Source organism: Antechinus flavipes, chromosome 2 (genome assembly GCF_016432865.1).
Source record: "Antechinus flavipes isolate AdamAnt ecotype Samford, QLD, Australia chromosome 2, AdamAnt_v2, whole genome shotgun sequence".
Taxonomy (NCBI): Eukaryota; Metazoa; Chordata; class Mammalia; order Dasyuromorphia; family Dasyuridae; genus Antechinus; species Antechinus flavipes.
In genome coordinates, this window is record NC_067399.1 from 631,771,484 (window position 1) to 631,897,431 (window position 125,948).

The following is a 125,948-nucleotide window of genomic DNA, read 5'->3' on the forward strand; positions in this document are numbered from 1 at the left end:
ACATGTATATCTCAAAGTACTTACATTAATAAAAGAGAGAAATAACAAATCAATGAACTGGTCATGAAGCTAAAAAGAAAAAGAAAAACAAAAACAAAAAAAAACTAGAAAGCTAAGGAATTAAAAGCCCAAATGAAATACCAATTAGACACCAAAATAGAAACACTGAAGATCAAAGGCAAGATTAATGAAAGTGATTTTTTTTTCAAAGAAACTAGTAAATAAAAGTAAGAGCTGTTTAAAGAAAAGAACAAAATATAAATCACGGACTAATTTGATGTTTAAAAAGAAAGAAGAAAACCAAATTGTTGTTCAATGATGACCAATTCTTTGTGTCCTTATTTGAGATTTTCTTGACAAAGGTACTAGAGTGATTTGCCATTTCCTTCTCCAGTTCATTAAAACTGAGGCAAACAAGATTAAATGACATCCAAAATGACACAGCTAGTAAGTTTCTGTGGTTGAATTTGAACTCAGAAAGATGAGTCTCAGCTCTGATTTCAAGCCCAGGATTCTATCCATTGTGCCACTAACTGCCAAATTACTCAAAGGTAAAGATGAATTCACATCAATGAAGAAAAAAATAAGGGCAATTATTAGGAGCTTTTTTACCTAACTATATGCCAATAAAACTGACAGTTTAAATGAAATGGATGAATATTTACAAAAATATAAATTGCCTAACTTAAAACAACAGAAAATAGAATGCTTAAATAACCCTATCTTAGAAAAAAGAAATTAAGCCATAAATTAAATCCCAAAGAAAAAAACCCTTTGCAAGCAAATTCTATAAAATATTTTTTAAAACAATTTCAATATTAAATAATAATTTGAAAAAATAGAATCCTACCAAAATCCTTCTATGACACAAATAGGATTTTGATCCCTAAACCAAGGCAAATCAAAACAGGAAAAAAAAACTTATAGCCCAATTTCCCTAATGAATATTGATACAAAATTTTCAAATTAAATACTAGCAAGGAGTTATAGCAATAGGTCATAAAAATCATACACTATCATCCAGTTAGAGTTATACTAGAAATGTAGGGCTGGTTAAATATTAGGAAAACTATAAGCATAATTTACCATATTAACAATAAAAACAACAAAAATCATACAATTACTTCAGTAGATATAGAAAAAGCTTTTGACAACCCCCATTCCTGTTAAAAACACTAAAAAGCACTGGAATAAATGGATCTTTACTTAAAATGATAAGTAGTATCTATCTAAAACCAACAGCTAACTTTATCTCTAATGGGAATAAACTAAAAGCCTTTCCAATAAGATCAGTGGTGAAGCAAAATGTCCATTATCCCCATTACTATTCAGTATTATATTAGAAATGCTAGCTATGGCAATAAGACAAGAAAAGAAATTGAAAGAATAAGCATAGGCAATAAAAGGGGAGGGGAGGGGGAGAACAGAGGGGAATTATTACTTTTTCCAGATAACACATGGTTTGTTTAGAGAATCTAGAACTCTTCATCTGATATTCTTTCTTTCTCCTTCCTGCTCCATATTCACTCACAGTTTGGGTGCCATGAACTGAATTGGTGAGAGAGAAAAGATTTGCCTTCCCCTGGTCCTTCTCTTTTACCTCAGCTCTAAGAAATTAGCTGGAAAAAAGAAGCTTTGATAAAGCCCACTGGGATTCAAATGGAGCTATTTCATTATTCTTTAAACCTAAATCATTCTGGTTCTCACTGATTGGCCAATAATAGGTCCCAACCCAAGCCTCACTGGGTCATGATTTGGGTTTTGATGGCTGAGAATGAGAGTAAATAGCAATTGTTTCTGTCCTGGACAGAAACCCTAAAGGCTTTTTCCTCCCAGGTTAATTTTTTTTTTTTTTAATAAGCAAATTAAGCCATCTTTTGACTATTTCTTACCTAACCTTAAATCACTGAATGGGTGTTGCCTCAAACAAACTAAAACTTTGGAAAGATCTTAGATTAAAAAATCCAAAGTCTCCCATTTCATCTCCCTTTTCATCTAGGGCACCTCCTGTCATATTGATCTATCAGTGACTCTGAAGGAGAGAATGAGGCTGATGACTTTGCACAAGTAAAGAATCACCGAAACATAAGTGATTGCAAGGGATAATGCTGTGTAAAAATTATCCTGGCATGGATTCTGTCAATACAAAGGTATTGTTAAATAAAATTAATTTAAAAAAAAAAAAAAAAAAAAAAAACAAGTAAAGAATCACCCTCCAAAGTCTTTGGTCCTCTTCAAGAACAAAGGAGAAATAAGAATAGCCTTTTTACCCCAGCTCCAAAAATTAGTCTAGGACAGTATTTGTTTCTCTCTTAATCCTTTGTGCTCCTCAGTCTCAGGACTTGGAAGATATCTCCATGGAACCAAGAAGTTTGAGTCATGATGACCTTGTAGTCATGCAGACAGGATGGTGCAGTAGTAAGCCCAGTATGTGTTATTCCCTGAATAAAAAAATTTATTATGGCCACCCTCTCTTCCTTGCCATTAGAAATGGGAAAAATGAGTCAGGAAAAACCTTGGAGCTCTGATCACCTTTACGTACCATTGTGTCATTAAATCCAGCTGCATTATTTCAATCCTTGCTAGGATAATTGCCCCTCCAATTGCCACCTCACTATTTCCTACCCTGAACCTTCTTATATTGATCTCTATCCTGTCAAGATTAAGTTATCATCCTTTCCTGAAATTATGGCTTGCCCATCCACTCAGTGTCCTCAACCCCCCTTTATTTGCCTTTGTTTCCCCTATAAGATTGTATACTCAGGTTATGTATTCTGTTTGCAAACCCTAGTTAGTTCAAACCCTATATAAGTTCCCTACTTCAGTTCCTCAGGCCGAAATGATTTGGACATGAGTCCCATCCAGTCGGCTAGCCTAAACTCTCCACATTAAAAGATTAAAAACCAATCTCTGTCTTGCCTCAGTTTCTCTGGGATTACACATGGAAATCTAATCCATTCATAATTAGAAAAATTCAAATTAGACAACTCTGAAGTATCATTTCATACCAATCATATTGGCTAAGATGACAAAAAAGGAAAATTATAAATGCTCAAAAAATGTGAAAAAACAGGTGCACTAATGCACTGTTGATAAAATTGTAAATTAGTCCAACCATTTCTGGAAAACAATTTGGAACTCTGCCCAAAAAACTATTAAATACCTGGTTCGACCCTTTGACTCAGTGATGCTATTACCAAGTTTACACTCCAAAGAAATCAAAGAAGAAAAGGTCCCATATGTAGAAGTTCTTTTGTGGTGGCAAAAAAATTATGAAAACTGAAAATGCTCATTAATTGACAAATGACTGAATAAGTTACAATATATGAAAGCTATAGAATACTACTGTGCTATAAGAAATAATAAAGGGGATGGTTTCAGAAAAATCTGGCAAGACTTATATGAGCTGTTGCAAAGTGAATTGAGAAGAATTAGGAGAGCAATTTATACAAAATAATAGCATTACTGAAAAGATAATCAATTTTGAAAGACTTTTAGTAGTTCTGATCAACACAATGACCAGCGATAGCTCCTAAGGATTTGTGGTAAAACATACAACTATCCACCTTCACAGAGAGAGCTGGTAGACTCAAAGAGTGCAGGTAGAAATATTTTTCTTCTTTTTTCTTTTCTTTTTATTTTTTTTGACAAGGTTAATGTAGAAATGTGCTTGACAAAACTATATAATTAATTAGTCCTTTCACAATCATATGGATTAGGGACATAATGCCCTGAGATCTGGAAAGTCCATGTAAAATGTTTTGGATGGCTCATCACACCAGAGAAGTTTAATTTTTTTTTCTTTTTCTTTTATGGGGTATTTATAGTGCTTGTTATAAAATTTAAGTTAAGTATTTGGTCATAGGCTATATGAAAGTGAATAAATGAAAAAGAACTTTTTGTGTCATTTGTGACTTTCACAAAATTTCCTTTTATTTTCTTATGCCAATCTATGATAACAGAACTGCTATGGGGAAAGTCACAATGTGGAAGGAATAACTATTTAAAATGAGTTTTGTCTTTCTTGCCTTCTCAAAGGGTGGGAGAAAAGAAGGAAGCAAGAGAATTAGGTACTGAAAGTAAAATAAAGCTGAATTTTTAAATTTCTCACAAAATATTTTAAAGATTAAGGAATCCGTGACAGTGTATAATATAGAGGTTTATTCCCCCCTTTCAAAGTATGCACAGATTTTCTTTGGCCATTTCCTTACTTCATAGTAAGGAAAAGTCTTTTTAAGGTCTTCTGTTTAAGGTCCCTTTCTCACACTTGGGCACTATGTGACCTAGAATGCATAGTATGGCCTTGTTGAACTCATTCTTTGCCCGTTCTGGATAAATGAGTTTCTAGGATAGACTGACCTTAAAGACTGATAAAAGGTAGAAATCTCCGTAGATCCAATAACAGAAGTCCACAGCCAAGCTTAATAAACTAACACAACTCTGAGAAGTAACCTACTTAGCAACCAAGATACCATAGCCCACACCCAGAACTGAACTTAGTGGGTGGGAATGCTTTGTAACGAAGCACTTGAAATCCACTCAATTTTGGTTCTTTCTGCCTTGCCCAGCTAGAAATAAGCAACTCGTGGCTTGGAAACTTTGACCTGCTCTGTTTCCCCCATGGACTGGTCACCCCTCCTTCAGCAAACTGCTTATTCCTCCATGCTGAGAATTCACTATATTAGAGCCAGGCATAGTGTGACCATCCAAACCAGCTTTAGCCTTCAAAGCTCTGAGAAATCCACTACCTTCCACTTCCTCTAACAGCAAGAGTTTATAAGCATGAGTTGCCATGCTTGGATCACAGTAAGTGTGAGCCCACTCTCCCCAGGACTGAGAAGAGAAGAAAGAATACCCATCTTGGGAGAGAGAGCTTTGTACAAGGTGCGCCTTGTTATATCTTCTAGCAAATATCTTTTTGTAAAAGCTGACTCACTTGGGACAAGTCCCTAAGACTCTCTCAGTCAGGCTTGCAAAAGGAGCATAATAATAAAACTTGCCTCCAAGGGCTTCTGAGAGATAAGGAGAGATGATCTTTGTAAAGCACTTTGCAAACCTAAACATGCTCTACAAATGCTAGCTTTTAGTCTTTCTGTCATTATTATATGAAGTGATTAGACATGAGGAAGAAAATGTCAATGAATAAATTGATATTGGGGTATCAATCATGTCTATGATGTTGAAGAGACATTGTCAGTTGAGAAGACATGGTTAATTGCTACTCTGGATGGGTATTCAAGAGGGATAGCATTAGAATATTTATCCCAATTCTTTGAGAATACCGTAAAATCTCAAAGCACTGAAAAAAGAAATCTTGTTCCAAGGATTCAATCTTCCAGTTTGGATATGAGTGGAAGAAGTGAGTTAAAGATCCTTTCTAGGATATATTTGATTATAGCATTTAAGGACCAGGCCTTAAGCTAAAACCAATCTGATTCTCATTGGTTACCCATAAGTCCCAGGACAAGTCCCATGTGGTCATTGTTCAGGTCCTGATTGATTCCAACTGAGGTAAATAGCAGCCATTTCTGCTTTGGCCAGAACAAAAGGGGAAGGTCTTCCTCTCCCATATTTATTTATTTAGGTTTTTTTTTTTTTTTTTGACTAGATGAAGGAGGAGATTCTTTGCCTCAATTGCTACCTATCCTTAATCATTGATGGATTCGACCCCAGTGAAATTGAGATCTGTTGAAGATTTCAGTTTAAAATGACCAGTCTCCCATTGCATCCAGGGCCATCTCCAATTGTCCCGATCTATCTATATCTGGCTACCCACATGGGTCTGGAGGAGAAAGTAAGGCAGGTGACCTTGCAAAGCCCTGCCTTCCCTTAAATCTAATTCACTTGCATGTCATAACTTCACCTCTCTGATACCATGATCTTTTTCAAGAACAAAGGACAACAACAATAATATATAATAACGTAATTATAGACTATGCAACGTAATCTATTATTATGTTAAAAATATGGTAAATGTAATTTATTAAATGTGATAAATATTGTTTTTATTATTGTTTATTATATAAAATATGTAATGCATGTATGACTTGCCTTCCCCCCATACTCCAATAAAATTAAATTCCTTGAGGGGAGACTTTGACTATGGGCTTTGTATTCCCATCTCCTTGCACAGTGCCTGGCACATAATAAACACTTAATAAATGCTTGTTGGCTGATTGATTGTGGCCATACACAGTCAGTTAGAAACTGAGCCAGGAGCAAAATGCTGACCCTCCATTCCTGTCTTCATGAGCCATACTCCTTAGCACAGGATCACTCTAACACTGAGGATGTCCCAGATTAAAAGCAGCCACCCTTCTTTTGGGGATTTAAAGGGAAACATCCCTTTTCCTTTTTCTCAGTCAAGCCAACGGCCAATGGAGGAGGTGGGAAGGAGGAACTGGGATGGGTGGGAGGGGCTGCCTAGTTATTAACAATAATGTTGATTCACTCACCCTCCTAATTGGGAAACCTTCTCATTAGGAAGCCCTGGGAAGCATGAGCTGGATAGACTGGGTCTGTTACCCAGACTTTGCTTTCCCACGCCCTCGGGGAAATTCAGGGAGATAGGATGAGGTGAAGAGGGAGAAAGAAGGAGAGTGAGAGGAGGTGAGGGGAGAGAGAGGAGAAAGGCGGCAGCCCTGGGACAAAAGCAGGGATTTACAGGCTGTTCTTTGAGGCTTGGAAGCAGGGTGGAAGGCAGCTTGTTGGGAGCCGGTATTCTGGCTGGACAGCCAAGTTGCTGATGCCATGGTTTTTTCCCAGGTTCAGACACAGCCTTCGTTGGGCTCTGGCTGAAGCCACTCAACCTACTGGCCCAGTGGGACTAATTATAGCATTTACAGTAAAGCATGCAAGCAAATGTATCTCCCCATCTCCATCTCACTGAGTTTACTGAAGGATAACCTACTACATTACACAGATTAATACTCCAGTGAGCAAATTAATCCTTGGAATTTCACTCACTACCTGTGGCTTATAAATTTTAATTGGCTCTAAACTGCCACATGAATTTATGTGAGTGTATAGCGATGCAGTGAAGGGGATCAGGACTGGCTCTATCAACATTCAGGGCTTTCAGGAGAAGGGAGGGAGTGGGAGAAAGCTGGGGCCAATTAGGAGCAGGCCTGTGGGATAGCAAAGGGATGGAGGAAGAAGAGCAAAACTTCTCTCTGAATTACCTCCTTCTTATCTTTTACTAGGATTAAATCAGGTAAGAGAAAAGGCAGCGTGGCTCCTGCTGACCTTTCCAGATTCATATATTCTGTGTCCTTCCTGGCTTCCTTCATGCACTCTGTGTTCTAGCCATACTAGCTAGTGTCCCTTCTCCCACCTCCAGCCTTTGCACAGACTCCCCATTCCTGGAAGTTACTCTGTCCCCGACTCCAACTCTTAAAATTCCAAGCTTTCTTCAAAGCTCTGATCACGTTGTCTTCTGTGATAAATTCTTGCTGTTCCTCAAGCTATCAGTGCTGCCCTCTTCCTCATAAAACCATATTAACAAGCTATACTTCCTACCCATGCCCAGATACTCTATCTCTGCATCCCAGCACCTAATTTGTTTCCTTCCTTCCTTCCTTTCTTCCTTCCTTCCTTCTTTCCTTCCTTTCTTCCGTCTTTCCTTCCTTCTTTCCTTTCTTCCGTCCTTTCTTCCTTCCTTCTTTCCTTCCTTTCTTCCGTCCTTCCTTCCTTCTTTCCTTTCTTCCGTCCTTCCTTCCTTCTTCCTTCTTCCGTCCTTCCTTCCTTCCTTCCTCCCTCCCTTCCTTCTTCCTTCCTTCCTTCCTTCCTTTCTTCTTTCTTTCCTTCCTTTCTTCCTTTCTTTCGTCCTTCCTTCCTTCTTCCTTCCTTCCTTCCTTCCTTCCTTCTTCCTTCTTCCTTCCTTCCTTTCTTCTTCCTCCCTTCCTTCTTTCTTCCTTCCTTCCTTCCTTCCTTCCTTTCTTCCTTCCTTCCTTCCTTTCTTCCTTCTTCCTTCCTTCCTTCCTTCCTTTCTTCCTTTCTTCCTTCCTTCCTTCCTTCCTTTCTTCCTTTCTTCCTTCCTTCTTTCTTCCTTCCTTCCTTCCTTCCTTTCTTCCTTCCTTCCTTCCTCCTTTCTTCCTTTCTTCCTTCCTTCCTCCCTCCCTTCCTTCCTTCCTCCCTTCCTTCCTTTCTTCTTTCTTTCCTTCTTCCTTCCTCCCTCCCTTCCTTCCTTCCTTCCTCCCTTCCTTTCTTCCTTCCTTCCTTCTTTCTTCTTTCCTTCCTTCCTTCTTCCTTCCTTCCTTCCTTCCTTCCTTCCTTCCTTCCTTCCTTCCTTCTTCCTTCTTTCTTCTTTCCTTCCTTCCTTCCTTCCTTCCTTCTTTCTTCTTTCCTTCCTTCCTTCCTTCCTTCCTTCCTTCCTTCCTTCTTCCTTCCTTCCTTCCTCCTCCCTTCCTTCTTTCCTTCCTTTCTTCCTTTCTTCTTTCTTTCCTTCTTTCCTTCCTTTTTTTTTTTTTTACACAGAGTAGACATAACGTATTTTTTGATAAACTGAATTCAATCAGAAGATCAGTTATCTTGAGAACTATTCCTGCCTTCCCTGGAATAAAAGCAAATCACATATAGGCAAGGGCTTAAGTTTTATGAAGCATTTTCCTCACCAAGGAGCATTTTGAATTCCATTTTATGAAAGAGAAAATTGGGGACCACTGAAACTTGCTAGTGATCTCAAAGCTGCTTCCCTGGAGCCAAGATTGGAATACCAGTCTCCTCATTCCAATCCCAGCACTCCATCTTCTACATTACACTTCCTCTCTTTCCCAGATGAATCCTACACATCTTTAAAAGCACAGCTCAAGACCAGTTTTCTCTCAGGTTTCCCTGACTACACTTCCTTACAGTGACTAACTTCCATATATTTCTTCTCCTTGTCATTCAGCATATTTTTGGTGGGATCCAAACCTATGATTTCAATGGTGTAGGGCAGAGCACTAGCACCAAACCACACTATAAATGGGAATTTTTAAAAATTTAAATAAAAATACAATAGAACATAAAGAATATTACTATGTTGGGGGGGGGGTTAAAGTAAATATTCAGGGATCTTTAAGATTTAGTGATCCCCCATTTCCATTGGAATTTGACACCACAGATGTAGGAAACTTCCATTAAGCAGAATCACTCTCCCCCTGGAAGTGTTGCATTGTAGAAACAGGGATAGTTATGGAATCAGAGGATTTATAATTAAAGCCCACTTCTGATGTTTACTGAGAAGCTATCTCAGTGGGAGTCACTTTCTTTCCTTGTAAAATGTGGAAGTTGGACCAGCTGGACTCTGAGTTCCTTATCTGATCTAGATTCAAGATGCCTGAACTATTCTGCGATTTATAATCTCAGAAAGCAAACTGGGGCACTGAAAGTCTGTATGACTTGCTCGGAGCTGCCAAGCCAAGATGCATCAAAGGCAAAGCATAAATAGGCTCTTGTTGACTCTCAAGCCAACTGGGAGAAATTCATCTCTTTAGACTGCCATCTCTCTAGATAACGACTAGAGTTTTACACATTTCATATATGCTTCAACTCCTCCTCTAGGCTGTAAACATCTTGGTTGTAGGGATCATGTCTTTCCTTGGGTTCTCCTGTGAAACACAAACAGTGCTTTGCACCTACAGTGTTCCATAAACGATGATGAATTGATTGCTACTACAGGGCTTAGCAGTTTCTGGCATGTAGTAGGTACTTTATAAATGTTTATTGAGTGAAATAGCAGCTTGTGCACTTAATTGTGCTTTGCACTTGTGGAGTAACCTCTTATTTTTGACCATCAGTAGATAAACAAGCATTTATGAAGCACCTACTATATGTATAGAGTTGGGCTAAGAGTTGAGGATACATAGTCATAAGTCTATGTCCCTGTCCTCAAAGAGCTTACCAGAAAAATAAGTATAAATGCCTATCAGAAACCAGGGATAAGATGGAAGAAAAATACAGACCTAAAAGAAACACAATTTACAAACTCCCAGGAGCTGAGAGCAGTTCTTTGAATCACTGAGAAGGAACAGAGATTTGATAAAAAGGGAAGAGTGAGGAGGATTCCAGCCTTGTTGGATGCCCGAGAACTTCCTCTCCCCCTTCCCATTTTCTAGTCCTCTTCTTGAAATCCCTGACGTTTTGTGATGGGACCCCGGGAGCAAACCTCTTCATGGGGCTATTGATATTCTTCCTCTTCAAGGCACCAAATGAAATCTCCAGTCCAAAGGAAACAGGTCTCCAGCAAGTGCTTCCTGAGGGAGGTGCCTGTTCTGTGCTGGACCTGCAAATTAATTAGTTACTATCTCCTAAGGGAGGCTGAGGGAAGAGATAAAGTGAGCTAATGCTTCTTTTGACACTGGCAGTGGGATTTGGGAGCCCCACCCAAACAAAGCTCTGCTTCTGCCTCCATCACATCCGCTGCTTAAAGAGTGAATCATGCTTGAAGGATGGCCCTCAGAGCCCATTCAAGGAGGGAATAAAGGTTTCTTTTACTCAGAAATATTAATCTAAATATTCACATGCCGTTAAAATATGTTTGAGATCTTTAGAATATGATGTTCATAAATAGATAAGGTCTAAGTGGATGATTTTTCAGCCTTGATTTTCCCTTACTGAAATATAATTAACACTTCCTGAAACCAGCTAGGCATGGAATAATTTAGTTCAATTGTAAGTATGCAAAACACTTAACAATTAGCTCCCTGAAATGAGACCAGCAGAGCCCGCCTGACTTCATTAATGCTCTAAGTGCATATGCCTTATGAAAAGAGCTTTCAGAAATATTGTATAAATCTGAACCACCTCAGAGAATGGAACTGGGAGGGAATTAACAGATTATTTTAATTCATTTGAAAGCTACATCTCACACACGGTCATTTGAAAGAAAGCGGCAATTGGTTTTAATATTTTGATAGTTGCTTCCTCGGTAGTTAAAAAAAGAAAGAAAAGAAGAAAGCAAAAGAATGAGTGTATTGTTATGGGAGCTTAAAAACTAGTATGATTTAACCTACTGTGGTGGTTTTTTGTGTGACTGTCAAATCATTGAATGTTCTGGGAACCATGGAAGGAGCACATAAGGTCACCAAGAAAAAGAGAATGATCTAGAAAACTAGGAGTGCCTTTCTCATCCTGGAATACAAGAATTAGAGAATGGAAGAGCTTAGTTTTTCACCTAGAAAAAGAAGAGATTGGATTAGGAAAATGGCAGTTCACATTTACGTGGCAGCTTTGGGATTTGCAAAGTGTTTTACTTAGATATCTCATGTGAGTTTACAATAACCCTGGGAGGTTGCAATTATTATCCCCATTTTACAGGTAAGGAAATGGAGTCACTGTGAGGTAAAGTAGTTTGTCTGGGGTCACAGAGCTGTAAGTGTCTGAGGCTTGAATCTGCTAATCTGCAACTTCTATCTCTTGAGACCTATCCCAGGTGACCCAGAATAGAGAAAATACTAGACCCCAGGTCATCTGATTCCTTCCTAGACTGGCTCTTTAATTACAACACAGCCTCTCTTCAAATTCCAACAATGGAGAATGTCCACCAAAGGCTTTCCACTGATTGGTCCCCACTTGTTATCCCTTGTCTTGGCCATGAGACCAATCTATCTTTTCTTCTAAAAACATAATTCTTTGAGAATATCCTTTACTCCCAGTGTTCTTTGGGATTCCTCATCAGAAGACTATCATTGGATAGAATATGACCTAATCTGATCCAATCAAAAAGACTTTAATTAAGTACCTATCATGTATAAGGCAATTTAGGGTACTGGATAGGATGGAGCTGTCCTCAAAGCCAGGAAGACCTAGATTTAAATCCTTATTTTTGATACATATTAGTTATGTGACCCTAGGCAAGTTATTTAACCACTAAATGCTTTAGGCAGCTTTCTAAAGCTATGAACAGTAGAAAAGGTAGCAATCTATATGGGAAGAAAGAACTAGAAATTCCCTATCTCTTTGTACCTAGCACTATGCTAGGTCCTGGAGGTACAAAGGCAACATGAAAAATCATCTCATCCTCCAAGAGTTCAACGAGAGAGGTAGGAGAATGCAAGATTATTCAAGGATATGGAAAATGCTAACAAATAGGGAGATCAGGAAACAGTGATCTGGCTTTGTTTGAAGCCATACTGATAGTTCTCCATCAACTTTCCAGTTACCTCTGTGATTGTGGAAAGGACTGGGTGGAGAGAGGGAGGAAAGAGAAAGGAAGAATATAGTCAGAATTTTATCTTTAACTTCTTCTCATTTTCCCAATCAATACAGTTTGAAGTTTTAATTATTTGTTAGTTCTCACGACAGCACCTTACTGAACTCTCATTCTTTCATAATAACCTCCTGATATAATACAAACAACTTAGGTAGTTGTGAAATTCAAGTCTATTACATTATTCTTGGTCCCACGAAGACAATGGGATAAGCATGTGGTGAGCATGAGTAGGCTGGAACATTTTATCATCCAAGAATAAAATGGAAGATGTAAGAAGTGGGGATAGTCATGGAGAGAGGAAGAGATAAAAAACAAATATTCCATGTGCTCCAATAGTATCCATCAAGAGAGCTTACTGGGGAAAAGGCTCCCTATGGAGGATTTATTGGAAGATTTAGGTAAAATTTGCACAAAATGAAAAGATGTGAATGGATTATAAGATGAACTATTGGAAGAGACTATCCACACTGATACAAAAGATCAAAGTATTCAGTCCAAGCCAGGTTTTGCAGGCAGCCAGGCCTTCAAGACCCTTCAAGACTCAAACCAACCATATTTGGGGCAAGAACTTATACAGGGACTTTGCTACATTTGGGCAAAAAACAGTGGGACCAAAGCTATGTAGAAACTGCACTAATTTTGAGCCCACTCTCCTCAAGGACCAATATGGTATAGGTCTCCCACCTTCCAAGGAATGTGTGTGTTGGAGGAGAAAAAATGACATTTGTACTGAAGCTGTTCTGACTATATCTTCCAAATAAATATTTCTTTGTAAAAGCTATTGATGCTAATTGGTTTAATGTAACCACTTATTGATGACTGACAGTTAATAATCTGGAGATCATCCCAGAATGGGGGCCACAGACAACAGCATTAGATTAGAAGCGCAATCGTTCTTCAAGGGTATACTTAGAACCCTAAGGAAGAGATATAAACATCCTTGCTCTGGGAGAATAAAGCCATAGAACTTGCATTACAAGCATGAACTACTGGCCATTTCCTGTGTGCCTCAGTGGATAGAGCATGGGTTCTGAAGTCAGGAAAGTCTGAGTTCATATCTGACCTCAGATACTTACTAGCTATATGACCCTGAGCAAGTCACATCACTTTTGAATGCCTCAGTTTCCTCAGCTGTAAAATAAGGATCATAACAGTACCTACCTCCTGGAATTACTGTGAGAGTCAAAGGAGATATATGTAAAGTGCTTGCAAACTTTGGAACAATATATAAATGCTTGCTATTATTATTACCATTACCATTAAATGAAAAAAGAACTCTGTAAACTTTCAATTAAATTTAACAAATATATCTATGTGCCAAGCTAGGAATTCCAGGAGCTAGGAATACAATGGTAAAAAGAAAACAACCACATACCAAATAAAAAAAAAATTTTAAAAAGCAATTTCAGAATTGAGAGACTACTAATGATGGGAGAAATCAGGAAAAGTCCTGCATCAAATACGATTCAATACTTCAATAAATCCATGACCTCATCAGTAAGGTTATTTCCTCCATTAGTACAGATTAACATCCACTTCTGTTTTCTTATCCTGTGTGAGTATTGTCCACATCCTTCGCAAAGGATCCATACAATATCCTGTAGGTCTCCCTTTAATAATTATAATTGATGTTGTAGAATGCTTTAAGGTTTAAAAGAATTTTTCTTACAAGAAAACTGTCAGTTAATTACTAAGTGTATTATTCACTCCATTCACAGAAGAAACTGAGGCATGAGAAGTTAAGTGTCTAGATCAGATTTTGATTCCAGTTCTCCTGACTTAAAGTCCGAATCTCTCTACTATACCACACATGGGCACTATAGTGCAGCTCATGGGCCATCCATCTGTCATCCCTCATTTTTTCTATATAACCTATCAAAGTCCTTTTCTGATCCTCTTGCTAACGTTAGTACATAAGTCATTACCGCCTTTCACCCACCATTACGCTAGGGGGCACATGCAATTTTGAGTCTTAGGAAATTAGACAATCTATATATCTATCTACTCGTGATTACCAGAATACTGTTTATTAATTATGTTGACCTGTAATTAGACTGTACAGACTTGACCCTGAAAAAGAGTTGAAAAAATGTATTTCCTCGCTTTTTTTGCAAAGGCCAGACCAAGCTCTCAGTCATTGACCAGGAATTGCCACAGACAAATTGTAACCTAGAAAAGGCCTTATTTTCAAAAGACCAAGGTCATTCACTGCATCCTGGGCCTTTGCCGGTCATTTGGACCTTTGTCTTGTCACTGGACTTCAACACCTCTGGAGGAAAGAGTGAGGTGGATGACTTTGTGCAATTCTGTCTCACTTAAATCCAATTTATACACAAGCCAAGAAATCATCTTCATGATGTCATTGATTTTCTTTGAGAACAAAGGATGAAAAATAACAAGAAAAAGGTCAGGAAATATTGTATATGTATGTATATGGACTGACAGCATGGCATAATGGACAAAGATGGCCTCCAAGCCAACAAGGCTGAAGTTCAAGAGCTTTAGCTAATCTATATTAACTGTATTAGTCACCCTGAACCAATTGCTTAAATTCTCAGGATTCTAGGTATTCTCAAAGACTATACCTTGCAGAGAAAGTGCTAACCTACATTAAGGAAAGGAGTTTCCTCTTCTCAGAATTTCATATAACAATGAAATCACAAATTTAAGCTCTATCCTTTTGGGTGGGGAATATTATGGAATCTGGTCTTGCTGAACTGCTTTTTCCCCCCTACTTTTAAAAGCTTTTGTTATACAGGATGGGGAGGTAGGTAAGGGAGAAGGGTATTTTCAGAAATGAAATAATACTAAATCAAAAGAAAAATAAAAAAAGAGCTGTAAATTTAATTTTTTTTCAGTCAAGAATCATTTGGGCCCTATTGAAAGAATGGCATGATTTCCTAACTTGAAAAACTTTACATTATTTAAATCCAGCAGGATAAACTATTAGATATGGAATCAAAAGCTCTTGGTACAGTGCCTGAAACATGGTAAGCATTTAACAAATGTTTATTGGTTGATAAATTTGAATCCTTATCTGCTTCTCATATCTATTTGACCTTGAGCAAGTTACATAATGAATCTCTCCTTGGTGAAATAAAAGGGTTGGAGTAGATGTTGTCTAAGGGCCTTCCAGTTATAACAGTCTATGACTTGATCTTGGTGCTTTCATATGGAAGGCAAGATAACATAGGAGAAAGAGCCCCAGCTTGACACTCCTAAGACTTGAATTCTAGTCCTAATTTGAGCTATATGACATTTTAATTTTAAAAATAATACCTCCCACTTCTTCGGGATTTTAAGTCTTGAAAATCACTTTCTTTATAACTCCCCTTAGAGGCAGGTAGTAAAGATATTATCATACCCTTTGACCAATGAGGACACCTGCAGCTTAGAGTGATTTGCTCATGATCACAAGTTAATGTCTAAGGAAAAATTAAGTCCAGAATTCCTGACTCCACTCTATCCACTTCCTTTTAATTTCATCTCACAAAAACTAGAAGACAGCATATGTAGCCCAATTCTGTCATTTGACAGAAGAACTGGGACTCAAGCATTTTCTAATTCTAGATAATAGTATAGGAGAAAGAATTACTCTTGGAGGCAGGAGACCAGTGCTGAAATTAAAATTCTAGCAATTATTAGGTATACGCCCAATTATTAGCTATATTAGATATATTCCCGTGATAAGCAAGTCTCTGAGACTCAGTTTCCTCATCTGTATCTAGTGAGAATAATCAAGAAAATCACTGATTTCCCATAAATCAGGATGTGATGAGATGATATTTCCTGATTAGTTCTCAGTTACTAGGGTTGTTTCAAATGGAGATGATTGACTATTGATTATGAGAGAAATGCCCTCTTTTTTCAGAAATCACTACTTCTGGTAGTATCTAGGAGTGAGGCTCGATCCCAAAGTCCATTCTCTTTGAGATCCTTCTCTGCTGGAATTATAACAGCACTTGCTCTGTCTTCCAATAAGAGTAAAAGGGAGAGGAAATTTCTTCCTTATCCCCCCAAAGCATTAGTGGCTACAAACACATAACAACAAGAACATGTTCTTTCTTGGGAAAGCCTGGATCCCCAGCTACCTTGTTCTGCCTTTTTTTTTCCCTCACTAAGTATAAGTCATGTCCCAACAATCCTGAGAAATTGTCTTATCCAATATTGGCTGCTACCTCTTGAATTTGAAAATCTCTAAGGGAGGTGTCAGATAACCAGAAGGAGGTGATTTCCACCACAGAACTGCTTCTGAAAGAAAAATATCACCTTCAAGAGTGCATCAGAAGAACAAAAGAAAATCCAAGCTATCTGACTAGTAAGCCAATATTGACCGGGGAATCTGGACCTGGTGAGCTGACACTGACCAGGGGATCTGGACTGTTGTCACTGGGAATCCAATGCCAAAGCCACTTAGTGAGGGGAACAGAATCTGGACTCCGAGTCACATGTAAAATGGGGATAAACATAATTCAACCTTCTAAGCTCACAGCTTTGTTGGGAGAAAAGAGCTTTGTAAACTTGGAAGGGTGGTAGAAATTGTAAGATATTATTTTTTGTTATCTTTATTCTATGAATGAATTCCTCCCTCTCCCTCCCAGTGAATTCAGAACCTGGCATGTAAATGCTATAAACTTTCTCACTTCCTCTTATCTAAGAGGAGATAGCCTCCCCTTGGCTCTGAAAGTGTAAAAATGTTTTGAAAAATAGACCTCAGCACAATTTACTGCAGATGCCCTTCAAGCCTCTTCCAGCGGAATCATTTATCAAATGTGCAAAAAAAGTGTCAGGGAGTGAGGGCTCCTGAGCCTGAGCCTAAATTGCATTTTATATATGAATTAATGAACAGCATGATAAATCAGGAAAAGACTGCCACTTGGCTTGGATTGCTCAGCTGGGGCAAGTCCTTTTCCTGGGCACTCCCTCAAGTGCGATGGGGAAAATTTGCAAAGCAAGAAGGGGAATATTCCAGGAGAAATCCCCCACAGCTCCAGGTATTCTTACCCAGATAGGGTGCCAAGGAAATTTCATAGCATACACAGTCTCCTACAATGTTGAGACTATCAAAATTAGTTCTAAAAGTCCTCCAGCTCTCCATCTCACTTTCTCCCCTGACAAGTGAGGACCCCCAAATCCAAAAAGCTAAACTGAACCCAAATAGAGGAAGGAGTAGAGAGAGTACTGAGAGTAAAAGGTAGGAAGTAAGATCCTAGCATTGAGCAGAGCTAATAATAATTACTAGCACTCAAATAGTATAGTTTGCAAAGTATAGTATAGTATAGTTGATCCTCACAACAACTCTGGGAAATAGGTGCCATTATTGCTCCCATTTTATAAATGAGTAACCTGAGATTGAAAACAGGGGATTTGGTCAAACTTACACAGCTAAATAAGTCTGGAGTGAGATTTAAACTCTGGTATCTCCTAACCCCACCTCTAACACTCTTACCCACTACAATATCATTGCAATCTCGCACAACGACGTTGGGAAATGATGCCTTTGGACACAAGAGGAATTTTGGGCTGAAGTATCTGCCTCTAACAAGGTCTCAGCTATGGTAACCATGAATTGTCCCCTTCCCCTATATGTAGAATAGAGTCCCTTCTCTCTTATCTCTTAGAACACCTAGTCAAAAAGGGAAAGGGTCTATTTGTACAAAAATATTTATAGCAGCTCTTTTTGAGATGGCAAAGAATTGAAAATGAAGGAATGCCCATCAATTGGAGAATGGCTGAACAAGTTATGGTATACAATGGTAATGAAATACCATGAAAATGAAATGATAGTATAAGAAATGACAACCAAAATGGTTTCAGAAAAACCTAGGAAGTTCCATATGAGCTGATGCAAAGTGAAATGAGAAGAACAAGGAGAACATTATACACAGAAACAGCAATACTATACAATGACCAACTGTAAAAGACATAAATAAAAGCAATGAGTTGATAGTTTCAAAGGTCCCTTAAGGAAAAATACTGTTGACCTCCAGAGAGAGAATTGATGAACTTTGAAGATTGACTGAAACATACTTTTTTCACTTAATTTTTCTTGTTTTTTGTGCCTTTTTTTTCTTTTTGTAACATGGCTAATACAGAAATATGCTTTGTATCATATTGCATGTATAATTGATATCGTATTATTTGTCTTCTCAATGGGTGAAGGAGGAGTAGGAGGGAGGGTGAGAACTTGGAACTCAATTTTTTTTTAAAATGAAGGTTAAAATTTTTGGTATAACTGGGAAATACTTAATCAAATATTTTTAAAATTTTTTAAATAACACCTAGGCCTTTTAAACACATTTCAAAAACCAGTTCTTATAAGAGACCTTTCCTGATCTTATAGCTGCTACTGATTACACTCCAAAATCATCATTAAGTCTTCATCGATATATATCTATATAAAACATATCAATGTAGATATACATACACACAGTATATAGAAGGTTTCCCAAGCTTTGACGTCTCAAGCTTTAAAAGTAATAATATAATTTATTAACATTACATATAATATAATAGTTATTTAACAGCTATTAAGGCTTAAGACTACATTAAGACTTTTGAGACACCCAGTATTGACATTTTGACTCCTCTGATAGAATTTAAGATCCTTAATGGAAGGAACTGTTTAATCTTTATCTTTGTATGGTTTGTACTTGATACCTAGTAGGCACTTAATAAATGCTTATTGATTTATTGCAGTGAGAGGGCCTACAACCAAAAAAGTATCCTTAAGATACTGTAAAAGCAACGACCCTTGTAAGAATACTTGTACCTGCTTTCCTATAAGAGAAAAAATGTTTAAAGAAAACCTTTAAGGTGCTTCTCAGCTCTAACATTCTATGATTCCATGACAACAGGCTAATGTGATAAATGAATCCATGTTATCATGTTAACTAGCCTATGTGCTACCATTAATACCTTTGGTTTAGGGCATTGTCTCCGGAAGAATTCTGCTCAAATATAAATGTTTTGCAAGGATGATAATATCTCAATCCAAAGTAGTGACTAACATAAGAATTTCAGGCATCAGGGCAACCTAATGAGAAAAATATCGAACCAGAAGGCTCTAGGCCTTGTCTGCTTACTTATTGAGGTGACTATCTTAACAAGGAATACAGTTAAATTGACAGGCAAGGAGAAAGAAAGAAAAAATTCCTGCTCGGTAGTTCTTTTGTCTACACTCTTCCCACCTTGTGAAATCTTTTCCCTCAAGACATTAAAATGGGATCTAGTTCAGGTACAAAGCTTCTGTCTGCCATCTGTCTGTCTGTGGCTAGTCTCAGATGGTTTCCCAATAATATTGGAGGAAAGAGAGAGGCTCTCACAGATAAGCTCTCTCCAGCCTCCCCTTCTTATTGTTTCGCTTCTCTTTTACAGCACCAATCGCTTTTCAGTTCAAATCAACATTTCTTAAGCACCTGCTAGATGAAGAGTCAATTAATGAGGAAGAAAGTAAGACTTTGTATAGCCTTCACACATTACCTCTCGCATAAAAGATGGGACTTTGAGAAAGTCCATGAAGAATTAAAGCAACAGAAGGGACCATAGAAGAGTAGAAAGGGACACTGGTTTGTAGATTCTGAGTAGATGATTCACATTCTGGCTATTCCACTTGTTTCCTAAGTGACCCCAGGTAACTTATTGCGCTTCTCTGGTCCTTAAATTGTGGACGAAGCACAAGGGAACTACATACTCTCTTTCATAACGTGGCTGGACCAAGAGGAACCGTGTGATGTAGATGATGTTTGAAAGTTCCTCCGGGAGGGGTTGTTTCACTGGTCTAAAAATTCCAGAAGCTAGCTTTCTATAAAAGAAGGGAGAATCCCTTCATCGGCACCATCCTCATGAGGAGAAAAAGATCGAACTCATGGCCCCCAAGCTGGAAACACAGGAAGGAACTCACGCCATGATTTGGAGGACTTGACAATCAATCCAATATGATTATGACCAGTTCGGATGCATGAGTCTGCGTGCATGGAATGGAATGAGTTTTCCTTCACAGTGTAGAACCATTAAGTTGGATGGCTCCATGAGTGTCAGAAAAGTAGAACTCTTTGGATTGTTAAGGATTTCCTTCTGAAGAAACTCAGGGTGACAAACTGGGGGACTTTGGGATCCTAGGGACAATGGGATTTAAAATGAAGGAAAATTTTGCATTAATTGTTTTTGACTATTATGAGTCAATTATGTATATTTTTTTGAGTTCTACATTATTTTCCATGAAAAGAATAAAATAAGGCTGTTCTTTACCTACCATATCTTTCTTATCCCAAGTGCTTATACAGAATCTCAGCACCCTTGCTCACATCTGTAGAATTATTTAATCCTATATTCAGGGTGTTTCCCAGAAAAAACTCTTGGTGGGGGCATAGCAAGCTAAAAACAAAATGATTTGAGGTGATCAAAATGCAAGCTTGAACTCTATTCACATCTGGGTTACCTGGCCACAGGTTACCCACGTATGTGGTAAGTTCATCTCTTTGTCTCTCAGAAATGGGAAGGAAGGAGAACCCAGAGAAACTAGGTTATTTTCTATCTCTTCATAATCAACTCCCAAACATGACTGCCGGAATAACTCTCCTTCTTGCATCCCCCCAATCACAGTGGTTTTAGTTTTCCTTCTCTGGGGGAAGAGAGGGCATTCACTGATGTCTCAGTAGCGAGCACTGTGCGATATTGTGATAGGGAAGCCTGCAAGCCCATGACTCTTAATTGGCTCTTAGAATCACTGTGGTGGAAGGGTCCTGTTATCTCTAACTCTCGCAGTGTGTCATGCACACACAGACACACACCAGCGGTTTGTTGTTTTGCTTTCTTTCTTTTTTTTTAAGTAAGTCTGCTATTTCTGCTGCTCTCTATTTGACCTTTCTTAAGAATTCAGTGTCGTATCTCTCAGGCAAAAATGGAACCGATCAGCAGAGCAGAGGAACCCAGATAAGCCCAACTCTGGCACTTCATCTATGAGGCAGCCTCCTCGTTTCATCTTTATAGCACCTATACAGGGATAGATGCTGGGGGCAAAGGAGCAAGAAGGAACAGTTGCAGCGTTTAAGGAGAGGAGGAGGGAAACGTTCTAGCCATTTAAATGAAGGAGGAAGACAGAAGAGATCTGCCTGGAATACGGAACATCACCTCTCAGCTTTCCCACTCCTGATAGAAGAACTAACAGGAGAGAATTATAGAATTTTGCTGCCAAAAAGAACTTGAAAAATGACCTAATTCAACCCCGTCCTCCATATAGGAATCTCCTCTATCCTGTCTTTGTGGATTTGGGGGCAGCTTGCCATCCAATGAGGTAGCCCACTCCATTTTTGAACAGCTCAGTGACTCATGCTCCCACCTTAGGTTGTCCCTGGGTAACTTCCAGTAAGTCCTGTCACTACCCTGGGATTCAGTTTCCCCCCTTGTATGACAGTTCTAGAATACTTTTGATAAAATATACTATCCATCTCCAGAGAGAAAAGTGTAGGAATCAAGCACAGATCCAATTGCATTTCTTGTGGGAGGGGGCCATGGCTAATGCAGCATTTGCTTTGCTTCAGTATGCATGTTTGCTATGGTTTTGTTTTTCTTGACTTCTCACTTAGGGAGAGGAGGGAGAGAGAGAGAGTATGGAAATAAAATAATTTTTAATGAGTTTGGACTACATAATGTTCAAAGTTTCTTCTATCTCTGGTATCTTATTATCCCGATTTTTTAAAGTGATAAATTTAGATTTTTCACTTTTTTTTCCTTCCCTTTAAAACACCATGAATTTCCAGACTGGCAATCCCTTGATTTTCACCATCATGTTGGGCTATAAAGAGTAAAAAATGATGATTCTCAGGGGAAGTATGGGGTTATAAGAGGAAAATTACCTACTCAGAAAGACACCCTATGCCCCCTACCAGGAATATCAGGAAGGGAATGAAGAATCCAGTGTTCCCTCTCCCCAGACTGTGATGGTCCGATGGGTTGACTTCCCCAAAATAGCAACCAGTCCTCAAAGACCTTCAATGTATTTCCGAATTGAATGTAAGCTTCTTGAGGACGGAATCTGGTTCGAGGATAAGATCTAGTTTTCACATATATTTTGAATTCCCAGTGCCTAGTAACAAGCAATTCTTTGCACTTAATAAACCATCAACCAGCACTTATGAAGTGCCAACAATGTTCCAGGAACTACTTGTTGTATTATATGAGATTGCCTCAAGCACAAGAAGGAAATAAGATGGAAGGTCTACAAAACTAGTCCAAAACAAAATTATGGGGAAGAATATTGTGAAGTTGGTCTTCCTTTCTCTCCTTTGACCCAAAGCTCTCTATCCTATCTCCATATCTCTTACACTAATCTGTATTACACTAATACACTAATTGATCTCTTTCCTCTATTGGTAGTTACCAAGGATTTGCATTTTAAAAGAAAGACTGTTAGAAGAAAAATTCATTTCTAATGATTTAATTTCAGACATCTTGAAAAGTGACTGAGGGAGAAATGTGGAACAAGGAGCTTCCTCCCTGTACCCCTTAAATCAGGTAGAAGATTCAGGATGGTGGGAAGGAATGAATCATGTACCCATTACACACACATTTCCTTATAAATTGATGTGGAGATACTGCCCCTTGCTTTGGTGGCCCAATACAGACAAGCATGCAAACCAATCCTGCCTGAGAAACCTTTGAGAAAATGCCAGTACTGTGCCAAGCCTAGCTTTGGGCCTGCCAATGAACCAGCTCCTTCCCTCAGTGTCAGTTAGAAAGGCCCTTAGACACCATCTAATCCAAACCATTCATGCAGAATTTTTTTAAAAGCAGAGAAGTGAAATGATTTGTCCAAAGTCACATAGCAAAGTATCAGTAGAGTCAAAATAGAAACATAGGCTTTCCTCTGCACCAATGGTGTCCAACTCAGAAAGAAAGGGACCATTCATCAGTATATAAGGATCCCTAGGGTCATGTATTCATTTGATTTTAAAACACAATGTTATCTATATTTTATTGTATTTTTATTGGTTTTGTTAAATGTTTCCCAATTAAATCTTAATCTGGTTCAGGCCACAGTGGGCAGAAGTAGGCCCATAATACACCATGCTACCATTTCTTCTATCATCCCTATGGTCAAGCCCAAGGCTCACTCGCCTTGTCCATGACCACACTAGTCTCACTTCAAAATTAAAGTGTTTATGAATGAATTGGACAAGAACATAACAACATATAGTTAAGTCTTCAATTGTTCAGTCCAAAAAATGTATGTTAGTCTCATCTTCCCCAGCTGCACTGAGAGATCCTTGATGTCAACAATGGCATCTTCTACCTTTTTCATGATCTGCAATATGTGACACAGAAAGAGGCAAAACAGAACCTAGTGGATCCTTACTGAGTCGCTTGGAGTATATAATTTTTCTTAGCGCATATTGAAGTGGACTTTAATCCTCTGAGTACATACTGGCTCACCAGAAGAGTAGGCCTGGGAACAGGGACTCTTACCAGCCTGAAGTTAAAAATCTGCCACAGGTCTCAATGCAGATCATTGAGAATGGGTTATCCTGCTGGAGAAATTCAGCTGACCCAGAGATAGCCTTGCACAAACAAAATACATCCAGAAAACAGATATATTGGACTAGAGGAGAGGTAGAGGATTTAATTACTATTTTAGAGTTGAGTGATATCATTTTGGTCTTCTTCAAGAATGGACAACAATCAACCAAAAATATGCATATGCAAGAAAATTAGATAAAGAAAAGGAAGAAGAGGAGGATGAAGAGAAGGAGAAGAAGGAAGAAAAGAAGAAGAAAAGGGGGAAAAGAAGAAAAAAAGAGGAGGAGAAGGGAGAAAGTATTAATTTGTCATTTGTAAAATAGGGAATAACTTTACTTACCTCACAGGGTTGTTGTAAGCACACAATGAGATAACATATAAAGCTCTCTAAATATTGATTATAATTTTTATTCCTATAGAAAATAAGCTATGAACTGAGCCTTGAAGGGAGTAAGAGATTCTGAGAAACTAACTAAAGGCAAGGACTTCCCAAGTAGGTGGAAGAACTGTGTCAATGCCCAGAGGCAGGAGCAAGGCTGCAGGGTTAAGAAAATCACAAGCATGTGATTTACAGGGCCATTTTTTGTCTCAGTTCTTACCCAGTCCTTAGTCATTTTGACTTACACACAACAGGGAACTACTAAAAATTCTCAAGCAAAAGAATGATGTGGGTATTTCTGTGCTTTAAAAAGTTTCTTTTTTTTTCAGTTCCAAATTCCCTCCCTCTCTTCATTTATTAAGAAGGGTAGTAATACCCATTATACAGATGAAAACATGCAAAACATATTTAGGAAGAGTATTTTGACAGCTGTATGGAAAATTAATTAGAAAAAGGACAAATCTGAAACCAGGAAAGCAATGAACAAACTATTAAAACAGTCTTGTGACAATGAAGACTTGAACTAGTGCACCCTTATAAGCAGAAAGAGAAGAGAGGTATGTAAAATATTATAGAAAAAAAGATTTGGGGGAGGGGGAAGGAGGGAAAAAGTTGGAACAAAAGGATTTGCAACTGTCAATGCTGAAAAATTATCTATGCATATATCTTGTAAACAAAAAGCTATAATTAAAAAAAAAAAAAAGAAAGAAAGAAACAACCAGAGTGATGATTTCAGAGAGGTCTCTAGAGTCTTATATGAACTGATGCTAAGTGAAATGAGCAGAACCAGGAGACCATTGTACACAGCAACAATGAGATTATATCATGATCAATTCTGATAGATATGGTCCTCTTCAATAATGAAATGATTCAGGCCAGTTCCAATGATCTTGTGATGAAGAGAACCATCTACACTCAGAAAGAGGACTGTGGGAACTGATTATAGATCACAACACAACATTTTCACTCTTTTTGTTGTTATTTGCTTGCATTTTGTTTTCTTTCTCATTTTTCCCCTTTTGATCTGATTTTTCTTGTGCAGCAAGATAATTGTATAAATATCTATACATATATTGGATTTAACATACATTTTTAACATGTTTAACACATATTAGGTTACTTGCCATATAAGGCATGGGGTGGAGGAAGGGGAAGAAAATTTGGAACACAAGGTTTTGCAGGAGTCAATGTTGAAAACTTATCTATGCATATGTTTTGAAAATAAAAAGCTTTAATTTAAAAAAAAGAAAAAAGACTTGGCAACTAATTCAATAGAGGGACAGAGGCAAGAGTAGAGAATGATTAAAGCTTTGAACTTTATTGTCTGGAACTCTGATGATACCTTAAATAGAAATAGAAAAGAAATAGGGATCAAAGCAAAAGCAATAAGATTATCCTGACTACACTGAAGATAATGAGTTGATGAGGAAGGTGACTTATTAGCACTAAGGTGTGTCAAAGAATTATAAAGCTGTACTCTAGAGGTCAATTGGTTCATTTTTTTTTTTTTTAGTTGAGAAATCTGAAGTTAGAAGTAAAGTAATTAAGCCCTGATCTTACAGACAGTGAGTAGCAAAACTGGAATTCAGAACGGGTTTTCTGACTACAAATCTGTTTCTCTATACTGCATCATGTTGCTCGCCATGGCGATAAAGGCATGAACTAGGGTCACATTAAGGAAAGAAAAGATGCAGGAGATTTTGTGAAGAAAGAATCAACAGAACTTAGTGATTAACTACTCCCTCTATCAAAGATATTAAGATTCTGAGCTTGGGTGACTGCGAGAATGATGGCACCATTGACAAAAATGAAGAAAATAGGGAGGTGAATGTGACTTGGGGCTTGGGGAATCCTATAATGAATTCAGCAGTAGTCTCAATGAAGATGTCCAGGTGGAGCTGTCCAAAAGGCAGCTGGAAATGCAAGATTATAAATTGGAGAGAGAAGATGAGAGTTGGAGATACAGCAGATCTAAATCAAGTGTATGGAGATAAGAATTAAAACTAGAGGTATAAACATAAGCTCTAAGGTCTGGAGGATGTATAATAGAGGAGACAACCACTGCTTTCAAAACATCTAGACAAGTCATCTATTTTGATCCTGCATAAAGCTGATCTTCCGAGTGGATTCCATCTACACTAGTAGAGGAGTAGAGAAATCTCTTCATTTCCCCACACTCCTTCTCAATAAGGTAGAACTTAAGTCAGTCTTAATTACCAAACAAAAAATAATCAGATGATCCTCTCACTGTATGTCTTTATTTATACTGTCATCTGCTCCAGCATTTTAATATCCAACTTTCAGTTGGAAGACAGATGCCTGGTTCTTAACACCCTGTTTTAATGGCTTAATACCCTAGGTACTGGAAGGGGGAGGGGAGCTGCAAGAAAGAAGGGGGAAGGAAGAAAGAGCCACATTGAACACAACTTTTGAGCAAATGGGCTTGAATATTCATTAAACAACATTTAATTTAAACACCAAAACTCTGAAAGCAGCAACATATGGCATGTTTTATTTTACATAAACTGAATAGGAGGTTGGGCCATTAGCTTCTCTAGACATAATGTTCATTACAAATGAAGTATGCTCTCCTTTAGGGACAGCTCACTGTCATCCCTGGTCCCTGACGCCCGGCTGGTCTGTCCCCACAGGCTGGGCCATACTTCAAACCAAAAGTACTTTGGACCACATTCTCAGAAATGTAAACTAAATTCTCATCAATCACTGAAGGACAGGGAGATGTGAATTAAGTCTTTATTAAGGGATAGACGAGGACACTGCAGCTCTTCTGTTGATGTTTGATTGAAGCAATTGGGATGGAACTCTATTTTCCCCTGAGTTTTCTCCCTTTTCACTTGGGTGCTTCATAAGCACATAGCATCTAAAGGATTTTATACTCCTCTGCTGGCTCAGTGACTGCCTTGCAAAAACCCTGCCAGGTTTAACTGGCACTCACTCAGCCGCTCAGGGCTCCCTCTGTGTGCATAGGTTTGCACATCGTTCTGTGTGTAACTGTGCACCTGCAGAAGGATATAGGTAGGAGATATAGTTCTATATATAACCATAACTAGTCAGTGGTGAACGGGAATTTGCCCCAAAGCACAGACATCAATCAATCAAAAAGCATATATTGAACACTTATTATGTGCCAGGCACTGTGCTAAATCCTGGGGGAGTGGGGAGAGGGGAACAGGGCTCATCCCCATGCTTCTGTTGAGTGATGACTTGCTACCAAAATTATGGATTTAGCCACCAAATGATGGGGTATGGAGTGACACTCCAAAGGTATATTGGGGTTACAGAGCAATGCTGCAAGTTATCTCGAAATAATTTGCAGGCTTAGATATCCAAATCAAGGGGCAAAGATGTTATTACACTGATAAGAATGAGCTAAATCCATAACAATGAATAGCAAGAATAAGAGGTTTTAGCAATTAAAAAGGGGAAAGACAAGTCCCCTAATGAAGACACCATTAAGATGTGGCAAGTGGAGGATTATGGGGATAAAAGGAGTTAGCATCCTAAGAAGTTTTAGCAATTGTTATCACTTACCAAGTGGACCACCCCAAAAAGGGATTAGCTACAACAAAGGGAAAGACACCATGAGGCAGGAGTATCCCAGGGCAGGCTAACCTTAGAAAGGAGTTAACTATAACAAGGAGAAAGAAGCCATAAGACAGGAGTACCCTGTGGGGATATACTAACCCTAGAAAGGAGTTAGCTACAATATATCATTGACTGTCAGACTAAATTCATAGAGAAGTTAGAGAAGATCTACAGTATATGGGAAATATAACCTGAGGGTTTGACTTCATAACTTGACTTTCTGATTGGATACTCTAAAGATGTAATTGTGATGATTTCTACTAGAGACTTCCACCTGAGGAGGGGCTACTGTCAAAAGTTCACTTCAACAAACGACCTATTTAAGAACAAAAGGCCCACTTGGCTTAGATGATCCTACTAGTGCTCCTCCTTTTTGTTTCTAGGAATAGCTAGACTTCCAGATTTTTTACAGTAATTCAGGCTTTCACTGCTAAAGTCATCACTTCCCTCTATGGAGACTGCTGATCCTACTCACAAAGATACAGCTCTCTCCACCTATGCCACTATATTCAGGATGTGATGATCTTTTAAACCTCACCTCCAAATTAATGGTCTCCACTTGCAGTTTTTACTAGGTCTATGTTTGAGGATGTGGGCATGGAAGTGTGTTCTTGGACCAGTGTAGCTAGAAAGAGTAATCTAATCTCATTGCCTCTACTTCCTCATCAACCATCCTCATCTCAATCCTCTGCCTTCTTGCTTCATTTCCTATCATTACTAAAAAATGCTCCCTTCAGGTCATCAATGCCTTCTTTATAGACAAATGCAATGACCCCCTTTTCTTAGTCCACAGCGTTCTTGGTCTAACTATTGTTGATTGTTGATCATGCTTTCCTCCAGGATATTCTCCTGACTGCTGGGACCCTGTCCTCTTCTGTTTCTCTTCCTACCAGAGTCTGACTACTCGTTCTGAATCATTTTCACAATTTCATCTTCCTCTTTCCCCCAAGTATATATCTCCTAAGTCTTTGTCATCCAGTCCTTTGTTTACTCTCACTACACTCTGCCTTAACAATCTTATCCTTTTCCAAGTCTTCCATTACCATCTCTATCATCTTGAAACTTCCAAATCTACAGATCAAATGCTAATCCTCCCTCTGAGCTAGAGGGTAATTTGCTCTCTGAATATTTCATAAGTATCATAAACTCAATAATCCCAAAAGTGTACTCATTATCCACCTCCCCTCATCCCAGGTAAATCTACTCTTCCTCCTGACTTCTCAATTTTTTTGTTGGGTCATCATGTTCTCAGTCACAAAAGTTCAAAATATCAGTGTGGTCTTTTACTTTTCCATCTACTTTATCCTACAAATTCAATCAGTTAACATGCCCTATCAATTCTAGCTTCCTAGTATCTCTGAACATCGTCCCTTCTTCTTCACAAATATTGCCATCATCCTGACTCAAGCTCTCATTACCTCTTGTCTTGACTATTACATCTTGCATTAACTGGGCTCTCTCTTCTCTAATCCATACTTTACACAGATGCACAAAAAAAATCTTTCTACGATAAAAGACTGGACGTATCCCTCTCCTGCTTTAAAAAAGAAAAAGAAAACCTTGAGTAGTTTTCTGTTGCCTATAGAATACAGTAATAATTCCTTAGACTAGCATTTAAGGTCCTCCACAAATTGGGTCCAATCATAATTTCCACCCTTATTTCACATTGCGTCTCATATTATAGGTTCAGCAAAACTGGACTAATTTCCAATTTCCATGCTGATCTTGGATTCTTCCATTTCTCTATTATATACTTACTAGCTCATAATCCACACCCTTTTCACCTCCATCTGTTGAAAACCTTCTCTCTTCAAAATCCAACAAAGGATTCACCTCCACTGGAAAAAAAAAATAAAGCAGCTATTATGTGAAAAATATTATGTAATACATTGGAAAAGATATAGTTTTGATAAGTGATAGTCACTGTCTACAGGAAGTTTACATTCTCCCTCTCTGGTGCAGGGATGAGATAATGCAAATAATTATTCTTAATATTGTGTAGCAAAGAATTTTTGTTTTGCTTCTAACATCTTGCTCCTAGCTATTGCCCTGTGTTACAGGTCAGCTCTACACATAGAGTTTCCCAAGATAAGTAATGGTTGCAATACAACAAGGAATGAATGGGATGCCTTTGGAGAACCGGAGGAGTGCCATGGGGACTACAGTCAAAATTCCACAGGGAAGAATTTTATGATAGAGAAAGAGTTAGAGAAGGGTAGAAGTAATCTAGGATGTAGCCAGAAGATGAATTTCTTCAAGAGGAAAACAAAAAAATGGCAAAACATTTGAAGAACCTCTCTCCACACTGGAACTGCCCTGGGAACTAGATCCACCAAATACTTCATGAAAAGTAAGCAAGAATCAAATAGCAAACAGGGTCTCTCCTATTTCCCAGCCAGTGAGTCAGATGCTTGAGGAAGCAGTCAGAGAGCAAGATTATATGCCATTGCTTGGCCATAAAGGAACAAACAAGAAGGGAAATATTCTGAGTTCTTCTAATTAGAAATTGATCCTCTAGAAGTCTTGTAAAATTATCTAATAGATTGTCTGGAGTATGATGATTCTGAAGTTTGGACTTAAACATTCCAATTGTGATCTTTTAAAAATAATTTTTACTAGTATTGTTTCTTATAACACCATAGCATTCCATATATCCCTCCCAAAGAGCCAATCCTTATGAAAGTCATATTTTTTGAAGAGAGGAATAGAAGCTCAACAGGCTGATTATTACATTGAAAAAAAAAAGTCCAAAAATGTGCAATATGTGACAACTGTGAACCTCCCACCTGTACAAAAGAATAGGTTGGGGTTCTGTCTTTTCATTTGAGCTTTATTTTATTTTTATAATTTTGTTACATTTACTTTGGATTTTTTGGGGGGAGTGTAGTTGTTCTTTCCATGTACATTGTCATAGTTATTGTGTTTATTGATTACTCTCTAATCACTTTTAATTGTTTCAGCTCATGTTTAAGCTCATTTGCAAAGTGCTTTTTATACTTTGTTCTGCAGGCCAAGATTTGTGTGATTGACTTCAGTAAGTCATGCTTAAGAGATTGAAATCCATTGAAATACAACTGAAGGGAGGAAGATATCAGATTTGTTTGTTTTTGTTTTACAAGAACTATCACCATTCCCTAGGGCTACTAGGTAGTACAAGCACAGCTAGAAAATGCAGTAGATAGAATGCTAGACCTCTTGCTAAATTCAAATCCAATCTCAGATACTTACTAGCTGTGTAATCTTGGGTAAGTCACTTAACTCTGCCTCAATTTCTTCATCTGTAAAATGATTGGAGAAGGAAATGGCCTTCTTCATTCTAATGCCTTTTCTCCTTAGATTATTTCCTATTTCACTTTTTAAAATTAATGACAATTTTAAAAAATGTTTATGTGGGCTATATCTATCAATCTTACCGAATCAGAATTTAAAACTGATAAAATTATTTAAATAGTTATTTGTTTATTGATTTTAAAATATCAGTAATAAACCCACTACTTGCTAACATGAATAACATATTTTTATGAAAAATAACTATTTTCCAAAACAACAACAAAAAAAAAGATTTAGTGTGAAGAGTGACATTGTTTTACATATTTTTGCTAATTTCTTTAATGTCTGGTTTAACAGAAGACAGCTGGATTCTTAGACTTCTGCATTCAATCTGTTGCGATGTGTTGTTTTGGTTGAAGTATTTTTTTTTTAATCCAGCCTTATGCAGATATGCAGTTAAAAAAGAGGCAATTTAATAGGCAAATAATATCTTTACATTATGAAAATAGATCACACTGAAAACTGCTAAGATTTTAAGTTCCAAAGAAAATGCTGACTTGTATCAGTAGTTTTCTCATGTGAGAATTCCCCATATCCATGAAATCACAAGTTCAGTCCCTACTCTCTAAAGCAGAGATCTCAAACCCTACCCATGACCATGTGACTTTCTAAGTCAAAATGAGAGGTCCTTATGTACATTTTAGTGGTCCTCATGTCAATTTGAACTTGAAATCATCGATCTAGAGAAGTTTATACCTAGGACCTATAACAAAAAAGGTTTGGGGACATGGTAGTATGGTAGTTTCCATTTTACAGATAAGGAACCTGGGGATGAGAAACATTAAGTAATTTTCCTAAAGTTATACAGCAGGAAAGGAAGAAAAGAATAGAAAAGCAAGAAAAGAAAAGAAAAGAAAAGAAAAGAAAAAAAAGAAAAGAAAAGAAAAGAAAAGAAAAGAAAAGAAAAGAAAAGAAAAGAAAAGAAAAGAAAAGGAAGGAAAGGAAAGGAAAAAAAGGAGAGGAGAGGAAAGGAGAAGAGAGGAGAGAAAAAGAGAGGAGAAGAGAGGAGAGGAGAGGAGAAAAGAGAAGAGGAGAGGAGAGGAGAGGAGAGGAAAGGAGAGGAGAGGAGAGGAAAAAGGAGAAAAGAGGAAAAAGGAGAAGAGAAAAGAGGGAAAAGGAAAAAGAAAGAAATCTATCTTCCTTTATCCAACTTTCACCATGTTCATGGCCCTGACTTCCTCTGTCTTCTGTATCTGAATAGTACAGCGGGACCAATTTCTACAGGAGAGAATAGAACAAAACCTGGGTGGGCTAGCCATGCTTTAATGGATTTCTCTCCTCAATGCAGAGCAGTTAAACTTGCTTCCAACTTATACAAAGGTCTTTAAATTAGCCATCTGTCTTCCTCCTGAATTTCCTCTCTGGCAAAGGTGCCGTGACCCACCATCAGCAGGGCATGCGCTTGAGATGTTTTTTTCCAACAGTGGAGATGGATTTGCACTGACCTCCTCCTCTAGCTCCTTTTTGTGACCGACAGCATGCCTTTATTGGACATCTGGATGAGGTTAGGGGTGTAAAGGATGACTGGGGAATCCAGACCTGGTTCATATAAGCAGTAAACCCACAACCTCATTAATGTCAAGCTTTCCACAACAGAGATGACACTGGAGAATTAACCTTCTGTCATTCAGGCTTCATGTAGAACATGAAGAGATTGAGTGCAACTACAGCATATAAGCATAGGTGAGACATAAAAAACTTAAGAGTCTTAGAGCTGAGTAAGCCTAGAGTCTTCATCTTCTATAAAGGTTCATGACTCCTGGTTCTGACCCACTAGTGCCAAAGCTGAGACAGTGAGGTGCAATTAAAAGTTCTAGGTTGGAAATCAGAGGATCTGAATTTAAATCCTGATATGATCTTGGGCAAGTCACTTTTCTGGGCTTCATTTCCTCATCCATCATATAAGAGGAGTGGGTTAAACGACTAAGGTATCTAGATATAAAGTGGGTAGAATCCTAGATAAATCTAGAATCAGGGAGATATGAGTTCAAATTCCGTTTCAGTTACTTATTAGCTGTATGATCCTGGACAAGTCACTTGATTTTTCTGTACCTCAGTTTGTTCATCTGTAACACATCATGTTAAACAATATGGCTTCCAAGTTCGCCTCCAGGATATAAAACTTGGATTGACAATCCTAGTTTTATTTAATTAGAGTCGTTTAATCTCAGGAAAAAACACATCAAAGACCAGCTAGGTCTTCTTGTCCTCAAGGAAGAATTTCCTCAATGACATCCCTGACAAGTGGTCATTTAGTTTTAACATCAGTTATAGGGCCCCCGACTACCTACCACCTAAAGCAATTCCATCTACTTTGGATTAGCTCTAACCATTAGAAAGTGCTTCTGTATGCCCAGTCTAGTCCATTTTTTCTACAATTTCCCATCTAGTACCAAGTAAAACAATTCTAATTCCTATTCTATGAACCCAGCCTTTCAAATCCTTGAATACAATTGTCATACCATCAAGTCTAAATAAATATCTTTCCTTTTTAAAATCTATAATACAAAAATGACTTCTTTTTTGCTTCATGGATCCTGCTTCTCCTGCCCCCAGTCACTTCCATGAAAAGCTAAACTGCAGAGAGGGAAGCTCTGTATCAGAAATCTCAGAAACTTATTTTTTCTCATTCTTAAGGATTTGATTAAATATTACAGTTTTCTCAAAAAGACTCCTACTTTTCACAGTGGGCTTTTGAGCATGTGATGGTTACACCAGATTCAAGTGGAGGGTGATGGTAATTCAAGCCCAGTGAAGCTGCATATTCCGACTTTCTTTCACAGTCTCATTAATGACTAGACCAACAGGAGGACATAGTATAAACCCTCTAAGGACCAACTTTAAAAGAAGGTTCAGGGAGAATGGGAGGGAAAATCCAAAGGGAAGTAAAATCAGTAAAAGCAAAAACTCTGACCCTGCTCATAAATGACAGAGGAAAGCTCAGGCTTTGGGGCTGGTTGGAGTTGTTAGTCTGACAGATCCTACTATGGTCAAGCTGTGTATTTTGGAAGAAATGAAAGTAAGAGAAAGAGGCTGAAAACTTTTTGTGACTAAAGCAGCAAAGCTGCAAGTAACCTGGATAGCTTTCTAATTCCCCTGAATTGAATAAATCTCTAGGGAAAGTCTTTTGCTCTGGATTGTGATGTTGCTCTGAACTTGAGCTATTAGCTAGAAAACATACCAAAGAGCCAGTGGGGATGATCCTCTGTCACAATATCAACGATAACTGCCTCCATGACACCTTCTAAGTTCTTCCCTGTTCTCTCAGATACGCTATATCAGAAATCTCAGAAACCTACTTTTTTCATTCTTAGGGATTTGATTAAATATTACCGTTTTCTCAAAAAGTCCTACTTTTCACAATGGGCTTTAGAATATGTGATGGTTACATCAGATTCAAGTGGAGGCTGATGGTAATTCAAGTCTCAGTGAAGCTGCATATTCCGACTTCCTTTCACAGTCTTATTAATGACTAGACCAACAGGACACAAAATAAACCCTCTAAGGACTAATTTTAAAAGAAGGTTCAGGGAGAATGGAAGGGGAAATCCAAAGGGAAGGAGCCAAGCATCAGGCAAATAAAAAATTAAACCTGAGTGAAAGGTGGTGAGATGAGGAAGCAGCTGGGAGTCAGCTTTAGCTTTACCACCAACCTGCTATGTTAAAAAAGGGATTTCTCTAAGAAGCAGGTCAACTATCTTTCTGTCCAGTGATTTTGGTGCAAAATGTAATTTTTAAGGGAAGGAAACAGTCCCAGCCTGCTGTCCTGGGAACTCTGCCTAGGGGCTTGATCCTCCCCATTTGTCCAGGCACATACTTTCACCTTCAGGATGGAGAAAGAAGTCCAGGGAGGTTATTCCCTCCCTCCTTCTCTAGCCACACAGAGACCATTGTGAGAATTAATGGGATAACAGATGAAGTGCCTCAGAGGAAATGGGTTACATAAATCCAAAGTGTTGTTATTAAATTCCAAATTTAGCTCTTGGGATCAGTGAGACATGACAGATCTGGGCTTATAGGACTAGTTTCTATCATCACTGCTTTTAGCAGGGACTTTCTATTAAACTGAGGTTTCATAGCAGGATTTCATAACTACCATTTCAGAATCTAAGACATAGTCCTCACTCCATGCTTACTCTGTATACGTGATGACTCTACCAGGAGGAAGAGTTCAATGGATCCAGCTTTGGTCCCTCCCCATTCTGAGCTTTCACCTTTTAAGGATCACAGAATTTGCCTCTAGAAGGCATCTTAGAACTCATCTTGTCCCATCCCCTTATTTGACAGCTATAATAAAAAGATCACTGAACTCAGTCACAAAACCTGGCTTTGAATAACACCAGTTGTTTGATTATAGACAAGTTCTAACCTTCTCTGAGCCTCCCTTTCCTCATAGTTGCAAATAATCTATTGTATGTACTTCACAAGATTGCTGTGAGATTCAGATGAGATGCTACATGAGAGAGCTTTGCAAACCTTAAATGTCACCTAAGTTGAGCTGTCCTGGAATCAGCTTCACTGGAAAGCTGATTGTTAAATTTTTAATATAAACATTTACTCTTTGGAAACCAGCAAATGCCACAGATCAGAGCTAATGTATTGTTTTGTTGACTGCCTAGATTTTCGAAAGGGATGGGAAAAGTGTTCATAATTCAGTTTTACTTTTCTTTTTCTAGAAAACTGGTTGTTAAACATTTGTCAGCATATCCTTGCATATGTGTTGGCAATGATGATGGTGATAATAATGTAAAATGCTTCATGAAAGCTCAAATAGTAAATAAAATTAGCACTCTTCTAATCCTCTAACTCTGTTTATTACATAGCCTGCTTTCTATCCACCCAAGCTGTACCTGTTGTTTCCTGGGACTTTGGGCTGAAATAAAGAAGAAAAAACCCAAGGGAGTCAAGAAAACTAAATAGATTTGATTTCTTCCTTTCAAGAATTTTCATAAACAATGAGCAGAAGCAATGCCTGATATCCCTTAGGAAAGCTACAAGTATAGTCATCCTATAACCAAAGGGTAAAAAGCAGGAGAATAAAAAGACATTAGGGTAGAACTGAGAAATATCACCATTAATGTTTCACTAGCCAAACTAGAATGGGGGTCCCTCTTTTTTATTTGTAGGCTTTTAAAAATGTCTTTTGTTTTTACATCACAGTCATTTTTGGATATCTTTTCATATACCTGAAGCAACTCTTGTATTAAAGAAATAGGAGGAAACAACTGGAAACAGATATAGTGACTCCTTCTCACAGTGTATACAACATTCTGCATCCTTCCTTCACCATCCCTATGGTAAAAGGAGAAATTATAACTCATCTCTTTTCTGGAACCAAGAATGACTAATAATTGGAAATTTGGGTTTTCTTTTCATTTATGTTAATATAACCATAATTTATACTATCCTTTCTCCCTTCTACTCTGAAACAGTCCGGACAAGTACACCCCATCTCTCTCTGAATTCCTCATTTTCATCATTTCTTGCTACACAATAATATTCTACCACATTCTTGCATCACAATTTGTTGTTATAAGAACTTAGCCCAACCTGACCAAGCAAGGGACACAAAGCCTTTTTTCCAGTGCTTTTCTACTAGATTGACTTGCAAACAATAATAAAAGGGGTGTTTTCATTCTTGAAGAAGGCCAAAATGATAACACTGTGGTAGAATCAAGTTGCAATGTGTCCAACTGTGGCTAATCAGACCAAGCTCAGAATGCTCTGCCACAGGTCAGGCACAAATAGTCCATGTGAACATTTGGGACAGCTTTTCTAACTTTGTACATCTCATGTTTTTTCTGAGTTACTTCAATTCTGCTTTGCTCATAGAGCACAGCATCTTTTTTGGTGTGGCCAGCCCAATGGAGTCACATTCTCTGCAATAGAGTTTGAATGCTTGGCAGTTTAGTTTGAGAAACAACCTGTGTCCAGTATTTTATCCTAAGACAATTCAGATAGAAGTAATTCAGTTTCCTGACATAATACTGATATTTCATAGGCATACAATAATGAGGCCAGTGCAATGGCTCTGCGGATCTTCAGTTTGGTAGTCAGTCTATTACCACTTTTCTCCCATTCTTCCCTTTGGAGCCTCCTTTGGAGTTCTGGTAATATGAGTGTCAACCTCATTATCAATGTGGACATCCCTGAAAAGTAGACTGCCAAGGTATTATCTGGTGAACAAAATGAACTTATTCACAGCATTCAAAACTTCTCCATTTGCTGTAACCAATTGTTCCATGTGTGGATGATGTGGTATTGGCTAATGGAGTACCTGTGTTTGGGGTTTTTTTGGTGTTAATTGTCAAATTAGCAGAAGCAGCAGAGAATCAATCCACACTGTTGTCTCTGAAATGAGAGTACAGATAGAGAAAGGAAGGAAGGAAGGAAGGAAGGAAGGAAGGAAGGAAGGAAGGAAGGAAGGAAGGAAGGAAGGAAGGAAGGAAGGAAGGAAGGAAGGATGGATAGACAAGCAATAGAGATAGGTAGATAGACAGGGAGAAAGGGATGGGGTAGATAGGTAGATTAAGATAGACAAATAGATAGTTGTTCAGTCATTTCTTTCATCTTTCATGCTGATTCTTCATGACCCCATTTAAGGTTTTATTGGCAAAGATATTGGAATGGCTTGCCATTTCCTTCTTCAACTCATTTGCCTCAGAAGAAACTGAGGCAGAGTCTGTGTGACTTGACCAAGGTCATCCAGCTCATAAGTGTCTGAGGCAGAATTTGAACTCAGGTCTTCCAAACTCTAAATTTTGTGTTCTATCCACTATTCTACTTAGCTGAAGGGGTGGGGGGAGAGGAGAGAAAGAGAGAGAGAGAGAGACAGAGAGAGAATGAGAGAGAGAGAGACAGAGAGAGAATGAGAGAGAGAGAGACAGAGAGAGAGAGAATGAGAGAGAGACAGAGACAGAGACAGAGAGAGAGAGAGGAGGAAGAGAAGAAGAAGGAGGAGGAGAGGAGGAGGAGGAGGAAGAAGAGGAGGAGGAGGAGGAGGGAGGGAGGGAAGAAAAGAGTAGTCTCAAAGGCCAGATGTAGTGGTAGCAGCAACTGCCTCAGTTCAGAAGACAAGGAAGGACTGAGCAGAAAGAGATGGGAGGATGAATTTTGAGAAGAGCCAAACTACTGTGAGAGGAGTTTTTCCCACCTAGGGCTTTTTCTTTAAGGATCCCAGGGAATGGGGGTCCTTAGCTGAATGATACCCTGGAAACTGAGATGGTTTCATCAAAACCTTCATGAGAAACTTAAATCTTAGCCATTTCTGATGTAAACTCTAGGCTCATTTTTCAGAACCACTTGCAGCTAATGTGAGTTGCTGGGTCAGCCCTGAAGGGAGGTGGAGGAGCATTCTCCCTGATCTGTCTTGAGAGCACAAACAAATGACAACCTAATTCAATGCAGCAAAAGCTTATTAAGTGTCAGTCACGAGCAAATCACTGGGGGAGATACAAAAATGAAAAGTGACACAGTCTCTGCCCCCAAGGAATCTGCAAACTACTAAAGAACATACACACATATACACAAAGCAGTGCCATATAAAGTAAAAGACAATGAGAGCAAAGAGAAGGATCCAGACAAAACTCCCTAAGGACATTTGAGGAAGAAGAGATGTTTTTTGAGTGGGGACTTCTGGACAAGTCCTGGACAAAGATCACCAGAAAAGCTTAATAAGACCCCAGAACCTTCAGGCTCATGTTATACTCTTATCAGTGAGACAGGAAGGTGGTTCAGGGGTCAGAAAGATCCAAGTTCAACTCTCATCTCAGATTCTTACTAGCTCCAAAACTCTGAGTAAGTCACCTACCCAGGAATAATACTTGATACATACTAGGTGCTAAATAAATATTTATTAGGATTCATGATAAAAAAAAAAAAATGCTAGCCACATTCAAAGAAAAAACTCAGGAATTCTGAGTACAGATTAAAACCTGTTTTTTCACTTTATTTTTCTTGTTTTTATTTTCCTTTGGCAACATGCCCAAATGGAAATATGTTTTGAGTAATTTCACATGTATAATGGGTATCATATTGCTTGCCTTCCCAGTGGGTGAAGGAAGGGCTAAAGGGAAAGAGAAAATTTGGAACTCAAAATATTTTTTAAAAACTATTGGCAAAAGTACCTCTGATAAGGACCTCATTTGTTAAATATATAGAGAGTCAAGTCAAATTTATAAAAATACAAGTTACCCCCCATTAATAAATGATTAAAGGATATGAGCTTTCAGACAAAGAAATCAAAGCTACATATAGTCATAATATTCTAAATTAGGCCTTCTTAAACTTTTTCCATTTGTGACCACTTTTCATAGGCATATTAAATGTGTATACAAACCAAATTGATGATAAATCATAATTTCACAACCCCCACATTCAGTTATGTGACCCCATATAGAATTGCCAGCCACAGTTTAAGAAATTATGCTCCAAATCACCACTGATCAGAGAAATGAAAGCTAAACAAACTTAAACACACCTATAAGAGTGGCTAATATGATAGGGCGGGGGGAGGAAAAATGTTGAATGTTGAAATGGATGTGGGAAAACTGGGACACTAATGCATTATTGGAGTTGTGAACTGATGTAATCATTCTAGAGAACAATTTGGAACCATGCCTAAAGGGCTATAAAATTGTGTATATATTCTTTGATCCAGCAATACCACTACTAGGTCTATATCTTAAATACATCCCATAAAAGGGGAAAAGGACTTACTTGTACAAAAATATTTATTGCAGCTCTTTTTTGTAGTGGCCAAGAATTGAAAATCAAAAGGATGTCCACCAATTGGGGAATGGCTAAATGAGCTGTGGTATATGATTGCAATTGAATATTATTGTGCTATGAGAAATGACAAGCAGGATGGTTGCAGAAAAACCTGGAGTTACATGAACTGATGCATAAAGAAGTGAACAGAATCAGGATAACTTTGTACACAGTAATAGCAACATTGTTCAATGAACAACTGTGAATGACTTAGCTCTTCTCAGCAATACAAGGATCCAAGACAATCCCAAAGGACTAATGAAGTATAGGATCTGCCTCCAAAGAAAGAACTAATATTGATTGAACATAGACTGAAGCATGCAATTTTTCACTTTCTTTCTTTCATTTTTTTTTTGAAAAAAAGTCTTTTTGTACAAATTTCTAACATGTAAGTGTTTTATATAATTGCACATGTATAACCTATATCTGATTGCTTAACCACCTCAGAGAGGGGGGAGCGAAAGAAGGGGGTGATGGAATTTGGAACTCAAAACTTTAAATAAAAATGTTTTAAAATTCGAAAAAACTTATAACAATGTTAATGTTCATTGATTTAACCTCTCTGTACCTCTTTCTTCATCTATAAAATGGCAATAAGAGCACCTATCTCACAGAACTGTTTTGAAGCTCAATTAAGTTAACATGTAAAATATTTTGCAAACCTTAAAACATTATATAAATACTAGCTAATATCATTATAAATTTTTAAATACACCTTAAAACAGTGTAAAACCATGAATTGTTTGATGGGCAGCTGGCTAAAGAATTAACTAAATAGTAGAAACAGGAGCAGCAGTAGTAACAATTACAATAAGTTGATACTTGGGGCCATTATTTTTGTTTCATGTCAAAACAAATAGACTAGGTGGCAAGAAACCAGGCTTCTCCTTCCTTCTTTACCATTAACTACTTATGTGAGTTTGAACAAGACACATAAGTTCTCAAACTCTTCATCCCCAATGACCTTTTAATTAATAAGATTTCAAACACACAATGATATTGTCATATCTTAGATCTTTATGATATTAAGTGAGCCACTCATCTCCTTTCAGCCTCAATTTCCATATCCATAAAATAAGGATTTTAACTAAATAGTTTGGAGGTTCCTTCCAGGTATAGATTAGTTTCACTACGATTTCAAAGAATTTATCTCCAAATTTCTGAATTTCAAAATCCATTCTCTGATCACAATCTTCTCTCCCTCTTCTTCATTCAAACCCAATCTTCTCTTTCCCTTGAATTAATGTCTAATCCCCCAGCCTCCCTATTCTGACATCACTTCTCCCAATACCCAACCCTAGCCCCAAACTCAACCACTTTGACAAATTGACTTCAGAAGACAATATTATAGTATCCCAACCAATACCCTCGTATTTGATAATTTGAATAACTGACTTTATAAGCCAATATTCTAGTAGCCATTCTCCATGCTCCTATTTAAGTTTTAAAACCACTAAGATTTTGGGGATTTCCTTTTATAACAGGTAATTACAGTGATCCTACTTCTAGATTGCTGAATAGTGATGGAATCACAGTGGGGGAAAAACACAAATTAAATTAGTTTCCAAAGCTTTCCAATGGCTCTCTTCTCAGTCTTATGCTTCCTTCAATCCTTCAAATCAAAACCCACCCAAGTCTGCCCATTCTGAAAATCCTCCTTCATATCTTCTCATAGATCTGCCACAGTGGGTTCAGACAAGGTACAAGGGATATTATGCTAGTTCTCTTGACATTATATGGATTCCAATAGAATATGCAGCCTATCAGGTTAACCCTCATTCTTACATGACTGTTTGTTTCCAGTTATACATTTCTCTAATGAAATTATCTACATTTGTAGCAGCCAGAATTTGTCAAACAGCAGAATGAGGCAATTCTTCAAGGAAGATATCTTTTATTAGCAGAGGTAACAAAGGGGTCTTATGACTAGTTTTCATTTGTGCCAAAGACCCAGATCAAGTGTGGACCACATCTTTTTATACCTATCTTCCTTCCAATGACCCTGAAAGTATAATATTTAGACCTCCTTAGTTAAATACAAGGCAACCTTAATGGGGGAACATTTCATTGAGGAGCTGGGTTAATACTTTTAAGTTCCTCCCTGTAAATCATCATTAGTGGGCAGGACTAATTCTCAGTATCAATCTCCAGCTAGGAAAAGGGGATGCCTTTCAGATGTGGCCTATCATTCCCGTTTCTAATATTCAAGGAATGCCAATTACTCCATAAGAGACAGCTGCCAACAGTAGCCTTGGTAACAAAAATATAAGCCATCTCATCCAGGTTTTCACTGCTTTGGTCCTTTTTTTAGACCAAGTAATCCCCAATTTTGATGAGGGAAAAAGCAAGAACAAAGGAACATGTCCCTGGGAGAGAACCTAGCTCAGTTTGGCTTTTCTTTGTTGTTGTTCTTGTTGTTGTTGTTAGTCCTTTGTTTTCAAAGAGGACCTATGATGTCATAAGATGATGTGGATGAATTGGATTTAAATGAGTTAGAGTTGCACAAAGTCATCTGCCTCCTTTTCTCTCCCAGAGTTATCAAAGACCAGTGGCAAGACAAAAGTCAAGATGACTCTCAATGGCCAGAGATGCAGGATGACCCTTGGCTTCTTTGATATCTGACCAAGCTCTAAGCATTCCACAATGCTTACTTAACGGTCTTTGAAAGAAATTGCTTTCATCTACTCATGGTAGAACTTATCACATGCTTGAGAGAGACAATCCCCTAAAACACTAGTGGGTTTGTGATCCCTCAATTAGCCTTAATCTGATTTAGCCCCTTCACCACTGCTCATGCTACAACTTCTTGGAGAAGTTGTGTGTCTTATCCAAAAACACATAAGTACTTAGTGATGAAGAAGGAATAAGAATTCTGGCTCCCTGCCACTTAGTCTATTTGTTTTTTATATGAAATAAAAATAAGATGAGAGTTGACTGCCAGGTAGACATAAAAGATGGATGAGAAAACCTGAAAAGGGTTCAACAAGCCCTCACATTGGAGGAGTCCTCCTTGAACACCCCCATACCCATGTTTCTGTTTTCAGGGTAAACAAAAATCAGGGTCCCTGTCCAGCTAGATGCTTTGGGAGCTGACACTAATTATCTTATGCAGTTATGCCCTCCAGAAACTACCTGACCTCCAAAGAATTAGGGATCTGAGGAAATGGATAGATTCACATAGAAATATTGGTAATAAATAATACAGAACAACATTAATTTTCCTCACATCATTCCTTCTGCAGCAATATGAGAAGATACTTAAAAAATGGACAGGAGGCTAGATTCTGAACTCAATAGTAGGTGGAGAGTGGGCCGAGTTGCCTTTGGAAGATTGCATAGTGCTTTAATGACCTCCAAATTTTTTTCCTGAAGCAAAAGTTCAGCTTTTTAACACCATTATTCTTCCTGTAAAATTTTATGGCTTCTAGCTGGGGAACTCCAAAGAATGGAAGTTGAGCATAGCCAAAGGATAACAGAAAGTTGTGTGAAACCCATAAATGGATGATACATTACTATATGTGGGCACTCAATCCTCTCAACATTTGGTTCCCTAACTTATTCACCTATAGTAATTTAACTCTATCACAAATAAACATGCACACAGTATGACTTAGCTTTTGCCTTCCTAGTGAAGTAAAGCTATGATATAAGTGAAATAAACCTACTTAATGACAGAAATCCCCTCAATTCACCTCTCTCAAATTTTCTTAATATCATGAAACAGACTCTCCTCTTTCCCTCCTATCTTAGAGGACCAAGAATATCTAATGCTCACTAAGATAATTAATCCCTCTTCCTTGAAACCCTTAGTTCCATTTCACTTGTCCTCTTCTAAAGACCTTGCTCCAGCAATCTTTTCCTCTCTGTCATGCATCTTTAATCTCTCCCTCTCTTTTGACATCTTCCCAACTATCTACCCAGAAGGTACTTTCTCTCCCACCTACTTGCCAAAGCACCCTTCCCTTTTCCTCCTCCTGACTGGACACTGACCCTGCCCACTTAATTCCACCCTTTCAGGAGGAATCTGGAGCCTACATTTGATTGCTGACCCTCAAGACCCTGAAAAACATGATGGACCAGGCCTCTGTAATTCCTACTCCCTGCTAGAGCCACTTACATTGCTTGTCTGAGTAGACAGTCACCAACACTGCTGCTTTATAATATAGTTTTAGATCTGGTGCAGCTAGGCCACCTTCATTTAATTTTTTTTTTCATTAATTCCATTGAAATTCTTGACCTTTTATTCTTCCAGATGAATTTTGTTGTTATCTTTTCTAGGTCAGTAAAATAATTTCTTGGGAGTTTGATTGATATAGTACTAAATAAATAGATTAGTTTAGGTAGTATTGTCATCTTTATTATATTCACATGACCTATCCAAGAGCATTTGATATTTTTCCAGTTGTTTAGATCTGACTTTATTTGTATGGAAAGTGTTTTGTAGTTTTGCTCATATATTTCCTGACTTTCCCTTGGCAGATAGATTCCCAAATATTTTATACTATTGACAGTTATTTTAAATGGAATTTCTCTTTGTATCTCTTGCTGTCAAATTTGTTAGTGATGTATAAAAATGTTGATTTATGTGAATTTATTTTGTATCCTGCAACTTTGCTAAAGTTATGGGTTATTTCTAATAGCTTTTTGGCTGATTCTCTGGTGTTCTCCATCATATCATCTGCAAAGAGTGAAAATTTGGTTTCCTCATTACTTACTCTAATTCCTTTCATCTCTTATTGCCAAAGCTAATTTCTAATACAATATTGAATAATAATGGTGATAGTGGGCAACCTTGTTTCACTCCCGATTTTATTGGGAATGGTTCCAGTTTATCCCCATTACATATGATGCTTACTGACAGTTTTAAATAGATGCTACTGACTATTTTAAGGAAAAATCCATTTATTCCTATACTCTCTTTTGTTTTTAATAGGAATGGGTATTGGATTTTATCAAATGCTTTTTCTGCATCTATTGAGATAATCATATGGTTTTTGTTAATTTGGTTATTAATATAGTCAATTATGCTAATAGTTTTCCTGATACTGAATCAGCCCTGCATTCCTGTTATAAATCCTTTTGGTCATGGTGTATTATCTGGGGGATGATTTTCTGTAATCCTTTTGCTAATATTTTATTTAATATTTTTGCATCAATATTTAATAGGGAGATTGGTCTATAATTTCCTTTCTCTGTTTTCATCCTACCTAGTTTAGATATCAGTACCATGCCTGTGTCATAAAAGGAATTTGGCAGGAATCCTTCATTTCCTGTTTTTTCAAATAGTTGATATAGTATTTTAATTAATTGTTCTTTAAATGTTTGGTAGCATTCACATGTAAATCTATCTGGTCCTAAGGATTTTTTCTTATGGAGTTGATTAATAGCTTGTTCTATTTCTTTTTCTAAAATGGAATTATTTAAAGCAATTTAATTCCTCCTCTCTTAATCTGGGCAATCTATATTTTTGTAGGTATTCCTCCATTTCACTTAGGTTATTAAATTTATTGGGATAAAGTTGGGCAAAGTAACTTCTAATTATTGCTCTGATTTCCTCTTCCTTGGTGGAAAATTGTCCCTTTTCATTTTTAAGACTAACAATTTGATTTTCCTTTCCTTTTTCTAATCAAATTTACTAAAGGTTCATCTGTTTTGTTGGTTTATTCATTAAACCAACTCTTAGTTTTATTTATTAATTCAATAGTTTTTTTTTTTTTACTTTCAATTTTATTAATCTCTCCTTTTATTTTTAGAATTTCAAGTTTGGTATTTGATTGGGGATTTTTAATTTGCTCTTTTTCTAGCTTTTTTAGTTGCAAGTCCAATTCATTGATTGTTTCTTTCTCTATTTTATGCTAGTAAGCATCTAGAGATATAAAATTTCCCCTTATTACCACTTTGGCTGCATCCCACAAATTTTAGTATGTTGTCTCTTATAACTTTCCCCTACTATTTCTGTTTCCCTTTTATTTAGCCAACCCCTTCCCTTTTCAACTTTTCCCTCCCACTTTTCAATAAGATGAGAGATGTTTCTCTGTAAACCAAATATGTCTAATATTTTCTCTTTGAGCCAAATCTGATTTGAGTAATTTTCACACAATGTTCATCCCCCTCCCTTCTTTCCCTCAAATATAATAAGTTTCCTTTGCCTCTTCGTGAAATGTAATTTCCTTCATTTTACATCCCCTTTTCCCCTTTTCTGGTACAATCCCCTTTCCACCTCTAGTTCCATTTTATATTATAACAGTAAAGTCAAATTATACATGCACTCTCTATATACCCCATCGCAGAAATACAGTTCTCAAGAGTTCTCTTTACCTTTTTATGCTTCTCTTGAATCCTATATTTGGAGGTCAATTTTTTTTGTTTAGTTTTGGTCTTTTCATCAAAAATAAATGGAATTCACCTGTTTCATTGAATATCCATCTTCTTCCCTGGAAATTTAGAGAGTAGTTTATTCCTGGCTGCATTCCAAGTTCCTTTGCCTTTCAGAATATCAGATTCCAGGTCCTTTGATCCTTTAAGGCAGAAGCTGCTAGATCCTGAGTAATCCTTATTGTGCCTCCTAGCTATTTGAATTGTTTTTTTCTGGCTGCTTGTAATATTTTTTCCTTGGTCCAATAATTCTGAAATTTAGCCACAATATTCCTTGGAGTTTTAATTTTGAGGTCTCTTTCAGGAGGTATTTGGCAAGTTATTTTAATGTCTATTTTACCTTCTGATTTTATAACATCAGGGTAGTTATCTTTGATAATTTCCTGAAAAATAGTGTCTAGGCTCTTTTTTCCATCATGGTTTTCAGGGAGTTCAATAATCCTTAGATTGTCTCTCCTAGATGTATTTTCCAGGTCAGTTGTTTTCCCAAATAGGTATTTTACATTTTTTTCTATTTTTTCTTTTTTTTTTTTTTTTTTGGTTTTGCTTGACTGATTCTTGATATCTCATTGAATCATTCATTTCCATTTGTTCAGTTCTGATTTTTAATGAATTACTTTCTTCACTTACTTTTTTTTTACTTCTTTTTTATTTATCCAATTGAGTTTTTAAGTGGGTTGTTTTGTTCTATAGAACTTTTTTCCATTTCACAAATTCTGTTTTTCAGGGAGTTGTTTTCTTTATCCATATTGTCAAAACTATCTTGTAATGAATTATATGCCTTTTCCAAACCCTCTTGCAAATTTTTCCTTTCCTTTGCCCATTTTTCTACTAGCTCTCTTTTAAGATCCTTTTAAATTTCTTGTAGGAGAGCCTTGTGTGATGGGGACCGATTATATCACCTTGTGGGACTTCATCTGGAGGTAATCTGCTTTTTATATCCTCGGGGCTTGAAATTTGTTCTTCTCTTTCACCATTAAAACTATGTATGGTTAGAGTTCTCTTTGCCTTTTTACTCATTTTTTTTTTAAGTTGGATCTGCTTTTAGGGCAAGGGAGATTTTCCAAGCTTCCTCTACAAGCAGGGGGCAGCTGCATTGGATCAGTGCTGACTCATTTCTGGTGCTGGGAGTTTTATCTTTTGTGTTTGTGTTGGATGTTTTACAAATTCTCTGCTGATCTTTTGGCTTGCAACCAGGGCAGAGTAGCCAACACTGCTTAGATTTCTCCCCATAGATTCTCCACAGTGTAGAGTCTGCACCACATCCCGTCCTGGGTCTGCACAGCATGCCCTGGCATTTGTGGTCTGGCGTCCATGCTCTGCCTGCTTACACCTGGTCATATCCTCTGTGTCTGACTGAAACACCTTTTCTGGCAATCTTCAAAATTATCTTCTGCTGGTAATTTGCCACACTCCCAATATTCGTGGATTCTGCCTGTCCAGAATTAATTCAGAGGATGAATCTGCTAATTAGTTAAGGGGTGTGTGAGAAGATCAAAAAGAAGCGTGTGTCTTCTCAGCCATCTTGACTCCACCTCCTCCTATTTCACTTTTCTATTTAATAATACAACCAACATCTATATAGTACTTCAAGATTCATAATGCTCTTAACAAATATTGTTATTTTATCAATACAACAATCCTATGATGTAGATGTTATCATTCTGTCCATTTCTCAGTTGAAAAAGCCGAGGCAAACAGAGATTGAGTGACTTCCCAAGTGTCACAGAGCTAATAAATATGTGAGGTCAGTTTGAATTCAGTTTTCCCTAACTCCAGGCCCAGTACTCCCTATACTATGCCACCTTGATAACTCATATGTATGTCCTTTACACTTAGCATATAGTATTAATATTTGCAATTAAGTATCAAGCTTAAGTATTTGCTTAATAAATGTTCTTTCATTCATTCATTCATTTATGCCTTGAGATATATTCATCTACCCAGACTTAAAAAAATTCTTCCCTTGACCCTTCTACTCTAGCCAGTTATATCGTTCCATCTCCTTTGTCCTCTTCCCAATCAAATTTCTTAAAAAGTAATCCACTGCAACTACCTCCCATTTCCCCTATTATCTGCTTTTTCCTAGATCCTTTCAATCTGGTTTTCATCCCTGACCATGTACTGAATTTGCTATTTCAGATATCACCATTGAACTCAATCTCTGAGTACAGTGACTCTTTTTTGAGTCCTCATCTTCTCTGACTTCTCTGTTGTGTACCCCTTCCTTCTGGAGAACCTCTTGTCTCTTAGGTTCATAAATGCAACCCTACCCTGTCTTTCCTTTTGTCTCTCTAAAGGTTCCTTTTCTAAGGGACCCACATGTACAAAAATGTTTATAGCAGCCCTTTTTTGTAATGGCAAGGAACTGGAAACTGAGTGGATGTTCATTAGTTGGAGGATGACTGAATAGTTATGGTATATGATTGTTATGGAATATTATTGTTCTGTAAAAAAAAAATCAGCAGAATGATTTCAGAGAGGCCTGGGGAGACTTACATGAACTGATGCTAAGTGAAGTGAGCAGAAGCAAGAGAGCATTATACACAGCAACAGCAAGATTATATGATCTTCTGATCAATTCTGATGGACATGCTCTTTTCACTAATGGATCACAACATAGAATTTTTACTCTTTTTGTTGTTTGCTTGCATTTTATTTTCTTTCTCATTTTTTTCCTTTTTTGATTTGATTTTTCTTATGCAGCAAGATAATTGTATAAATATGTATGCATATATTGGATTTAACATATATTTTTATCATGTTTAACATACATTGGATTATGTGCCATCTTGGGGACAGGATGCAGGAAAGGGATAGAAAATTTAGAACACAAATTTTTGCAAAGGCTAATGTTGAAATATTATCTATGCATATGTTCTGAAAATAAAAAGCTTTAATTAATAATTTTTAAAGGTTCCTTTTCTACTTCCTTCTTCCTGGATCTTCATCTTGGTCTTCAAGTATTTATCCAGATGAAGACTTTGGAGCTCTTCTTTCCCGATCCTACATTAACTCCCTTGGGAACGTCTTTCTCGATCAACTTTCATCCATTACAGAGGAATTTATGGCAAGGATATTTCTGGCTCAATATCCTACCATCATCTCAAACTTGAACCATGCTTTTTTTCTCCATCCAGTCTCCCATATCCAAAACCCAGAATCAGAGTCACAGAGCTGAGAACTGAAAGGGAATTCAGCAACTGTAGATTACAACCTGTGCACAAAATGAATCCCCAGTAGAATAATCCCTGCTAAGTGATCATCCTGCCTCTGCATGAAGCTCTCCAAGAAAGGGATACCTGCTACCTAACAAGAGAGTTCATCCTACTTTTTCCACAGCTCTAATTAATTATTGGAAGTTCTTCCTAAATATGTGTCTTTGAACTTTCCACCCATTGCTCCTGGCTGTGCCTTGTGGAGCCAAACAGAATAGACTGGTCTTTTCCACATGATAAGGCTTCTACTGTTCAAACACTTACATAGCCATCACATTCCCCCTTAAGACTTCTTTTCTCCAGTATAATCATGCTCAGCTCTTTCACTTAATCCATATGTCATGAACTCAGGCCTTTCACAAACATCCTGGCTGCTTTCTTCTGGACATTCTGTAGTTTATCGATGTTCTTCTTGAATCTCACTACCTGGAACTGAACACAGTTCAGATGAGCTTTTGACAAGATAGAGATCATTGGGATCATCATCTCCTTATTCCTGGAAGCTAGGCCTCTCCTAATATAAGCTCAAGGTCACACTAGTCCTTTTGGCTGTTCTAGCACAGTGCTGACTCATATTAAGTTTGCAATTCACTAACACCATCAGATCTTTAAAAGACAATAACATCAAAATGTCGATCCTGGGCTCCTTTTTTTTTTTTTTCACAGTTGAAGCTTTAATAAACGTATTATTGAATACTAATAATTAAAACAAAAACATACTGGCTGTACACAGCCTATAGGAAAGCCATGATCTGGAGTCACAGTGGAACTTGACTGAACAAGTAAGATACAGATTCACCATTATATGGTCTCCATATGGCTTCAGCCAATATCATTGAAATGTCAATAACCTGGATTTCAGAGCCATGCTTAATTTTGTTTTCTTATGGAATTGTATTTGTGACTGCCACACTAGCCTCCTTTTACCATTGATGGAGTTGATTTTCTTCTACCCAGATATAAGAGATGACATTTATCCTTATTAATATCATTTTATTAGATTCAGACCATTGCTTTAGCATGGAGAAAGGGTCCAGGAGGAAGAAGAAAAAGAAACAACAAATATTTATTAAAATGCCTACTGTGTGCCAAGTATTGTTCTAATCACTTTACAAATATTACTTCACTTGTTCCTCACACCAACCATGTAAGACAGGTATTAGAATTATCCCCATTTTACAGTTGAGGAAACCAAAACTTACCCAGAGTCACACAGCAAGTTTCAGAGATAAGATCTGAAATCAGGTCTTCCTAACTCAACCTTCTATCCACTGTACCATGAGCTGCCTGTCACAATCCTTTTGGGTCTGACTCTATTATCTTTTGTCTCTTCTTCTCCCATTGCCATACCCAAGCGGTGATCATGTTCTGTTACTTCTACTCCAACAATACAGTATACATCTTTTCTTCCTCCCTGATCCCATAACCACCATCCATGAACAGGTCTTCGTTACCATCTACTTGAAGCTGAAATATCAAAGTTGGTTCTGCATCATTTTCTTATTGATCTTATTTACAGTTAATTGATTTTGTACTGTAATTGCTTGTCATGGTTGTCTCTGAACTTAGTGCACAATTCAGTTGGCCTGTAATATGTTAAGTTCAGAAACCCTGTTTTTTTACTAACAACTATTCCATTCTTACTTCAAGGAATTTTACTCACCTAAAGGAATGTATGGATACCAGGGAACCTGAGTCTAATATCTTTATACCACCATGCAGTTCTTTAAGGATGTCAAGTTTGTTGTCCAAAAAGTCTGGACTACTATCTTATGGTAGACTCAAGCAATGAATACTTATTAATTACGATGGAGAAGGAGAGGTCCCCCACTACCAAACTTCCAAACAATCATATTGCTTTCCAAGCCTCAGCTGTGTAATCAGTCATGTTGTCTTCAACCCCATGATGTAACCTGCCCCATTCTGTTCTTTTTTCTATATTCCCCAATACCTACAAAAGAAAGCTGTTCCCCTCATTTGGGCTCTTAGACTACTGGGGAAGTTGTGATACTATTTATTGGTAGATTTGGACTTTACCAATAAATTTATCATGCTCAAAATTTTATTTCTTAGTTTACCTTATTTTTAACTGTTTCAAAGTTCTTCAATAATATTGATTAATTAACATTTATTAAGCTACATGGCACTCTGCTAGGTCTTGGGGGTATGATAGCAAAAGTGAAACCATTCCATCTCTCAAGGAATTTGTATGCTATTGGGGAAACCACATATAGAGAAAGATAGACAGACAGACAGACAGATATAGAGATAAATAGATTTAGATTTGTATTATATACATACATACATACACTCACACAATGAAGACAAAATAAATAGAGATGGGAAACAGCAGCTAACAAACTTTAGGAAAGGTTTTATTTTTATATATAGTATAAGCTATATTCTAAAGAGAGGAATGCTGTAAAATATATATGAGGAGGGTTTTTTTTTTTTTGCAGCCATATGAAATGACCAGTGAAAAAGCATGAAGACAAGAAGTGGATGCCATATGTGAGGAATAAAAGAAAATCCATTTGAGCTGGGTTATGCAAATAGAAGTAATACAGAATGACACCATAAAGATTTTGAAGGGTTCTAAAAGCTAGAAGATTTTCTATTTTATCCTAAAGAAAACAGGGAGCTTCTGGGTAGGGTAATGCCATGCTCAGCTCTGCATGCAAGGGAAATCACTGGCAACTGTGTGAAAGCTGGATTGCAGTGGCGAGTGACTTAAGGTAATAAGAACAATTGGGAAGTTATTGCAATAACCTGAGAAAGGTAATGAGAGACACAAACCTTAATGGCTGTCTTTTTATTCTTTCCCTTCTCCAGATATCCTTGTGGCTCTTTCAGGTTTAGCTTCTTAATTCATAAATCTGGTCTTGTCCCCTTTGCTCAAAATTCCAAGGCCTCCCTATTGCCAATCCAGGAGCTCCCTACTTTCCATCAAGTGAGTTTCAAGCTCCTCTGTCAGGTTTTTAAGGCCTTCCAGAATCCAACATTACTCTTCCTTTCTAAAACTCATACTACTCCCCTCATGTATTCTATTCTCTGCTATAATTGGACTGAGCCTGTTTTCCTGTGTCTGCTCATGTGATTCCCTGTGTCTTAAAATTCTTTTTTTCAACTTCTACCTTCCTATTTCACATTCTACTTTCCTTGGCATAAGTAAGCAGCTAAAAAAGCTCAAATCCCACAAATCTCTGCCACTTACTATAATCCGAGTTGACTTGGGCAAGTTACTTAATCTGAAGAAGACTCTTTTCTCTTCTAGATGGACTAGATGGCCTTTAAGGTTATTTTTAATTCCAGATCTATTATCTTATATCATGAATGGTCATTTCTAATCTTTCCCCTTGCCTTCAAACTCCATTGCCCATATGCCTCTTTCTACCTATGTCAATGTCCTCTCCCATAGCCACTTCATTTAGCATGATTTATGCATTTATTTAGAATGTATCATTGTCTTGTATTTTTATGTGTGTCATATTTCCCCCCTACTAAACTGTAAAGTACCATGAGGTCAGATACCTACCCTGCCTTGTCTAAATTGTACTTCATCCAGTGCCTAACATAATGTTCTGAACAGATTGAGTATTTAATATTTATTGATTTGAACTGAATTAAATCTTTGACAACTTGATTTCCACAGGGCAGTAGAATTAAAGACATATTACTGATGCAGTGTGGTCCCAGGAGCTGGGGAGCAGTTGCACAGAGGCTGGGGGCACCAACCCTTAGATGAATGAGCACTTGCCACCTTTCTCTAAGACAGTCCCAGGAGAAGGAAAAAAATCTAGCAGAGAAGAGAAGGAGGATGTAAATCTTTCTCCCTTCTTGGCAATGCAGAGTACAAATCCATAGATGTAAATCCTGGGCAGCTAAATAGCTGGATGTCGCGTTTAATGCTGTTGGAAAGGTTCCACCTTCCCTGCTGCCACTGCACCCAGTCCTTGGAAACGCCTCCTTAAAAGAATCTACGAGATTGATGTCATGCAGCACAGCTCAGGCTCCTCCTGCATCCTGAATACTTTTCAAAAGAAACACAAAAGGCTCTTCTGCCGTCCTGTGGTTAGCTCCTGTGGCTTTGCAAGTGGAGAAATCTGGGTAGGGTGCTTTTTGGTGCATCCTTCCCAGGTAGATAAGGCAAAAAGAACAAAGCAGGGGGACAGAGCAAAATTAACACTGGAAAGGAGGCAAGAGACTAAGGCTCTAGCCTAGTCCCTGGTTGCTACAGGATGGCCTTTCCAATCCTATTGGTATAGCACTTCCTGTCCTGCCATGTTGGACTCCTTGCTATTCCTCATACACACCACACACTATCTCACCACTCTTCCCCCTTCCTTGGACTGTCCCTCATGTCTTTAATGCTCATTCTCCATATCTTTCCCTCTTAGAATCTCATCTCCTTCAAAATTCTACTTACCATCTTCAGCAAGAAATCTTTCCTAAGCCCCCAAATAGAGTGTCTTCCCACCCAAAATGCCTTGCAGTTAATTACTTTGTACATATTTTTATTTATTCATTTTATATTTATTCTATATATAGATAAGAAATACATCATGCACAATGTATTTCTTATCTGTATATGGAGACAAATACATTGTATCTATGTATATATACATATACAGTGTCTCATATTTACATACACACAATGTATATATATGTATGTAAATATGTAGAGAAGAAACATATTGTATGTGTGTAGTACATACATATACAATGTAGTTCTTGTCATACATACACACAAACATACATACATACACACACAATGCATTTCTTGTCTACCACATTAGAATATAATTCTTTACAAGTAGGGAACATTTCATTCTTTATACATGTAATCTCAGCACCTGGAAAATGATTGGCAATTAAAAATCCTTGATAATCAATTGATTAAATATACAGACAGAAGTATAACACAAGGAAAACTGAGACAGGAGAGAGCAATAGCAGTTGAGGAAGGAGTTAGGAAGAGAGGAAGTCAGGGAAGATTTCACCGAGGAGGTGGAAGTTCATTCAAACTTTGACTATAAGGGGCAAGGATGAAGCACATTCCAGCCATGGAGGTGGTTGATAAGAATGCAGTTCAAGAGAATCAAGTTGAGAGAAAAGCTAATAATCCATTTTTGCTAGAACATAGATCTTGTAAAATGGAGTAAGTAAAACTGCAAAGATAGGAGTAATAAGTGTCAGACAAAGCCTAGAAATAGGAAAGTCACAGAAGGTTTTTGAGCAAAGGAGTTAAGGGGAATTAGAGTACATAGAATAGATAGGAACTCAATAGTTGGGGCATTAATAAAAGCAAAGGATAAAGGTAGGGGCCAAGAGGCAGAAAGGGAATATAAAATAATCTAATGAGGTTGGAATTTAGAATAGATGAAGGGGAATAATATGGATCAGAACTGGAAAGGTACAAAAACTTTGAGACTGAGGTACAAAATGAAAAATAAATTTCATGTGACATGATCCACAGAAATTTCAAAAGGCATGTCTGCCCAGAATATTATTGGAAGCGTTCCTTATAACCATCTGCACAGATTTCTTTAGTGAGGTGAGCTGTAAACAAACCAACAGACCTGGTAAAATCTTTGAGAAGAAAGGACAACCTCCTCAGATAATACGGTATCAACCTTTAGCACATAACTGTGATGGCAGGGCTTGAATAATCCTGCAGCTTTCCTTCATTTCTTTGTTCACGCTACCCCCTAGTGATGACTTTAGTTTTTAATGCAATCCCTTTGCATCTCCTTTTTCTGGTGAATCACATTCCTGCCTGTAGTTGATGATGCTAAGGGGATACAATATTTTGCCTTTGCCTATAGCCATACCAGTCTATTCATTGCCACCGGGATACAGTTTGCATCTTCCTACCTCCAGAGTAAGAATCAATCAACATTTATTAAGCATCTATTATATTCCAGGAACTTGTACTAGGTACTGGGACTATAAAGACACAACAATCCTTCATTGCTGGGAATATAGAGAAAGACACGACAATCTTTCATACTCTAGCTCACGTCATTACCCCACCTCCCTGAAACCTTCTCCCTGTCGTTCAAGGCACAGATCAAATCCCACATTACCTGTGAAGATATTCCTAAACACCTCAGCCCAGTGAAATTTGTTGTAGAATGATTGTTCCTTCCACTGAACACTTATGCCTTGTCCACTCATTTTGGACCTTGCAGTGATAATATTTAAACTATAATTCTTTTTTTTATTTTTTTTTAATATCTTTTTATTGATAGAACGCATGCCAGGGTAATTTTTTACAGCATTATCCCTTGCATTCATTTCTGTTCCGATTTTTCCCCTCCCTCCCTCCACCCCTTCCCCCAGATGGCAAGCAGTCCTTTACATGTTGAATAGGTTACAGTATATCCTGGATACAATATATGTGTGCAGAACCGAACAGTTTTCTTGTTGCACAGGTAGAATTGAATTCAGAAGGTATAAATAACCTGGGAAGAAAAACAAAATTGCAAGCATAAACTATAATTCTTCTAGGATCCCTGGTTTCTGTGGTGTGAGAACTTCCTTTACTGATCTACAACTTAGTAGATAAGACCAAAGCTTAGAGATGGTACATGGACTTTCCCTTCATCAGAGAGCATGTGTCAAAAGAATTTAGACCTAGATCTTCCTGATACTAAACTCCAGCACTTGATAAAATATTTATCACCATTTTAACACCATTTATAAGATTTCTTTTTAAACGTTTCATTTTTGTCATTTCTTATAATAGTATTTTTTTGTGTCCCTCATATTTGGTGAATTTCTTTTTAATGCAATCTTATATCAAACCTTAAACTGCTATATGAGTTAATTAATACTCCTTATTATCTAAGATTAATTCATATGATTTTTCTGCTTTTAAGTCCAAGTGATAAGACACATTTTGTACTTCTTAAGGCAATCTTAATAGACATTCAAATATGTCTTAACACAGTGGAAAGAATAGTAGATTTTGAATTAAAGGATATGGATTTAAATCCCAGCTCTGGTAACCTTAAACTTCTCTGGGCCTCAGTTTCCAGTTTCATTATGTGAGTGAACTAAAGTTCTCTCTCCAACTCAGTTTATGATTTCCCGTGATACTACCCGAAATACATAACTGAAATGAAATTTCTCTCCCCAGGAGTATATTTGCTAGAAGCTGGGAAGCCCAGATATAAGTTATGGAGTGTCTGGCATCTTGATATCATGGCACAGAAACAGGCTGTTTTAAGAAGGGGTCAGCCTAATTACATTGTTGGTAGAATTGTGAATGGATCCAGCCATTCTGGAGAGCAATTTGGTACCATACTCAAACGGCTATCAAATGGGGCATACCCTTTGATCCAGCAGTGTTTCTATAACACTTTATTCCAGAGAGACCTTTTTTTTTTTTTTTTTTTTTTTTTTTTTTTACTTTTTACTTTTTTTTAGGATGCATGATGATTTTTTTGTTTTATTTTATAATAACTTTTTATTGACAGAACCCATGCCAGAGTAATTTTTTTTACATTATCCCTTGCACTCGCTTCTGTTCTGATTTTTCCTCTCCCTCCCTCCACCCTCTCCCCTAGATGGCAAGCAGTCATATGTTAGATATGTTGTAGTATATCCTAGATACAATATATGTTTGCAGAACCGAACAGTTCTCTTGTTGCACAGGAAGAATTGGATTCAGAAGGTAAAAATAACACGGGAAGAAAAACAAAAATGCAAATAGTTTACATTCATTTCCCAGTGTTCTTTCTTTGGGTGTAGCTGCTTCTGTCCATCATTGATCAGTTGAAACTGAGTTAGGTCTCTTTGTCAAAGAAATCCACTTCCATCAGAATACATCCTCATACAATATCGTTGTCGAAGTGTATAATGATCTCCTGGTTCTGCTCATTTCACTTAGCATCAGTTCATGTAAGTCTCTCCAAGCCTCTCTGTATTCATCCTGCTGGTCATTTCTTACAGAACAATAATATTCCATAACATTCATATACCACAATTTACCCAGCCATTCTCCAATTGATGGGCATCCATTCAATTTCCAGTTTCTAGCCACTACAAACAGGGCTGCTACAAACATTTTGGCACATACAGGTCCCTTTCCCTTCTTTAGTATTTCTTTGGGATATAAGCCCAATAGAAACACTGCTGGATCAAAGGGTATGCACAGTTTGATAACTTTTGGGGCATAATTCCAGATTGCTCTCCAGAATGGTTGGATTCGTTCACAGCTCCACCAACAATGCATTAGTGTCCCAGTTTTCCCGCATCCCCTCCAACATTCATCATTATTTTTTCCTGTCATCTTAGCCAATCTGACAGGTGTGTAGTGGTATCTCAGAGTTGTCTTAATTTGCATTTCTCTGATCAATAATGATTTGGAACACTCTTTCATATGAGTGGTAATAGTTTCAATTTCATCCTCTGAAAATTGTCTGTTCATATCCTTTGACCATTTATCAATTGGAGAATGGCTTGGTTTCTTATAAATTTGAGTCAGTTCTCTATATATTTTGGAAATGAGGCCTTTATCAGAATCTTTAACTGTGAAGATGTTTTCCCAGTTTGTTGCTTCCCCTCTAATCTTGTTTGCATTAGTTTTGTTTGTACAAAGGCTTTTTAATTTGATATAATTAAAATTTTCTATTTTGTGATCAGTAATGGTCTCTAGTTCATCTTTGGTCACAAATTTCTTTCTCCTCCACAAGTCTGAGAGATAAACTATCCTATGTTCCTCTAATTTATTTATAATCTCGTTCTTTATGCCTAGTTCATGAACCCATTTTGATCTTATCTTGGTATATGGTGTTAAGTGTGGGTCCATCAGAGAAATCTTAAAAGAGGGAAAGGGACCTGTACGTGCAAAAATGTTTATGGCAGCTCTTTTTGTAGTGGCAAGAAACTGAAAATTGAGTGGATGTCCATCAGTTGGGGAATGGCTGAATAAGTTATGATATATGAATGTTATGGGATAGTCTATAACTATCAGCTGGATGATTTCAGAGAGGCCTGAAGAGACTAATATGAACTGATGCTAAGTGAAATTGAGCACATAGCAGCAACAAAATTATATGATCAATTCTGATGGATGTGATTCTCCAACAATGAGAAGATTGAGGTCAATTCCAATGATGTTGTGATAAAAAGACATTTACAAAACTGTAAGAACTGAGGGTGGACCACAAAATAGCATTTTCACTCTTTGTTGTTGTTTGCTTGCATTTTGTTTTCTTCATTTTTTTTCCTTTTTGATCTGATTTTTCTTGTGTAGCAAGATAAATGTATAAATATGTACACATATATTGGATTTAACATATTTTAACATGTTTAACATATATTGGATTACCTGCCATCTAGGGGAGCTGGTAGGGGAAGGAGGGGAAAGTCTGGAACACAAGATTTTGCAAGGGTCAATGTTGAAAAATTATCCATGTATATGTTTTGAAAATAAAAAGCTTTAATAAAAAATAGAAATATAAACAAAAAAAAGGGGAGGGGGTTCGGAATTATCACCTGCCTATATGCCTTCTATGCTCAAATTTCCTGTTCCAGATCATCTGTGATACTGCTTTGAATCCAATCTTTTTATAGGAACATGCTATGCACACTTTTACTTCCCAGCTTTCAAATACAGTTTCCCTTATATGGAATGCCCCTTCCTCAATACTAACCCAACCTATGTAGTATTTACCACAGACTAACAGAGCTGCCAGCCTGAACTCCACAAGGCTCTAATGAGTATTGCTGACTTCTTTCAAACCATAAGGAAGCAATGAGCCATCCTACTCAGCTAAGAGAAACTAACAGAAGACTTACCTCAGAGTCAGCTTAAAAGTAATTCTATTATATTATATCTAGTGCTGATTCAAAATTTCCAACATCTTTTGCATCCTTAATGAGGATCTTGTGCCTTCCTGCCAAACCCATTTCAGAGATTCTGAAGAAAAAAAATGCTAGAAAATATGCAATCAATAGCTATCACTCCCTCCCATTCCCCCACTCTCGCCAAAAAAAAAGTGTTAAGTAAATTTTGACTTATTCAATAAATGTTTAAGATGATGTATTTACTGGATTCATTTGTAATTTTTTTCGTTGTAAACATTCCAACTCACTCATGGTTCTCTTCTTGTGATTCTACTTATCCACTTCATTACCTTTCAGAAGATTGACTTCATTTAACATTCATAAATTAGAAGGGACCTCATAGGTCAACTGGTTCATTCCTCTCATGTTAAAGATGAATTAACTGAGGCTACAAGAAAAAGCAACTTGCCCAAGGATACAGCTAGTAAATGTCTGCAAAAATTCCTACTTCTTTTCACTGTACGATGTTGTTCTCTCCAGTTACCAGTTGAAGCACTCCAGCCATCACTTTTACTAATCATATGTACTCTAAATATGTTATGCCATAGTATTATGCTGTAGGCTATTAATGCCTACCATAACAGATGAAATACTCAAATACTTTTAATTAAAGCACAGTAAATAGATGAGCCAGCTGCATTTTTCATGGCTTAACATATTAAAAGACAGTGCAATGTTCTTAGTAGCTACTTAATAATTTTTAAGATTTAAGTATAACTGCAACTTTTATCTGAAAATACATAACTTTGTGCACCCAACTTTCCAAATTTCAATTCAAAATCATCTTTTTTTCCCCAAAGTTATATCCCAGGTTTTCCAGGTAAAGCTTGAATAATATTTACCCTATGCCTCAAAAGTTTTAAATTTGTTGTCATCTGTTGACTATCAAGCACTTTGTCAGCACATTTTATTCTGAATTTCCCAGCTTATAACTAAAATTCTTTTAATGTAGTATTAAGAGGTCAAGGAAGCTAATTTTTATCTACGACTAAGAAAAATAGCACAAAGGGTTTTCACTTCCCAAGACTAATGATGGTTTTTTTAAGGGTATTGTATTCTTCATTAGGAAGGAGTATGCATGATTTCAAGGGCTTTTAACTTTTGGTGACACAAATTTATTAGCTTCCTAAAAGGGGATGACTAGGACTTAATGCAAAACTCTAGATTTTCAGTAACTTAATGAAATTATAAAACATCTGGATTTATATAACCTGTTACTACATTAGTTTTTTGCTTTTCCCTCATATACCAGGTGAAAATCAGTTTTTTGTAGAAAAATTAAAACAAAATCTAACATTTTTAATATTTTTTAATGTTTTTAACATATAGAACTTTGGAAGTTTCCCTTGCCTACATCTTTTCCCCATTACCTATTTTTGCTATGACTAAGAGTTGTCAGCCAGCACTGGTAAAGGATGTGTAGTAACACTTCTGGTGCTGCTAAAACGCTAATTCTAATACATAAGAAAACTTAATAAGGCCTCAATAAGGCTAACAGGAAACTTAACGGCTAACAAAAGGTAGTCAAAGTACTTGAGATTCAGATTACACTAATGATTTATTAAAGTTCATAGTTCCAGATATTATCTGACAAGGTTAGGAAATTCCTTCTTACTTCTACAACTTTGCTTTGTACATTTCTGAATCTTTAAAAATTCCTACAAAAGAATTATATATTATATATAATTGCAATTACAGGTAATGAAAACTTGAAACTATACCTAACAGAGGAATCTTAATGAAAATAACACTTGTCAAAGGAATTTGAGATCCGCTACTCACTATCCCTAGAAACTATCTGACATTTTTCTTTCTTGTAATTATCTTTTTGTATTCTCTAGTGATTTTGTTGTTTCAGTCTCAACTCAGGTGAACTGGTAGTTTTTTTTGGTTTTATAAGTTAAAATTATCTAACTTAAGTACTATGCTAAGAACTGGGAAAACATACATGCATGACCTTGCCCTGCCTTAATGTTCTAATAAAGAGAAGTGGGAGGTAAAAAGGGAAAAGGAAGCACAGCATTTTTTTTTTAATAGCCCTGAATAGACCTGAAGACCTGGTTCTCAGGAACCTCAACAAACATTTCAATTAAATAGTAACATTAAATAGTGGATTGCCAAGTCACATGTGATTTTGGACAAGAATATTTCATTTGTAAAATGAGGTAGTTATCCTAAACAACTCAGTTTACCATTTCTAAGATTTAACATAATATAGTAAGTCGCTTAAGTATAGCAGTCACTTAAATTTAAGTATACAAGATACTAAGTGAATATTGATAAATGGCCAAGGACTTCTGCCCAAATTATACCGAGTTTAGCCTTAAACAAATATCTCTATTACATTAAAATGGAAGTTGGGTAGAGGTTATCATCTAGAAGACCTGAAAAGTTAACTGATGTTCAAACAAGTTAAATGTTTTCCTAATTAAAAGTTAGGCTAAAATTGAAATTCAAAATTAAATACCTAGGCTCTCAGGAAAGAATAAGTAAACGTGTTGCAATAGCAGCACTAAGACAAGCTTAGCTCAAACAAGTCAAGGTCCCTCTAGCTGAGGCATTTATAAGTGCCTCCTAGATCATTTCAGGATACCCCTAACTAGATTATTTCCTAAAATTTCCTCCTCTCCAACCACCTAGCCTTTTCCTTACTCCTTCAGCTCACTCAGTTGTCATGGTTCCTGGAGGGAGTGCATCTGATCCCCTTATGGCAGCCCCATCATTCCTGTACCAAATGCATGATTTTGTCTTCTAGTGATGCAAATTTATTAACCTCCTGGCTACCAATCACTCTCCATTACACAGATTATAGATTGTTTCATTCTTGTAGTCGAATCTCCTGGCACCTAGTAGGCACTTAAAATGCTTGGTTGCTTGCTTTTAAATTTATATACCTGGTTCTTGGGAATCAATAAAAATGTGATTAAATGTTGACAGTGCATTTATCTCCTTGTGAGAACACTGGGGGGAAGAATCACTGGATTTAGGGTTGTAATGGTTCTATTGGCAATCTCCAGAAATACACCCTTGTGGACACAAACCAAAAGTAGTGCCTTGCTTTTACAGATATGACTTGTTTGAATGAGGACAACTAGAGGATAACTTTCTCAATCAATTCATGTGCCATTTCAAAAATCAAAATCTGAATTGGTATGTATAAATAAATTTTCTGGTATATCAAAAACAGATTTTACTACATTGTTGAGCCACTTCAGTTGTATGCAACTGTTCCTGACCCCTTTTCGAAGGTAGGTGGGTCTCTTGGCAATGATACTGGAGTGGATGGCCATTTCCTTCACCAGCCCATTTTAGAGATGAGAAAACTGAGATAAACAAGATTAAATGATTTCAACTAATTAACAGATTTCAATTTAGGAAGATGTCTTGCTAATTCTAAGCCCAGTGCTCTATTCACTGCATCACTTAGCTGCCCCAGTTTCTACCTCATTGCAAACTATTATATATACAAAATTCACTGAAGACTGTGTAAGTTTTTTATAGTTTATTTATGCTGATGAAAATCATTATCGGTCTTGAATAAACATCATCCATAGTTCCTTTTAGTCCTTCTGCAAATAAAAAAAAAATACATAAAAGTTACTAAAGATTCCAAACTGGCAATTAACAAATCAAATATCCATGCAAAAACATGTACCATTAGTAAATCAAGAGCCTGGTTATTTTGGTCAATGTTCAATATAACAGTATAACGAGTTAAATGAATGTTAATTTTATTAAGTACCAATCTATGGTATATATATATATATATAAATAAAAAAAACTTATCAGTTAAAGGTTTAGTTTTGAATGTTAAGATACTACCGGGGCTCTTAATAAAACATTTCTACATCTACTTCCTAAAGCACATGCTTCTCTAAACTGGCATATCAGTAACTAAAATGGCTACTCATCTAAACAAAAAGCTTGAAGTATACCTGGTATGAAATCTCCAGCTCACTGAATCAGTGGCAGAAGTAGGGAGAAAGATAAAGGGAAAAAAGTGTCATTAATAGTTACTTTCAAGCTCCAAAGGTAAAATGATTTGCATGTAAAAGCATGCAATCAAACACCTTATACTTTTCTTTTAGCTTTTCAGAGTAGTACTCAAGACACATTAAAGTATCTATTTCTAAACAATGATTTTACTCTTACCACTTACTTCTGGGAAAACAATCCCAATTACTATTAGATTCCAAAACAAGGTTCTAGTGATTTATAATCTCAAAATAGAAAGTTCATTAATAATACTTAGAACAATTTGGACTAAGTTAATAAAATCCACTCCTAATTTAAACAGAACAAGTCCAAGTACTTAAAGCAACTTTCTATGGTCAACAATATAAAATGACTTGAGGACCAGTATAATAGAACATTGAACTTAGAATAAAGTTTAAATTTTCATGCAATTTCCTTTCAAAAGATTTAAACTGACATACCTAGAAGAAAACAGCAAAAGCAGAATTTAGCTACTCAAGTTAAAAAATGTAAAACTACTCGACAACTGCCTGAGAACAATTGGTACAGGTACTTCCAACAGTCTTTTACACTGAATTCCCATGTAACTTACAGTATTAATTGTGCCTGATCTTAGAATTGATCATTCTCACTTTTTGTATCAATGCAGACAAATGGATAATTTGACATGTAGTAAATATACACTTAACATCATGTATACTGACAAAATGTCTCAATTGAGACTAGAAATCTAGATAGAAATAGGAAACAGAATAGAAAAGCTAGAAATCTAAATAGAAAAGTGAAATTAATGTAAACTCCATGCTGTATCAAAGGGCAAATTGTAATTTAATCTTTTTTTCATTCCTGGATCCTGCTCAACTAACTTTTGAAGCAGCACTGGGGAACCCATAATCCAAAATGCTTATTCTTAATGGTATCACTAAGAAAATAAGCACAGGAATTTTTCACAGGATTTTTAATTTTATCAGTGCCTAAGGCTACAAAAAATATTTGTCAAATTCCAATTTGTACTGGAATTAGAACATTTCCAATCAAGTTTTTAAAAACTCCATTAACTACTTTGGGAGATACTAAAAATTAACTAGAAATATGAAAATGGTTGGTGGAATACAAATATTATAAATATATGTATATGTGTATGTGTGTGTATGTACACACACACATTTTGACAGAATTTGCTTTTCCATTTCTTAAAAGTATACAACTCAAAAGTAATCATAATACATTTCCTTTATGGTGGGCCACTTAAAACCTTCAACTTTGTTTTTTAAAACAAAATAATTATAATGCCACATTTCCCCAAGCACAAAATAAACAGGTCTTATTTTGAGGCACCACCCCGGGGTCAACAATATAACATGCATTTCAGGAACAAAGATAATCAGTTTCCACTTTTTTGATCATTAACTGTCCTTGTTCTAAGGCATGATATTTTATACTACAGAATACCATAGAACTTCAACGTCCAAAGCAGACATGCAAAGCAGAAACAAAACGTGAGTGTGATGCAATCTCTACAATCACGCTGTGTTCAAACTCAGTACCTGCTAGACACTTCATTTCTGATGAACAAGAAATCCAAGAAAGTATGGAAGAAAGGCAAAAGAAAAGGTTACGACTAAATGTGGCACAAGCACTTGTCATTTAACAATCCACAATCTTTATTTCATTCAGACTCTAGGCTGTTCAGCATAATGCTAATATAAAGCTACCAGCAGGAGATATGATTTGTGGGGAACTGGAAAGTAATGCAGCAAACTTAATATAAGAACTACATCTCCCAGCCCTTTTGGGAGATATGCATCACGCTGATTCAAATATACTGTTCCTTGGGCAGGCAGCAATTTTAAAGACCTGATTAAGTCCTAAAGAATATGTATTCCTTTGCCCTTGATAAATGAATAAACAGGGCTTTTTAAAAAATTAAATGAGGGTTTTTTGATTCCAATTTCTAAGTCAGGAACAATATAAATGAACCAAAGTAGACCCCAAATTACCAATTTATAAAGTGGCAAAGCTAAACTACCAAAAGGCATTCTATTGTATAGCTTCTTAAAAATATTACCTTCTGTTATCCAGAAAAAGTAGGGGGAAAATATTAAGAAAAGTTATTCAATGAAGAAACCCTTTCTTTCTATGAAATCAATATTATATTGCATTGATTTACATTAAGATTCTTCCTTTAATCTACTATACCTTTTTGCCAGCACCAACATTTGCCTTTGCAGTACCCCTGACTTTCTTCATTCTGTTTTTGCGTTCCTTTCGCTGCTTTCTGGATGTCTTTTTCTTCTCATACAGGCCATGCTAAATAGGAGGAAATTAAGCATTCATCAAATAATCATCAAATAATACTCTTACTCCTTAAAGGTGTTCACCTATAGCTAGATCCCAACCCCAAGGCAACAGGGTCTTAAACACTGTTTTGTGCTTCATGCAATGATTTAACAACTGTGCTATAGGCAAATACTTCCATTAAAATCGGAAAAGAACCTAAAAACCTTGAAATATTAATAAAATCATTCTAGTATTCTATGTAAAGGCATGAAATTTTGCTATAAAAATCTAGTCTATCTTCCTTGGGAGACTAAACCTGCTGTCTTTTCCCATTACCTATTTTATTCATTTCACAACCTGCTTATCTTCAATCCAGCAAAATGAGAGTGAGCTCCAGGAAATAAGTTTTAATTCAAGTACTAGGCAAAGAAAGGCCTTGCCCTAAAGCTGGATGGGGAACTTTGGCCACAGAAGATCAGCAACCCCAGAAACAAAATGCTGGCACTAAGGGGCTTCAAAGAGGCACTGATTATACAGATAGCCTTCTAAAGGAATTGGGCCATGATGAGAGGCAATAATATAAGAAGATATCAAGAGCGACCAAAAATTAGTGAGTGGTGTTCAGGGATGACAGAAGAGACAATCTACTGAAGATAGGATGTACACAGAGGAGTTTCCCTTTACAGAAATGGCACTTCTTCATATAATACAAATTTTTATGTGCTGTTCTACTGCATTAATCATCAATCATAAGATACCTACCCTTGCAAGTCTGTGTTTTGGTTCATTTTTCTTTGCATAGTCAAGGGAATCATAAATCATGCCAAAGCCTGTTGTTTTGCCACCACCAAAATGGGTTCTGAATCCAAAGACAAAAATGACGTCTGGAGTTGTCTTGTACATCTTAGCCAGTTTTTCTCGAATTTCAGTCTTGGGCACTGTGGCCTTTCCAGGATGAAGGACATCTATAACCTAAAAAGTGTTTATAAATTATTTATTTATAAATTTATAAATAATTTTGCTTTCATATAATTAAGGTAAAGAATTAAGAAATTAAGGAAAAAAATATATCTGACTAACGTTCTTACCATCTGTTTTCGCTGAAGAAGTCTGTTTGTCATGAACTTCCTGGTTCTGATGGTTACAGTGTCATTCTGCAAATGGAATTTGGACAATTTAAAAAAATTAAGACAGATTTAAAGTCAAGGATATCTAAGTTTTTAAGTGCAAATCCAGCCTGACATACATGTTGGCTATGATGCAGATCATATTAAATTAGCTCTTCAGGACCCCAGACAACTCTATAACTATGTGGACACAGGAAATTTCCCCACTGGGAGTTTTCAATATTTAAAATCTAAAACATTTCTATGTCATGCAGCCTACTCCCTAGTATCTTCCTTCTGGGACTACAGTTCTCATTCTAAAAGGAAACTGTTCTAAAAGTATCATCAGGGAGATACAGCTTCTGTGTGGGAACATCAAGCCCATTTTGGGGGGGGAGGGGAGGAAGAGAAGGGGGGGAAGGAGAAGAGATTCAATTCAAGCTTCCCATGTTATCTTAGATCCTATTTTCCACACAAGGCTTTTGCAAAACAGTGTTTCATGATTTTAAAATTGTGGGGCTTTCCACTCTGACCCCATTAAGACTTTTCAGAATTTATTACCCTAAATCATTAGGTTTCTAAGTAGGAAGTTTGGTTTGGTGTTTTTTTTTTTTTTTTTTTTGGGGGGGGGATTAAAATTCTTTTGTAAAGGTGAGCTGTCCAGGAGAGGTTAAGGGGGATACAAAATGAAAGCAGTAAAAAATGGTCAAAAGGAGGGAAGTCTAGTTTTGCATCTCAGCATAGCAGCAAAAAGAAATAAATCACAATAGGCTGGCTTCTTCAGATTTTAAGACATTACCTGCAAACACTATTCTAATGGCAAGATAGTTTAAAATAATTGCAAAATAAGCAACAGGTTTCATGGCTTAGGATAAACTTACCTCCAAGACTCTACGCTAGGCACTAAGGACACAAAAGTGAAAAAGGTTTACAGACTAAGAAGAATAGACAGTACAATGAAATGAGAATTTGTTTCACTTGAAGGTAGGGTTCAAGTTTTAGTTTGTATTAAATTTCCTGAGGTCTCTTCCAACTTTTAGATTCTGCGACTCTGGTAAATCCATAATTTAGGGCAATCCTCAACTTAACCATGAGAGGAAAAAAAAAAAAAAGAAAAAAAGAAAAGAAAGAAAAACCAGAAAGGAAGCACATAGAGAGGGTCGTATGTCTATACTGGGACTTTAGCCTCCCCATGGGTAAGGGTCTCTAAACGGTTCCCCAGCAACTTAATACGTTTTCAGAACCACGGGGGAAACGTGTCGTGCAAGAACGAGGAACGCAATGACGCGACGTTGAGCCCGCATAAAACTCGGACCCGAGTGAATTCCCGCGGATTAGGAGGTGGGTTGGCCCTCATCCGTTTAAACTGTCTGCCCCCAGGAGATCTGCGGAGGGGGGAGGGGGGATCGGGTCTCCCTCTAGTTAACTAGAGCTGAACATTACGCGGCACATGGCGTTTTATTTATCCCAGTCTCACTCCACCCCACCCCCCCGGGAAGAAAGACTGGGCCCATTCCACGGATGACACAACCAAGACTCAGGGAGTTGTCAGCGCCTCCACAGACTAAGCCGGAGCCCCGGCCTCCCTTGCCGTCCCTGCCCTCCCATCGCTCCCTAGGCCCCAAACCAGCCCGGCCCGGCCCCGTGCCCCTTCTGCCCACAACTCGCCGCTCTTGGAGCGCGGTTCCCGGCTAGTTTCAACATCGGAGCGGACAAGAGGCTTCCAGGAGACGGGCTGAGAGAAGAGTCGAGAGACGAGCCGAAGGATGGCGCAGATGCGAGACGGATGGCGTCTAGACCCCAGGAAGACTCACCATGGTGGCGGCCGGCTCCTTGAGCAGCAGGAGAGGGAAAGGGCCGGGAGACGCAGCAACCAATCCTATCAGCGCTCTCCCAAGGACCCCAGCGGAAGGGGCGGGTATTAGATTTTGAGAGCTACCAAAAAGAGTGCCTGATTGAAAAAGGCCAAAGTCCGCACTCCATCTCCTTTCTTGAACCTCAGTAAAGACAGCTTCCTTTCCATTTCTGTAGCCAACCTAAAGGAACACTTCCTACCCTTATGACACCGGGGGAAGATGAGGATCCCAGGTGCTGAAGCTGTCCTGGACATAGCCTGATTGAAAATGACAAAGGCTCCGCCTCTATCTCTGAGAGCTCAGGTTCCTTTGTATCTAACCACGTCAATTTCTCAGCTCATGCATATTCATATATATTTATGTGTCATTTACATGATACTCATATAGGGACAGAATAGGAACTGAATTTGAAATTGCTTTGCATGTTGGGCACTCACACATGGGAAAACTCCCTCCATCAGTGCACAAAAGTCCAATTTGAATAAAAATACAGATAAAGAAAGATTGACATATGAACCTGAAAATGTAGGTTGGAGTCTATGCTAGTCATTCAACAATCAAAGCATTTAAGAGTTTATCATTTGGAGGGCAGCTAGTTAGTGCAATGGAAAAAGCACCAGCCCTGAAGTCAGAAGGACTTGAGTTCAAATCTGATCTCAGACACAGCTTCCTAGCTGTGTGATCCTGAGCAAGTCACTTAACCCCAATTGCTTCAGGGGGAAAAAAGGAGTTTATCATTTTAAAAAGGTTACTATGTGCCAAACATTTTGCTATATGTTGCTATATGTAACACAAAAATTCAAAGAAAGGCAAAATGTGGTCTGGTTCTCAAGGAGCTTTTGTATTCTAATAGAGAAAGCAAGCATGAAAATTATTGACTCCATCTTAGATTTATACAAGACATAGTAAGTACAAAAATAGGAGGACCAGGAAGAGTCTTTAACAGAGGGAGTATCTAAGTTGGGTCCTGATAAAGGAAGACTAAGAGGTAAACTGGAAAGGAGAGAACATTCCAGGCATGGGGACCCAGCCAATACCAAGGTACAGAGATGGGAAATAGAATATTCAAGAACATTACAGTGGCTAGACTTTAAAGGGTGTGGAAGGAAGCAAAGCATGAGAATGTCAAACAGAGAAATTCTCATTTTATTTTAGAAGAAGGAGTCAGTGTTATTTATTGAGCAGAAAAATGACATATTCAGAACAGTACTTTTAGAAGTATCACTTTAGCAGCATTGGATGCCTTCTCCCCAGACAGCAAGTATTCCAATATATCTTAAATGTGCAGTTCTTCTATACATATTTTCATAATTATCATATTGTACATATTTGTCATAAGGATTTTGCTTTTTTTTCTTTTAAATTACAAGGAAAAAACAAATTCTTGTTCATCAAAAAAATAAAGTAAAATGAAACATAAAAGGTAAAGTGAATGTCGAGAATGAAAGTAGAATTAGAATTTATGAAATTGGTACATAAAGGAAAGGAAAAAAAGATTTGAAATAGGCACTGTGGAAAAAGAAAAGGATCCATATGTGCAAAACTATAGCAGCACTTTTTGTGATGGCAAAGAATTGGAAAATAAGATGATACACATCAATTGGGAAATGGCTGAACAAGTTATAATGCATGATTGTGATGGAATACTACTGAAATTCCAAAAAAAAAAAAAAAAAAAAGATGAAAGGGATAATTTCAGAAAAATCTGGAAGACATATAAACTGATACAAAGTAAAATGAGCAGTACCAGGAGAACATTGGACACAGTAATAGCAATGAAATCATCAGCTATGAAAGACAGCTACTTTGGTTGATAAGATGAGCTAACACAATTTCAGAGGAGTTGTGAGGTTCTTGTTTGATTTTCTGGAAGTCTTTGAGTAGCCTTCATTTCAGTAGAGTAATCACCACAAGAATATCCAGGTGTTAAAGTCCAAATCCTTTAAATCTCCTTCAGAATCTAGTTTCCTTGCCTGGGGCCCTGGCCAGCTTTCTAGAGAGCCTTTCAGACCCTTGATCTTGGTCTCAGTGTGGGAAGTGCAGGAGGCCAGCCATCACAGTATTGTGAGATGAAGTGAATGAATCTGGCTCTCTGTCCCCGGCTGAATTTGTCCCAGCTTATATACTCTATACTGAGTATAAACCAATCATATCACTAGGAAACTATTATTTGTTGTAAGATTAAATCAATCCTACTGAACTTAGAGAACTATAGATCACCATTCTAAACTAGATAACCCATTGTCTCATCAATTCCACTGACTTTAACATCTTGTAAGAATCTTTGTTTCAAATACAGAGTTCTGGCCCATAACAAGGAGTAATGATGAAAAATGTAATCTAAGTCCAGAGAGAACTGATGAACTCTGAGTGTGCAGATTGAACTATGCTGTTTTTTTCACTTTATTTTTCTTGCTTTTTAAAATGTATTTTGAGGTTTACAAAGCATTTTCCTCAAAACAGTACTAAGAAGTAGGAGTTGCTAGTAGCATCATTGCTATGTGTCTGAGTAAATGGAGCCAGGAAATACAGAAACCCAGAGAAATTACTTAATTTGCCTGAGTTTGCCATTACAAACATTGGAACTTGAATCTTCTGACTTCAATTCCATGATAGTCCAGTGGTGCCAATAGGAGTGCAAGATTTAGAGCACTTAGACCAACTTTTGTGCATTGTTTTGTTTCCATGAATATCAAGGTGTTAAGAGTCAGTGACATGGTGTGGTGGATGGAGCATTTAAATGCTAGTGTGACTCTGGCCAAGTCAGTTAATCTCTCTCTGCCTCAATTTCCTCATCTGTAAAATGGGAATAATAGCACTGCCTCATAGGATTCAGATGAGATAATTTGTAATATACTTTACACCTTAAAGTGCTGATATAAATGCTAATTATTGTTATTACTATTATCCAATACCCCTGCTTTTACTGATAAGGAAAGAAGACCTAGGAGAAATAAAATAACAAGCATATTTAAAACATTAATTAAAATAGCTGATGCTCTCAAGGAGTCTGAATTCTAATGGGGCAACACATAAAGGGGAAACAAGGACCTCTGTGACCTTCAGTTTCCTCATTTGTAAAATAGGACTTATATTTCCTCTGAGTTGGTATGAAACTCAAAAGATATAATTTATGCAAGGTGCTTTTAAAATTTAAAAATATTATATAAATCTTGTTTGTAAAGGGCTGAAACTCTTGAGTTCATGCTATGAGTTTGGACAAGGAAGCACATAAAGTTAATTACCAATTGGACAATACTCTATTAGCATTTGCTTGGAAAATGGCCCACCCCACCATTCTCTGCGGGCTCTGGCTCAATCTGTTGGTGTATAGAGAGGTGAAGAGGAGGGAAAAAAGGGTGGAGTAAGAAAGCCAGAGTGACTCCTGGCCTGATTCTTGTTGCCATTTCCCTTTCGTCCACAAAGAATAAAGATCAAGGACTTTTACTGATCCTGACTCCAGCTGATTCTAAAGTATCCAGGGTGCTACTGTGGTCTTCACACTTGTTATTATTGATTCTCATCATGGTTCACATTTCATAGTTCTTTTATTTAAAAAAAAAATGTGAGGATTATTTCCCCATTTTATAGATAAGGAAACTGAGGCTTAGATTAAAGGATTCTTATGTGGAACTGGTCTTTTTAAATTTCTTTGTATTTTCTTGTTTATGTTCTCATTACATCCCGTCAGTGCAATAAGAAACAAATTACACTCTTTGAAAGCAAGGCCTGTCTTTTGCCTATTTTTGTATCCCCAATATTTAGCACAGTGGCTATGACAGAGTTTCAGCTTAATAAATTTCTATTGAATAGGATTGGATTGGATTGTATTAATTCCTTGAGGATAGATACTGTTTTATTTTTTATCTTATCTCTCTGGATCTGTCTTTACTGAATTAAATTAAATTGAATTGAACTGAATTAAATTCAATTATGTATATAAGTCTATATGAATATAACAAGTCAGACTTCCAATTCAGAATTTCTTCCTCTGTGTTACTCTACTCTTTCTGTTGCAGGAAGAGGATAAAGGGTGCAGGGTGGAGAGTTGAACCTTCAGACACTGCTTTGCCCTCAAAGCTAACACAGAATTGGGAGGGGGTTGGAAGTAGTTTTAGAAACAACTTATCAAAAATGGTCAAAGGAAATGAACAGACAATTTTCAGATGATGAAATTGAAACTATTACCACTCATATGAGTGTTCCAAATCATTGTTGATCAGAGAAATGCAAATTAAGACAACTCTGAGACAGATTGGCTAAGATGACACAAAAAAATAATGATGAATGTTGGAGGGGATGCGGGAAAACTGGGACACTGATGCATTATTGGTGGAGTTGTGAACGAATCCAACCATTCTGGAGAGCAATCTGGAACTATGCCCAAAAAATTATCAAACTGTGCATACCCTTTACCTAGCAGTGTTTCTATTGGGCTTATATTCCAAAGAAATACTAAAGAAGGGAAAGGGACCTGTATGTGCCAAAATGTTTGTGGCAGCCCTGTTTATAGTGTCTAGAAGCTGGAAAATGAATGGATGCCCATCAATTGGAGAATGGTTGAATAAATTGTGGTATATGAATGTTATGGAATATTATTGTTCTGTAAGGAATGACCAGTAGGATGAATGCAGTGAGGACTGGCGAGACTTATATGAACTGATACTAAGTGAAATGAGCAGAACCAGGAGATCATTATACACTTCAACAACGATACTATATGAGGATGTATTCTGATGGAAGTGGATGTCTTTGACAAAGAGACCTAACTCAGTTTCAATTGATCAAAGATGGACAGAAGCAGCTACACCCAAAGAAAGAACACTGGGAAAGGAATGTGAACTATTTGCATTTTTGTTTTTCTTCCCGAGTTATTTTTACCTTCTGAATCCCTGTGCAATAAGAGAACTGTTCGGTTCTGCAAACATATATTATATCTAGGATATACTGCAACATATCTAACATATATAGGACTGCTTGCCATCTAGGAGAGGGGGTGGAGGGAGGGAGGGGAAAAATTGGAACAGAAGCGAGTGCAAGGGATAATATTGTAAAAAAAATTCCTCTGGCATGGGTTCTGTCAATAAAAAGTTATTATAAAATTAAAAAACAAAAAACAAAAAAACAAAAAAAAAAAAGAAGGTAGCTAGGTGGCGCAGTGCATAGAGTACCAGCCCTGAAGTCAGAAAGACCTGGGCAAATCACTAAACCCCAATTGACTCAGAAAAAAGAAAGAGAGAGAGAGAGAGAGAGAGAGAGAGGAGAGAGAGAGAGAGAGAGAGAGAGAAGAGAGAGAGAGAGAGAGAGAGAAGAGAGAGAGAGAGAGAATATAAACAAAAAGAATGTTTTAAAAAGCTTCTTCAAAAAACATTCTTTAAAATTCACACTGTAAATTTTACTTGCTTACTTGAATGTATATGTCCTATCAGACATTACCTTGACTTTTTTGTCTGAGACTCAGACACACAAGACTTTAGTTGGAAATCTATTCCAAAAGGACATTGTCTAGCTCACTTAATGATAGGCCAGAAACCCTTCATTTACATGATGAAGATGCTAAGGATGACTTCATTCTAATTCAAATTCTAGCCTCTCTGAATTCTGATTTCCTAATGGAGTTTGATTGAACCTTCTTCGTGTTTTTTGTCTTTTTAAAAAATTTATTCTAGACAATAATATGCCACACAAAGACAGTAATATGATGGAAAAAGAATTGGACAACCTTTTCCCAGCTTATTACAGGCTACCAACACGGCACTTCCCTAATCCATTTCATCAACGTGATCAATCAGTCAATAAGTAGATTGGGCTAGTGTATCAAAAAGACAACGTACAAAATGTTTAATCAATCTTGATGAGCCTGATGTATTATGTGGGAAATGGCGCAATAATATCTGTTGCTACTACAGCAAAGAAGATAAAGTGCTCTTAGATTAAAGTATTTATTTAGCTTTGCTGAAAGCCAGGCATCAATAGCTATCAAATATATAGACAAGAGTATTTGAAAGGATTTGCCTGTTATTTACAGTTTGTTTTTTTAAAGGGCATTTTTGGCTTTGAAAATATAATGACTCATATGTATATAGTAAGTTAAGATTTATTACATTATTGCCATGCACACTTAAAAGTTCTGTTTGCTTTTGTTTCCTTTTGAATTATTTTCCTTTTTTATAATTTTCACAGATTTGGGGTTATATTCATTATTTTCCTGGCAGTAGTTGAGGTTCTGTTATTCTCCTGTTCCTATTTCACTGCGTCAGGAGTTTTCCCTGTGGGCCTTGCAATTTTTTACGTTTTCCCTTTCTTGGGATGAATTAAGGAGGAGAGACTCGGCAGCTGGGATACCTAAGTTCAAGTGCTCCCTGAGATTGCAGTCCTATGAGCATGAGCGCATCACAAATCCCCAATGGTGTCTGGCCAATAGCTCCCACAGGATCCCGCTGTCAGACCAGTGCTCCTAACCATCATTCATGGAGGAAACTAGGGAAAGGGGACCAAGCGTCCCCTCGCCCCTAACCACTGATCAGCTAGGCAGAAGGAGAAAGCCGCAAATCATGAGCCACCCCCTCGACCCCCATCTCCTCTCAGACCTGATGGAGAAAGCCCAAGACCCTGACCCCGAGCGCCCTGGAGACGAGCCGTCCTGCCTTTCCGGTATCATCCGGAGAAGGAATCCCCATGGGACCTTGGGAGCTGCCCCTCCGGGTGCTATAGCCACCATGACTGAAGACCCACAAAGGAAAGTTCTGGCCCCCGAAGCCCTTGGCCCTGTCAGGGTGAAAACCAGAAACCGATTCCCTCTATCAGTGGAAATGACATCAAAGAAAAAGCGTTTAACCTGCTTCGCTGCCACACCCTCACCCCTACGTGGCGCCTCCACCATTAGCGTGGGAGGGAGCCCTTTGAGAACGGCGACTGTCTCTCTTTTCTATTTCTAGCCCCGGTGCTCTGCACACAGTCAGTAGTTAATAAATGCTCCATTCATTTAATCATCCACTCATGTTACACCAGATGCGGTGGTATCCGTATCCCGAGATGCTCCCAGTTGGTCCATCCTTCCCCTAAACTCTGGGTCTGTGGGCTTGCAGCTGCTGCTGCGCCGGCTTCAGCTCAGGGTAGCAGAATGGTCCCTGGGGGTGCCTGCCTCCCCCTTTTCTGCTTCCTTTTGCATATGGTTTCCCCATTAGACTGCAAACTCCCTGAGGGCGAGGATCACCTTTCATTTGATTACTTGCATCCCCAGCCTTAGCACAGTGCCACGTATGCAGTAGGCGTTTAATAAATGTTAATGGGTTGAGTTTGTTGGGTTGCATGGCAATGGCTACACTCTACCGCAAGTGGTGAGAGGCAGAGGCGACGGGAGGGGTTTTGCAGAGAACGAGCGAGCACCGTAACTGCACTTCCCGGAAGACGTCACCAGGGGACGGTATAAACAGGCGTCAGTGACAGCAGTATCCCTGCTCCTGCGCCTTTCCTTTTGCTCGGTTGCCGGAAGAGGAAGTGTCCGGCAGGCCGTCTCTACGGAAGCCGAGTTGGGTCCGCCGCGGTGGCACGAGCGAGGCCGAGCCGGGGCCCCGCGTGCGGCCGACCCACACTCTCTCTGCATCCCCAACCCCGGCTACGGCCCCAGGAGTCTCCGGAAGCAGCCGCCCAGCAGTCGCCACCATGGTGAAGGAGCAGTTCCGCGAGACGGATGTGGCCAAGAAAATGTGAGTGCAAGGGATAGTGGGGGAGCGAGGAGGATGGGGAAAACGTGGGGGTCAAAGGTCGCGGGATAGAGGGCGGGGGTGCTTGAATCTGGTCTTTAGCGCCCCCCTTTTGCCTGTGGCGCTTTGTGGGCTCTGAAGCGCTTTGCTCCCCACTTCCTACCGACCTAGACACCGGGTCGGGTGGCCTTATGTCTATTTTACAGATTAGGGAAACTGAGTCGCAGAGGAAGTATTCCCCTGCGTGGGCATGGTGTCATCCGCCCCTCCCGTTTGCTCCGTGTCTTCGGGGGAGGGATAGAAACCCCGAGTTCGAATTCTACCTCGGATACATGCCAATCACGGGAACCCCGTGCTCGGTGTTCCTGGGCGTCTGCTTCACTTTGAATGTAATTAATAGAAAAAGTTATGTCTCGAAGACTCCGAGTCCCGGCCTGCGGCTATGAAATTCACATGCGTGTATGTTTCCAAGGTTTCCCCAGCCTGGCTTTCGCCTGTCATTCAGTTACCTTGGTCGAGGAGCATGTCCTATTAAAAAGTGTGTGGGTGTATTTTTTGCTGGTGTCTGTCACGTTGCAAATGTAATTGTCATTGAACTTTTTTTTAAGTCTCCCGAACACAAAGGAATTTGGGTGCTCAGTCCCAACAAAGCTGTAGGTTTCTTAGTGTTTTTTTGGCAACTGATTTTTAACCTAGTTTCTTTCCTCCTTTTTATTTTAGAAGCCACATCTGCTTTGGAATGAAGTCACCTGAAGAAATGCGCCAGCAGGCTCACATCCAGGTGGTCAGTAAGAACTTGTACAGTCAGGACAATCACCACTCCCCCCTGCTTTATGGGGTTCTTGACCACCGGATGGTAAGAGGCTCTTTCCACCTTTGCATCTTGTGAAAAGTGGTCAGCAATTGGCTGTCGCCTTTGGGAATAACAGGGGTGGGAAGGACTTATGTCTGAGAATCCACCATCAGACAGTCTTCCAGTCGGTGTGGGGATCCTGCTGGTTTATTTGTCTCAACGAATGGCTTTCCTGGAACTTTTAGTGGATTCCCTTCTCGTAATTATTCTATATTTTATTCCCACTTGTTCCTGTCAGTCTGTAAATTTTCCCTCATCACACTGAATTTGAATCCATTTTGGAGCTGTTGTTGCTGACTGGTGGTCTCTTAATTCCTAATCTGAATTTCTCTTTGAGATGCAGTGATCCTTGCTGAAATCCCTGAGGATGTTTCCTTCCTTTTCCTTTGATATAAAAACTAAGTGTTTTTGCTTTCTCGAAGAACAGAGTTATCCCTATCTTCCCTTCATCTCCCAATCCCACATATATCAATTTAACTTAATATGCAGAGGGGGCCTTTAGATTTCCATGGGGCCATCCCAGTACAGAAGTGTAGAAATTGTAAATGACATCATGCTCAGATGGGTGTGGAGATATCTCCATGTGACTGACTACCATAATTTCCATAACTTGTCCTTTAAATAGGGGTAAAGTAGAAGACCTTAAGCCCTAAATGATGTTATGGGTCAGAACTCTGAAACAAGGATTCTTACAAGATGTTAAGTCAATGGAATTGATGAGACAATGGATATCTAGTTTGGGATGGTGATTAATGGTTCTCCAAGTTCAGTATGATCGATTTAATCTTACAACAAATAATGGTTTCCAGTGATATAATGTTTGGTTTATACTCAGTGTAGAGCATATAAGTTGAGACAAACTCAGCCAAAGGAGGCAGACAGACTCATTCCATCGTCCACCTTTGTGGTGGCTGGAGGCTGAAGCACAAGCCCTAGGACTCAGACTCAGAGGCACAGAGGACAAGCGGACTGGAGGCAGGAGCTCTCAGAGCCAAGGAGAGAGAGATTCATTTCCATCTTCATCAGCTTTGTGGTGGCTGGCCTGGCCTCCTGCATTTTCTCCACTGAAACCAACTCCCCTCTGAAGGTCCGAGAAAGCTAGCTGAGCACCAGGCCAAGGAGACAACAAAGATTTTTGGACTTTCACGTCTGTCTATTCTCATGGTGATTACTGAACTGAAAAGCAGGAAAATCAACAAGAACATTACAGATTAGAAGTCACATTTCCTTTAGGCTTTGCACAGTTTCAAGCACTAAATAAATATTCAAATAAATATGAATTTCAGGCATTAAATAAATGAATATAAATACAAAACAAATATAAATGATATCTTGATAATTCTGTGCTAGTGCTTGCTGGTGAGTATTGTGTTTCTCATAATACTTAACATAGACTACATATATCAAATGAATGAAAAATATTAAATCTTCTATGACAAGCACTTGATCTCTATATAAAAATAATTTGATCTCTATTCTTAAAACTGCTAACATTCTGATAAGGAAAGACAGTACATAGAGAAAAGTCTGAAAGACCAATGAAAAGATAGTCTAATGGTATGGCAGAAGGCAAATGGCTTTCTCCTTAAGGTCCAAGCAGTGTCTTCCCATGGGCTGTGAAGCCTGAGAGTTCCAGCTTGCCACATTGACAAGGGAGGATGGAGTCTGGGAATGTCCATTTAGTACTGGAAAAAAAAAAGGTTAACTGACGTGAGATCTGTACCATATTTATCTTTCTTGTCACCATTGAGTCATGTGAATCTGTTTTTATTTAAAGGGTACAAGTGAGAAGGATCGTCCTTGTGAAACTTGTGGAAAGAATTTAGCAGAATGTTTGGGTCATTATGGATACATTGACTTGGAATTGCCATGTTTTCACGTGGGATACTTCAAAGCTGTAATAGGTGTTCTACAGGTGAATTGATGAACATTATTTTCTGTGGCAAAGGTCTCTGGGATGTAAATTCTAGAGGTGTTATTGAAAAGTATCTCCTTGAGTGGGTGATTAGATAAGTTTTGTACTATGTTTTGTATATTTATGTTATTTGCCAATATAATTTGGTAAAAACTATTATGTAAGGGTAATTTTTATCTTTGGGGAAATGATGTTGCTATTTTCTTTAAATAAATTTACTTTTGTTTAATTTTTTAAAGATGATCTGTAAAACTTGCTGCCACATTATGCTGTCCCAAGAGGAAAGAAAACAATTTTTAGATTACCTAAAAAGGCCTGGTCTCACTTATCTGCAGAAAAGAGGGCTCAAAAAAAAAATCTCTGATAAATGCAAGAAAAAGAACACTTGTCATCACTGTGGAGCTTTCAATGGTAAGTTCTCAGTGTTGATTACCTTCTCTTGCTTAGAATCATGTTTTATGTTTAAGGATTGCTTATTTTGTAAAGAAGGAGTCTGAATTTCAAGAAGCCAAAATCCAATTGACAGCTTCATTGGATAATAGAATTCCCCACAATTTTCCTGAGGAATCCCTACTTTTGACTTTCCCCAGCTCTGATGATTGCTTTCTTGACATGCTGGGGTGCTGAAAGTACAGGTTGCTAACAGGATTGGCAGGTGGAGCAGAGGAAGCTGGATTTTTTATTTTAATAAATAATTATTATGATATTGTATTATTCATTTATTATCTGAATTATCTCCTCTGTTAGACAGTCCTAAGGTCTATGAGGAGGGGAACATGTCCCAGCAGCAGCGCTCAATATCAGTTTATAAAGTAGTGCAAGAGAATGTCACAAATAATGTCCCAGGATTTCAGAGTTTGAGGGGGTCTTATCAGCCACGTGGTTCAGGCCATACTTAGAAAGGAATCCTCTTTATAGTCCATCAGAACAAAAGGCCTCTGATGAAGGGGATTCCCTCACACTTTGGAATGCTTCTGATTCATCTCTGTTCTGGTTAGCCTCCTGGATAGCCTACCATTTATTATAATCTTTCTTTGTCTGGACCCAGAATTGATCCTTAAACCCTCAAAATCCTTTGACCAGGCCAGCCCAGAGAGGGGATATCACTTTCTTATTCTAGGAAGCTGCGTTTCTCTTAATGCACCCCAGAATCAAGTAAGTTTTTTTGACTGCCCTAGCAAACTCTTGATTGATGGGGAGCTTGCAGTTCACTAAGCCCTCACTTCTTTCCCATGCAAGCTGCATTCTAATGTGCTTCCTTCAGCTTTCTCCCTTAACTTTGAAGTAAAATTTTTGCACCCAAATTGAAACTTGGCATTTATCCTTATTCTATTTTATGTTGTTAATCTTCAGCCTTGGGCTCTAGACCATAGAGATCTTGTTGAATACTGACTTCTCAGCCAATGCTTAACTTTCTCTATCAATTTGCTGTCTTCAACAAAATTGATCATTTTGCTATCTCTGACCTTGTCAAGTCTTTTATAAAAAATGTTCATAAGATAAGCCTAGAGATCTCCTTCCAAATTTACACTAAACCATTCCTTCAGTCTAGAGGTTAAACTGATTCAGAATCAGTTTTGAGTGTATCTAGCCAGACTGCCTGTCTTTACACTCTACTACATAGATTGATGGACATATGTGGACACTGCTCTTCTTTTCTTTACTTATTTTTTCAATTAACTAAAATTATTTTCTTTTCTTCCTACCTCCTTCTCTTTCTTCCAACTGAAAAAAAGAAAAACAAATCTTGTAACAGAAGTGCAAAGTATTTTATATCAGTCGTGTGGCAAAACTATGCCTTCATCTACGTCTGTCATCTCTGTGTAAGGAAGTAGATAGCATGTTTCGTCTTCTAGAATTGTGGTTCTTGCTACATTGATCAGCGTTTTTCAGTATTTTAGAGCTATCTGTCTTCACAGTGTTATTGTGTTTCGTCTTCTAGAATTGTGGTTCTTGCTACATTGATCAGCTTTTTTCAGTATTTTAGAGCTATCTGTCTTCACAGTGTTATTGTGTATGTTGTTCTGTTGTGCTCATCTCACTCTGTATCAGTTCATACAAGTTTAGGCCCTTCATCAGTTCTTCCTGGACAGCAGTATTTCGTGACCAGATGTCATATGTTAACATTCCACAACTTGTTCAGCCTTTCCCCAATTGATGGGCACCTTCTCAGTTTAGTTTTTTTCTTTAATCTCTTTGGAAGATAAAACTAGTAGCTGTATTGCCAAGTGGGAGGGTAAGGTACAGTGTGATAGATTTGGAACCTTGTTCCAGAATCTTCTCTAGAATTGTTAGCCCAGGTCACATTTCTACCAGCTGTATATAAAAGTACCTGTTTTCCCACAGACTGCTCTACCATCTGTTGTTTTCCTTATCATGTTTGCTATTCTGATGGGTGCTAGGTGGGTCCTTTGGAGGCTTGAAGTAGCATTTCTCCTAGTGTTAGTGATTTGGAGCTTTTTGTTGTTGTTGTGTAGTTAGAGATAACTTGGATTTTTTTTTAGGAAACTGCCTGTTTGTACCATTTATCTGCAGAAGAATGATTTCTTAAAAATATATATTAGTTGCTTAGAGTATCTTAAAAATAATTCCTTTATTAGAGAAATTTGCTGCAATTTTTTCTCCATTTAACTTTTCCTATCTAATTTTAACTGCATTGGTTGTGTTTTTGTAAAGATTTTTAAATTTTATGTGAGCAAAATTATTTAATTTTATCTTTTATGATCTTTATTTCTTATTGGTCATGAACTTCAAATATTTTACATGTTCTATAATTATTTTAAATGGAACTTCTCATTCTATCTCTTCTTGCTGGGTTTTGCTGGTGATATACAAAAAAATGGATAAATTTTATATCTTCAACTTTCCTGAAGGAAGCCATTAATTCTCCTTTCTTTCTTGACTCTAGCAAAAATATTTTGAGCAAACTCTTAGGAACAGGTGGTTACAGGAGGTCCCTTCTTCAGGAGTCTTATTCATCATTTTGAATCTGTTACCCAGAAATCAGGCTCCTACTCACAAGAGCCGTCTTCTTCACTAGAGATTCACTTTTTTCCTGTTCATCCCTTGCCTTCATAAGCCACTACCATTGCCCCTTTTTGCCCAGCCTCATCTCTGGCCATGCTCCCTGGGTTTCTTTCAGCAATATCCCAAGGGAAGGGACAGTGAGCCTAGAGAACAGATCTTGGGCTACTGGGCTGGCTCTTCCTGGAGAGATGGCCAGCAGCCACCTCAGTGCCCTCCTCAGGAGGGATGGCTCTGGCTCCCCGCTCCGCAGTCTCTCGGCTGTCTGATCCTTACTGGCAAGGCAGCGGCTTCCCCCCTGTGTCTCAAGAGCCCTCGGCTGTATCTGAAGTTCCAGCTGCACCAAGGACCTTCCATTCTTGGTGACCTTGACTGATGTTTCCCCTAAAGCATGAACTCTCATGTGCTAGTGACCTTCCGCTTCCCTTCAAGGAGGGCGCTTGGTAGTCTCTGGGTCCTGGCAGAAATGTTTGTGCCACATAGTCACTCCTCACCAACTCAGGATCCCCCTTGTCACTGTGGTGCCTTCGGATGCCCCCCTTCTGTGGGCCTGGCCCTCCTGAAGCCCCCTGCACTCCAAGGGCCCTCCGGGATTCTCCTCCATGTTTAAGACAAGCCATGAGCCCTCCAGGTCTCCTGAAGAATGTTTTTACTGTCACTCAGCCCAAGTCCTATTTTTGGGTCCCTTTGCACACACACCTTCAGAAACAGAGCAGAGATGTTGAAGTACCAAGAGCTAGCTAGTCTTAATGTGGCATTTTAAGATTTGCCATGCTTTTTACACATCTAATTCATTTGACCCTCACAGTAATTTTGGGAGAGAGGTGCTATTGGCCCCTTTTACTTGGGCATAGAAAAGTTAAGTGATCTGCTTAAGGTCACATAGTGAGAAAATGTCTGAGGCGGGTTTGAAACCTGTCTTCCCAGCTCAGGCCTGGTCTTCTAGCCACTGCACCTCCTGCTGCTTCTGGAAAAGTAGAACTTTTAGGTTAGCTACAGTCTGCATTCTAAAAAGTTTACCGTGATATTACTAATAGGCAGTTAGACAAAGAAGCAGCACCTTTCCCTGCCTGGGGAGGATACATTCCCAGATTGAGTTTTTAAAAGATAGGTAATAATATAGCTGTTCAGGGGAAGGAGGAAGAGCTTTCCATATAGGAGACTAAGGCACAATCCTGTGTTGTCTGTTGGGAGGGCAGGGGAGTATCCAGTTTAACTGGAATATCACTATAAATCATGATGAACCTGTAGGGAAGCCTCCTCTAGACCCCTAGTGATTTGAATTGGCCGGGATCTCAGTGTGTGCTCTGGGACATGGTGATAATTTTTCTGTTGATGAGGACTGCACTTCAAATAATTGAAAGACTAAAAAACTGACCAACTAAGTCTCAAGAGAATTCATTTTGGAGCATATAATGCTTCTGACAGAGAAGACATGAACTGAAGGTGTAAAAAGAAACATACATTTTTGGACACAACCATTAGGTAGATTAGTTTTGTTTAAGGATGGCTTTTTATTTGTCAGACTTTGGAGGTTATGTGAGGGAGGAAAATTAGCAATAATGGTGCTAAAAAAGAAGGGGTCATTGAAAAACTTCTTAAAATGCAGAAGAGAGAAAGCGAAATTCAGAAAAAGCACAGACTAGTAAGAATTTTAAAAGTAGTGTGTGGAATTTTATTTTTTACACACACACACATTTTATTAAAGCAACTGATATCAAGTGGAGATTCATGCCTTCGTATACAGTGATTATGTGTTCTGTATATGTGGAAATGCTTTTTTTGTTCAATTTCTGAGTAAAAACAATATTAAAACACTACATTTCAGTAATGTATGTAACAAAAGTTTCTCATGGTATTGAGAAATGTGAGTTGTTAATAGTGCAGTTGGGTGGATTTGAGTCTGGTGAATTACCATACCAAGAGGTAAGAGTCCTACTGTTCCCACGCATGCATCCTGTGTTGAACTTTTAAATGATCAGGATGATGTCATATGAATAACATTAGAACCCAATGGGAATGTTTTGTTTAACCTGGCAATGGAAATTGGAGTGGGGGAGGGGAGGTACATGTGCTCAAATATTTGAAAAGGGTTTTATCTTTAAGAAAGATTAGACTTCTGTGGGAATCTAGTAGGACCCACAAGTAAAAGTTACAAGAAAGTAGAATTTGACTAATAGGAAAAACTTTTCCTGAATTAGAGCTCTGAAAGTGGAGTAAATGGTGATAGTGAACATTTCAGTGTAGGTGTTCCCAAGCATAGGCAGGATGATCCCTGAGAAGGGGAGACAGTCAGGAGTTAGAGATGGTCTCCTTAGTCACTTTGAAGTCCATTATTTGATTATTTCTGTTCTAATCCACACTATCTTCATCTTTGCACTTTGGGGATCTAGAGTTAGGAATTTTTAACTTCCCAAGCTTTCTAATTACCTGCTTATATTGATGGCTAATTTGTCATCAGAAAAATGTGAGAACAGAAAGCAAATCTATACATAAATGCAGGTACTAAATGTGTTTTCCTGAAGGTTCCCTTCTAATCAGATCCCTTTTTTGCCAACTATGGTGAAAGTTGTCTGAATTAGTATGTTGCTGTTCAGTCATCCCCTTTGCAGTTTTCTTGGCAAAGATACTGGAGTGCTTTGCCATTTCCTCCTGCAGCTCATGTTGTAGTTGAACTACTGAAGCAAACAGGTTTGGTGACTTGTCCAGAGTCACACAGCTAAGAAAGTTGGTCTTCTCTGACTTCGGGTCCAATACTTTCTCTACTGTACCACCTAACTGCCCCTGAATTGATGTGATAACCATTCAAATTCTTAACTTATCATTGAAGTTTTCTCTATTTTAAATAAATTATAACCTTTAGTATAATTTGATCTTTGATAATTAAAACACAGATTTTATATTTTTCCTTTATTAATATTCTCAGCCAGAAAAGCATAATTTAATAATTTCAAAATAATTTTAAAAATTAAAATTCATCTTGTAGGTACTGTCAAGAAATGTGGCTTGTTGAAGATCATTCATGAGAAGTACAAGACCAATAAAAAAGTTGTGGATCCTGTTGTGTCTAATTTCCTTCAATCATTTGAAACCGCCATTGAATATAACAAAGAAGTAGAGCCCCTCCTAGGGAGAGCACAGGTGAGCCTGAAAATGGATTTGATACTATGCTTTTGTTTGGAATCATACAAAACATCTGTTGACTCCCAGAGCCTTACTTGACCCTCGGGTGGCAAGTAAGAACTGCTGAATGAATTTGTTCTATAACCAGTGTCTTTACTATAATTTAGTAGAGAGTAGTCTGAGAACAAGGATTAAAGATTAGATCTTGGAATTACCAGCCTTGGGGCATGTAATTTGCTAGTTTTGACCTCATGCATAGAGACCTTTACTCTGGAACAGGAAAGTGTTTTTTGGGTCCCTCATACCAATCCTGAGAGAAGGTATATATAAAGATTTGAACTCTGGGCTAAATTGATATTATTTGAGAACGTGGGGTTTTTCTAAATTACCTCCTATCTGGTCTGGGATCCGAATCCATGTTCCATCATTCTTTCCAAAATCATCCCAGGGCTCACTTCTTTTCTTATCCAGCGTATCTTCCAAAAATAGCCTATTAATTTTGTGACTCTTGTGCTTAAGCAGGGACGAGTGATCTTTATTGCGTAATTTAACAAGTCTAAACACTTTCTGTTTCAAGATCCTCCATAATCTAGCCTCCCCTTATATCCTTATAGTCTCTGAATGCTTCCCCACCTTTTCAATCAAGCTAGCCTCCTCACTTGCTGTCCTCTGTCCTTGTGCCCTCCAGCCTGAAATGCCTACTTTCATTCTCTTTGACAGGCAAATTCCTGCCCATCTTTTTGTCACTTCTTTTTGAGTAGAATGAAAGCAGAGACTCTTCTATTCTTCCTAAGTGCCCTCTAGCCCCTGGCACAGTCTCAGGTGTATAGCAGGGGCTGCATAAACACTTGTAATTGATGAATCTTAGCACCTCTTGATTCTTCTTGCCCTACTTAATGGATTCTGTGGCCGGGGTATCATTTCACTACATGTCTGTGTTCACTACATGGGAAGTACTGTCAGTAACAGTATTCCCAAGTTCATTAACTTCTCTGTGAAAGGGCAAATGATTGTTGTTTTCATACTGAGAAATTAAGATTAAACCTGATACAAAACTTTGAACTACTTGAAAAAGTAAACATACCATACAAAGGCATTATCATTACCCTAATGCCTGTTAAATTAATCCAATAAACATTTAAATATTTGTCTTGAAAGCTACTATTCTTCCCTAATTTTTATGAGTCTTCTTTTCTAAACAATATGTTCAAATCTTAAATGTCCAAGTATAAGAGTCTGTTTCATTGGACTATGCACTTCACTAAGATAAAACTATCTCTACTCTTGATTCTTTCTCCTTCACCATGTCTCGGGTTCAGTTTCTAATAGTCACTCAGTAAATATTTCCACATCATTAGGCCAAGATCCTGAAATCCACTTATCACAAATACCTTCTCCCTCACAGTCCCATATTTACAGAAAACCAAATAAGAGTGGAAGACTTTTCATAGTCAGTTCTCAAAATCTGACCAGCTTGAGCTTCTGCGACTCACAGCTGTTAGACTCAAAGTAAGTTCTTGCTGCTTTACTGAAAAAATCAGTTGTAATTTTCAGTTTTCTGAGTAAGCAAGTTCTCTTCTAGTTTCTGAATAAGTGATAGAAGAGATGGTTGGAGAAGAAATGAAGACAAGGTTGGGGCATATTGATATAAGGGCTTCTGATCTTCACATCACTTTTTTTTTGTTTGTTTGTTTGTTTGTTTTGTTTTGTTTTTTACTGTTTTTCTTTTGTAGGAAAACTTGAATCCCTTGGTGGTCCTGAACTTATTTAAGAGAATCCCAGCTGAAGATATCCCTCTCCTTCTAATGAATCCAGAAGCAGGGAAGCCCTCTGACCTGATTCTCACGCGGCTCCTGGTGCCTCCTTTGTGTATCCGACCCTCTGTTGTGAGCGATCTGAAGTCAGGCACAAATGAAGACGACTTGACCATGAAACTGACAGAAATCATCTTCCTTAATGATGTCATCAAAAAGGTGAGTATTACAGAATAATTGGGAGGATTAGGGCACGTGTGTGTAAGAGTGGAAATCAGGGGACTTCTGCTTATGCTCTTCTGCTTTTCAGCATCGGATATCAGGCGCCAAAACCCAAATGATCATGGAAGATTGGGACTTCCTGCAGCTCCAGTGTGCCCTCTACATCAATAGTGAACTCTCAGGAATACCCCTCAATATGGCACCTAAGAAATGGACCAGAGGTTTTGTTCAGCGATTGAAAGGAAAACAAGGTAGGTCTAATTTTTTCTCCTTTCTCTGTTCAGTAATGTGCAAATTGTCAGCAGGCAGTGTCCTGAGGCATATGTGAAAACCAGGTCTATTACCAGAGAAATGAACTTGCATATGGAATACAAAGAGTTCAATCATTCTAGAAGTTTGCATATTTATGCCAGTACAACAAAAAAGGGAGGAGAAACAAGGAGGAACGTGGCATGTGAAGGGACAGAATACAGTAAGCTCTCCTGAGGAATGGACTAAGGCAGTGGCAGAAGCCATGTTCTTTTCCTTTGGGAACCACTAGACTATGAAGATGGGAGGGTCTGCTTCTTTGCAAAGAACTCAGCTGCACAAGCATTATCCCCTCCTGGCACAGATGGGTTGGCACCTGTCTTGCCTCCCAAGGGGGAGGAGAACCTTAATCCTTGGGTATTTTGCATTTGCCATTTCCAGAAGAGTCAGGCTGGACATGTAAACATACACCAGGTAGAAGTCATAGTTACTTGGGAAAAAGAGCCCAGCCCACAGACTCAAGCTATCCCTTCCATTTTGTTTCTAAGGGCGCTTTAGAGGAAATCTCTCTGGAAAAAGGGTAGACTTTTCTGGCAGGACAGTCATCTCGCCTGACCCCAATCTCCGGATTGATGAAGTAGCTGTGCCGGTTCACGTGGCCAAAATATTAACCTTTCCTGAGAAGGTAAGCTTGGTCAAAGGTGCTTCGATTGCGTTCCATTTAAAAAGTCATCCATCTCGATCCAAGGGAAATGCATTTTGTTATTTTTCACTGGTTTTCAGTTGTGTCTGACTCTGTGACCCCATTTGGGATTTTCTTGACAAAGATACTGTATTGTCGTAGTTTGCCATTTTCCTCTCCAGCTCATTTTACAAATGAGGAAACTCAGGCAAACAGTTAAGTGACCTGCCCAGAATCACACAGCTGGTAAATCTCTGGGGCCAGATCTGAAGATGAGTCTCCCTACTCTATTCCTGGCTTTCTGCCCACTGCCTCACTCAGAGTTATGTATGTTCTGTATTTTACAGCTGTAAGGGGCATTTTAAATAGGATTCTAGGTATATCTCTGGCATAATACTGTGAGGAAAGGTAATTTCCTTCTTGGTGATTCCTAATTAGCAGTAGGTCAGAGACATGTTTGAAAGAGCCTATTGTATCTCTTAGATCTTCCACTAAAATTGCTGTGTTTTCTTTAATACTGAGCTCCTTGTCAAGCCAAAAAAAGAACTTTTGATGCTGGAGTCATTACACATTTTAATAACAAATACACGCACTCACATGAATGTTATGGAATATTATCGTTCTGTAAGAAATGACCAGCAGGATGAATACAGAGAGGCTTGGAGAGACTTACATGAACTGATGCTAAGTGAAATGAGCAGAACCAGGAGATTATTATACACTTCAACAATGATATTATGAGGATGTATTCTGATGGAAGTGGATTTCTTTGACAAAGAGACCTAACTGAGTTTCAATTGATCAATGATGGACAGAAACAGCTACACCCAAAGAAAGAACACTGGGAAATGAATGTAAACTGTTTGCATTTTTGTTTTTCTTCCCGGGTTATTTTTACCTTCTGAATCCAATTCTCCCTGTACAACAAGAGAACTGTTCGGTTCTGCAAACATATATTATATCTAGGATTACTGCAACATATTTAACATATATAGGACTGCTTGCCATCTAGGGAGGGGGTGGAGGGAGGGAAGGGAAAAATCGGAACAGAAGCGAGTACAAGGGATAATATTGTAAAAAAATGACCCTGGCATGGGTTCTGTCAATAAAAAGTTATTATAAAATAAAATAAAATTTAAAAAAACCAAATACACACACTCAGAGACATATAAAATACACTTTTTATTGAACAAATTGGCCCATTTTTCAAGAATTTTAGTTAGTAGACTACATGGAGTATTCTCTTTTCTAATTATTATTTAATTTAAAGAACATAAAAATTAGTAGCTGTAGCAACAGAAACATGAAAATCAAACCATTCATAAAAAAGAATTTTCTTTTTTTCATTTTGGTCCTATAGGTAAATAAAGCAAACATCAATTTTATGAGGAAGCTCGTTAGAAATGGTCCTGAAGTTCATCCAGGAGCCAACTTCATTCAACAACGACACATGCAAATGAAAAGGTACTGTCTTTTGACTAAATTTATTTGCCTCTTGGTAGCTAAAGTTCTATAACTGAAGCATTTTCATTTTTAGCCATGGAACTTAATTGCAGAATTTAGAATTTTCCATTTCCTTGTTTGGCCTTATGGAATTTGTACTGTGTTTGAGTTTAAGAATTTTTTAATATTGCAGCATGGTTTTATTGGTACTATTTTTGCCCTATAACCAAAAAAAAGTTTACCATTTTTGTTTGATCTTTAAATACATATTGGTAGATTGGTAGAGTATTCAATAGTACTTTTTCTTTTAGTTCAAACAGTGAAAATTTAGTAGTGTATAAATTAGTACAGAAAAGCTAAGCCTTCTGAACTTTTACATAGTCAGGCCAGATTTCACTTGCTTAGATTTTTCCAAAGAACATCAACTCCAGTTCATCGTACTTTCCTTCTTGGTAGACATTTTATATTAAAAAAAAAAAAAAAAGTCATGGAAAGGATAGGTTGCTATTAATAAGCTTTGATTTTGGGAGGAAAAGTTCTTTGAATTTTTTTCTGAGAAATATTGACTTTTGGCATAAGGTTTCTGAAGTACGGAAATCGGGAGAAGATGGCTCAAGAACTCAAGTATGGTGACATCGTAGAGAGACATCTCATAGACGGTGATGTGGTACTATTCAACCGACAGCCTTCACTACACAAATTGAGCATCATGGCTCACTTAGTGAGTATAGAATTTTATTTTCTGTTAAATGGAAGCTGTTTTGTAAATACACTGCAGCATAGAACCTCAAATTCTTGGCTTCTAGTAGACACAGTAATCTTAACATATTTTCAAAATTTTTCCCTTCCCTTTTGGTTTTCTGAAACTTCAATTTCTTCTATGTTCTGTGAATCTTGACAGCATAGTATTATCTTGAGAAAATAAATAGAGAGAGACTGGATGAAAAAAAACTAATTGAAATAATCTCATGGACCAAAGGGCATGAAACTCTCTTTGTAATGGAATAGCAGAAAATTCATGTTACTTTTTGAAATTTTTTATTTTAATAAGTTAAAAAGTCATGGTTATTGAAATGATTTGTCTTTTCAGTACTTCATTAAGATATAGCCTTCTTTGTTTATTTTATAATTGGGCTTACAGTGACAGTGGTAATTTTTTTTAAAGATTTAAAGTGGAAGAGATCTGCAATTTTAATTCAAAACATTAAAAAATTTCTTTGAATTAGTTGAATTTATATGAACTCATTATAACACGTACATGTTTTAAAAAGGATTGTGTAAGCAATCTTAAGTTTGAGGGATTTGGATTTGGTTTTGTTTTTTTTTTTCAAAGAGGGGGTGGAAATCACTTTGAAAGATACATTATTTGGTACCAGATCACTAAAAAAGAGTTTTAAGATCTGTATGGGATTAGGTTTGGTTGAGGGAAATGTTTGGTTTGAGTTGTTTTTCTTCCCATATCTTTAAAAAATGACTTTCATTTCTCATACAAAATAGTGACATTCACATTATAGTTGAACCTAATAGACTCTCATGAAAATTGCTCATGGGATTTTTATATATATATATCATTCACACAAAACTTGCTTTTCTCTTTGTAGGCAAGAGTAAAACCCCACCGAACCTTCAGATTTAATGAATGTGTCTGTACACCCTACAATGCTGATTTTGATGGAGATGAAATGAACCTTCATCTTCCTCAAACTGAAGAAGCTAAAGCAGAAGCTCTCGTTCTGATGGGGGTAAGTGGGACGCCTTTGTCCAGGGGCAGTGTACCTTACCTGGAAGACCATGGCTTTTGTGCATGGACTCCTTCAGAGGCTTCCTTAGGAACTCATGTCCAGGGAGCTAGGGAGCTAGTTTAGCTATTAATTGGCCTTATTCTTTAATTTGGCCTTTTTTTCTCCATATAAAATTGGTTGATGAGTCTAACTGTAAATATTCCACACTTGGTTATTAATAGGATTTGGAAGGTTATCAGAAATAATGTTCCTGTTCCTCCCCCCATCATTTCAGATGGTTCCTTAGGGAAAATAGAGCAGAATAGCACCAGCCAGTTACAAGTCAAATTGTTCTTTGTTGTTCAGACTGGTGATTTCATTGAGATAAGAGATTCCTGGTGAGAAGACCTCTCTCTCTCATTGTAGATCACCTTTTTTACAGTCTTAAGAAAGTTGCCTGGAACTCTTAAGAGTTAAGTCACTTTCCCAGAGTCACAAAGAGAATGTGTATCAGATGGAATTTGAATCCATATCCTCCTGCCTGTGATACTTGATACGGATATTTGCATAGTTGTCAGGCCGTGCTTGCTGCCTCTTATTATACGTCCTCATTTATTGAGTGTCATCAGGAATTAAGAGGTTCCCCATAAATGAACTTCCCATATAACTTAAGCATGTCCTTCTTAGCTCCAGTATTATTTTATTTGAATAGTAAGAATTCTGAAATACTTTCTACTCTTCTCCTCCTTCTAAAAGAAAATCTACTGACTACAATCAAACCTTTTCTTGATGATATTTAATCTTTTCTTCACTGAACATCATTTATCATTCAGTGATGCCCTCAGAAGCTATTAATGTATGTAGATTTTTTTCAACCCTTCACAAATTGTTTCCAGACTATTAGTGTGTTTAGTTCTTCTGCCAGTATTTTATAATGTCACCTGTTTTCTCCTCTCTAATCTGCCCCTTGTTACTCTGTGTACCTGCCTTTAATAGAAACCTCTTATCCTTTGTCATGTTCTGAGGCTTCAGCTGCCCTTCCCCACCTACAGACATAATGTACTTCTAATTGGCTGCTTCTCTCACTGTGGTTGGAAAATCAGATAATCAAGCTTGTTGGACTTGTTAGTCTAAAACAAAAGTAAATGGACTTAAAGTACCTAAGGCCTTAGGGGCTTTTCCATGATTAAAAGTACATCATATTTTAGTATTCCCTTTTGGGGTTCTTGACTATGTCCTTACCCCAACCCTAGTTAAGGTTATAATCAAAGAAACCTCAAGACAAATGAGTTATAGTTATGTTACATTTTTAGAAAAATGGTCATTTACTATGCTTTAACAGTAGGGAATATGACATGGATTCCAAGCAATTTCCTGCTTTTATATAGGAATATTCCTTGCTAAGAGTGCTGAAGATTGGAGTATTTTTTTCTTTTTGGCCAAGTGCCACTGTTTCTTTTCCTGAACCCTTATGATAGAAACTGACAAGCCATTAGTATTGGAGTTAAAGACCCAAAGACATTAACTTCCTCCCACCACCCTGAAATAACATTGAACCCTGGTGCTTCCTACAGAAAACTGTTTAAAATGCCCATGATCCCTAGGGAATCAGCCTTTTTTTTCCCCCATGATAGCCATTGCCAAGATCAGTCAGATATGGAAGGCTGAGTATGGTGGTACACACCTGTAATCTCTGCTACTAAGAAGACTAGTACATCTGGCCCAAGTTGTAATAGGGCTACAAGGTAATCAGGTGTCCATCCTAAGTCTAGCACAAATATGGAAGCTCCCAAGAACAAGGGAGAGTCATAGTAGAGCTGTGCTAAAAACTGAATGGGTCAAAGCTTCTATACTGAACAGTAGTGGGATTGTGCCTGTGAGTGGCTGGTGTCCTGGCAGAATAGGACAGATGAAGAGTCCCAGTCCCAAAAAAAAAGACTAAGGAGAAAAAGCAGCTATTGTATGTTCTTTCACTTTTTCAAAAGTAAAGGCTAAGGCTAGCCATATGAACCAGATGTGGTCTGTTAGCCAAAGAGAAATTCAACAGATGTGTCTGAGTGATGCTTTAAAATTTTTTTGAATGACATTTTTTGAATTTAAAAAAAAAAAAACAATACTTGATCCTTCAAAAAATTGATTTTTTTGGAATTTATTACTGAGGAATAGGTAACAAATGGTTATTATGCAGTTTGAAAAAAAAAAGCAGTTCTTTTGTAAACCTTTTGAAGAATTGTTGCAAATGATTCTAAACTTGGGTGAATTATGGTGTGTTTGATCTTTTTCTCTTTTAGACAAAAGCAAACCTAGTAACACCAAGAAATGGGGAACCACTAATTGCTGCTATTCAAGATTTCTTGACAGGTATGTCACAGGCCCATTTGAGGAGATGGGAAAGTAGGTACCCATAATATAGTTAGGCATTCAGATGGTTTGTTTTTGTAAAAAAGTATTTTTTTGAAACAGTCACCAAAGTGTATTTTGAACATAGGTACACAGAACTAAAATGTTAGCGCTAAAATAAATCATGCAGATTCTCTATTCACAAGCCTTCTTTTTACAGACCAAGGAACTGGCCAGCAGAGGAAAAGGGATTTGCCCATTGTCACAAAATTAGGTTGTGGGAGAGCTGGTGCTAATCCTGTTGGCCTGGTGTTTTTGTGGTGGTTATGGTTTTTAAGCGTATCTGTAAACAGCCTTTGCTAAAGGTTTTGAATTTGGTTTTCTTCACTTTTTAGGGAAGTGATTATAAAATGTAAAGCATTGCATAAATGTTGGTTGTTTTAGTTGGTTTATTAGTACATTTGCTTGTAATATTTTTTTAGTGACTTCTAAGGTTTATCTTAAAATGTGATCAGTGTATATTTTCTACTAAGTTCATTTTTTTTATATTTTTAAAACTTCTAGGTGCCTATCTTCTTACTCTTAAAGATACTTTCTTTGATCGAGCTAAAGCTTGTCAGATCATTGCTTCCATTCTAGTTGGCAAGGATGAGAAAATTAAAGTTCGTCTTCCTCCCCCAACAATCCTAAAGGTTGGTTTTTAGAAGTTATGACTAGTGTGTGTTTATTGTTGGATTGTCTGTAGCCTGATTAAACCTGTAAATTTTATCTGTAGGCAGGGATTTGAACTCAAAGCCAACTTTGGCTGTTGTAATAAATCCATGATTTCTTCACAAGACAAAAATATATGGAGGAACTCTTAGTTAGCTGATTCTTTATCCTGATGTGTTTTCCCCTTTCAGCCTGTTACCTTGTGGACTGGAAAACAAGTCTTCAGTCTCATCCTTCAACCTAGTGATGAGAATCCTGTGAGAGCCAACCTTCGAACGAAGGGCAAGCAGTACTGTGGCCAAGGGGAGGACCTTTGTGTTAATGACTCCTGTGAGTTTGCCAAAGTTTGCTCTTTAGTGTATACCAACTAGTGAGGAGAAAAGTCCCTGTTCCTTTCTTTCAAAAATTAGGAGGAGGCATTTGAAAGTTCCTGGGTCTTTAGACAAAATGTGCGTTTTTCTTTCTTTCCTATTGTTAGAATACAATACTACAAGCTTTATCTTGAAGAAAACTACAAAATTTCATGCCACAGTTAATATATTTTTCACTAAATACACAATTGTCATAAACATCAGGAACTTCTTAATGCCAACCTCCAGAAATCTGTAATTGACTAGGACACTGTTGTTTGTATTGTGTTCGGTAGTTTAAGGTTTTTATTATTGCCTAAAAACATGCACGTGTGCGTGTGTGTGTGTGTGTGTGTGTGTACTCCTGATTTTCATGGGCTTCATTTAAAACAAAAGTAGGTTGAATGCCTTAAAAGCTTCAGAAATATTAGCATATTTTACTAATTAAAAATTTAGTAATTAAAGAAGGAAGCCTGGTTTTAGAGTCAGGATCAAGGTTTGAAATCTCCTTATTCTATGTGTGATCTCTGAAGATCATCTCCTTCATCTGTAAACTGGAGGATCAGATAAGACCTCTCACTCTAAAGCCATGATTCTATAGAGCCTTAGCCAGAAAAGCATTCACATTTGACCTTGACTTCTGTGGCCCAGGCTTTGGTTTTTGAAGTCCTTGAAAGGTTGTCTCTGCATCAGATATCTCCCTTCCCCCATCTCTAAAGTAACAGTTAATGCTTTGAAGTCTCCTGGCCTTTCTCACTTTTGTTGTCCCCCTTAACTGTGTGATTTGGGGAATGTTTGGCTCTTTTCTTGTCTGTTGGTTCTGGGTGGTGGAACTGCTTTTAGTTTTCAACTTAAATAAGCTGGTCAGAACACAAAAGCCCATTTCTTCTCCTCCAAAAAAAGACAACTTGACCCCAAGTCAGCTATGTATGCATGCCATGTAGGCCTGTCACCTGTGTCATGATAGGTGTTCCTAACTGAGCGCAGCAAGCTAATCTTTGTGCTTGTAGATGTGACCATCCAGAACAGTGAATTAATGAGTGGCAGTATGGACAAAGGAACTTTAGGATCTGGATCCAAGAACAACATCTTTTACATTTTACTGAGAGACTGGGGGCAGATTGAAGCTGCTGATGCAATGTCACGACTTGCCAGGCTGGCACCTGTTTATCTGTGTGAGTACTTCAGGGTCCCCTGTAGGAAGCAATGTGAAAAACACATAATTCACAAATTATACTTTCACACTGAAAAGCTCAATAAAATGGCAAATGGAAAACAGATGTTCTCACCATTTTAGCAGCTTTTTTCTTTTTTTTCTTTCTTTTTTTTTTTTTTGCTATTGTTCCAACATTTCTCTCTCTCTCTCTCTCTCTCTCTCTCTCTCTCTCTTTCTCTTTCTCTCTCTCTTTTTATTTACAAGTTATATGCATGGGTAATTTTACAGCATTGACATTTGCCAAACCTTTTGTTCCAATTTTTCCCCTCCTTCCCCCCCATCCCCTCCCCCGGATAGCAGGTTGACCAATACATGTTAAATATGTTAAAGTATAAATTAAATACAATATAAGTATACATGTCCTAACAGTTATTTTGCTGTACAAAAAGAATCAGACTTTGAAATATTGTACTATTAGCCTGTGAAGGAAATCAAAAATGCAGGCAGACAAAAATAGAGGGATTGGGAATTCTATGTGATGGTTCTTAGTCATCTCCCAGAGTTCTTTCACTGGGTGTAGCTAGTTCAATTCATTACTGCTTTATTGGAAGTGATTTGGTTCATCTCATTGTTAAAGAGGGCCACGTCCATCAGAATTGATGATCATATAGTATTGTTGTTGAAGTATATAATGATCTGGTCCTGCTCATTTTACTCAGCATCAGTTCATATAAGTCTCACTAGTCCTCCCTGTATTCATCCTGCTGGTCATTTCTTATAGAACAATAATATTCATATACCACACTTTATTCAGCCATTCTCCAATTGATGGGCATCCACTCAGTTTCCAGCTTCTAGCCACTACAAAGAGGGCTGCCACAAACATTCTTGCACATACAGGCCCCTTTCCCTTCTTTAGTATCTCTTTGGGATATAAGCCCAATAGTAACACTGCTGGGTCAAAGGGTATACACAGTTTGATAACTTTTTGAGCATAGTTCCAAATTGCTCTCCAGAATGGCTGGATGTATTCACAATTCCACCAACAATGTATCAGTTTCCCTTTTTTCCCACATCCCCTCCCACATTCTGCATTATCTTTCCCTGTCATTCTAGCCAGTCTGACAGGTGTGTATGGTATCTCAGAGTTGTCTTAATTTGCATTTCTCTGATTAATAATGACTTGGAGCATCTTTTCATATGGCTAGAAATAGTATCAATTTCTTCGTCTGAGAATTGTCTGTTCGTATCTTTTGACCATTTATCAATTGGAGAATGGCAGTGTTGCTTTTTTCAAAAGTGAACTTATACCTGGATAAATTATTCATGTCTGTCACTAGAATCAACTGAACATTCACCTGTTTTTCTATATATTTGTGTTTATTTTTTTTTTTAAATGTAAAAACGTTTATTTGGTACGTTGACATTTGCATAGTATTTCACTGATTAAGGTCCACAGCATCTTTACCTTCTCTTCTGCATTGCAGCCAACAGAGGCTTCTCCATTGGAATTGGCGATGTCACGCCTGGCCAGGGACTGCTGAAGGCCAAATATGAATTACTGAATGCTGGCTACAAAAAATGTGATGAATATATCGAAGCCTTGAACACAGGCAAACTTCAGCAGCAGCCTGGGTGCACTGCAGAGGAGACATTAGAGGTGAGGCCTTCTGTCAGAGAACCTAATTGCCAAAAAGGAGTTCTGTTGGATTAATGATTGTGAGGAGACATGGCACAGCTGAAGGTAGTTCTGGTTATTTCTGTAATCACTGGATCTGGATTCTAGTCCTGGTTCCCATTATCTACCGTAACCTTGGGCCAATCATCTTAGCTGTTAAGAGATCTCAATGTCCTGATATGAACAACCAGAACTAAATTATTTCTAAGTTATGATTGTTTCTCTTTTGGTTCAAACATTCAAGGTCAAGAAACTCTAGACATTTGTTCATTTGGCCACTTGGGGTTGCTCTTGTTTCATCTGAGTATTTAGGGCCCATTCTATATTTGTTTCTTAGCATTTCTGTTCCATCTTCAGCATGGACACATCGTCATATCATCACTGTTAGAATAGAAGCTGACACTACTGCTTTGGAAATGGGTGATTTTCGAAAGAGCTAAAAACTATGTAAAAAAGCCTGTTTTTCAAATTACATTACCTGCTACTCTAGATTTTATACAGCTTTCATTGGCATTGTCAGAATAATTGCCAAGTGTTAACATTCTGAAGAGATGGTCTTTAAGAAATCAAGCTTAGCAGCCTAATTCTAAAAATAGCCTTTTCTCTCCTTTCTCTCATTTTTTTTCTTTTTCTCTCTTTCTCTACCTTCCCTTTTTCCCCTCTTTCTCTCCTCCTCCCCTTAACTGTCTTTCTTCTTCTCTCTCTCTTTCCCCCTCTTCCTCTCCTTTTATTTTTTTGGACAACATTCTATACTATAAATGCACTTGATGGCCTACACTGTGGAAAAATTTCCCAAAGTCACAAGCCCTGACTAACTCATCTGAGTTGTTCCTTTTCTTTTTTTTTCCCAAAGAGTATTATACTTTTTCAAATATATATAGTTTTCAACATTCATTTTTGTAAGATCTTGTGTCCCAAATTTTTCTCCCTCCTCACTTCTTCACTCTCCAAGACAGCAATTAATTTGATATAGATTAAGTATATTTCCATATTTGTCATGTTATGCAAGAGAAATCATATCAAAAGGAAAAAAACCGTGAGAATGAAAAAGCAAACAGAGTAACAAACAGAATCTATAGTTTTCTCTGGTGGTGGATGGCATTTTTCATCCCAAGTCTGTTGGAATTGGCTTGGATCACTGTACTGCTGAAAAGAGTCATGTCCATCAAAATTGAACACACAGTTTTGTTGCTGTGTATACAGTGTTCTCTTGGTTCTACTCACTTCACTTAGCATCAGTTCGTGTAAGTCTCTCCAGGTCTCTCTAAAATCATTCTGCTGATCATTTCTTATAGATCAATAATATTCTATAACATTCATATACCATAACTTAATTCAGCCATTCCTCAGCTGATGGACATCCACATGACCATTCCAGTTCCTTGCCAGTACAAACATTTTTACACATGTGGGTCTTTTTTCCTCCTTTATAATCTCTTTGGGATACAGACCCAGTAATGAAACTGCTAAGTCAAAGAGTATGTATAATTTTATAGCCCTTTGGGCATAGTTTTAAATGAGTCATTTTTAAAGTCTGGGACTTGTTGAAAAGTTGGACAAAAAAAAAATAGAGATAATTCAGTATTCCAATTTAGTTTTATAAAGATGAGTTTTAGAATTTGTCATACTCGTAACTGATGCATATGTAATATTCAAACTCTTGTGTCTATCTTTCTGTGGAAATCTTAGGCATTAATCCTTAAGGAGCTCTCTGTGATCCGAGACCACGCTGGCAGTGTTTGCCTCCGAGAGCTGGATAAGAGCAATAGCCCTCTTATCATGGCCCTTTGTGGCTCTAAAGGTAAGTTTGCCAGGAAAGGGGCTTCTTCAGCTGACTCAGCTTTTCTAAGAATTAATCTGCAAAATAAATTAATAAAAATTTTAAAGACAGAGAGAAGATATTTGGTCTAGTACTAAGAGCAAATCATTAGGTTTTTTTAAAGAATGAGGTAGGGGAGGATTAGCTACTTTCCTTTTAAGGAATTTATCTTTTTTTAAAAATTCAATTTTATTTTCCATTCTGCATTCTCTCTCCTCCATCTCTTCCCCTGTAATAAATATGTATGGTCATGTAAAACAAATTCCTGCATTAGCCATGTCCGGATAAAGGAAAAAGAAGAAAAAATGCTTCTGTCTGCTCTCTTGAATTCATGAAGTGGAGGTGGATAGCATGTTTTATCATGAGTCCTTTGTAATTATGGTTGATCGTTGTGCTGATCAGCATTACTAAATTTTTCAGAGTTGATTATATTTTCATTATTTGTCATTGTATAAATTACTTTCCTGATTCTGCTCTCTTTTGCATCAGCTCATACAAGCCTTCCCAGATTTTTCTGAAACCCTGCATTTGTAGCATGATAGAATTACATCACAATCTTATACCTTAACTTGTTCTGCCGTATTCCTCAATTGATGGACACACTGTTTCTATTTTTTTGTTTGTTTTTTGAGCATAAGATCAAATAGTGGTGTCACTGGGACAAAGGAAATATAGTTTGATAGCTTTGGGGGCATAGTTCCAAATCTGCAGATCTGCAGTATTTTTTGGTCATCAAAGATAATCAACTCTCAGGTTGGATTCCTGATCTGTTTCTCTAGGTTCTTTCATTAATATATCCCAAATGATTGCTTGTGTGGGACAGCAGGCTATCAGTGGTTCTCGTGTGCCAGACGGCTTTGAGAATAGATCCTTACCTCACTTTGAGAAGCACTCAAAGGTAAGCATGATTAGAACCAGCAAGATTCAGGAAAATCCATCAGGAACTTAGACTGAAGTCGGTGAAATTTAAGATAACATAGTTTCCATATGATATTACTGAATAGTTTTTTAAGGTGTTTGCAGCTTGACTCAAATAGATGTGTAGGTTGGTCACATAGAACATAGCTGCATTCCTCTAGGTATTGTAGCTTCCCTGTAGAAGAAAAGACTCAGCCCAAATCTGAGTAATTAAATTGAAGCTGTTTAAGGTCTAGTGAGATGTACAGATTATAATCTGTGTTTGTGCTTGGGTTTTTTTCCAAGTGCTTAAATATGTGTTAGGACTGAAAGTATTACTCAAAGAATTGGGGATGTTGAGCTCCCTAATATTCCTTTGCTCAGTGTTGAGCAGCTTCTTTAATGCTTTAAAAACACATAGGTGACCATTGATCTAGTAACTCACAGTTACCTGCTCACTGCTATGTAACATGTAGCTTAGCATAACTCATTCTAACCAGGCTTAGGTAAGATTATTTTATCTTTAAGGAAGAAGTATAAATAAAACCTGTGGCTTAGGGATCAATGGGTAATGTATGCATTGTCTTGAATCCTTATAACATCCTTGTTGGGTTGAGGATATGCATTTTGGAGTATATTTTATAATTATGAACCTTGGAAGGAGAGGTTAGAATATTAGTAACTGAGTAGCTAAAAATCAAGGGGTCCAAGTTCTAATCTTGGGTCTGCCACTAACTTTGATATTAGGTAAGTCAGTGTACTTCTGAGCCTCTGTTTCCTCATTTCTAAAATGAGGGAGTCCATAGGAGTTTGAGCCAGAATGGACCTTGCAGACCATCTTTTCCATCACCCTTAACCAGAGAAGGAAGTAGAGGCACTTAGAATCCTTAGATTATAAGTCAGGCCCCTTTCCCATCACTTAGATGGGAAGATACCAATTGAAGGTCTCATCCAAACCTCAATTTCTGTGTTTATATTTTTCTCTTCATAGCTTCCTGCTGCCAAAGGTTTTGTTGCTAATAGCTTCTATTCTGGTTTGACACCAACGGAGTTTTTCTTCCATACAATGGCTGGCAGGGAAGGGCTGGTTGACACAGCTGTCAAGACGGCTGAGACAGGATATATGCAGGTAAGTGGAGGACTTTCAAGCGCTGATGTGTTTCACACATGTGCTCTCATTTCTCTAGTCTTGGCTTAAAAAGCAGGTCCTTTGATTCCAACTCTTTGTTCCATATGATCCCATTGGGCAGGATGCACTCTTGTCAGGCAGAGCAGGTACCTGACAGTCGATACAGCAGACAGCCAGCCTCAGGCAGGTGCTTCTCCTCTAGGACCCCTCCTCCATACAGTGATTGCAGGATCAGGTTAGGCCTTAGGCTATTTGGTCTCCCACTAGAATACGCACTATTCCATAGTGCCAGACTTCTCATAGGAGTACTGGAGAGTTGTGTGAGTCAGGTTGTGTATCCTAACAAACCAGACAGCTGACTAGGGGCCTGGAGCATCTAGGCAGAACCTGAGCATTTGAATATTACTGATAAAAGCATAATCTTAAATCCTGGTTACCTGAATTTGTACATTCATATGGGTATCTTTTGCTTTTTCAGTGCTTACATTTCAGAGTATCCCTGCAGTCTGCTCCTCCTCCAAGAGAGCCTTCCTTTGTAACAAAGAATTTAAGGGAGGGCAGGATTAGAAGGGGGGCAAAAATCAGTTCAAAAACACTGACTCAGTCTGTTGTGCTCAGCAGCATTCCCCCTCTGCAGAGAAGCACAGAAGCAAGCCCTTCTTGTGGCTCTTCCTGGGTTCAGAGCTCACTCCTTGTCACTGCTCTTTGTTGTGCTTCCTGTTTATATTGTTACATCAGCTCAGATAAGTCTTCCCATATGTTGATCACATTCCTTGCTTCTTATAGCATAGTCATAATCCATTGCATGGCCATGCCGCTAAAAATCATTTTCTAACAAAAAGTTGTTTCTTATTTTACTGCAAGTTAGATCTGGAGAACTGTGAGAGGCTGTGAAGTAAGTTTGCCACTGTTGTCTTAATATATTTTGGGTGTTTTATCTTTGCCTTTTTGATGTAGAAATGATAAATTTCCCAGAGCAATATATCAGTGTACAAAAATGAGTCTGGTGCAAGGTATTTTTTTATTCTGAAGTTTCCTAGAAGGAGTTGCTGCTTATTGGTCCAAATACGATGTTATCCCTGTTCCTTTTATTCTGTCCCTGGTGAGGGACATTGACCCAGTTCTCAGTAATGCATGTAGGAGCGTACAGGAGGTCTGGCTCAGATTTTTTTTTTTGGTAAATGCATAGCCTTTGCATTGATATAAACCCTAGGAGATTGAAGACAAAGTTAGAGCTGGCTCAGAACACTGGGTTTAAATAGTGTGTATTTTGAAATGTATTGTATCCGGACATTTACAGACACAAAGAGTTCTAAAGGATATGGTGTATGTGAAATCCCAATACATCTGTCATGACAATTTTATATCTATTCTAATTTGGTGGGGTGGGGGATTGGAGAATGTTTTTGATGTGTTTGAATAGGACAGCCTTTTTTATCCTATAAGTAGTTATGTTAAAAGTTTGAATAAATTCACTTTATGGACACATAATCCTTTCACAGCAGCCCTAATTTTGTTTCTTCTTCATTTTTTCCTTAGAGAAGGCTTGTGAAATCTCTTGAAGATCTCTGCTCACAATATGATCTTACTGTCAGAAGCTCAACTGGTGATATTATCCAATTTATTTATGGTGGTGATGGCTTGGATCCCGCAGCCATGGAGGGGAAAGATGAGCCTTTGGAGTTCAAAAGAGTGCTTGATAACATCAAAGTAAGATTTAACCTGTCTTCTAGATTTGGAGCTGGGATTAAAGCAAGGGTGCAGCTTTAACATGCAAGTGCCGCCTTAAGACTATACAGCAGCCAAGAATACCTTAGCCTTGTACTTCATCCTTTGATGAAGTCACCTTCTGTGATCTGGAGCATGAGTTTGGATTTTGTAAAAATCAGAAATTTTATCCATATCCAATATTAGCATTCAATTCAGCGCTTGCCTAAAACCACAGACAATTTGTACAAAGTCACCGGAAAAAATAGTCCTATTTTCTTTTTGTATCTCTTTAGGATTGGGAAACTTAGCTAATTTAAGCAAACTGATGAGCTGCTAAACTTTTAGATGTACATATTCTGGTTGGCTAACTTTCTTATTTCTTTATGAAATTTTCTTTCATTTAATGCTACTCCTATTTTCTTTCATTTTAATCTTGAGGCAGTCTTCCCATGCCAGAGTGAACCAGCTCTCAGTAAAAATGAATTGGTGCTAACAACTGAATCTATCATGAAGAGAAATGAATTCCTCTGCTGCCAGGACAGCTTTCTTCAGGTAAATACAATTTTACATGCTGTGGTTTTCCTAAACAAGATTGCATTTCAACTATTTTTGGTTGAGAACTACTCAGTAGATTTTTTGCTGTTTAATATAATATTCCTTTATCAAATACTCAATATTGTGTTTTTTACCTAGACAGATTTTTTTTTATTCCAACATGAATTTTTTTTTTTTTTTTTTTTTTTTGTGTGTGTGTGCATGCCTTTTACTTGAGCTACAGATGCTCTTGTATTATTTTACTTAGCAAGTGGAGAAAAATGCTGCAAGTGAAATAAGTGATTTTTTTTTTTAAAAACCCTTTGAATCTTCCCTTTTTGCTTTTCTTATCTTTCCTCTTAGTGATTCTGTATCCAAGGAATTTGTAGGCCCTCCTTGTGGGATAATTGACTTTATGACAGTATTATGGATCCATAACATTGGGTAGCTGTCTAAAATGAGGAAAAGCAGAATTTCATTAGCCTTCCTTCCCCACCTCCTTTTTTTCTTATTATGATAGAGCATAAGGTAACAAGGATCTTATGGTAAAGAGCTTTTCTTAGCTCATGTGCAGTTCAAATAACTACATGGGGCCAGGAGGTAAATTGAAGTCCAAAGTATACAGATAATGTAGCTTTAAGAAATCATACCTCTATAAATTAAGAATGCAATAACAGAATTTTAGGTTTGGTTAAGACACTCTCCTTTTGATTTCATTGATGAGTTGTAAGGTGGAGGGAGAAAGGAACACTCATGTGAATTTTTAAGACATGTAAAAGCAGGAATATTTCTTAGTCTTTTTCCAGGGGATCTAGTTCAGACTTGCATACTACATTTATACATTATCATATTAATTTCTCTTATCTTTCTATTTACTTTTTTATTTTTCCTTAATATTAACCCAGACAGCTTATAAGGCACAAGTGAAGTAATGCTTTTAGCATGTTTTGTGATTTGTGCACATGGTTGTTTTAAACTGGAAACTATAGGGTTTTTTTTGTTGTTGTTGTTTTGTTTTGTTTTTTTAATGTTTATATATATAGATACACACATGCAAACGCACACCCCTGCATACATATACACATATCTTTCCTATCCCTGCTAATTCTTTGCTTTAATTATGCTCCTTAACTTGTTGGAGCTACAGTTATTTATAAGAATTTTAGATTTACTTGATTTCTCTAATTTTTTATGCTTTGAGTTCTGGGAAATTTAACTTTTTTGTCATGGTTTCCTTTTCATTTTGGGGAAAGGATAGGTGAAATTATCTCTTAAAAGATAATGTTTGCCCAGACTTCCTGGTTAGGCCAAGGCTTCCCCACTTGACAAGGAGTTTTCCAGTTCTGTCCAGTGTTACCAGTGCTCCTGTAGAGACAGCCTTGAGCATAGCAGAGCTGTGGGCTGCAACTGTGGACCTAATGACAGTTACCCCCATGTAGGTGGTTTATCTAGCCAGGCTGGTCTCCTCTGGTTGCCTCTCAAGTCGTATATGTAGTTGGTTTAGCTACATCATATAGCAGATTTCTGGTCTCATTGCACAGATCCCAGACTCCTTTTCTCTAGAGGAATGTGCTCCTGGTAACTTGCCCATTCAAGGAACCACTGAAAGACTATTTCTGTTGTCAAGAGCCTACATCTTGAAAGTGCAGCAACTGTGCTGTGGTTCTTTATGGGTGGAATAAAATATACTCTATTTTACCTTGCCTCTTATTGCCACCCTCTTTACTGCCCCCTCATCCTCAAGAGATTGAATAACAGCTGACATTCCAGGATCCAGAGAACTTTCAGGAAAGGGATGGGGAAAAGGCCTTCTTAGTCCATAAGTAGATTTGGTACAAAAGAACAACCCAGGGGAAGGTGCTGGTGAGAGGTCTTCAGTACCAGAGTTTCCTGATAATTTCACAAAGGGGGAAAGGATTGAATTCAAAGAGAAGTCAGATATTTATCTCATTCCAGTTTGTAGTCCAGTGAGAATAATTAAGCCTAATCCAAGACATAAGCTTTGGCACTTACTTGTTATTGTTTTTGTCCTTCTGAAATTTTATTCTATTTAGCAAGTGCAATAACTTTAATGAAATTTGCTTCAATGTTCTGAGTTGTTTGTAGAGTTGACTAATGTATGAGGTTCAAAAAAAAATGGTGCCTTTCTGAAAGGGAGGGTCCCATCTATCTATTATAGCCCTGTAGGGATGTAAAAAGCCAGCTTTGGATTTATGATATTTATATTGATTTTTAATAAGGCCAACATAATGACAAGTAAGGTGGTATTAAGCATCATAGATATATGTGTGAAATTACTTTTTTTCCTTCATTTTAAAATATACATTAAAATGTTAAAGTTAACAAGACAGATAGTTTATTCTTTTTCATAGCTAAACTTCCATTTGGATCACTGGCCTTAATGAGTCTGGCTTGCAGACACTTATAGGAAAGCAGCAAAGTTGGTCACAGTTGGAAAGTTGTGACATTCTTTTCTCGAGGCAAATTTTCAAACTGTCTGAAAAATGACTTCTTATGTTTTGCATGACTTCACTTGTATGTTCAATGTCATACTTCTCAAGGGCTGGAGGAGGGACAGAAGGCAGGAAGAGGATTTGTAACTCAAAATTTTTTTAAATAAATGTTTAAAAAAATTTTAATATATGTGATAAGTAATTAACTGTGTGTGTGTGTGTGTGTGTGTGTGTGTGTGTGTGTGTGTGTGTGGTTTTTTTTAAAAAGGAAAATGGCATTTCTGGTAACACAGCCAGACCATTTCTTAAGTTCCTACTCTTATATAAAGCTTTGTGCTTATAAAACAGGGTAGTGTGGTTTTATGTTCATAGGTTTGCTTGAAAGAAAGGAAATTTGTTTTAATTAATGTGACCTGCCTAAGTCAATATGTTAAAGCTCTGTGGTTTTTAAATTAGTTAAGGCTACTCCTACCAGTTCAGATCGCAGCTCCTCCATCATCATGTAGTTCACACAGTAATGAAACTTTACAAGCTGAAGTCATTTGGTCCTCACTCAAGGAACCTGTCTGGTAGCCTCAGTAGTACCTGCCAGAACTATTATTCCTCAGGTGTAAACTCTGAGACCTCAGGATCCCCTCTGCATGTCAGAAAACTACTGGAGAAGGACTGAAAAAAGGGTGGTTCTCCATTGGTTTTGGAAACCACTTTGTAGTAAAAACATTGTCTCAAGTCTTGTCTTTTTAAATTTCTAACTACATAGTATATATCAAAGTGAAATTGAAAAAAAAGTTTTCTGGAGTCATGGAAAACATGTTATCAATAGGTGTTATTCACACTAATTTTTTTCTTTTCTTTTCTTTTCTTTTTTTTTTTTTTTTTTTTTTTGGGATTTTTCAGGAAATAAAAAAATTTATCAAAGGCGTTTCCGAGAAGATCAAGAAAACCAGAGATAAATATGGCATCAATGATAACGGAACGACAGAGGTAATATCCTGTCAGCATAGTTCACTATATCATTTTTAAATGGGTTGTACCTATTTCATATTCTCTTTTCAATCTGTATTCTTTTCAGCCACGAGTATTGTACCAGTTGGATCGGATCACTCCAACCCAAGTAGAAAAATTTCTTGAGACCTGTAGGGACAAGTACATGAGGTAGGAAGATGGAGCTGTCTTGAGATTGGAAAGAATAAACTTAGAAGCATCTTAATGTCCATTGAAAGTTTTTGTTGCCAATGTGAAATTCTTTGTCACTGATGACCCTCATAGTCTCAGAGTTGGAAAAAGGGCCCTACCTTGGAGGCTGTTTAGTCCAGTCTTGTATTTAAGCTGAGAATCCATCAAGATAAACATGTATGATTTTCTAAGTCTCTCTGCAGAAACCTACAGGGGAGCAGCCTCTACTTTTAGCTGAGCTTGACATCCTAGATGGTGATTCAGCCAAAGGTTGGAGGGAAACTAGAAGGGAAGAATGTCCTGAGAAGCTTTGGAGGATGAGGGGAGGTTAGCAGTATCCAGAGCAACAGAGGCAGTGGCAAGGAGGAGTTCTGAGATGATACCCCATCTTTGGCAATTCAAATGTGGCTGGTAGCAACACATTAAATTTATGGAGCCCTTGCTTAAAGGCAGACTCCTCTCCAAAGTAGCTCCCTACTCCTGGGGGCTGGAAGTCTTGAGAGGACCCTCCTACATTGCTCAGAGTTCTGGCCTCCAAGCAAAGAGCAAGTGGTTCGAATCCTCCATGGGAGGGTTTTTGGAAGGACTTAAAGATGGTAGCTCCTGACCCCTCTCCCCTGGGATCAAACACACACACCCTTCACTTCCTTCTACCAGCACAGCTCCTCACGCCCTGGTCTCTGCTCCTCATTTGGTGGCCTGGCAGAGGGGGCCTTCTGGCTCTCCCTCTCGGCCTCCAACTCTGAATTTCTGGCTTCCTTTTTTTCGGAATTCTTTGTGTCTTTTTTTTTTTTTTAATGACATAAGAATATTTCATAATTTCCTTTAATTCCATTACCACCATTTTTTCAGCCATTCCCTGGAATAGGTGGGGAGGAAGATAGAGAAGTGCCCCCTCTCTGGGGGCTTGGGGTTCTTTTCCACCCTGAGAGGACAGAGAGGTGTTGATTCATGCTCTGTTCACCAGCAGCTTTCTCCAAAGGACTTGTCAGCCACGGAGGCTCTTCCCATGGCTCAAGGCCCATTTGCCTTTCACCTGCCCCCGATGATGGGTTTCCGCATTAGTTTCAGAACTAGTGTAGAAAGGTGTCGTTCCCCCCATTATTCCGGGCCCTCTGCTGCCTCCTTCCTGCCTCCTTCGTGTGTCTGAGGCCGGCAGACTCTCCTGGGAGGCCTTAGAGCTGCCTTTGCTTGAACAACATTCTGCCTTTTCCCAGGGCACAGATGGAGCCCGGCTCTGCGGTGGGCGCGCTCTGTGCTCAGAGCATTGGCGAGCCTGGCACCCAGATGACGCTGAAGACCTTCCACTTTGCAGGGGTGGCCTCCATGAACATCACTCTGGGCGTGCCCCGCATCAAAGAAATCATCAATGCCTCCAAAGCCATCAGGTGCCTCGCGTGTTTCTGTGCTTCACCCACACTTTCGCTCATTCAGCTAAAAAGGATGAGTCCATGTGCCCTCATCCCCAGCGTCCATGGAAACCAGGGAATGGGAATCCATGGCGCTTCTGGGGGGGACGGCACCTCCCTTCTGGGTGTCAGGGAACTGCTGGGCCCTGGGAAGGCCTGTCTGCCCTGGACGCGGCCCTTCCCTGGAGGCCTGGCGGGCACACTGAGCCTCCCAGGATCCGTCTTTGGCCTATCCCAGCAGAGTCCAGGCCGCCGCCCTCACCCGTAGTGCTCACACTTTCTTGGTCCGGGAGCAGGACTGGCTGCTCATGGCTCCCCGAATACTCACCAGCTGTGTGACCCTGGGCCTCGGGCTTTTCATCTGGAAAATGAACAGATTGTGCCCCACTGTCCCTAAGGGGCACTTGTGAGCCTGTGATCAACTGCCAGTCGCCAGTGGTGTCAGAACACAGTAGATCAAAGCACGGTAGCCCAGGAGTGCACCTCAAGGGGCCTTGTTCCTGAGGGAGTCTTCATTTGCTCACTTGTTACCCGCTTGGTGAAAAGGGAGCTGGGCCCGTGTAAGAGCCAGGGTTCGCCAGGGCCAGCGGGCCCAGAGAGGAGAGGCGGGCTCTCCGACAGATCTCCCCTGTGCGTCCTCTCCGCCAGCCTGATGCCGCTCCTGACGGAGGAGGGCCGGGAGGGAGGGAGGCTCCCGTCTCTTCAGCTGTCCGTAGCCGGGGGATCTCCAGAGGCTGAGGCAGGGAAAGCAGAGCCAGCGCTTTCTCCCCCAACGATCTTGTTCTGCCCTTCTCTAGCACCCCCATTATCACGGCCCAGCTGGACAAGGACGATGACGCCGACTACGCCCGCCTCGTGAAAGGTCGCATTGAGAAAACTCTCTTGGGAGAGGTAAGGAGTTCTGTGGTGCTGGGGCCGAGCCCTCCGCGCTGCCGGACGGTGCCGGGGCGGCTTACGGAGGGCTGCGGGGCAGGGCTAACGCCGCGCTCTTTGGTGCCGCAGATTTCTGAGTACATCGAAGAGGTCTTTCTCCCGGACGATTGCTTCATTCTCGTCAAGCTCTCATTGGAACGGATCAGGCTTCTGAGGCTGGAAGTAAGTGCTCATGGAAGGGCGTTCGGAGCCCCTGCCGGGGGCGGGGGGATGGGGGGCGGGAGTCGAGAGCTGCCTGCGGGTAGAGCCGGTCTGGAGAGGCCGGCGTCTGAGCGCTTCTCCCCGGAGGTGGCTCCCTCGCTTCCTTTCCGCACACGCTGCGATCACGTGTCCCGGGCAAGGCAGCCTTGGCTTTCTTATCTGCAGAATAGGGCTGGTAAAACTCAGAGTGCCGGCCGGCGGCGTCCAGTCGTGAGTTTTTAATCTTCTTAGGATAACGTCCTTTAGCTTCAAGCCTGTTCGTGATAAATCAGAGGAAGAACGAAGCGGCTCTGAGTAAGTCAGAAGGCTGCTTCCCTAACAGGACATACTCGGAAAGTCAGACATCTTGTCTTACCTTGCAATGAAATGGATTTTCTATCTTCCCATTCTCTTATTCTGAGCATGTCGTAGTCCTGAAAACAGCAAACTGATGCTGCTGCTGGTGGTGATGGAGAAGTTCTCGGAGACCTCTCTCTGCCCCGTGTCTCCTTGCAGCCGCCTTCTTCCCTCTCTACCATCCACTCCCGAGTCCTCCCCGTTTTGATCCATTGGCCCCAGGTCACTCTCCCTCCTTCTCAAGGAGTCATTTTGTGGTTCGTAGTCTTTTTACTGGGCTCAGCCCCTGCCTCAGTTCTTAGGCCTGGATGGTTTCCCTGCAGATACCGCACCTCCCTTCAGCCTGACTTGTTCACCACAGGAGGGTTGCGGCCGCTGTCCTGCCTTCAGCCCTAAGTTACTCTCCCATCGTTCTTCCCCTCTGTCATGTATCTCACCGAATCAGGGCTAGAAGAGAGGGACCTTCAAGGTCACCGACTCTGACACAAAATGCAGTTTGCAGTGAGGCAGCTCAGAGCTTGCGGCTCCCTAAGGCCACCCAGCTTCATTCCTGGGGCCACTTTGCTATTCGGTTTGAGAAGAACACGTGAGGGGCAGTAGTTGGTAATGGATAGAGTCCCCACCTCCACAAAACCCATCTGTCTTTTCCTGCCTCTTCTCCCCCCACCCCGTGTGACCACTGAGCTTCCCCGCTCTGCCCTCCTCTGCTGCCTTCCCCTCCTGTTCTCAGCCCCTCAGCTCTCCTTCAGCCTTCAATCTTCACCTTCCCCCTGACATTACCTTTTTTGGTGAAAAACACTGGAAAGGAAGCCCCGTCCTTTCTGCCTGCCCTTCATCTGCCCCTTTCTCTTCAGGTTGGACTTGCTGCTCCAACCTGTCCAAGACCACCTGCAGTCTCCCGATAGCTCCTCCCATGACTGCGCTGCTTGGCCCCTCTGTGGCCTCCCTCCCTGCACATTGTCTTTCTGAATTCCTCTCTCCCTCTCCATTTAATCCCCATCTTCCTGTGTCCTTCCCTGTGGGTGGCTGTGGCTCTGGCTCCTTTTGTCTTCTCCCTTGGTTTCAAGTGTGACGTCTGCAGGTGACTCCTGCTCTAACCCTCTCCCCAGAATTCCAGCCTGTATGTCCCACAGCCACCTAGATTTGACTCGTCTGAAATCCATCCACAAGCCTTTATTAATAATTATACCAGCCATTGTGCTGATGCAAAGACAAAGATCGTCTCTGTTCTTGGGGAATTTTACGTCTTAACAGGAGAGACATCAAGGACAGCTCTGAGTTTATAGAGATTAAATTCAAATCTAAGTTAGGGAGGAAGGACACTTGCAGATGGGGAGTTGAGGACAAAGGGTGGGCCTTGAGCTCCATCTGAAAGGAAGAGAGGCATTCTGAGGGGCAGAGGGGAGGAATAAATCCATTCTGAGTAGAGGACACAGCAAGAGACAAATGCCAGTGTGAGGAGCAGGAAGAAGGGCAACTAGGCCGGACAGGGAAGGGCAGTGAGGCTGGGAGGCGAGATTGGGACCAGGCCTAACAGGAGTAGACGGTTTGTTCTAGAGGCCCCAGGGAGAGTAGGAAACTGCTAGGAGCCTCCTCACTTAGGGCCAGTGTCCGGAGTGGTCTGGAGGAGAGACAACTGGGCACCTGGTTCTCCTATGAGCCATAAGGGCCCCTCAGAGCACTCCATTCTCCTCAGCAGCCGGGTCTACAGCCTTACAGGGCTCCTTCAGTTCTTTCCCTTGCTTGTTCCCCCACCGGTCAGCTGCCAAATTGTTTCTCCTCTGCCTGTTCTAGCATCTCCCATATCTGTCCATGTCCTTCATGTCACTCGGGGCCTCGGCTAGTGCAGCAGGCTCAGAACTACCGTCGATCCCGTCTTTGCCATTTCTTGTTCAGACTCGGGCTCATCCTGTGACTCCCCAACTCAGAAACTGAGCAATCCCTACTGCCTGCAGAATGAAGTACCAGCTCCTTACCGCGACATAAGGCATTCTGCAACCCTGTTTCTTCTTCTTTTGCCTCTTCATCAAGGCTGCATTCCAGTCTCACTGTACTGCTAGCTCTCAGCTGCCTCTGAGCTCTGGGCTCAAAAACCCCAGCTCCTTTCTTGGGGAAAGCTCAGTTACCACCTCCCCCGCTGTTAATGCCGTCTCCCTCCTTAATTATACTGGTGCATCACTTACTTGCATAGATGCCTTGGCCAGAGAATGTAAGGTTCTTAAGGCCAAAGACAATCTTATTTTTGCTTTTCTGTTCTCATCATATGACACAGAACCTTGCCAGGAGTAAGGAGGGATACTAGACCTAGATTTCAGCACCAAAAAGGAAATCCTCTTGTTTCTGCTTCCCAAAGAGGAGGGTCTGAGGTCACAGGTCAGAATTGGGACCTGAACCCTTCAAAACTTCTTGGTTTGGGACAGCATCCTTCTATCGGCTACCCTATTAGGTAGCAAATTTTTAATTAATATTGTTGAATGTTTAATAGGAGCCAGTTATCCACTTTCTGAATTATCCAGGCTCTTTGCTTCTTTATTTTTCTTTTTGCTTGCCTTGTTCTTTTACTAGACAGAATAGGGAAAGGAAATAAATGTCATTTTGACAGTGTGATTCTTAGCGACTCCAAGATACAGCACATGAAAAGGAAGAGGTTAACCTCTTGGGTCAAATGGAGTGGGGGGATTTCTCGGGCTTATATTTTAAGTAATTAGCAATTTGCACTGATAATTTCATGGGCTGTTATGGGACAGTTGAGCTAAGGGAGTAGAGCCCATTTGCCTCTTGGTATGAAGGCTGCTGTTAGGCCCTAGTGCTATTCAGTTCTGTGTTGTGTCATAGGTGAATGCTGAAACTGTGCGATACTCCATTTGTACATCCAAGCTGCGAGTGAAGCCCGGAGATGTAGCTGTTCATGGGGAGGCCGTGCTCTGTGTCACCCCGAGAGAGAATAGCAAGAGCTCAATGTACTACGTGCTGCAGTTCCTGAAGGAAGACCTGCCCAAGGTGGGGTCCTGCACAAGCCCTTCCCTTGCCCCGTGGGGGTCTCTGCCAGACATGTTCTAGAGCTGGCAGCCTGAACCGCATGTCGGCCCCTTCTTCTGTCTGCCCGCAGGTTGTGGTACAAGGCATCCCCGAGGTGGCCAGAGCCGTGATTCATATTGATGAGCAGAGTGGAAAGGAGAAGTACAAGCTGCTGGTGGAAGGAGACAACCTCAGGGCCGTCATGGCGACTCATGGTGTCCAAGGCACCAAGACGACTTCCAATAACACATATGAGGTAATGCGGCTCCTGAGGCTTCCCTTCTGCCGCCCCCACCCTCCGTCAGAGGGGGTCCCGCACATGCTCTTCACGGAAGCTCACAGGCCTTCTCAGCTTCTTAGCCATCTGTGCACCTTTGGTACTTGGCAGTTTCTGTGCGCTTCCTCATGCAGGTGCTGCCTCCAGCGCCTCGTGTCCCATCCTCCTCATTGCTCCTATCTGTGTCATCCTGCGACCTTCTGCGTGCTAGGGCCTGCGCTGTCTGCACTGGTTATTCTTAGTTGCTGCAATTAGGTCATCAGTCAAAGCACAAAGTGTTTATTTTTAAATCGGGCCACAATTTAGCCAGACCATTTGAGGTCCGGTCGCCACATAGAATTTTAGGATTTTGATCTGGAGTTTAGGAAGGGGCAGTGACAAGCTAGAATTTGTTCATGGGAAACAGTGACGTGGGGAATTAGAAGCCAGTCACTTGAAGACTAGTCATAGGACATAAGACAGACTTGATTGCAGGCACTAGAAAGCATCTTCCAGTATTTGAAAGGCTGTCACATGAAAGAGGTGTTAGAATTTTGCCGGGTCTCAGAAAGATGAACCAAGCCAGGAGAAGCAGAGACGGCAGAAGGGCGGCCTCTGCTTTGTTTCCTGAAAGTCAGTACAAATGCAACACACACGATGATGTGAGGGGGTGAGTTCCCATCACGAGGAATGACTCGGTAGGAGCTTCTTCCCCGAGCTTACAGAGGTGAAACATGCTTTGAGATAGGGTTGAACTAGGCGATCACTAAGCTTCTGTTCCGAAGCACAGTCAGTGTACAGAGAGGGCCTCACAGCCTTTCCCTCTCTTTAACCTCCTTAGGTAGAGAAAACCCTGGGCATTGAAGCTGCACGGTCAACTATCATTAATGAGATCCAATACACCATGATCAACCACGGCATGAGCATCGACAGGAGACACGTCATGCTGCTTTCAGACCTCATGACGTACAAGGTTTGTAAAAGAGCTTTTGGTCAGCTGTCTCCTATGGACAAAGGCCTGGGGAAGCGGGGAGAGGGGGGATTCACATATCACCCTGTGGAGCCTTGAGATTGCGGTATCACTTCCACCTGGAAACCAAAGGTCACCTCCATTAGCACATCTCAAGTCATGTTTCTTCGATGTGATGGCACAGCTTTAGAGCTCCAGAGGAAGAGTGAATTGTGGAACTGAGAGGAAACAGTATGTGTATTTTCTGGTAGTCTGTTACAATCTTAAGGACAGGAACTGGGTGGTTTTTCTCTTTGTATCCTGTGCCTCATCTAGCCAAGACCATGTGCTTGTGTTGAACCTAATTGGTTTAAAAGATGCTGGGTTGCTGGACCTCCCTGTGTTTTGATGAATGCCCTGTGGGCCTGCTCTTTAACACGGTCTTTGCAGAAGATTCTGCCTTGAAAACTTGGTGATGCTGACTGTGGGCAGAACTTGGCCACGTTTGGTGAATGAACGCGCAGCCATTGTTGTGTCATTAAGGAACTTTTTGCACAAATTAGAAACTTTACACTGACATCAAGTAAAAAAAAGACATCTTAGGTTGAGGCTGTAAATTTGTTTCCAAGTTTCTCCTGACTGACCATTGCTGTTTTTTGCTGTATTGGCGCTAGTGAAGAGATGGTTTGTGGGTTGTGGAGGTAGGGAGATACATGTGGGAGTAGGGGGTGGTGGGGACATATGGGAGTGGGGTGTGGAGTGAAAATCCTGGGGCTCTGATTCCCGCCTCCTGTCCTGTAGGGTGAAGTTCTGGGCATCACTAGGTTTGGCCTGGCCAAGATGAAGGAAAGTGTGCTGATGCTGGCTTCCTTTGAAAAGACAGCTGACCATCTCTTCGATGCGGCCTACTTTGGGCAGAAGGATTCCGTGTGTGGTAGGTGGAAGCTCCATGAGGAGCTCTCTTTTCTGATGTTCTCCATGTCAGCTGGGACTTGTCAGTCACCTCATAAACCCAGGGAAGAAATTGTTAAAAGACCAGAGCCTCAGACCTTGATGTTGGGCCCCAAAGCCTGATTGGTTTCCCACCTCTACCCTTTTGTCTTTGAATATGAGTGAAGTTGGCAAAGGGGACAGCTGGGTGGGGCAGTGGTCAGAGCACTGGGCCTGCGATGAGGAAGCCGAGTTCAGATGGGGCCTCAGGCACTGACTGGCTCCGGTGATCCTGGCTAAGTCTCTTAAGCTCTGGTTACTTTAATCCACTGGAGAAAAAAATGGCAGTCCACTCCCGCATCTTTGCCAAGAAACCCCATGGACAGCATTGACGTGCTATGTTCCATAGGGTCACAAAGAGTCATCCACAACTGAACAACAAGAGCCAGGAAAAATGACTTATTTATTGAAAAGTTGTTGGAGTCTGTGCTTCAATGGAACTGAGGCCAGACAGAAGAAAGCAGGCAATAGGCTTACAGAAGTGTAAAATGATAACTCAGAGCAGTTACACTGGACTCACAGTGTGAGACCCTCCAGATTAATTGGTTTGGGGGAGAGACCAAGAAAGAACCCTTTGGCATCTCTGCCTGCGGGCTTTCTCTGGATTGGTTTTTAAGGAAACCAGAGATCATGAATTCAGAATAATATCATATTCCCTCCTTTGTAACAGCTGCTTATCTAAGTGTTATTGCAGTCAGCAAAATAGCCAGGTAACAAGTAGGATCAGAATTTTAAAATAACAAAACCAAGACAGAATGGCCAAACATTTTCCCCAGGTAGAGGATTTCATATTAGCAATGACAGTGCACAAGCCAACTTTTTAGTGTTTTGTGGACCAGATTTGTCCTTTCTTTGGTGAAGGAAGATCTCCTCTATCACCACTTGTCAGCAGCTGCTTTGCAATTTACAGTTTGAGATTCAGGGTCACCTGCCCAGCAGGTACCAGAGCCTGTTTCTCTGCCCAGCTTTAATTAGGAAAGTGTCCGTTGGGCTTGTCCTGAGGTGTTGGGCTCTTGGTAACTAAGGAGCAGGGCCCAGTAGGTCAGGTCCATATGCATCAAGAGCTTCAAGAGCCCCAAGTGCTTCTTTCCATCAAAGGGTCCTGGTTAAAACAGAAATGTACTACAAAGTGCATTGTCTCCTGATAGCATTTTTCAGATATTTTTGCAGCCTGGATTCAATGATCTCAAAAGCAGGAGCCCTGCTGATTGCCATTGGCCTGGCAGCCTCTCAAGGTGCCATCTAATCTGGACACAGATGGAAGAGCAGAACTTTCTGGTCTTTCTCAACTGCCAGCAAACAGCCAAGTCTATGGGGCAGAACCAGACTAACCCCGAAGGCACCCACGGTCATTTGAGCTCAAGCCCATCTTGAAGTGAGAGCAGGAGCAGAGCTGGAGCCTCTCCAAGGGGCTTGTTTACAAGTGGGGAGGGAAGAAATACTTCTTAACCTTTGGCTCCATTGAAGCATCTCAGTGACTGCTCACGAGGCCCCACAAAAAACTGGTCCAGGTTCCCATTTCATTTCTTAGAGCCCTAAACAAGAGAACAAGAGATATGGGTTCTGATCCCATCTCTATCAGCGTACCAGTCACCTTGAGCTGGTCACTGACATGGAAGGGCTGGAGGGGGTGGTTTCTGAGATCCTTTCCAAATCTGACATCTTGTAACTAGGATCCTGATTTTAAAAACAAAAATGTTGTTTTTATAGAGCTTGGTTTACCTACACATTCCTTTTTGGGAATGACCTAAAACATAAGGGGTGAGATCATTATTGAAACGTACCTCGAAAAGCTTTTTTAACCTCTCCCCTTGCTTGTTCCAGGTGTTTCTGAGTGCATTATCATGGGAATCCCAATGAACATTGGAACTGGGCTCTTCAAGCTGCTACATAAAGCTGACAGGGACCCGAACCCTCCCAAAAGGCCCCTCATCTTTGATACAAATGAATTTCACATTCCCCTTGTCACATAGCACACGTCAGAGGATGAAGCAGAGACAGTCCTAATCTTGAGCTCCCTTTCTGTGCCAGCCTATGCAGAAAGGAGGAGACTCGGGGGGCTGTTGCTGTGTTAACAGTGTTGTCCCCCCAGAGCCGAGCAGAGCCCCCCGATGCCAGCGTTCGCAGGATGTGCGTCCCAAGGAGCAGCACCTGCCTCACCCTGGATTTGGGGAGATCATCTGGGGGACTGAAACACGCCAGCGTTTCTCGGGACTCGTGACCTGGAAATTTGCTGCTCTGAAGAACACCCTGTTTGGAATACCTCAACACCGAGTTCCCTCCCAGCCGGATCCTAGCAGATGCTTGCCATAAAGTGTGTCGATCTTGTGGGAGGACTCCTGCTGGACACGCCCCTGCTCTAGTGCTCTCTAGTTCTCAGCCCCTCCGGTGGCTCAAAGCGTCTTCCCTGCCGGAAGGGCCCAGCTCCCGCCTTTTGTTTGTCTTTGGATGCAGGGATTTCCTGATGTGATGTGCTTGGGTAAAAGTGATTATTACTGTTATTTATTTATTTGGTTTAGAAAGTTTGATGTTTTTGGTTTGGTTTTGAGCACAAGAAACTACAAAACCAGCATTGAAGTAGCACTGGGAAAACTCCCATGGAAGCCTGTAGTCCCTCTTGGGAACTGCTTGCCACCCCGACAGAACCTGGGCCACTCTCCCCCTTCTCTCACCTGCCCCTGCCCCTGACCACAAGGCAGTTTAAGAGGCAGCATTCGTGTTCTCCTTGGAGCATGCTGCCCCTTTATAATCCAAGAAAGGTTTCCAGGCTCCCAGGATCCAGCCTCTCTACTGGGGCCCCTTGTGAAGCAGGGGCAGAAGCCAGGGCCCGGGGTGAGCAGGGCCATCGCTGGCTTCCCTGCTCTCTGAGCTCTTAGAAGGCCAAAGGAAGCCATCGATCCAAGACCAGCTGCTAGAAAGGAAAGGCCTGTAGCTGATGGGGGCGGAGGAAAACTCAGAGAGGAGACTCTGGTTGGTTGGTTTTCTTATAAAGAAACTTCCACTTCTTGGTATGAAAATGGCTAGCTTCACCAAGCTTGCCACTTAAGTGTTCTACAGTGAATTAAATGTTTAAACAGTAAAGGGTGTGCATGCATGTGTTTCTTGCCATGGAGATAGGCTCGTGTGTGTATGTATGCATAAAGAGCGTGGCTTGGTGGGGACGGGGCCGCTTTGCCGTCAGACCTGGGGCCCATAAAGCTGGGACCAAGGACACACTGCCTAACTCCCAGCGTCCCCGGGCAGCCGGCTGTGGCTGTCAATTCTGGGAGCATTGCCCCACCTGCATTAGAAGAAGGGGCTGCAGGGCTGACCAGAGCCCCCAAAACTGCAGCGGGAGGGTGGGTCCCGCGGGTCTGCAGGTGGAGGGCACAGGCCCACGGGTCTGCAGGGGGGAAGCCATGGGCTTTGGAGCCAGGCTCTGGCTTCGGCTCCCAGTCGTGAGGGAATCCCATGATTCCTCAGGCTGGACGTGTAAGGTCTCCTGGCTCTAACTCCTGCGATGCTTTGTGAGAGAACTGATCTTGTCTCCGAGAGGTCAGGGGGCCACCCCGAGAGGGGAGGGACGCGGGGCTGACCCGCCACACTTGGCAGCGTCCGGCCCCTCGTGGAGGGCTGGGGGCCTGGGTAAATGTACTGTTACAAGAAGTACACATCAGGCCTTTGTACCAGCGAAGCAGCAGGGTACCCCAGGAAACCCGTTCTTAATCATCTGCTTAGATCGCTGCACAATAACGGCATAATTGCTAGTGGGTTTTCAAGGCTTTTGAGGGGGTTTTGTGCAATATATGAAAGAAGGGTAAGTAGCCTGCCATCAAGAGGAGACTGGATTTTGCTCTGGGAGACAATGTGTTCTTTGTACAGAATTTGCTCATTAAGACTGGCAAAGAGCCAAGGAGAAGAAATGAAAAATGGAGACAGCGGCAGCCCAGCCCCTCCTCCCTAGAACCTTCCACGCGGGGCCCCTCCTTTGTTCATCCCTGAAGGGCTGTGTCCCTCACCCAGAAATGTTCCCCAAGGCTTGGGGCCTTCCCCGTGACTCGGTCTCGGCCCCATCCTTGAAGGCACCATCCAAGCCAGGGCAAGCAGGGAGTCCTCCCCAGGTGAGGGGGAAGGAGCCAAGATTGTCTGGAAGGAGCTGTCCTGTTCCCTCATTTAGATGCTAAGTGAGCTCAGGACTCGGAGGCCATGGGCGAACGGATAGAAAGGTAGAGGAAAACCTAGGAAACGCTCACAGAATTGTAAGACCCGGGGCCCAGAATTGAGTGTTTTGTGTGGGGGAGTTGTGGGAGATGTCAAGGTGGCTTAGTAGGAATTAAGACAACTAGATTTAAGAGGTGGAAGAAATGGATGTTCGAAATCCTCCAGTCCGGCTCTATTTTCCAAGCAAGGGAACTGATGCTCGTAGAGGCTGCATAACATGTGCAGATCACAGGGAGTAAGTGATCGCGCTGGGATCTGAAGGCAGTGAGTAATTTGATCTATCTAATTTTGGTTTCAGAAAAGGTAAACTAGAGTGTTGAGGATTTTTTTTTTTTTTTGGTTTGTTTGTTTTTGTTTCTGACCAGCAGTTCAGAACAATTTTTGATAAAGAAACTCAAATAATCTGCCTGCAATTACTGGGCCTGCATCTATTAATCTCAGAATTTTTGAACCTCACCTGACAGACGAGCAAAATTGAGAATTGGAGCCATTAAGAGATTTTCCCAAAGCTAGGTTGTGTGGGCAATGACATTTACCCATTTTCAAACCAGGACTTTCTATTGTTAAATTCACATCAAATGTGAATGCTTTTAACATTCAGCTCAGCTGTCCTTGCGAACTAAGATGGCATTAACCAAGTGTTAATTTGACTCCAAGATCAGCCAGTTGAGGTTGGGAGTATCCCGCACTTATTGAGCAACCCTACTCTCAAGGAAGTAAGGGATGGCCTTTAGTTGTATCTCAGAGGCTTATAACTTAAAAGGGGAAGGAAGATTATTTTGTTGCTCCATATTAGTCCATAAGGATCCAGCTCATCTGGTCTGCTTCTGGGCCAGCTCAGTTAGGGGCAGAAAATGCTTCAGGTCTCCATTAAATGTAGAGCTCCCAGAAATATGACTTAATGTGAAAATTAATGACGGCAGGGAAAGCGACCCCCTCAGAATGAACCAGCCTTGTTCTCCCTCTTGGGTGGGACACCTTTGAGGCCGGTGTATTGCGGGTATTCATAAATGTGGCAAAAGGTGGACATAAACAGACTGAAAAATCAATCTTTCCTTTTCCTGTTTGCTGTAGAAAGAGACATTTCCTGGGATGTGTTAATTGTGAGCAATACGGTGACTTTCCAGTGGAAGCAGGGCAGGTATTTTAGATTTTGTTCTCAGGGTTCAGAGCTGTTAGACTACTGTAACTGTAATAAATGAATGTAGTCTAGGCAGTGATAGAAACCAATGTATGATATGGAATTCTCAATTCAGGAAATTATTCCTATTGCCCTGCTTGAACACAAAAGGAAAACTAGAAAGCATGGACAGAATGACATGTAGCTTCTCATCAGTCCCACTCAGAAGACTGGGAATTAGGGAATGTGATGGGCCTTGACTACCAAAGGGCTGCTAGCCCTGCCTTCTTGCTCCCCCTTTCTTGCCCTAAAGCACCACCCTAATTTAACAATAGAAAGTCCTGGTTTGAAAATGGGTAAATGTCATTGCCCACACAACCTAGCTTTGGGAAAATCTCTTAATGGCTCCAATTCTCAATTTTGCTCGTCTGTCAGGTGAGGTTCAAAAATTCTGAGATTAATAGATGCAGGCCCAGTAATTGCAGGCAGATTATTTGAGTTTCTTTATCAAAAATTGTTCTGAACTGCTGGTCAGAAACAAAAACAAACAAACCAAAAAAAAAAAAAAATCCTCAACACTCTAGTTTACCTTTTCTGAAACCAAAATTAGATAGATCAAATTACAATGAGCCACCGGAGAGCTTTTATGTATATGTTGAGTTTTTTGGACAGAAAAGTGTTTTTGGTTTTATTTTTTTTCTCCCAGATGTGACAATGGTGGAAATTGACTGGAACATTTGCTTTTCTGCAGCCTTAGGTCAGAATTAAATGTGTATTATATTTCATATATTCCAAACTGGAGGACAAATGGTAAGTTTAACATTTCTGGAATTATTTAAAGGGGAAAAATGCATCAAATTCCATCTCATCCATTAAAGTATATTTATCCTTAAGAAATGATTCTTTACTCAGTCCTTTGCCCTTTCAATATCTTTTTGTACAAGTGAATTAAAAGTAGTTATTTGTTTTCAATTATGCTCTACTGCTTTATTAAGCTCTAGGGGGTTGGAAGTGGGGAAGGATCATGTAGAATCTTTGAATATAAATTGTCAGGGTTAAAATTATGGTGCTCTGCTTCTATTTTAGGTTTGTTTCCGTATTTCCATTGATTTATTTCTGATTGAACTTGGCATTTCATAAAGATTATTTTTATTTATGAGTGCCTCCCACTTTGCTCTTTAATACTATTAAAAATCAAAGGGGAAAACAATTATGGTCCTTTACACAGCTTTTTTCCCCCCAATTAACAAAAATAGATTTTTCTCTTCCTCCAACCTCCACAGAGGAAACACAATCTTTGTAACAAATATGCATAGCTAAGCAAAAATAAGGTCCTGCTTTGGCCACATCCCATTCCTTGATAGGAACCATATTGCTCTGGGTTTTACAACAGGAAAGAAGGGGTGTAAAGTACAGGAATACCGAGATTCTGAAATAAGGAACATCACCTTGTGTGTGCTCGCAAATTCTATTACTTAAGGTAAATTCTGTATCATAGTAAACTTTTATTGGAGTTGTCTGATAGAAAGTAAATCCCATAAAACACAGTGAAGTATTTACAAGAGCATTTGATAAAGAGTTCAGCCCTGTTCTAGTGACTCAGAGAGATACAGGGAGGTGGGAGACGGGGGTTCCCACATTCAAACTCTTCAATCTGGTGGTGAATCTTAGATATTTATTTGCTGACTTTTCATAGGTGTGTATTATTTACATACGAGTATCTAAAGATATAGAATTCCAAGTTCACTAATGATGGTCAGGCAAGATTTCAGAAGGCCTTGAATGGCGAGCTGAAGGTTGTTTACCTTGCTAGTTCCACTTGGGGAGAAATTTTTAGTGGGGCCCAATTGTGCTTTTGTGTGTCTTCTGGATATATGTTTGTGTGTGCAGAGGGGAAGGCTAAGTAGACCCCTTAGTTAACCATCTTTAACAAATGGTTCTAAAGATTGTTGATGATATTTAGATGATAAAATATGTCCTTACTGGTCCTAGTCTTCTTTGAGAATTTCCTGAATTATCTGCACCAATAAAAGGAGTTAGTGGCCTAGAAAATCTACAGATTTGTCTTTTTTCTTTTCTTTTTTTTAAAAAGAATTGTCATAATTAAGAATGCTTTTGTTGGATTTGGAGATTTTGCAGACTTATCTTCCTAATTTGTTTAGCAAACTGGTGGTGCAGTGGATAGAGTACTAGGCCTGGAGTCAGGTAAATCTGAGTTTAAATCCTGCTCAGACATGGACCAGCTTTGTGACTTTTTAATCTGTCTGCCTCAGTTTCCTGTAAAATGGAAATAATAATAGTGCCTACTTCCCAGGTCTGTTGGGATAATCAAATGAGATATTTTTGACATACTTAACACAGTGCCTGGCTTATTATCATTTAAGTTGATCTTCCTTCCTGAATGAAAGAAAACCTCCTAGAGGAACTTTTTAATGGAAAGTTAGTTTTAAAAGTCCACAGGCAGAAAATTAAAACTGGGGGTACTGTTGTGACTACAGTCTAGTCCCCCACATAAGCATCCTCAGTGTTCAGGGTCCCAGGAGAATGGTTTTTAATTCAGTGCACCTCTCAGTACCATGATACTAAAGAGAACAGATTTGATCAGTTCCTTGACTTTAGGTGTTAATTGCTGGTGACAGACAATCTAAGCACATTTTGCCCCCTGGAGGATGCAATCCAAAAAAGGACATCGAAGGCTCTACATTCTGTATGGGCTTTCATAGCCAGTCAGTGTGCCCGTGGCTTCACAGAGCTTTGCTGGTGTTTGATAAAGTAGTGGAAGAGCGACACTTGCCTAGGATTTGTAAATCCGGCTTCATGTCCTAGCTCCATCCCTAAGTCGTTGTGCAGCCTTGTGGGAGAGACAGCATCCTTTGGAGCTTCAGTTTTCCCATCTGTAAAATGAGAGGGTTGGATTACGTAGCAGTCCAAGCTCCTCCATCACTGTAAATCTACACATGGATTAGAGCAATGACCTACAAGCACATTATGTTGGAGCTCAGAGACCTTCCTGCCCACATTTTATAGAGAAGCTTGAGACCCACATGGATGTGGGGATTTGTCCAAGTTAGAGGCAGGACAGCTTGAACCCAGGTCTTCAGGGAGGTTCTAATCCAGAACTACAGCGCACCAGATTCCTTCCAGTTTCTCTTTGTTGCCCGATATCCAATTGCACTTCCCCCGGTTCATAAAAGGAAAAGTGGTTTGGTGGTTAGAGGGTCCTCCTTGGAGTCAGGAACCCAGGAAGATTTGAGTTCAAATCATTGCCCAGTATTCCTCACATACTGACTATGACATGGTTGAAGATCTTAGCTTAAAAAGGCCGAGGTCTCCCATCATCCGGGGCCATCTCCAGTCGTCCTGATGTATATCTTGCACCCAGACTCAGATGGTTCTGGAGGGGACAGTGGGGCAGGTGCCCTTGCCCAGCCCTCCCTCCCTTCCTTAAATCCAATTCACTTGCATGTCATGGAATCCCCTCCCTGATGTCATGGTCCTCTTGGAGAACGAAGGACAAACAACAATATCACATTGGGCAATTCACGAAGCCGTCAGACTTCCAAGCAACTAAAGCTATAGATTTCAGAACAGCTGCTGTTTGGTAAGAGGTTACCTTGATAGGAGCTGGGATGGTAAGAAAGACCCGACTCTGATTTGGTCCAAAGCAAGGTCTCAGTTCCGCTGCACTGAGGTGACAAGACTAAAATTATCACTGTCTTCCTCTTCCCAAAAAAAGAGCAGGACCAGGAGCACCAGTCCAGCCTCCTGAATACAGACCAGAGAAGCCGAGTGCCTGTGGGACGTATTATCAGAGGGTAATTTATTTATTTAAGGGTCTCTGAAAAAAATAAAAATCACTTGGTTCTCCGTGGAGACGTAAAGTGTTGCCATGGAGACCACAATATAAAGCATCACCATGGAGACCTCTTAGAAACCCTGTCTAGGAAATCATTTCCAGGTGGGCTGGGGTTTTGGAAAGGAGCAAGATAAATAGGAAGAGAGGCCCCTGAAGCCTCTGTGACTGAACTTCCTGCATGTGGGAGAGAGAAGAAAAAATAAGGAAACGGGGAGGGTGGAGAATCAAGATCAGCTCCACGAGTTGGGGGTCCCAAAAATCTGGACGTCCAAGAGATATTTTATTTTTATGAGCCTCAGTTTACCCATAAAGTGATGTGTTTGGGCTAGGTGAGCTAACATTCATTTCACTGTTTTATTTTAAGAGTTCTCTCTCACACAATCCCCCCATCTGTTTGTCCCTCTGAGGTTCTGTAAGTTCTAGTGAACATCCCATTGAGATTATTGTCTTGAAGGAGTCTGGAAGCTAAAGTCATGGGAGAAACTCAAAAATTAACTGGGGCAATTAGCTTCAGTCACCTTTCAGAACCTCTTCCCAGCCTGCTCTCAGCTCTGAGCTGGGTCACGGTCCACAGGCCTCCACGAGGTCCTTTGTTCATTATTCCAAAAGGAAGGGAGACAGTCAAGGCTCTGTCTTAGATCACTGTCAGCTCCCAGCTCTGCTCAGCTCTGACCTCATGGCTCCTGGCTTATTTCTAAAAATCCAACACTGAAAGAGGCCCCTTTCCCTGGATGCTCATAGCGTTTGGGTCCCGGAGCTCCTGAAGATAAGGAACTAAAGCCACTAGAGCCCAAAGCTGTCCTTACTGAGCTTATGCAGGTTCTCTTGCCTGGGATTAGGCCATGGGGAATTATGAGGTGATGATCTCCGGCTCTAGCTACAAATCAGTTGAAAGAGGATCCCAATAGTGTCTTGATATTCCTTTTGATTTGGGTGCCCAAAGACCTGAGTTGAAATTCAGCCTATTCACTATGTGTTCATGGGCAAATTACTTAATCTTTAGCTGCCTCAGTTTCTTATGTAAAAAGAAGAATAATATCCCAAGGTTTATTATGAAGATAAAAATTATGAAGATATGCCTTCATATACCTTAAAGTGCTATAAACACTATTGTCACTTTATTATTATTTAGGGAGCTCAAAGCACTTTGGCAGAGATATGTCTGGTGTTTGTCATCTTATTTCTGTCTTTTGAAAATTGTATCAGCTATTTTAAAATTTTTAAACTTTGAGTTCCAAAGTCTTTCCCTCCCACCTACTCTTCCTCTCTCTACTGACAAAGGCAAGAAATGTGATATCAATTATACATGTGAAATCATGTCATCTCATTTCTGCACCCACCCCTGGGTTTCAATTTCCCAGCACTCTTCTCTGGTCTACTTCATTCCCCCCATCCCTTAATCCCCAGCTTTCAAAACCCTTCCCTTCTTTTTGATCTGACTTTTTGCTGCCCTCTGCTCAGATCCACTCTAAGGAGGCAGAGTATGGGGAAGGAAATTGCAGCTGTAAAGACTTGTTTGTCCTTTTGTAGCAGGGCTCATTATAGAAACCTCTGCTCTTCCCGATTGAGACACTTT

The 125,948-nt window shown here is 39.2% G+C and overlaps 2 protein-coding genes across 5 annotated transcripts; one reads left to right on the plus strand and one right to left on the minus strand.

Annotated features, from left to right (window-relative positions):
• Positions 1 to 62,729: 62,729 nt before the first annotated feature.
• On the minus strand, positions 62,730 to 68,466 carry RPS24 (ribosomal protein S24). 4 transcript variants are annotated; one of them, XM_051982024.1, is made up of 7 exons: positions 68,272 to 68,454; positions 66,586 to 66,651; positions 66,260 to 66,469; positions 65,417 to 65,527; positions 64,765 to 64,782; positions 63,178 to 63,199; positions 62,730 to 62,811 (listed from the first exon to the last, which is right to left on the minus strand). In XM_051982024.1, exons 1-5 carry the CDS (start codon positions 68,305 to 68,307, stop codon positions 64,777 to 64,779), a joined length of 429 nt encoding a protein of 142 aa, XP_051837984.1. In that variant the 5' UTR covers positions 68,308 to 68,454; the 3' UTR covers positions 62,730 to 62,811; positions 63,178 to 63,199; positions 64,765 to 64,776. The 4 variants fall into 4 exon arrangements, with proteins under 4 accessions (XP_051837984.1, XP_051837985.1, XP_051837986.1 ...); XM_051982025.1 differs by lacking the exon at positions 64,765 to 64,782; XM_051982026.1 differs by lacking the exons at positions 63,178 to 63,199; positions 64,765 to 64,782 and having other exon boundaries at positions 68,418 to 68,466.
• Positions 68,467 to 75,962: 7,496 nt separating this feature from the next.
• Positions 75,963 to 118,277, plus strand: POLR3A (RNA polymerase III subunit A). The gene is made up of 31 exons (XM_051982021.1): positions 75,963 to 76,168; positions 76,886 to 77,021; positions 78,796 to 78,933; positions 79,173 to 79,344; positions 84,944 to 85,098; positions 86,814 to 87,053; positions 87,145 to 87,307; positions 87,854 to 87,990; positions 89,348 to 89,451; positions 90,010 to 90,151; positions 91,032 to 91,172; positions 93,443 to 93,512; positions 94,056 to 94,183; positions 94,394 to 94,532; positions 95,563 to 95,727; positions 97,196 to 97,368; positions 99,076 to 99,187; positions 99,985 to 100,103; positions 101,094 to 101,231; positions 102,771 to 102,941; positions 103,380 to 103,493; positions 106,826 to 106,912; positions 107,001 to 107,083; positions 108,322 to 108,492; positions 109,311 to 109,404; positions 109,516 to 109,608; positions 112,819 to 112,983; positions 113,093 to 113,257; positions 114,099 to 114,230; positions 115,008 to 115,140; positions 117,021 to 118,277. Exons 1-31 carry the CDS (start codon positions 76,125 to 76,127, stop codon positions 117,167 to 117,169), a joined length of 4,173 nt encoding a protein of 1,390 aa, XP_051837981.1. The 5' UTR covers positions 75,963 to 76,124; the 3' UTR covers positions 117,170 to 118,277.
• Positions 118,278 to 125,948: the final 7,671 nt, after the last annotated feature.

Bases quoted from the DNA above. Each gene is read 5' to 3' on its own strand.
- RPS24 (XM_051982022.1), bottom strand. From the start codon at position 68,307: ATGTTGAAACTAGCCGGGAACCGCGCTCCAAGAGCG. The intron at 66,470-66,585 runs GTAAGAACGTTA...AACACTTTTTAG, and splicing joins TTCTTCAGCGAAAACAGATG to GTTATAGATGTCCTTCATCC. The intron at 65,528-66,259 runs GTAGGTATCTTA...CCTCCTATTTAG, and splicing joins CAAAACACAGACTTGCAAGG to CATGGCCTGTATGAGAAGAA.
- POLR3A (XM_051982021.1), top strand. From the start codon at position 76,125: ATGGTGAAGGAGCAGTTCCGCGAGACGGATGTGGCCAAGAAAAT. The intron at 93,513-94,055 runs GTATGTCACAGG...TAAAACTTCTAG, and splicing joins TATTCAAGATTTCTTGACAG to GTGCCTATCTTCTTACTCTT. The intron at 108,493-109,310 runs GTGCCTCGCGTG...GCCCTTCTCTAG, and splicing joins AATGCCTCCAAAGCCATCAG to CACCCCCATTATCACGGCCC.